Source organism: Thunnus thynnus, chromosome 4 (assembly GCF_963924715.1).
Source record: "Thunnus thynnus chromosome 4, fThuThy2.1, whole genome shotgun sequence".
NCBI classification, from domain to species: Eukaryota; Metazoa; Chordata; class Actinopteri; order Scombriformes; family Scombridae; genus Thunnus; species Thunnus thynnus.
The window spans coordinates 31763373-31907551 of record NC_089520.1 but is presented as its reverse complement, the minus strand read 5'-3'; the positions used below and the strand labels follow the sequence as shown (position 1 = coordinate 31907551).

Genomic DNA, 144179 nt, shown 5'->3' with positions numbered 1-144179 from the left:
GTAAGTTGAGGGATCACCTGCATCCTGCGCAGCACACATTTAACCCCTGCTGATGATTGCCAAGCTTTATATAAGTGTGTTTTTCCTTTATGTTGCTGCGCATATGGAGCAACAGGTCTGGCTGTTGTCTGCAGCGTTCCGCAGAAGTTGTTCTTGGCAGGATATTATTCCGAGGGAGAGCGCTCTCCTGTAGTCGGAGGATAAATCCAGGTAAACCATTGGTATGCTGCGCGATAAATCTCTGTGGCGTAGCACTGCCAGAGGGCACACATGCACACATTCAGACTCAAGTTCACAACAACACCAGAGACTACCAGTGTTGTCAGGTGGTTTTGTCTGAGAGCACGATCTCCTCACTTCATACGTGTAGTTACTCTGTCCGTTCATAATGACTGTTTTTGTTTCTGTGATGATAAATGTGTTCTGGACCACCCCTCAGCTGGTGTCAGACTCACTCCTCACCCAGCTGATTTATACACTAAAGATGTGCCTTGAGGGGAGTCTGTACAAGATGTGTGTGTATGTGTGTGTGTAACGCTTAGGCCTATCACTTAACACCTAAATCAAAGGTGAAAATAGAAAGAAAACACTTAGAAAACAGGTTGGTTATCTAAAAGATCACTTTTTGCCTGATGAGCAGGTGTAAGGGGATCAGGCTTTAGTGATACTAAAGACTTCAACAGGACCAGTTCATTAGAGTCTCTCCAGACGAATTTCTAACTTATCCAAACGTACCATCTTTGTCAGATACACACATCAGGTTAATGTGGAATGATGTCAAAAGCACATCTGTGTTAATGCAAACTCCCGTACTTTAAAGAGTATATTAGGACTGTTAGACAAGGGTGACATCTTGTGGTGAGACCTGGTTGGAGAGCAGATGAGCTGTAAAGCAGAGACCAGATGTGGTAATGGTGAAGCTTGTAAAACAGGTATACCCATTACCTAAATTGGTTAAATTATTTTTTGCTGAATTTTATTGTTTGGCAGGCACTCTCTCTCGCTGCGGCTGCTTATGTTGGGAAACCTCAGAGTGCCACCCTCTATGGTGGTCACAAACAGTCAAACAGCAGAGATTATATCTATGCTTTTTTTCATCAGTGTTTATCCTGCCAATGAATTTAAATTGAGCACATTTAGCATGTGAGCATTACCTGTTGCTACATTACAAAAAGAACAAATATTGAAAGCGTTGCTGATTATTTACAGTACTGTGCAAAAGTTTTCGGCACTTTAAGTGATGTTAAGATTCTCATCTATATTGCAATACCATCAGGGAGGTGTCTGATCCGTCCCAAATTCATTCTGCATCGTGACAATGATCCCAAACATACAGCCAGAGTCATAAAGAACTGGAAGAAAAACAAAGAGACCTGATCTCAACATCATGGAGTAAGTCTGGGATTACATGAAGAGACAGAAGCAACTGAGATGCCGAAATCCACAGAAGAACTGTGGCAACTTCTCCAAGATGCAGGAACAACCGACTTGCCAAGTAGTGTGAAAAAGTGTGTGCAGGTGTACTGAGGAGAACTGCTGCTGTTTTAAAAGCAAAGCTGCTATCACCAAATATTGATTTGACTTAGGTTTTTTCTCTTTGCTGCACTTTGTATGAAGTGAATTGATAGATAAAAACAGTTTTTAGCATTACTTTTGTAAGCATCCTCACTTTACTTTTAGTGCCTAAAAGTACAGTACTGTACATGGAATGTCAAACCTTGTTCAGTTCATACAATTCACAAAAACACACCTTTTATGACTTAAACCTAATATTTAGCCATGCAACTTGTGGTTTGAATTGACAAGGTTTGGAGATATCTACATTTGAGACTTATTCCTACTTGATTCGTACTTGATTGTAGGCTAATTATTAGGTTAATCAATGCCCTTTGTAGTAAGTACAGCACAATTTTTGATACGTGGTGAAAAAATATGAGAAAAACTAGAAGTTTGATATAGCCTTTCTTATTGAACCTAGAAAACTAAATCATAATAATACATTTTATTCATAAATGTGCTTTTCAGAAAAGCTTCTTCAAAGATTTGTATGACGGTAACTCTGTTCCGATAGATGTAAAGTATGGATATTGTGGACAAGAAGGGATGTTTTATTAATGTTTTAGTGCACTGTATGAAGTGTGAAGAGCTGGAGATAAGGTTACTTGAGTACATTAGATGTTAAAATTAGTTCAATTATGAAACTAATAAAACTAAAAATTGTAGTCCATTATTAGCCCATATTATTTTGAAGACAACAGAAAGGGTGAATTAGTCACTTCATAACACTGGGTGGCGGTAATGCGCAGTTAACCGCCATAAAAACGGAACTAATGCCACCGCCGGAACCTTTGTACAAACGCTTCACTGCTCAACTCGGATTTGTTTATTGGTGACACATTGGGAACAGCTGTTTGACCAGCTAGTAGCTAGCAACAATTTTCTGTTCAACTTAACGTGAATATACTATTAACCGTCCGTTATATTTCACAGGTAAGTTAAGTGCGCACTTATCTGGATTAAAGTAATTTACTATTGGTGGTTGGACTTTATAAAGAGTAGCTAAGCTAAACGACAGATGCTAACAGGTAACTGGGCAAATATGTGAGCCTCGTCACTAACGTTTACCTGGGATTAACAATAGTCGTCTAGCACTTAACTGACTGCAAATAGGTCTTTTCTAGCAAGGTAAACCGTTTATAAACATCATTGCTACAACAAATCGTGCGTCACTAACGTTACTTTCGGTCCAATGCGTTGTGAGAATGGGAAATCTCGTAGTTGTTTTGGGTGGTTTGTATTTTTACAGATAACAAACTCCTTGACTTTACAGGAAGTGAACGTGTGTAAAAAACTGTCAAGTGACTTATCTTAAACAACCTATAGGGCTGACTGAGCTGAAGACTGTCACCATGGAGCCCGCCTGCCGTAAAGACAAGCCGAAGCTGAACTCCACCCCGACCAGAGGAGACAGAGCCAAGCAGAAGTCTGCACAGCAAGAGCTCAAACAGCGGCAGAGAGCAGAGGTGACTAACAGCACTGTTTTTAAACCTGACACACATATACCAACCTAGTCTCCGAGTGAATTCATTCTAGCAGTGCGCCAAATGTTTTGTGCTTTATGTCACACCTCTTCTTTTCTGTTCTCTGTTCTACAGATCTATGCTTTGAACAAGGTGATGACCGAGTTGGAGCAGCAGCAGTTTGAGGCCTTTTGTAAACAGATGCAGTCACAAGGAGAGTGAGAGTTCTGCTTTCCTCTATCATGTGGACCTGGACCTGTCTTCCTCCGAAAACAGCACATACACGCACACTATTACCAACATGAAACAACCCACACACTTACACACACAAACACTATAGTTGTGTAGATTTGTGGTGCTGTCACACTTCCTGAGAAGACCTTAAAAAATACACAGAAGGTCATTGTTTTCTAATATTGAATCAGACAATCTTTGCTCCTGATGATTTACTGACCTTCAGATTCTGTAACATGCTTGAATATGCCAGAGAGTATTTTTTTTATAAGCTACACCGTTGTTACCTAAAAGCATTGTGGGGAAAATGTTTCTAAACATTGAGAACAAGAAGCAGAGTTGCATATTTCCTACAAACACATCAGGTCACTGACATTTCCTTGAATATCAGCTTCGTGTTACATTTACGTAATGGTTAAACTGAGCTTGCATGCTCTGTGTACAGTACGGACAAAATTCTAATTTGTGTTGAGATTTTGAAGATGCACAGGTCAAAAACAGATATGAGCTGTATAAACTCACTCACAGGCACTGGTGTAAACAGCTGAGCTGGTCAGAGACCTGCCAGTTAGAGGCACATTTTTATAACCATCACTTCTCACTGTAGATGGAAATAAAGCTGCATTAAGTTATTTTTGACCATTAGCTGTCAGAAAGTGACTCCAAAATAAACTCAAATCAACTATTCTTCATGTAAAAGTCTGTTCATCACATTGGCTAACATCACTTACACTTGCAACAGAAAAGAACATGGGCATCCCATTGGAGTCCTCATTCTCACCCATTTCCGTGGATCCAATATTGGTTAAGAAACTCCTGAGAAAGGCTTGATAGATGCTCACCTCTCTGCATCTGCAATGTTAATCTGGCGTTTTGCGCGGGGCAGGTAGCATTCAGTCGACTTGTTTTAAGACTCTACACAAAGAAACTTCTAATGTGCAATTAGGCTTAAACAAGCAAGCTGACTGCCGCCTGCCCTGGTGTAGTTATCTGAAGTCAGAAATACATTGTAAGCTCCTTGGAGAAACATCCAGTGTGCTGCTGACTTCCAACTACAAAACATTTATTCATGTCAAGACAATTCAGTTTTTATCATTTACCACCAGAAGAGGTGAAAACCTTTGCCACTGAGGCTGCAGTGTGTGGTTGCATTGCTAAGGTCACAGTCAAAAGTTAGGACACACTTTCAAGGGAATGGGAAGGTGTGTTCAAACCCTTGGCTGGTTCTGTAAATGATGCAGTGCTAGTAACCTCAGCTACTATTGGAAGACTACAAATGACAGCCAGAGCCATCGATTCTAAGTTGGAACAACAGGACAAGAGTTTGTTTTCAGCGAGTCATTCACATTGCTTAATGTAGCTATAAAATAGACAGTGCCCTTAACGTGCCAGTGCTAATGGTGCTCCCTTTGAACACTGTGTCGTGAATGACAATGTATGCATTGTACACCAACTGGCCTGTACATGAATTAATATTGCAATTTATTGTCATAGTCACTCTAAACAACTTCTTTGATTTAATGAAAATAAAAGTGATTTTTTTTAATGTGTTTTTCTGTGTATTGTCCATATCAATATACTAATGTAAAACAGTAGATAAAGTCATGGTTGTGGCTACATGTCTAATCTTAACTTCCTTTGTAACTCCTGCTCTCTGGAAAGAAACTGGTCTGTGGTCAGTTCAGATGTTCATAAATCCTGTCTGCTGTGGGATTTGCACAAAGTTTTAGGTTAGATTAGATTACAATGGTTTTTTTAGGTTAAAAGAGAAAATAATTGAATTCTATGATCTTTTATCTCATACCGCAGTGAGTAAAATACACAGTAAAAGAGCAACAAGTCAGCACAGGTAATTAATGAATACTTAATCGATATTTACTGCTAAGGTTAACATTTGCCTGATGTATGACTCTAATCCTAATCTGCATAGTATAAACCATCACAGACCCAGACTTTATACACTCCATCCTAACAGTAATCTACCACAATCACCGAATTATGTCAAAGTTGTAACAATTCAACAATCTTAAGTTAATTCGATTTGCTCTTCAAATGAAAGTTCAACTTGACAAAAAAATATGTAGTTGACACTTTATTTCATCATCATTTTTAATCCCATTTGAACGATAAACCACTTGATTGCTTACACCCACTCCCACCCTCCAAACAATTTATTTTCACTGTGCAGAGGTAGTAGTTAATAGGTGACTGTGTTGCAGTCATGCTTATGATTGTTGCAAGCAGGAAGTTTTAAGATCTAAAAGGTGCCACCATGGTAGTGTGTTGCGGTGGTGGTTCACAGATTTGTAACTACAGTCTTCATAGCAGCAATATGTTTCCACAGCATGAATTGTGATATGCATGATTTACAGAGGTGCAAGCTAGCTGCATAAAGTAAAACTGGTCCTCTTGAATCCTCCAAACCTACACTCCACTCTGTCACTCTGGAGCCCTTATATGACTCTCCTCCCCCTCCTCTTTCACCTTTCAGTATTCCTCTCATTCAGACCTCGACAGTAACAGAGCTCCCAGTGACCCGCACTCCAAACCAGCCGTCCCAGAACTTGGTGTCTTGTCCTCCGTGCTCAAAGGAGATGAAGCGCATTCCAGGGCCATATTCAATAAATGTATGGCTGATCTAGATTTCAAACAGAGAGAGAAAACAACAGTGATGATCTGTACAGTCAGGTGTGTGGACTCTCTGTGTAGTAGAATGTCCTTAAGTCTTAAAGGAAAATATGTCCTTACCATTGACAACAAAGGGTGGAGTAATAAATTGGGACCACTGTGACCTTAGTTAGTTTGATGTGGAATCACTGCCTGTCATGCATGTCCCTGTACTCCCAGATGAGCCTCTGAATGCTAAGAGCATTCAGCTTGCCCTCTCTGTGTACCTGTTTCCATGAGCAGTCGTCAGAGTCAGGGTCGAGGGTCACTGGCTCGGGTTTGAACTCCTGTATGACTTCGTGATTCTCATCCAGCAGACACACTGTCATTTGGTAGGTGCAGCCACAGTCCGTCCTCCCACAGTACCTGCAGATGAGCCACACAGTATTCAGTTGCAGACACTAGTCACTTACAGAAGGTGCATGCATGTCGGTCCACCTCTGTCTTACCAGTCTTCCACTGTGATGGTGGGCTGAGCATCCAGCTGTTCATTAGAGTAACCCTCTTCTAACAAGTCGATCACCTGTCTCTTCAGACACAGCCTAGGACACACATTTTTCAGAAACAAGACACTCACTTTGACATGAAAATGAAATAAATTAGGTATTAAATGGACAAGAAGTTAATTAATATGCTGACATATGGAAAAATTAAATCTCAATAGCTTATAAAAAATGTACAGAAGTCTATAGAAGGCCAGCAGATACAGAGAGTAGCTGACTGATTATTTAGTGTTTAAATAACATTAGTTGCATAACTACACACACAGTAATAAGCACTCACTCAAAGGAGGTTACAAAGTATTTGGCCACTCCGTCAATGCTGAAGTCGTGGCCACAATCTCCTGGCATGTCCTCCACCTTCCACTGGCTCCCACCATTCTCTGTCAGCTCCCAGAATTCCAGCTGCTCTGGGAGGGAAATGCACAGTCTCAAGCTGCCAACGGCAGTATTGTGTTTTTTCTACCTTGTACACTTTTACTGAGTCAAGTTCAATTCCATGAGCAGGATTAGTTATGTTCAAGTCATACATACATACATACAAACGTGACCCAACCTGCACACTGGGTTGGGTCACAAATGGATCAACAACTGAGCAACTCCATCTGCTAATGAAGACCGTGAGATGTGGTTGAAAGCTATGGAGAAAGATAGTGAGTGGACCTTGCGTTAAGATTATTTTGTCAGTGAGCGTAAGATGCATGAGTAACACTTTCTTGTGAGTTTAATAAGAAGGTTGATATATGTCATATCTGTCTGTTAAATATAGGGTACAGATAGCAGACTGTTCATTAGTGAGCTTTGAAGGTGCTGGAAGGCAGATGTTGTTATCTTTGGACAGAGCCAGGCTAGCTGTTTCCCCCTGTTTCCAGTCTTTGTGCTATGCTAAGCTAAGCTAACCGGCTTCTGATAGCAGCCTCATATTTACCATAAAGATATAAAAGTGGTATCTATCTTCTCATCCAACTCTTGGAAAGAAAGTGAATGAGTGTAATTCCTAAAATGTTGAAGTATTCTTTTAAGAATGAGCACAAATCTGGCTTTGTGTGCAGAAACTGTTGCAAAAAAAATGATAGGTGCTTCAAAACTTACTCATGACCATAAAGTAGTCCCTCTGTACATTTCACCTACTTCATGGAATAAAACATTTAGTTACATAGTTGCAGATACTGAGATGAAGAAAATGACATCTTACCTTCCCCACTGGGATTCTTCAGCAGGTTTCTGGTCATGATTACAGCTTCTACAGGGAAGGCAGGACCTGCACAGGAGAAATAGCAACTTAGATCAATAATCATCTCCGCTGCAGTTTCTATCAGGATGTCCGAATCACATCCTACCCCGGGAATCAGGCATTGGTTCACTCCAAACTGCATCTGCATCCTCTCTAGGAGCATGCTGCCATATCCTCATATATTAATGTCTTAAACACATACACACATACAAGGATGATCTTACAGTAAAGGCAAACAACTGACTGCTTTAGAGCAGCTGAAACATTTGAGATCCTTAGTAGAATTTCATTAAATTGCAGTGAATTTGGCCACAGTGTTGCACACAGATGAATAGCTACTTATATGTACAGCTTTGGGTCCAGCAGAGTTGAAAAGGTTAAAAATAAGAACAGGCTATATGAGGCAGAACCCAGAGTCCCAAACCGAGCCGGGTCATCTACACAGATTCCAAACCCAAACACTAATACCCTGTGTGCTGACTCACAGCACAACAGATGGAGCAAAAGCCACTCTCTTTAAATCCTGAATAGGCGGTATCACAGAGGATCAGCCAGTCATCAGATAGACAGAAGACATCAGTCAGCAGAAAAACAACCTGGGGTTTCATGTGTTGATATAGAAACTAGTGGCCTAAGGGGCCTGAATGGTTTTATTTCACAAAAATTGATTTTTATTATTTTTATTTATTTTTTTAAATTATCAAATATAGGGAGTGCATCGGAGTGAATATCGGAATGTTTTTTCTACTTTACTAATTACTATTACTTACTCACGTCTGGAGTACACAGTTATTTACTATATGAGAAACCCAAGACAATTTCTTGGGCCTGTTTCCAGGTAGCAGATGGAAACAGCAGTTTTGTCTCCTTCTTAAAGACAAGCCCATTGAAGGTCTACTTTATCTGAAGCACAGAGAACAGACAAGGCTTTAGTCTAGAGCTCTGCAGGCATGAAACCCTCTTTGGTTGCATATTCATTCCGCATTTCACTGCTCGCTGAGCCTCCAAATAAAAACAGCTGAGTCATCTGATGCTGCAAACTCAAAGTCATGGGCATAAAAGACACAGTACATGCACATTAATGCCATGCTCCACTGTGAACAACACACTCAGCTCTTTCTAAATACCTAAGACAGGGTATATGTTACTCACAGCCAGGGGAAGACAAGTGCAGTCCTCTGTTTCGTCTGTCTCTTTCTCTGACCGACACTTGAGCTCCTCTGCAGGGTAGCGCCCTCGTGACAGTGTGGTTTTTATAGCCACACACACACACACACATACAGTGAGAGAAAGAGAGAGGGAGAGAGAGAGGGAGAGGAGGAGACACAAAACACCCAATCTGCAGGTTGGGAGGGAGCATCCAACCAGCAGAACTCAGCAAAACCACACATGCACACACTCAGCACAAATATCAATCAAAGCAAACACAAACAACAGCCAGTATTCCTCTTAATAAAAGGTCCGAGTTTATTTTGCACACATTAACAAAAAGAACACAAAAACTAAAGATAAAGTAAAATGCACAGGGAGAAGACAGAACCTAGAGGGTCTGATGGGTGATGGATGAAGGGCCTCTACCTAAATATAATACATATTAATACATTCATTTAATCATTCAGCAGTCAGTGAGGATCTCTATGCTGATTGGAGTCACACATGAGTGGGACAATGACCGTGCAGATTAAAATCCCTGAAAGCTTTGTATAGTATAGAAATGAGTGGAACCTTTTTCAGCTTTTTGTCCGCGGTTGGTGTGGTCCATCATGCCTTCCTGGTGAGATTCCAGGTGACTTCACACTTTACTGCTGCTCCTTCATGTTGAACGGAGCCAGTTGAGGAATTTCAGTCATGAAATATCTCAACACCTCTCTGTAGAGGTCTCCTGGGAACCTCTAACCTTGAGACCCTGAGGCAGACCCAGAATGCACTAAAGGAATTACTTATCAAAGGTAAGTTAATAATTAATGACAATATTAGCAAAACAAACAAAGTTGCAAAATGACTTATTTAATAGTTCAAAGATGATTCATTTTACTCACTCTTTATACAGTATCTTTTATATATATTTCTCTCTACAAGGTGTAGAAGGCTGTACCACACTGGTATAAGATTTAATTAAGAACTCTGAAAAAAAAAAGTCTCAACCAATCACTTCTTTAATAATTGATTTTTGTCATGAAAGTCCAGGATGGGTCATAAAGAGGAGAAATCACTTTAAGTCCCCCTTTATTCAAAACTGTTTTGGTTATTGTTACTTCACTTGACACTAGAAGACTGTTTTTTGCATTCATTTGATGAAGAAAGTTTCTGTGTCCATATGAGAATGATTTTGTGACATCACAACTAGTTTGGAGGCCAACTGTGGTCAAATATGCAGTTTACACAAGTGTGATGTGGAAACTGGAAACCTCTAATATTTGTGATGGCACCTGAAGGCATCAGAGGACAGGCCCTGTATAGTGGTAGTAACAGATGTCACCTGCAGAGGGAGGTAATAGACCACTGAATGCCTGTGGCTCAATGGAAAACTGCATTTTTTTAGATTGAGCTGTTAAGTCATATAAATAAAAATTCTCAAAATGTGAAGTGTTCTTTCCACTTTGTTTCTTTATGTACTGTGAAAAACTGAATCAACTCAAAAGACTCTAAATCTGGATGCTGACATGTTGATCTTGTGGTAGCTGGGTCTTTGTGATGTACTGGACAGTTTTTCATTGAACAGTGCATTGGTCTATTGCCCACATACAGTATCTCATGTCAATATCAAGGGGTTTTGTTTGCTCATAGCTGGCACATCGACATTTTGGGTGAGTATACAAAATTAGGCTTTATTCTGGGCCACAACACCAATGGGTCATAACACAATGAATACATTACATACATGACATCATACACAAAATACCTCCCAATATGGGAGAGGAATAATTCAAGTTAAACATTGCAGTTTGATCAGGATTGTCCTGCAGACAGTACAGTACAACATTCAACAATCAATAGGAAAACACTGTGCCATAAATAACAACTGGTGTATAGAACATACAAAAGCAGGAAACCTCAAGAAATATCAAACACTGGGATTGCAAACATGGCTTAATATACACCTTTTAAGAATAAGGAATACCGTCGCATTAGTGCCTTTTGTTGGAGGTGCGTTTGTTTTCCTGGACTGATACAGGCTGTTAAATCTTAATCTTTTCCTGTTCAACACACCGAGGACTATTTTCCAAAGAAACATTTTTCCACAGGGATGAGCTTCAATGAATCAAGTCCTTGTTGCTTTTTCTGCAGAAGCTTCATAAATCCTGCTCTGATTGTATAAATTAATGTCCAAAACAGCAGTGCATATTCAACTGCATGGCCCTCGTAGTTTTTCCTGCTTTGGCATTTTAGTGCAGCATCAGATATGATGTATTCCAGTGATGCAGCACCCATATTTGTCCCTTCATAAATGGGTTGCCTGCTTATGATGAGCAAGTTTTGTTATTTAGGAATGTGACGATAATTCCAGTTCTGTGGAACAGCTGCAGGGGAGGCTCCGTGTTGGAGCTAGGCTTCAGAGGACGCCTGGGGTTTGAGCAGGGCCTTCTCCATGGTTGTACCATACGGATCTGACCTTTTAAAGAAGCCCATCTGGAGGGAAACATGGAGAGAGGAAGATCAGATACAAATCAATCTGACAAAGTCTAGACTTGAAGGAGGGAGATATCTGTAAATGAATATTCCCTATCTCTTTCATGGCTTTTACACTCATTGAGGTTTCTTGTTTACAGTACAAATTGTATGATTTGCTGTTTTGCACAAAGTTGTACATTAGAAAAAAAGTCTATTCTGATATTGACCCATCAGAGCATGGCTGAGTTCTGACGTAAGAAGATGATTTCAGTGGAGCGAGTCATACTAGTCATACTAGTATGACAAATACACACATGCATGGACACACCGCACCCTACGTATGCTGAGACTTCCACACCCAAAAAGTCCTTTGTAACATAAAAATAAGAAGTCTGTTGCCTTCATATTGAACTTTTTTAAATGCTAAAAGGCTAAGACAGTAAAGCAGCTCTTTTTTCTTTCTTTTTTTTCAGTTGTTGCTCTCTTGTCAGTCTGCTGTTTGGAACTGGACAGGTAATGTACAGTCAGTTTATCATGCTGGAAGCAGGGTTGATGAGACCTGTGAGACTGAACTAAACTGTAAAACCAAAACAAGCAGCTGAAAATACTAAAACACTCAAGCTGAGTGTTGAGGAGAAAAGCTGAATCAGATGATAAAATTCTCTGTGTTTTTTTAACTGTGAGCAACATCTTTGACATTTTACATCGTCATTTAATAGATTGCGGGGGGAAAAAATTGGATTAGTGCAGCTTTAATGCAATATGTCACACTCACACTCACACTTTCAGTAAGATTTCTGTTTATTCTGTGAGCACATCTCTTGCTAAATTCGCCTTACCAAAACAAACACACTAGTAGTTTAGTCAAACACACTCAAAGAAAACTAATAGCTTCTTTCTGTAAGCTAAAATTATCTTTCTTCCCTAAGAAGGACATTTTCTCACTTCTTCAGCTAAGTCTAGATCTCCCCCCATAGAAAAATACTAACACATTTAATGGTAGTGAACAATTTAAGTGTTATTGATACACACACAAGTTGCAGTTCTTGAGGTGTCCTGATATTTGATTTGTTACTTTCTGTGGTGAAGGTATAAGTAGGGTTATTTATAAGCTTGTTACCTTGTACAGTAGATATATGAGCAGGGAGAGTAATAGAAGTCCAGCTAGAACAGCCAGGATAATGATCCACACAGGAACATGGAACAGATTGTCCGGCTTGTTCCACATCACAGCCGTCACCACCTGAACAACAGGAAACCATAATATCCATGTGCAGATTTGTACCATGTTGCACTGACTTTCATATGGAAATAAGCTAGTTTACAAGCTCCTGAATTTTTAGGAAAATCCAATAAAACAATCCCATGTAGTTACCTTTTTGGATCCCGATGGCTTGTTTTTAGGAGGAATAGAATAAGGCATCTTGTCCACCTTGTACTGAACAGAGCACTCCAGAACAAACTGCTTATAGGGCCTCTGTGGACAGGCAGAACACAGTTGGAAAAAACAGATATTTTAATAAGGGTCTGATATTTGAAGGCTGCATATTTTGTGGCAAAAGTCAGTATTTTTAGGGATTGGGGTTTTTTTTTTTTTTGTTTATCCCCCAAAGTTATAGCTAAACACTGATTTTCCCCAAATTCTAAATCCCTTGAAGCAACACTTAGACTTTGGACACTGATCAGTTCTACAAAAGATAGTCATCTCTCCAACTACATTGTATCCATTCATCCTGTCAAAAATAAGTAACACTAACTGACCAAGATGTAGAGTCATTTTTTAATAGAATGCCAATGTTAACCGATACAGTATATGGGTAATGCCATGTATTGATTCAACCCAGAAGTGTCCCGATTCCATAAAACATACTAATGTTAACAAGGATGTGTGTAAATAATGGAAAACAAAAGTATCAGTATGTATGTAAAAATGATGGATACGAATGCTCCACAATGCAATGCACAAAGGGAAAAAAAGTATAGAAGCATAAAAGTGGGAAAAAGGAGAAACATTTTGCTTTCTCCTTACTAAGTTTAATCAACAGACACTTTCCTAAGATAGAGTTAGACTGACAGCCTTCAGTGCACATGATGAATCATTTGTTGGTGTATAATCATGAAGTACATTAATCTCTGCTAAAATAAAAGTATGCTATAAAATGAGTACATCATGTTGTATATACTGTATTGAAAAAGCATTTTGTGTGGCATTGGGATCTCTTTATATACAGTCTGTGGCTGGGACAGACCATCTGTAATTGTTGTTTAGTGATCTACAACGAATGGCAGTATAAATTCTCTAATGTTATGTTGGTTTTCTTGCATCATCTGGGTTTTCCTGGAGTTTCTCTGTACTAACAGTATATAATCAACAGTACAAACAAGCACTGCAGAGCAGAGCAACATATAGTCTCACCTCAATGAAGGTTTCAGCCCAGAGTCTGGAGCGAACAGTCAGGATCGCACTGGCTCCTTTCTCCAGCAGCCCAACATTACACTGCAGCTGCCAGCACTCCACTGCAGAGCAGGTCTGTGATGGGACAGAATGTAGCATTCAACAATAATTTTTTTTTTTTTTCTAATGAGTGTACAGACTGCAGTGGCCTTGTAGTCCAGTATGATGTGTTTCAGCGTCTTGCATCTTTTCAAAGAATTTTAAGAATTTTACATATATTCTCCCTTTATTTTAAAGACTTGTATCCCTTCAATACAAATGACCCAGTCTAGTCTGTAGAGAAGTTCTCCTTTAAGGACATCACTGTCACAGTGATGTACCCAGCAGTAAATAGAAAGCAATATATCCTATATGCAATGGAACGTCTCCTATTCTGTGACATACATCCATATCCCTAACCCTAGAGACCTTTTTAAAAAGCAGAATAAATACAGACTTGCTCTCTGGTGTGATAGTTCAGTATTAGTTCCTATGCTGTTTTCTGTACAGCATCTTCCAGACATCACCAGTCAGTCAAATGGTTTTGGTAGCACTGTGACATGCACAAGACTGGATTACCAGCTGGGCAAAGCAGGGAACTGCCCCAGAGCCTCAAACGCTACAGGCTTCCTAGAAGTATAAAATGTAGTCTAGTGCAGCATCAGTACAAATATATATACTTAACCACACTTAATTACAACTTCATGTTATCTCACAATACAACTGTTAATACTATTAATTATGAGAGCACATGAAACTATAGTAAGTATACTTAAAGGACCAGTGTGTAGGATTTAGTGGCATCTAGAAGTAAGGTTGCAGATTGCAACCCCTCGCCTTCACCCCTCCTCTCCCCGCTGGCAACGAAACTTACGAAAAACATGAAAGGCACTCTCTAGGGCCAGTGTTTGGTTTGTCTGTTCTACTGTAGAAACATGACGATGCAACATGGCAGGATGCGTGGAAGAGAACCCACTAGCTATGTAGATACAAAGGGCTCATTCTAAGGTAACGAAAACACAACAATTCTTATTTTCAGGTGATTATTCACTAATTAACACATACTTATGAATATTATATTCCATTTCTGCCAAGTCTGTTTCGCTAGCTGCCACTAAATTCTACACACTGCACCTTTAAAATAAGTGCAATTAAGTATACTTTTTTGTTTTGCTCTTTATGTTGCATATACCCAAATTAATTTGGGTTTAATCAAATAATCTCATAGCAAATTGAGGCCAGGTAGTATTACAGCACACTGCACAGAGAGTGTGAGGAGTAGGTTAATCCAGCCATTGACATGTGCAGTATTCCTTGGACTTTCTGATGGAAATGAATTATCTGAAGGTATCTGAAGTATCATCTCGTTTTTTCAGTCCCGATAAGTATCACTGTTGTGACACATTAAACAGTTTCATATAAATGAACATCCTTTACACAGTTGCTCTTTTGTTACAGATGCTTATTTCTATAAAAATGTGTGTAAATGTCTTCAGAAGGGAGCTGCATACTATCCAAAACTCTATAAATACTTCAGCATCTTTACAAAATAAACTCCCTTAGCTTAGCAGTGATTTAGTAATTGTCATAATAACATTCAACATTCAAACAGTGGAGCATCGATGAAACATCTTCAACATGTGGTTGGATTTTCCAATTTAAAGGTTCATTTGAATAAAAGATGAGCTGTCAAACATTACAGTCAGTGACGCAAGTCATACGAAACAACCCAGTGAATCACAAACCAAATTAACTTTATCTCACAAACAATTACAGCAAGCAGCAGGAGATGTTGACCAGAGCTCAGTATATTTATTCCCATTTCCTCTGTTGAAAGAAATAATCTCATTATAATCACAATCGTCCTCAGTACAGAGGCCAGAGCTACCTCTTCCAACAATCTAACCGGACTATTATGGTTTAAATGTATTACATAAATGTGCAAAGCCCTCTCAGGAGTTACAGTACACTTCAGTACAATAAGAGCCGCACACTAATGAAAACCCATTGAGTTGAATAACCAACACAAGAGTCATTGATTTTATTTAAGAGCTTCTGTTGTGGTGCGTTTAGAGTTAACAGCTCTACAGACTCGCGTCACAGTGATTCCCTCCACATGCTGACTCAAGGAGGAAAGAGAAGGAGAAAAGCAAACACCTCCTGCCGTCTTACTGGGACAGATGGAGTCAACGGTTCTATCCGGATGAGAAACTAATGTTCTCAAGAAGTTAAAAAAGAACAGTAAATTTTGTCAGTTCACACTTCTAAATTGGCAAAGTTTGCCATCGGATGAGAAAACTGATATAAAAATAAGGCAGTCTTTGACTTCACCCTGCTCCCTGTCTTTATGTTAAGTGAGGCTAAACGACCATTTCTGGATGCATAAATCTCTCGTTTTAAATCAGAGTGAAGGTTAGGCAGTTAGCTCTGGGGAAGTTTAGACTCAAGGTTTATTGAAGGTTTATTGAGCAGCACTACAAAAGCTTGGCAGAGAATAAATATTCTCTTCTATTTGTCTTTGCTTTCCCTAAAAATTCCTTATAACTGGATTTCCTTTCCATTCCACGTCATCTCACCAGGTTTCCTTGTTCAGCCAGAGGATCTCTGTTCACCTCCCTCCTCTGGATGTGGTGTTCAGTGCTGGATTTCAGTGACGTGGGATTCTCTGTTGCTGGAGGCTGGAGCTGCATGCATAAAAACATTGTCAGGGTCATGAACAAACACAATCAGATGTTCATGGCCAAGAATAGACTGATGGTAAAAGCCTTGCAATGTTAACCCAGATGTTTGTGTGTGTGTGTCCTCACCTTGAGCTTTAGTGCATTAAAGGTGTGTTTGGAGGAGCAGCTGAGCGGCCCCTCAGTGATCATTTCCACAGGATAGAGCAGCTCATGGTCATGAGCCCTCAGAGGACATCTCACCTCTAATGTGGACTGGCTGACCACACTTGGACCGTTATTCACCAACTGAAAGAGAGAGATAGTTAGGACTTAGATGCTGTTTCCGCAAACAGCTGCTTGAGAAACCTTCATGAAGGACAGCTGCATTGCCCTCCTGATGCAGTTTATATGAAGACGAATTTTTTTACACTATAATGGATTTGTGTTTGCTTAATAATCACTGAATTAAATTTTAGTCCAACCATCACTGAAAACAACAGATATGGGATAAGAGTCTACAGTCATGCTTGTGGCTCTGATTTAGGCACAGCAGTGCTTTGAGCTAAATACTAACATTGGCGTGCTAACATGCTAACGATGACATAATGATGTTAAGCAGGTATGTTTACCATCTTCACCACCTTAATTTAGCCTGTTAGCATGCTAACATTGCTAATTAGCACTAGACAAGTACAGCTGAGGCTGACAGGAATGTTATTCGTATACAGGCATTTGGTCATAAACCAATATATTGGATACATTTTGACCCGATGGTGGTGCCAGATGAAAAGTCAGGAGATCACCAGTCATTAGGATTCATCATCTGGGAACTATGAATGTCTGTACCAAAGTACAAGGCAATCCATTCCATAGTTGTAGCAATATTGTAGTTTGGACCAGAGTGGTGGACTGACAGACAAATATTGCCATCTCTATTTTGTCAATGTCAAAAAAATGCATAAAACTACCACATCTCAAAGCACATAGAGAGAGTTTGTAATAAATCACAGCTTACCTCATAGACCTGCTGAAGCTCTGGGCCGACGTCCTGCTCTTCCATCAGAGTCTGACTAGCAGTCCAGTTGGGAGGGGGAAAGATGACTTTGTCTGGCCGAGAAACACTGCAAGAGACAAACGCAAACTTCAGCAGTTCACCTCGACAGGAAACACTTTGATAAGAATGTTTATATATTGTAATGATGTAGTGGTTGAGTTAGTATTGAAGCCTCACCCCTGCAGAATGACATCAGCCATCGCAGCCACTTCCAGCTCATACAACACCACTTCACTCTCTGAGTTATTTGCATTTTTACTACAAAATACACAACACAAAGACGAAAAGTTTGATGTTTCAGAAACATTTATTTATCACTCGTCAAAACCATGTAAAACTACCTTTAAAAATGAAATTGGTCTTAACCGAAAGAATGAACATTGATACTTAAAAATATCACAGATGTTAATGTTAACTTTTTAAATGTGATCTGAAATTGGATTTTAAGACATTTAAAAACCAAAATAAATTTAAAAAAAAATCTGTCTACATCAAACTTGAACTAAATTCAAAATATAACTGCACAGTGTGGGAACATCAAGAGATGTTCAAACATTTAAGGATTAGCAGGTATCACACACGAGTCTACCTCACAATACAGTACTTGGCTCTAAAGAGAGACCTACCTTCGTATTTGGAGCTCAAACTGTACAGTTTTGTGAGTATCCTTCAGTCTTGGCACAGTGAACCGGAGGCCAGCCCATAACTAGGAAATGACCCACAGAAAATGCACACAATTAATCAAAAGAACTTGAGAAACGAAAGGGCTGTCTTACATTTGATTTTGTTCTGTAATTTGCTCTTTCAGTTCTTTACCAGGCAGCCATTACTTTTCTATTTTGCCTTTATAGCTTTTAGCAGATCTAAAACGGTCTCTGCCATGTATATGAGTATTGAAGTCCAACTGATTTTATTAGTGGTGATAAAAGGTTGAAAAGCAGTTTTTGCTCTTAAAAGCACCAGAAGGAAAAAAAAAAATCTCATTATGACGAGACAATAAACAGTCAAACGGAACCTGGACTCTTACTTTGGTCTTAGATATCCCTCTACTTTTGGAAACAGATAATCCTCTTTCCACATCAAAGTTTGATGCCTGTTTCCTATGTTTTACCAGGTAAATGTAGAAACTATTTGAGTATGCTTGTGTATGAATAATGCAATGCAAGAACAATTTGACTTGACTTAATTGTACTGAAGCACAAAAACTGAAAAAAGGCCAAAGACAACATGTGGGCTTTGTTGGCTCTTACACTGGTACCCGGCTTCATGGGGTTTCCAAGATCACACAAAAGATAGCGGGTCTGGTTTTCTGCCTCATAGCTGCACGTCAGCTGAGTCAGGCTCTGGAAAAGACACAAAAACATCAAAACACTGTCTTCACCTCTTAGGTATTACGATTACTAGTCACTAATTACCTGCATCAATGACAGAAGTTAGTCTGTATTTTGTAGTTTTACTGAACTGAACTCACATAAAGTAAAATATTTATGATCTTTTTTATGCAGGATATAACAAAACATTTTTGGTGCCCAGACAGCTTTTATAACAAGGATTATATGATGTGTTTTCTGCCACTAGATGATTCCTCCTTATTTTTTTGTGTTTTTATTCTGCTCAGATGTTCGTGGGAACACACACAATGTGGGTTTTCCACATCAGTTGCTGCACAGCACTGCATTCAACTGCTACTTTGTTGGAAAATAAAACAAAAATCAAGTGAAAAGCAAACATGCAGTGTATTGTTATGAAAGCCAAAGATCTGTTATTTGTACTTAGGTTGCAGAATTAATAAAGGAATAAAATAATAATTGCTGGTATTCAGTATCAGGCACTGTGATGATGTGATTTGTGACCATGCAAAGATTCACATGATCTTCAACTCAATAATAAAACACACATCAAAATGCCCTGGTCCTCCTCACCACATTGTTGCGTGCTATCCCGCTGTAGTCGGCCTCCGGGGGAAGCACCACATAGAGCTCGGCCTCGTACGCCCCTCCCTCTCCCTCATTCCTGGCGTTGAAGGTCAGGCTCAAGGAGTTTTCATCACCCAGGTAAACCTCCGTTCTGTCACTGGGAGAGGAAAAGCAAAACGTCATCACTACTCTTCTTCTTGAATGTTTTACAGCCACAACTGATCCACACTTTAAAGGTTGTTGACATCTATTAAAACGGCCTTTCAGTTTTTTTGTATATACTGTAGCTGAAAGATAACTACAGAACCCAAACTGGACTGTGACATGTAACAACTAGAAATTTTGCATTATTTTTAATTCCATTTTTTTTAAACCATGTGGATAAGTAATAAAACCTCAAGAATTCATTTTTATAGATAAATAAAATGAATCTTGAGCCAGATTGTCATATTTGTGACGATTAAGCAACTTAATCCAGTAAAGAGTTAGTATATTACCATCCTCACTAGTATTATGTTTTAATGTTTTGGCTTGACTATGTCAATCACAAGTAGCACTTCTGCTGGGGACATAGATTAGAGGAGGTTTTTTAGAGATTTTCTTCCTGAAAAAAGCTGCCTGCTGCTGCTGGAAGTGAGGTTGGTAAGAGCGGTGAGACTGAACCAAAACAGCGAAGGTGAGTTCCTTAAAACCAAAATAATGAGATGAAAGACTCACAAATCCTCCACTGAGCTGAGAACTTGGGTGATTATTTTCTGTGAGTTCATCACTACAAGCAAAGCTATGTTGCACATAGTCATTTGATCTATTGCTAATATGAATACTGATAAGTGCAGCTTTAAAGCTACTGAAAACACCACTCAGTTGTAGACATGTCGTGTGTGGAGGGTTTGTTCCAAACACAGCAAGTGTGAAAGTAAGTTTTGAAACCAGAGATCTAAATCTATATAGTTCAATAACTTGATCAACACTCCTAACGTACACAGTGACTATTTTGTGCTTTGCAAGATTGCATTTTTACTTACTTCCATTCCTTATTTGAATGGTTACTTGAGCAAAGACCTTCGGATACATTTTTAATGGCAAGTTTTCATGGCATAGATAACAACTTCCTTCCTGAACAATTGTGTAGCAGCTGCAATCTTATCAACATCTTAAAGCTTTTATGTTTATATTTTTATGTAATTATAACATCTTCCAACATCTTCTGATAGCAAGGTTTTCTTTGTGGAAAAAAAGGAGACAATGCCGTTGTTGCAGTGATGGTGGTATATTCTGTCATATCTGTTGGAATGTGGAGTTAACACTACCACTAGGGGTCCCCAAAGTCAGAAATTTCAAACTCCTACACTTTAATTTGAACGCACATGTAAATAGGAGATTAAGAAAAGATTAAAAAATGTATAATGTTAATGCGCCTTGATGTATTGATGATGATTGATGTATTTTTTAAGTGAGTATATATTACACAGCCATTATTTTTTGTCACTCTTGAAAAGCACATTTATCAACTACAATTAAAATGACTGAAAACAGCAGCTTTCTTTTACAGCCTTCATACGCTGGCACAGTTCGTGCTGTCTCTGCTGCTGCGTTCTTTTTCACTCACTTGGTGCAGCGCATGACAAAAATGCCTAAGAAGCTATTGTAAAATGTAATGAAAAGCAGGGACCTGAAGTCTTTCCAGACAATGCATCTGTGTTTTAGAAAGTCCCCAAAGGCCATTTTCTCCTGCATATCTGTCCATGACCGACCTGGGAAATGACCCAAATCTGATCACTGTGATTTGTCTCAGGAAACTGACCCCCACCTTATTCTGTATGTTCACAGTGACGCCCCTGTGTGCAAACACACTTTCAGTGTAGTGATAAATCCTCTCGACGCCCTCCAACCCTCCCCCAACAGCTTCGTGCTAGTAAATTCATGTTTCTATTGAGCAGAAAGACGAGAAAGGAGTCTGGTTGAGGGTCAAATTTGGGGTTCCTCTTTCATTTCATGTTTCCTCCTCCCCTCCCCCCGTCTTCAGAGGGTCTGGACGCAGTGACCCCTCGCTAGGTAAGACATCCACCAGATGATTTTAATTAGGCCCAGGCAAGTTTAGTGAATGCAGAGGAAGCAACACTGATACCCTAACACCAACACTCAGCAGATGCTGAGAATGGACAGAAGTCTGCAGTGTATAGTTGAGATGTTGACTACAATGAGATTTAGTTGTTTAGTTTAGTTCGTTTGTTGGGAAAATACAACAGCGGATAATGAAGCTCAAAAAAATAAATGAAGGCAGAGAAAACAAGTCTAACACCAGTGACAGACCACTGCACTGTGAATGTTAAACATCCCACTGTTTGCGAACTCTTGGCGAGCGAGAAGAAATGCTGTGTCTTATAGTATGTCAGTGAAGGGAAATTCAGTTTAGTGAAAGTGCTGAATCATTGGAGTTTTGGTCCCCTGGCAACTACAAAAGCAGATCTTTGAGTTTTCATGGGAAACTTTTAGCACTGATTGTATTTCTGCAGCTAAGAGAAATCACATGGCCATGTAATGCAAAACACTCCTCAAAACAGAGCTGGCTAGGAGGAGAAAGTCTGAGCATGTGTCTGTGTTCGCTTTGTGAATGGACTGAAACATCGCCAAATATCTGGCTGATGTCTATTCACAAATAAAGACACATGATTAATTAACACTAATATGTGAGTGTGCCAAGAGTCAGGAATCCTTCTGCTAGGTCTGTATTCCAGTGCAGGCATGTTACGAACTTCAAAGAGCTTCCCATCATTGTGTCTGAAATGTTCTCACAGAACACGCATCATGTTTATTTTCCGCATCTAAAACTTTCCTTGTGTATCGTTCCAAAGCTTTGTGTCTTCGATTGTTCTGTTCTTGCTTTTTACAGGTACTCCACACTCAACACTTTACATTTAGGCACCGACCGTGACTGAGCGACCATGAGTTTAAAGGTACACTGTGGAGTTTTCTTGTAAACAGAGACAATTATGTTTACGTTCAGTGTCTCTCACTGCACCGTGTGTATCCTTAAAGCCTAGAATACATGTTGAATGTGTTTTCTACCTCATAAAACATTTGAAAAAACCATTGTTGGAATATATTGAAGCCCATTGTTTTCAACCATATTTGCTTACTTGCTTTTTCTTCTTCCCTGCACTTGCTGGAGTATTACTGGCTTTTTTTCTGCATCACAACCACCAACTTTCAATCAGTGGAATAACTTGAAACCATCAAGCAGGAATATGTACAGTGTTGTCCAACTATCTTGATTATCAGTTCATCGTTTCGAGTCATTTTTTTTAAAGAAAAGAATGTCCAAATTCTCTGGTTCCAGCTTTTCAAATGAGATTTTTTTCTGGTTTCTTCAGTCTTCTTTGACAGTAAATTGAATATCTTTGTGTTGTGGACAAAACAAGACATTTGAAGACACCACCTTGGGCTCTGAGATACAGTGATACATTTTGCCATTTTCTGACATTTTATGGAAACAACTAATCGATTAATCGGGAAAATAATCAACAGATTAATTGATAATTAAAATAATTGTTAGTTGCAGCCCTAAAAAACATTGCTTCATAGTTCTAACAGTGGTCAAAAACTCCACAAGATACACTGAACTGACTCTAAAAAAACATGTTTGAAAATTTACATTCAGCCTTCTTTTATTTTTTGGTAAGTGGCCATGATATAAATGTGATCATGCATTCAGAGCTGTCCAAAAAAACACTGAATCTGACGTTTGTTTTCACTCCACCTTATCTGTATTGTTTTAATACGTCATTCGTCACAAATCTGAAAATATCACTGTTTAAAATTCCATAAGGTATCACATCTACATTTGCGGTTCATCTATATGATTATATTTATTCTGTGTTGCTTGGTTCCGACCACTTTCAAGTGTAGTTAAATCTGCAGTAATCAATACTTTTATATTATCAATGGATTAAATGATTGTTTTGGTATTACAGCATGCAACATAACTGTTTTGGTTCACTCTCACCGCTCTCATTAACTTTGCTTCTAACAACAAGCAGCAGCAGAATAGAAAATAGAGCTAAAAGGAGAGTCAGAATTGGACTTCCATTAATCCGATGGTCAAAAACACAACAAATGAATGCTAAGGTTGCTCTATGTCAGCAGGATGCGTGAATAAGCAACTGTTTGGTAACTCGTTAGCCAAAACAACTTTATAAGGGGAAAATGGCAAAGAACCTCAGTTAATACTGCTGTGGCCAGTGTGGTCTGTGCTGCAGCAGCTTTTTTGTGTGCGGTTCCTGTAAGTAGTGTTGTTTACTTTGTCTGTTCAGCCAAGACAGCAATTGCAGCTCATGCTAACTATGCAGTTCTTCTTCTTCTGTTCAGTCCACACTAACCAGAAACATATAATGCATCACTTCATGTGTACCAGAGGAAAGACCCACCAGACACTCTGTGTTCCACATGGCAAATGTAAGAGCTTTCCTTAGTATAGGTTGAAACTACAATATGTTGTGTTATATTGGTCACAGAGAGGAAAAACTGTGGCAGATTAGCATTGCATGGCCCAAAGGTTTAAGATGTGTTTTTCAATCAGGTAAAGTAATCAAAAGGTGATTTCTTCTCACCCATTAACAGCCAACTTCAGGTCAGGGACGCAGATGTTGTCCTCTCCACAGTCGAGCTGAATCTGGGCCTGGAAAAGACAGTATAAGGATAAATGGAGGAAGAGGGAGGAGTGAGGGTTGGATATGATGGGTGAAAAAGAGAGAGGTATTCAGGGAACAGAGTACAAAGGTATGGAGAGAGAAAAGCTTTTGAGGAAGTGGATGTTTACAGAAGTCATACACCACTGGCGCCGGAATAGGGGGGAAAACAAGACTTCTTGTCCACCCATGTGATCACTTCTGCCAAAAATCAAAGATGGTGAATCCAAGATGGCAACGGTCAAATCACTAAATTCAAAGCTTCAAAATGGCAGTCCACAAACCAATGGGTGATGGCATGGTGACCACGTCCATATATTTTTTCTGGTCTATGGTTAGTAGGCATATTGGAAGACTCCATTTTAATAGGGAATGAATTTTGATTTTCAGTGTAACAGAGAGTGAAAAACATAAGGGTCTGTATCAACAGTAGCCAGGAGGCTCCTTTTGAGTTGAACCTTTTTAGCAGCTTGTTGGCGGACCACTGAGCTAAAAAAGCTGTTACCATTTTGATCTGGAAGTACCCTGAAGAGAAGTGGGAATGCATTTCTTACCATATTTTAGTTGTACATAAACAATAGGCTGAGCTGAGATTGAAAGGAAGTTGACTATTATGTCATCCAAAGCTGGTTGGCACCCACTTCAAAATTCATTGGGCACCACTGTCATACACTAGATTCACAATTTAATGGAAGGATGAGAAAATAGAGACTATACTACCCTCAATATATTCACAACACTGTAACAATATTTGCAACAACCAGATGCCAAAAAGTTGTGTGAAAGAAGAATTCTTTCATGTTTGCAGGATAAACGTAATATGTGCTTTAAATGTGGGAAAGAAGAAAGGGAAAGTTTAAGAGAATGTAAGGATGATTAATTCCATTTAAACAAGTATTACATTTCTGAGGAAAAGCCTCGATCAAAAGGAGTAAAAACCCCCAATTTTAAAGAGGATAGGGCTCATTCTGCTCTTCAGTCTTACGTGACAGATGACTGGTTAAAAACCACAGTAACAGATAGATGTGATTTGATTTGATGTATTGTCTTTTCCAGCATGCCCCTTGAGCTTTTTTTCCTTATTCTCTCTTCTCTCTTCTTCTGTCTCCACCATTCATTTTCCTCCTATGTAGCTCACTGAGCCGTACTGTCATTGTTGCCGTACCCTCATCTCTCCAACATATGGGACACATTAGATTCCAAAAGAATGCTACGGAGGACTACAGAGTGCAAAGAATCAGCCTGGCAATGGTTAACAATGTCTCAGTGGAGATCCTTCATTCAAGTTTCTGGTTTTACATTCACTCAGGATGCACAGCTATTGGTCATTTAACAGCAAACAGACATGAAGCGCACACGCTCTGTAATAGACTTACTAAGATCAAGTGATGAGTCCCAGCTTATCTTCCCCTCCATCTTAACACTTTTCATCTCTTTTTGACTTTCATCTCTTCATCTTCCCGTCGGTTTGATCTATGTGACCCATGTTTCCCTCCAGCTTTTAAAGGAATAGACCATGCTGTTGGCATGTTGTCCGACTTAAAGATGTGAAGCAATGAAAACACAGACATTAAAAGTACATGTGGTGGATCCTTGGCTGTGCTTCATGCTAAGACTATGTTCAGTGACTGTGGAGCACTAACAAATTAAGAATCTAAATTAAGTATTATAGCAATAATAAAATGCTTACAATAAACATCTGGGAACGGTTTTATCAAATGGTACCAGCAGAAACTCATTTTTAAAAAGAAGCATCAATGACTATAAAGGGAACTTGACTAATTTTACACATCAAAGTCTGTTTCCAGGTGTTGGAAAGTACTAGTGCATAATTATGTGCGAGTTGAATTTAATTTGTTGTTCCAGAGGGAGAAGTGCGAAATCTGATAAATTGCCTCGAATGATGTCACCAGAATATCACACCAGAATCTCCAAATGAACTGTCGTTGATCGAGTTGCGTTGTGGGTAATATAGGTGCCAAGTCTTGACAAGTAAGAAAAATCCTTAATAAAAAAAGATTCAAATTTGATGCAACTGAACCAGACATGTCTTTTTTTATTCCATGCATTCTTTTTCTTCTTCTTCTTCTTTTTTTTTTTTTTTTTTAAAAAAGGGTCAGCCACTTGGGGAATCAAAAATGCTCTGCCAGAAATACAAGTGAACTATGGTGGACTACCATATAGAGAGGTAATTACAGAATGCACATACATTGACTGGCTACTGCTTAAAGTCTCCATCCATTCAAAAGTATGTTTTTCTTCTTGTTCCTACAGTTGGATGTTTGAGCTTCACTGAGCAGAATGATGTATGTGCAGAGTTTGACTGTTGTCTGGCTGTTTTCACATTCATCTGCTGAAAATGGAAAGTTTCTCTGCGGTCAGTGAAAATCTGATTTTAAGTGGTCGGCCTCTGAGCATGACTTGTGACATCACAACTAGTTTGGAGCTAACCCTGGTCCAATATGGAACTTACATAAGTGTGATGTGGAAACTTGAAGACTTTGGTGCACAAACACTGAGAATGGACTTTACAGTGAAATACATCTGCATATTTGTACATTCTGGATTTTTTTTAATGAAGGAGAAGAGGTAGATGGCAGGATTTTAAAGGTGCAGTGTGTAGGATTTAGTGGCATCTAGCGGTGAGGTTGAAAAACAAGACAGGCCCTCTCTAGAGCCAGCATTTTGTTTGGTTTGTCCGTTCTGGGCTACTGTAGAAACATGGTGGTGCAACATGGCGGGCTCTGTGGTAGAGGACCTGCTCCCTATGTAGATATGAAGACCTCACTCTGAGGTAACACAAAACACAATGATTCTTATTTTCAGGCGATAATACAGTAATTTTTCATAACTTGCAACATACAGTTACATAAGAGTGCAAACCCTACCAGCCTGTCAGTGCTGATTATCTACAATGCTATAATGGACATGGACTGACACTGAAATGGTGTGAATTCACAGTAAGGCAGGCTAACCATGCTAGCATCTAGTGGAAACTAAAGTGTTAGCATGAAGCATCAGGGCCCACACTCTACTGGGATCATAGATGATTTTTGCATCTGTGTTCTCATCACTTAAGCTCACTGAGCAGTGGATCAAAAGTCTGTCAGTTCCTTTCATATGAGGATTTCATATGAGGAGAAGAGAGAGCGACAACAGGTTTGATTCATGGTGTTGCATTAAAGGTTTTTAGGCTGAAAAAAGTCGGGTGTATTCTGTTAAAAACAGCCAGTTACAAGCACATGATATACACACATCCCCTTATATCACTCACATAAACATGTGCACACTTTCAGGCTATGGTTCTTGCCTGGTGGAGGAGAGCACTGGCAACATACATAAACAAACCACAACCAGATGTCTGAGGGCCAAGCGCCGCCCCACCCAAACAGAGCTGTCAGTCCTCCCTCTGTGTTTTTGCAAAGCCATGACTCGCCAGTCCTCCATAAACCCTCCAACTCTAGGAAACAAAAAAAGAAAACTACCAATGGAGACCAGAGTGCAGTAATCAGCTCTTGCTCCATCAGCTCTGACCCTCAACCTCTAACCATATGGGGTTCAGCACTATAAAGGGGTCTTACATTTGATTTCAATTTTAAGATGGCAGCCTGTAACCTCCGTCTTTGCCATTCAAATAAATTTCCTGCGTGCAAAATGTAAACAGCAGGAGATGTGCTGTGGTTTTCAAGAGTGAACGTCTGTCGGTAAAGTATTGTGAAAATATTCATCAGGCCATGTGTTCTGCTCTCTCTCTGCTGGAAATCGTTGTGGTGACCATCTGTTTAGGTCATAAAATGCAAGGCGTGTGGCTGTATAAGTGGTTTGGTCTAGATGTTTAGTGTGGTAATGCAATATATAGATACACTTTACAGCTCGACACAGATACACTTCATATCCTCCTTCCAAGGAGAAATTAAATGGCACAGTTCCCCATGGATATCCAGGTTGGAAATTTGGGAAAGATTTCTCAACCCTGATGTTTCTGAAAAGGGCTTTTCCAACATCATGTTCAAGCAGCAAAACACTGTAAATTAAATAGATGAATCCACTGGCTGATTCATACTGAACTCATTCACTTTAGGTTGATTGAAGCCATCAATCAACAGATGTAATTATCACATTTAATGTGAAAGTTTTTCAGTCTCAAAACTTGGAATTGGACAGTTTTTTGGGGAAAAACTTTACATTTTTGTCTGACATTCACTGCTGGATGTGAAAGTGCTGTGTAGCAATTAAACCCAGCCGACATTACTCGTTGGGTTAAATCATGCATTCCATGCCGTGATTTCTTGCATTGTAATCAAATGAAATATAAATCTAAAGAAAATTTGAAACACATGAAATTTTGAACGCAGAATTTTGGCCGGGAAACACATAGGGCCCTATTATCCTCAGATAGGGTGCAGGTACAGATCCAAGTCTTAATTCCTGGCATGTGGGTGTGACCAACACACTTTTGCAATTTTCTCAACAATCAGCGTTGGCACACTCTGGGCTCGGCCAGGCACAAAGTGGAGGAGAGACTGAATACATTATTAGTGGGAGGAATGCATTATGTGCAGGTGGAGTCGAGACGGGCCTCAGTAATGACTGATCACATGAGCTCCTCTCATCCCCTTTAAACGCAGCAACTGGGGAAACAGGGGAGAGAGGCTGTGAAGCACCACAAGTTCCAAAATAAACATTCAGGACACCCCAAATATTAACATACATCAATCCACAGATGCTGACAATGGTAAAATGAAAATAAAGCTGCTGTGTTCTCATGTGTGCTGCCACTTATTTTGTGCAAACAATAAATATAGGATAATAAATACATTTCAACTCCACAGTTCTCCTCTGCATATTTAAAAGTCCTCATTTATGCTTTTAAGTTGTCTTCAGGACGCATCCTGAAGACAACTGCTTTACTTCAAATGATCTGTAAGTAACAGCTTTCTAGTCTGAAAATACTGGAAAATACAGAACATTAATTACTGTGTATCTTGACTGATCCTGAAGATTTAAATAATTAATGAAGTTTCCTCTGCTGTGTCATCCACATGTTAACTGATGCACAGCAAACATGGAAAAGATCCGACATTCTACAAGTTGTTGTGGGAAACTCATCCAACAGAGCATATTTCTGAACTCTGGGTCACTAGATTATGCTCATGAGGATGATATTATTGGTAAGAATCTTCCTTAAAAACAAACTTGTGTTTTGATTCTCATGTCAATCTGCAGTAGATGAAAGAACATGTAGCAAACTGAAAGGGGCAAAACTTAACATAAATGAAAGGAGTTCTGTGATTTTGGAGACGTCTGTGTGCCTCTTCCAGCTGAAGCCATGAAAATTGCCCTGCGTCTGCGTGTGTGATAAGAGGTGCTCTGAGCAGGTTTTATCGCAAACACAATTTCATGCCAAAATGACCCCCAGAATTGCACTGCATCATCTGCATAAACACAGCCTGAGCTGCGCCTCTCCTCCCATGTCAGCGCAATACACTTCTTTGGTGCCTGGAAATGACCAAACAGACACAGATACACAAAACATAGGCTTGCGCCTCAGGAAAATTGCATAAAGACTGCATTTGGACCGCCATAATTTCCTTTTATTGACAGTTGATATTGACCAGCTAACCTTGAGGTTTGCTTTTGGCAAAAACCTTTTAATTGTTTTTTCTAAGCTGACTACAGAAACACCCAGATACAGGTTGTAACTGAGAGCAGTTTACGATGTAGACTACTGTGTGACCATTTCTCTGCTATGATAATATGAGGTAAATATGACTTCATATGAGTTTATGTACATACCTTCTGTTCTATAAGCTGTTCTGTCTGATAATTCAGGATAGGTCTGAGACCATGTTGATCCGCTGGGGCTTGAGGATCCAGACTAAAGTTCAAGCTGATGTAAATGGGAGAGAGTTTATCCCGAAACTCCTCTTCACCCTGCAACAGACAGAGATGCATGAGTAACTGAAGAGGAAGTGAATGACACAAACCCACTGTCGTCTACAGGGACCAATAAACATTCATCTGGTGTATTCACGCTCTGTCGCCCATCTGTTACTGAGCATGTTCTATTTATAGTGACATAACTTTATTTATATATCATGTAGAGACAAGCTGAGAAAACACGTTGAAACATTTTTTGAAAGAATATTTGACACTACAAATTATTAATATTTTCATTGATTTACAGTGGTATATTTTCAAAAAAAAAGGCACAAAAACAAGTTGGAGAAAAATCACTTTACATGTAAATAGACTGTATTATATATTTTTATACAACCTTTACAGCTGTGTGATTATGACTTAAGATTTGTACATTTTTATGTGTCATCTCTCTTGTCATTTGGGTTCCTGGTACTTTGGTGAACTGACAAAATGATAAGTCTCTGAAAAAAAGAATACCATACATGGTAAAGACAAAAATGAATCCATAGAAAGTTGGCAAAAATGAATAAAACTTAATGGCTTAATGTGCTGATTTGTCAGTTCTTAAGATGAGAGGCAGAATATCTGAAATGGTTAGCAATTAGCCACAAGGGTAGAAATGTCTAGCTTTTTATAGCAGATTTGTGCGAAGCTCTGTTCCAAGTAAATGTACAAGTCACACTGTGTAAAATCAAAAGCAGATGTTACAACAATAGTGGCCTAAATGTAAGATTCAGCCTGTTTTAAATTTCTAAAGAAGTGACACGAATTCCATTGGACCCGCCATGATAATGTGGCCCCTTTAAAGAATAAAAAATGGTGTGCAAACAGATAAGTGTTGACTGACAGGCGAGTGGATGGTTGGCAGTTTCAAGTCAAACCATCTCTTATCCTGTCAAAGAGCAAAGGGCTCTGATCATTATGTCCTTACAGTGAACATCTACACATATGACTTAAGTGTTTTTGTCAGGCATACTCTTTGATCAGGTCACCACTGAGTGATGAGAAGATTGGTGCTGTAGTATTTTACTTCTGTGTTCAGTTATATGTACCTCCCAAAATAGTACTTCAAACGGCAACTTCAAACCCTGTCGATTAGGAAATGACTTTAACCTCCGTCCTACAAACTAGTTAATTGCCTTCACCTGGTGATGCAGGTGCAAAACACTCTCTGATTAGATGGCTCGGATGAAAACCAGCAGGGCTCTGACTCCTGAAGGCCAGGATAAAGAACCAGAAAATGTGTTGATGATATAAAAGGCATAGATCTAAGATGATCTGAAGAATAGTCAGTTCTTATTGCACAATATTTTTGAGTTTGTAAATGACCTGTCTTTGTAGGAAGGAAAAAAATCAGTTTATTTACAACCTGGGATTTATTCTCATATTTTGGCCCATTCATGTAAACTGTTTCTACAGTAAAGTGACACGAGTGAATACAGCTGTATGATGGAGTCCAAGCAGATACAAGATACAAGCAGATACAAGCTTTTAAACAGTTCAACTTTAAAAGTGCACAGTCAAGGTTTTTTTTTTTTGTTCTGTTTTATTTTTTTGTAAACACCAAAGTTATGTTTACATTCACTGTTTCTCACCAGAACCCATTGTTTGTACCCTTGACCCCTAACTGTATTTTCTTCCTCGTAAAACATTTGCAAAACTGACTTTGTGGCTATTTTGAAGCCTTCATTGTTTAAATCAATGTTTGCTAGCTGTCAGTCTTCTTCTTCTCTGCCTTTCATGGCTCATTGCTACATTCCTTGGTGTGTTACCTACACCAGCAGCCATTGTGCATTTGCGTGCTTGTGCACAAGATACCAAAAAAATTGAGGGCCCACTAATCAAAACATGGCTCCATAGCACTAGTAGGAGTCAAAATCTCCACAGGGTACCTTTAACACAGTTATCAAAAGCTGTTACTTGGTGGTCTAAACAAAACTGAACATTTATAGTTATTACAGAGCTATTGGGCTCAAACTGAAGTTTCAACATGATATGCAATGCTTGATGTTGGAAGTGCGGCTGAAAAGTCAAACAAAATGAGAAGTCTTGTAGACAACATCAATTGTCTGTGAACACCAGACCAGAAAGGCCCACAGGACTGACTGTCAAAGTCAATGACCAGAGAGAGATATGGTTGAAAGCTCCAAAAAGCTAGTAGGTGGACCTTTGAGCCAAGATTATTTAGATTACACACTGTTCCCAGAGGTCGAGAATGAACTTCCAAGATTTTTTGTTGCTGAGCAAAGCAGTTTGCTGTTTGTATTTCATTGGCCCTGCAGTGCTTTCCAGAGGAGAGCTCTTCTTCACAATCTCTACAATGATGGTGGTGAGTACAGTGTTACTATCTATAGGTACATTCATCTATAAAATATAATAACAAAATGATTTACCTCAAATACAACAATCTTAACTCTTTCAGTTTTTCACTAAAGGGGGTTTTAGCCACCCTAACTTCTCTTTAGGATGATTTATAGTGATGTTGATCCCTTAACTTTCATATAGCTCAATATTTTTATCTATTTTAATTTATCAAATACTTATGACATTCCCCAGTATGTTACTCAGTGCTTTGTGTTTACAGCTAATTGGTGACAATGGTATAACTGATAACCATCAGTATGTTAGCATTGTCCGTGTGAGCGTGTTAATATGCTAACGTTAGCATTTAGCTCAAAGCAATAAGTACAGCCTCACAGAGCCATTAGCATCTTGTTTAATTGTTGGAGAATATTTATCTTTTTCTACCTGATAGAAATGTGCCTATATGGTATTTAGTCATTGGCAACATTTCAAAAATTTACATCCAATCTGCTTGATGCTGATGAGTAAAAACAATTAGTGTGACTGACCCGGAGATAGATCTTGGTTTCATGGCACGAGCGTTCTCCGTTGGCAAGGCTGAAGTTCTTCACCAGACTGGGCTGCTGGCTGTCCAGGAACAGAGTCCTCCTGATGGACTCTTTCTGGTTCTGCTTCACACTGTCTAACTGAACCTCCACTACAAAGCCTTTAAAATACACACATATAAAGACACACACACACACACAAGGCAAGAAAAAAGTGAATATTCCCATCGTTTGTATCTATATGCCTGTATGAAACACAAAAATGCATGTTAATGTATGCGCACACACAGACACACATATCTGCACAGACATACTATATGCATGCCTCACCACATGCAAACACACACATATACAGTGGTAAACATTATTATGGTAAAGCGCCTTTATGTGCTGTACAGTATACAGAAACACACAGAGGGCATTGCTGTGGCCCACATGACGACAACTATGCAGAGAACACAGACAATACACACCCACGCACTTAAAATAAACACACACACACTTTTCTAAACTGCCAGAGCCCACCAAGTTATCCTGTATTTACATGATTGTTCTTTTATCTTGATCTTAACTGCCAAATTGACCACAGTGAGGTCCAGCATATTTGTGGCCACACAAAGAAAGCAAGGTAATAGGGACCATCTGTGTATGTGTGTGTGTGTGTGTGTGTGTGTGTGTGTGTGTGTGTGTGTGTGCCTCACCTAGATGAGAGGGGAGGTGCTTCCCATTAGCCAGCAGGCAGAAACCGATGCTTACACTGGAGGTTAGAGACAGACAAAAATATGGGAGAAAAAAAGACTTAACATGCATGCTCACTGAGCTTACAGAGATCTCTGGAGTCTTTTCACTGGTTTGTGAGACTTCCATGTGTCTTTTTTTTTATTCAAAGTATCAAATGCTTTAGAATATCAGTCGACAAACACATTTAAATACATGTGTGGTCGTATAAACGCTCACGTAAAGGGAGGGTACGCCTCATGCTGTGTTCGGAGTCTTTCCAATGCCAAACAATATCTCATCCATTTCAAGAAACTTTCAAACCTTTTCCAACTTTTTTTTTCATAACTTTTCACTCGACACTCTCTTCATCTTTTCATTTTCTATGGAGCTACTCCACCTTTCTGCCATTTCCTCTTTTTGTCTCCAAGGCAACTAAAACAGCAATAAACATGAAAACAAGACTCACTTCTATCACCCAATCGGGCAGATACTAAAACACCAGCCAGTTTGGCAAATGCCTCTAACAGCAGTCTAAAAATGTTTTAATACGATGGTTAAAACTTGTGGAAAGAGCTTCATTGAGATTAAAAGCTGGGTATATTTCCCCCTTTTTTTCCCTCTGATCTAAGAATACCGAACATGTAGTTCAGAGCAGCTTGGACAGGACACTGGCAAACATGAAGTCATTTGACATTCTCATGGGGTAAACTTTGGAAATTGAACTAAGATGTGCGTTACATAACATTTGCAAGACTTTCCATGTTCTGTTATTGTCAGAGAGCTCTTTAACCACTCTTAAGCTTTTTGTTAAACCATTAGAGATATTTCCGCTAGAATGAAACCAACCAAATGAAATCAAACCGTGTATAATCTTCCTATTAATATATTAGCTGGGCTGAACTTTTTAGGGGAAAAAAATGGGCATCCATACCAGGACACAGCAATGGTTTCATTCCCAGTGGACAGCTCACAAGTCTTCTCTTCCTGGTTGAACATGGTTGGCTGCACTGTGAGAGAGGCGCTTGCACTCACTATTGGCCGGGCTCTGAGTGAACACACAGAGCATAAAAGGATAAGAAGAAGAAATATTATCTATATTTCTATCATTACACTGCTAAGTGTTTAAACATACCTGTATAGCACGGCTTTGTCAGCCCCAAAAGCACCAACAATCAGATCTGCAAGAGGGGGAAGAGGTGTTAAATGAAGATGAGGAATAAAGAGTAAATAGAGATCTGGAGGTACACAGTTTCCTGCAGTACCTGGGTAGCCGTTTTGATCCAGATCTCTGTTGCCTCGGAGAGCAAAGCCAAAACTGGCTGGGAAAGAGCTGGAAGCCCATTGGCCAGCGAGAGTCTGAGTGGGCGTGTCCTTTAGTCCTCCAGCATGACCGTTATAAATGAGAACCAGTCCCTGCTGGTCGTCTCCTCCGTAAGGACAGCCGATAGCCATGTCTGATTGTAAAGAGCAACAACACAATGTGAAGAATCTCATATTTTCTCATAATCGATATATAACACCCATATATGAACGTCTGAATGAATATCAACATTCTAGATATGTAGCTGAAGCTTACATGCAGAGCAGCTTACAGTGAGTGCAGCACAATATGTTTAAATTCCAATATATTTATTGATTTATTGTATCTATAGCAATGTTATAGTAGGGTAGGTAGAACTAGCAGTGTGTTTGAGGGCCAATAAACAAGTTGTGATAGTTACTGGTTTTATTTTTTGGTGATTTGCTTTGTTTTATGGTGATTTACTTTATTAGACTTTGGCTGAATCATGATTGAATAAAATGCAGACTCTTCCAGTAAGTCAGTTAGTGTTGCCAAGTTCTCTTTCACCCTTGGAATAGCATCTGAACTAGCGATTGACAGAAAATAAAATCAAAAAAAAAGTTTGATCATCAAGTAAGATAAAATAAATAAAATGCAAAACGTTCCTTAGTTTCAGTTTCAGCTTTCAAGATGGGTTCTCAGAAACTGTGAAGGCAATTTTCACCATTTTCTATAATTTTACCCTTTTATTTATCCTTAAATAGGCTTAAAGAACCCTTCAAGACGTATGTTTTATGACATATAAAATACCCTGCTTGGAATCATTATTTTTGTGTCATAAAGTTGTTCCACAAAAATGTTTAATTAACTGGATAAAAGATGAAAGATCCAATATAAAAATCACAGCTATTGCTATGCAACATTTAACTCTTTAAGTTTCAGCCACACACTGTACTGTATCTATCACACCTACCATTGAATCCATCCTGGTTGAGGTCACCCAAGGGAGCCAGTGAGCTGCCAAACCGGCTGAATGCCTGCCGACCAAGGAGGTGGGACTGGCTGGGCTCCAGCAGCAGAGGGCCCCTCTGGAGGTACACATACACCTTACCCAGCTCTTCCAGACGCCCATTGGACCCTCGACGCATAAACATTGGAGCGCCCACCACCAGATCATCCAGACTGGGGAGGCAGGCAAAAGCAAGAAATTAAAAAATTGAGATGAAGGCAGAGGAAGTAGATAAAGAGGAGGAAGAGTTGACGTGTAAATATAGATACAAGACAAGAGATATTTAACTGTGATTAAAGGGCCAAAGTTTCTTCTTTAGCATTGCGGTTTCCACTTTTAGTATTTGCACTTCAGTAGCTTTAAGGTTGAAAAAACAGTATTATTCCACGCTGTACAGCAGTATCATAGTATATCTGTATCAGTTTGTTCAAGCTCTTCATGGAAGCTATATGATGTTTACACCTAGTGAAAGATCGAAACCCAAGACTCATCAAAAGGATTTCTTGCGTATCATTTTATACAAGTTCCCCCTTAAAGGACAAGTTCACAAATTTTCAGGTCTGTCTTAAAAACAGCAGTCAGGTGTGCATATGGACATTTTTTCATTGCTGTAATGACTTCTCCTGTTATTATTGGCCATTACGACATCCCTTCCAAACATACTTCCAATGGAAGTGGTGGGGGACAAAATCAGCAGCCATTGTGTTGTGCAAAAATGTATTCCAGACTTCATCTGATGCTAATATGAGGCTTCAATAGACACAGAGTTAATAGACGTAGAGCTAAACAAATGAAGAGGGTATCTATATTAATGTCAGATAAACATTTGAACACATTTTTGCACAGATTGAGGACTGTGGATTTTGTCCCCCATCACTTGTGTTGAAAGCTCATTAGGAAAAGATCTTGTTTTAATTAACAGGAGGAAAGATTACAGCGAGCAAAAACTGTTTCAATGTTCACTTGGGCACCTGACTATTGTTTTAAGACAGAATTGAAAGATTGTGAACCCATCCTTTAATTCAGCCACATATATTTAGTATTTTTGCCCAGCCATAAGTCAGTGGGGTTTAACAGGTTTACACTGAATCACATGTCTTGGTTGAAACAGGGGAAAGGAACAAGGGCAGCTGAGTAATTATTACTGTTATGACTATTCTGTTGAAAGATGAAACACTGATACTAAATCAATAGCAATTTAAAAGGACTCAATAACAACACATACATTACAACTACCAGCAAGCATTTTCAAATCAAATACATATTTAAATGGCTGCAATACATATACCAAACTAACTACAGTTTTAAAAGGATAAGCAAACAGGGCTTCACTTGAATAGCTAAACCGAAACTCTTACAACAGTGGTTCTCATGGAGCTGAGGTTGTGACTCTTCCAAGGTGAGGAAGTGAAATTTGCTAGGGAACTTAACACAGAGAGGAACTATCCACAGTCAGTTAAACTGTCATGAAAGAGCATGAGAAATTCACACTGTTGACCTCATTTTCAGTGACCTCACCTTTCATTTTTAGTCTCTTATTTGAGCTTATATTTATATCACTTTTCTCTCATTCCACCCACTCTGTCACCCTTTCCCCTTTTTTTACCATCATCTGTGTCACCATCACTCCATTCACTCACCCATCATTGTTGATGTCCGTGGCTGCCACTGCATAGCCAAAGTAGGACCCCATCTGGAACACATTACAAACAAGACCCGGTTAGCCTGTAATCACACCACGGTGCATAGATCCCTTTCTTTTCTTTCATTTTCTTTCTCCGTGTCCTCTCTTTTGTACCCTCCACCACCGCCCCCAGAAGCTTTCGTCTTCAATCTCTCAATCCCACAATCCCCTGGGGTCTCTTCTTCTCCCTTTTCATGGAGCTCAGTGTTAGGGCTTCTGTAAGCTCAAGGAGAGGTAGGGGGTCTAGGGATCGGGGATTTGAACTCCTTTAAATCTCACTCCAAGAAAATGCTCATGGGGCTCAGGTTTTTCCGGTTTAATTTCATACCATGTATGATAAATTAGGGTCATGTTACATCCTTGGGTGACTCTCGCTTCAAAGTGATTTGTAGCGTGGCTACATGGAAGTGTGTTTAGAGACCCTTGTGAAAAACAAGCCTGAATATAAGAGGATTGACTTCCTGCATCCCACATGCAAAAAAACTTTATCAACATAAATCAAGCTGAGGCTCAGTACAAAGTTCATATTCATATCCACAGTGATATCCAAGGAGCACTGCTTTGCCATACATTCATACTCTAAGAAACATGATCAACATGAGGTGAAATCAGCAAGTTAAGAGAGTTGACCACAGATGAACTTTCCAATTTCTTTTATCCTCTTATATGCAGATGTGACTAGTAATAGTAAAGTAGTTTTATCTGAAGGACAACAGGAATAATCTGTCACACTTTGCATGAGAGCATCTGTATCCATTGTTGGGTTGATGTTTACACTGAAGTCCTTTTATATTTATTAGCTTTTTTTCCTTTTTTCTATTAAAGCTGCCCTATTATTAACACTACAACTACCACAAATACTAATATTTGTCATACTGACAATTGTTCACAGGACATACCTAGCAAAAAATTCCTGACTAACCCACCGCACACTACCTGTACAGCACCAAACAGCAGACAGACAAAGTTAGCTACGAGCTAATGAACACAATGGAGCATCTAGCAGCTAAAGTTAGCTACTAAAAGCTGGCTGGTAAAGAAAGTCAAACTTCTTAGCCAGTTATTTCCTTCAATAGTTGGTGACCAAAACAGAGCTAAAGGAGAGTGAATATTAGCCTTACATTTGTAAGGTGGACAAAAAATACAACTTCAACAGAAAATTAATGTAACATGTGTGCCATATCAAAGGTGAAAATATGTCAATTTTGTGTTTACAGCTTGTTCTGCTGCTGAGAGTGGCTAAAAATAAACTACTGAAGCTTTAAATTTAGCTAACTATGCTAACAGAAACCACTGTAATATTATAAAAGGCAATACCAAAGCAGTAAAATTCCACATTTCCACATTTGGCAGTCACTATTGCAATGACCCAGGCACAAATTAAACAGTCCATGGTACAAATTTGTCCATTTCCATTAATATGTCATTGTGTCTAAATTTCATACTATATAATGTAAAATATACACTATATACTAGTGAGAGTCCACTATTTTGGAATAAATATACAAGAAATGAATGCACTGTATCATTCTATAATACCAGGAAATGGACCAGCATCCAACATTTGTTATTGAGAAACAATGCATAGATAAAATAATTGGAATAACTGGAAATGTCTTTGGCTTATCCAGTTGATTAAATAGCTTAAAAATCAAGATACTTCATGACATTAACGCAAAAGTTATCAAATCCAATAGAACCAGAGCAGTTGTACAGCTCATTGATTTGCTGCCTTGCCCACAATGGTCTGATACCACCAGAGATATTACAGGAAAAGTTATCATGGTATTTAGTGTGGCAAAATCTCTCATGATAAACACATTTCCATCGTCTCATGGGATATATATCATCATATTGCCCAACTCTAGTGCAACTAGGCCACCACATGGGTTGTTAAACCAGTGGAACATAGCTAAACAGAGAAAATTTTGTGGTTATCTGCATCTTCACATCTCTCTTTGTTTACTGGCATAACAAATGACAAAGTTTGAGGTTTCATTCACCAGATCATCAGAGCGTCTTGCCTCTGGTGTGTTTTTGCAGCTGACTTTGACTCCATAGTCCAAGCAACCACACAGGGACCAGCATTCACCCACAGAGAGCAAAGAGTCTATTAGCCAGGAGTTCACCTCAGATCATTCTCACTATGATTTAACAGTTTACTCAGCGTCCTCCACCCTGACACTGACACCTCTGAGCAGTCACTGATGACCTCCCATACTGACGACACACAGACACAGCCACACACACTCAGACACATGCTTTCTCATGCGAGCATGATCACATGCTCTTACATTTTGCAATATGTGCACAATGAAGCCTTGTGAAAGCACACAAGAAAGTAACAGACAAATAAGTTTCCCCATGATGTAGCTGTTAACCATACTGTGAATCTAATCTGTTGCACTTTATTTAGCACTTTAATTCGCACAGGAAGTTAAATTGGTGGTTAGCGGGAGACACGTCCCACCTTAAAATGCACAGCAGATGAGTCATTTATTTGCTCATAGGAAATTTTCCAAAAGTTTGTGACATTCCGTTTTAAAAATAATTCATCCGTGGGTTATATTTTAAGCAATATGACTATAAGCCCAGCTAGTGTCTCACTGACCAACGCTGCCACTCTTCCCCTTTAAAATGCACATACTGAGTCAGTACAGTGACAACATTAACACTATCCTGGCCTGCTGTTTCAGGGTTTGATTTACAGCTTTTGGAAACCATGAGCTGTGCATACTGTAAGCTCGACCTCTGACCCTGGTATAGGCCTCTCCACAGGGCGAATTCCTTCATCTTCAACCCTCCTTTACACATGCCACTTTAAATGTGTACCCACATATGAAAAGTACAGAAAATCTCCAGCCAGATGTGCACATACCTGCTCCCCTGTCAAGTTGAGCATGGACTTCAGATCCCTTCCATTTAATATGGACACCTATATTGAGACAGACAAAAGTCATTATTGATTATAAAATATGGTTCATAATCCAAAAAGTGCATAAATATATTAGATTATTCAACTAAAATGTATTCAGCTTTATCCATTAATACTGCAGGTCTTTGTATACCGCATGTACAGTTTATTCCTTTACTTTTATGCTTTGTACACTATTTTCACTGTAAAATGGTGTAAAATGAAAATGTGGGGAGTCCTTACTAAACCATACAGCATGAGGCCTTTTGGGACTCCTGTGATGAAATCTGCAACAGGGGCAAAAGGTTAGGAGGGGTCATTTCAAAACAAGACTGAGAACTAAGAACTGAAACTGAAACACTGATATATATATATGTGTGTATTTTTTTTTTATTCTTTGTGTTTCTAAATGTTCTTGCTCCCTAAAAGACTTAATAATCCCTTTACATCAAAACACAGCAGACCATCCACAATCATGTGTGTTGAGACTGAGCGGTTAGACAGAGCTGGGGCAGGGGTCAACAAACCCTGTACTCAGCCATGTGTTTTGGGAACTCTGCACTGTAAATATGACCCTCACCTTCATCATCATCCCCACTGAACTCGCCGCCAGCCACAGAGTAACCTGCAGGAAAGACACATGGAGAGTAGAGATACAGTTGGGTTTGAGAGTAATAATTCTATTTAATTACTTCAAAAAATATAGTATTATTATTAGTAGTAATGATATTAGTTGTAGCACTGGTGTATTTTAATTCATCATCATCTTACATAAAATGGGCCTCATGCAAGAACATTTTCATACTTTTGTCCTAAAACTCTCTTATTTTTTTTCTGTGAGGTTTGCTCATACGAGTGTTCCAAGTCAGATTCAACAAACTCTCTTAACTGCCTGAACTTGTCGTAAATCGCTCGTTTCAGCCTGTTGAATGTCATCTGTTCATAAGGAGATGCACATTCACAAGATCTGATCATTAGCATAATCCATGCCCCTAAAATTAAAAATAAGGCTCCATGTTTCCCTTTGTTTGTGGACAAGTTTCATTCACAAAAAAGTTTCCAAAGAGTAAAAACACAGCACTGCTTCAAGTCAAACATATCAACTTTAGGAGTGTAAGTAGAAGAGGACCCAAAACAGTAAGACAATATGAATCCAGGAGCCAACAATGTGTTATCAGATCAGTTCTGTACTGTGACAGAAATAAAGAGGAAATGCTTTGACATGAAGTTTGATGCCTAAAAATATCCATGACTAATATGAGAGGTGGTCATGTGACAGTCACAGAGAAATTAGATGAGAGAATATTACAGCCTACAGTAGGTGATGTTACACTGTCAGCTGCAACACGACATGATACTGGGCAGAGAGCTGTAGAGAGACATGAGGCAGCTGTTGGAGTGAGAGACGTTAAGCAACTACTGAAATGTAGGAGTTTCTGTGCCAAAATATGCCAATAAAAATCATAAAATCTAAAAAACCTTTTAGTAAATCAGCAGCTATGGTAATGATAATATGGTAAACAGAATATTAATTTTGCATGAAGTTTGTTTTAGTTATATCTTTACTTTCTTAATTTCTGTATCATATTTAAACTCCAAATTAATTCAGATTAGGACATTATAATTGTAAATGAAACAAGTGTTTGTCTCCTGTGAAGAAAGGCAGAGATGACCCATTCATGACACGTATGACAGCTCTGGACCACTCGTATATTTAGTTCATACCTAAGAGAAAATTTTAAGTACAAGAAACTTTATGAATGCCAAAAATGTTCTTAAATCATTCATACGTGTATCTTAAGAACAAATCTGTTTCTACAAGTGCTTCTTGCATGAGGCCCATTGTGTTTAGTTGGAGAAAACTAATATGACTACAACACCTACTAATATATAATAGGATAATAATAATATTATATTATTATAATTAAATTACAGTAATAGAAAATAACTGACATAAATTCTATAATAAGAAAAGAAGAAAAGAAAAACTAATTATAAAAATAATAAAAATCTAAATTCATGAAATAGTTGCTGCTACAATAGCAGAAGTAGTACTATTGGTGGTTAGCAGTGAAAACAAAAATAGCTCCGTCACACAGCACTGCATCACGTTTTATATTTGAACTGACAATAGCACACAATATAGCACTGTGGCGACTATGTGCAAGCAAACAGAAAACAACAGGTTTGGGTTAAGGCTCTGATGAGAACAGCATTAACACAATACCACGGTCATGTGATGCCTACCGTGGTGTTGAGCTCATTACCGTCATCGCTGCAAAACCGTTGCTTTTTCACCATGGTAAGAAAAAATCCATACAATCTTAGCCCTAGTTTGGGTATTTTGATGGAAATCATATGTTGCCAGTTTGTGTTGCCTTTAAGCCTCTGCTTGCAGATCCTAGAAGCAAAAGTTCTTTAAGCCCCACACTATGAAAGTTTGTAAGAAATATATGAAATACTGTTGATTTTGCTACTAACAGTGGGGCAAAAATGCAAAAAGTTGCACTAGAGGAAAGGCCATCAGGTTGTAATCATCAGTTTTTATCCCTTGGAGAGAATGATTGAAGTCAGCCTGTTCATTGGAAATCTGCCTAAAAGATTATGGCATGTTGTGAGTCATGTCATGAGTCATGTGTAAGATGATATTTTGGCCTGTATGCACCCAGAGTAAAGGTCAAAAGACAGTGAATATAGACAGCAAATTAACTGCAATCCAACTGTTATTTTTCAGTTTTCTGTGTACAGTACAAAGTTGACAATTTGACATGATGGTGGTGTTAGTGGAAAATGGAAGGGTGGTAGTTTAGGGAAAGTGTGTTGATTAGATTTTTACATTTCTGCCATCCAAGTGCAGATTTTTGCCTGCTGGTGGAACTAGAAGTAATGTCAGGAGGTTACCAAAATCATTCTAGCCCCCTGGAGAGATAGAGATTCATATCAAATTTAATGAAAATCCAGTCAGTTTTCAAGGTATTTATTTTTTCCTTAACCGCGACTTACTCCTGGTTAAAATGTTGACCTTGTTGTGGTGCCAGAAAAATGGTTAAAGGGTGGCTAAAAGCATCAGATAATATCCTCTGAGGAACGTGAATATCAATATCAAATTTCATGGCATGCTGTTTGTGACTCTGGACCAAATTGTTCAACAGACTGTCAGAAAAATTATCCATCTTGGATCAAGAGGCCCTGCTGCTGGTATAAAAATGTATAGAAACAGTAAACGTAGCTGTAGCAGTCTGATAATAGTGGCAACAGTAGTATCAGTAGTAGTATAAGTAGTATTTGTCATATTAGTAGCAGTAGTGTTAGGGTTAGTAGTAGTACATGCACGTAGTCATAATAATACATCAAATTTTAATAATTCTATTATCTAAGTGTGCTTCCTCACCCAGGTAACTGTCATCATAGCTCCCGTGCACCTGTCGTGTCTGAATCTGCCCGGCAACTGACAGCAGAAAGTAAGAGGGGTAGTAGGCCTTCACAATCTCCTCCGTGGTGGCTGAAATCAGCTGACCTATAGGATGGATGGGTAACAAAGGGTTAAAGGTCAGAGGTTAAAATAAGACATGTGACTTTTGAACTCTGGCTCCTGAGTGGTTACACTGTAGTTCATCCACTGACAAAGATGATGGATTGATTTGATCTTTCTCTCTCAGAGGGAAAATCCATTTGAAGATATCTCATAAAAATCCAATGCTGTTCCACATTCTTGTGAGCTCACCTTGCCAGTAAAAGCTGCCTGGTCCTCCAAGCACAACTCGTCCACTCTGCAACACACAACAGTAGCCAGAACTGAGGAATCTGTGTGTCACCAGTTCCATCATGAGTTTCAACAAACTCTGCAAGTCTGATGTTCACAGTGTAATCTCCACTGCTTACATCAGCCAAAACAGAGAAACTGTGACTATGTGGTTATACAGAAAACCAGCAAAAACTCCAGCAAATATTTCTCTTACCTTGGTGAAGTCAGCACTAAATCCCCCCTGACAATAGCCCTGTCCAGCAGGTCCATGTCTTTCTGCAGCGGAAAAGCACCAAAATATGGGAAACACTTAAACTTCAAAGAAACTTCAAACTTTTCTTGGAGATGAAACATTCAGTTCTGTTTAGGGCAGAATTCTCTAGTGTAATTTTCATCACAGTTCACTTGTACAATGACCCAAAACTGAATTCAAGACCATCACTTTGAAAACAATAGAAGGAAACACAGAAAAGATAAAGCCTTGGGGTGAGCAAATGTGTTGCAACAGCAATTTCTTTGATTTACAGGGGGTTCCAACAACATTATGTGATCCACTTTCTATAGCTTGTGGTAACTAGTCTTTGTGTATTTATTGTGTTGTTTTATGGTTTTTGCTATTCTGCTTGTAAAGCACTTCGGTCAACTGTTGTTTATAAATGTGCTTTATGAATAAATATGACATGACTTCACTATAGCTTCTCAGCTATTCAAATACATAGCTTAAGCTTCACCTGGTAACACTTGTAAATATCAGGTTATGTTAACGAGTTTAAAAAGCTGGCCTAAATTGTAGACAGTACTCTTCTTAAAGTCCCTCTCCACCCAAAAATGTGGGAAGGAAGGTCGTGTTCACATTTATCTGCTGAAGGTGGGAACTTCCTCTGTGTCACTAAGTTCAGGGCGTATACCCATGAGCAGGATTTGTGACATCACAACAAGTTTGTAGCCAATCATGGTCCAGCATTCAACTTACACAAGTGTGACATGGAAACTTGAAAGCCTCCAGTGCACAAACACTGACAATGGACTTTACAGTGAAGTAGGAGACATCTTGTATCCAGCTGTTAAACTTTTGAAATGAACAACATTTGCATTTTCATAGATTCTGGAGTTTTTCAATAGAGGAGAAGGAGGAAATGTAATTTTAAGAAATTCTAAGTAGCTAGTTGAACTTTTTTTGTGGAGAAACTTAGTATTTTATGTTTTAAAACATGTCTGTGGGTGTTTGCATTGGATTCTTAATATCCAATGCAAACACATTTTATGTTAGCTGTAAATAATTAACAACGGTAAACAAATCCCCTGGAGAATGGCTATTATTGCAGTAACTCACCAGTTCGGCAGGGAGCGTACTCCACAAATGTTTTGAGACCATCGTCAGAGAGGTAGCAGGTTCCTGTAACATCGGCGAAGGGTGTGTCGTGTTCGGTCCTCCAGTAATACCTGGGAGCACAGGCCTGGAAAGCACAGAGAAACAGCTCAATGACAAATGAGTCAATGATCATGTTTTTGAGCTCAGAAGCATTAAACTGACCCTTCACTGAACTCCTCCCTTGAATAATGATTGTGCAATCATAGTGGTCTAATGGGGAACGAGTAAGAACAGTACTGTGTATCAGTTAAACCGAAAACACAAGAGAAAGTGCAAGTTATAGATGAAGCAATGTGTGCTCTGAAGTAAGCTGCTAACATTAGCATGCCTGGAAAAAAAATCTTAATATCTACAGTAGGAAACCTTCTTCCATGGCCAAGGGGTAGCATAACATTAGCCAACTACAGTTTGGAATTACAGGTTGCCCTGCTCATGAATGGTACAGTATATCCATCTCATGGGCGCCAGTCTCAAATGTTTACTATGCATTAGCCGACTTCTAGGCAACAGCGGTGTGCTGTAACTCACTCAACACTTTGGGGAAATGCATCTGATGTCATTTCATCCTGCCATGTCATTTGCCATACTAATCAGTTAGTGCTCATTTTGTAACCTTTATCCTTGTAAAAGTGAGACATATTGTTTGAAAATGCATACAATAAATAGTAACCCTCAAACTGTGTCAATATCTGAGGCTAGGTTACAGTACCAGCACCAACTACCCTGCAATACAAGAACAATGCTGTTCCTGTATTACCATGTCTTCTACATGAATCATCAAGTGGTCCTGGAACCTATAACTTTTTTCTGTGTGATTGTAGCCATTATATTCAAATTGAAGAGCTTTTTCAGGGTCGTTGTTAGCATTCAGTGCTCTCTGACTGTGTTTGCCAGAAGTTGCCCAAGAGACAAAGATAATGTAAAGTTTAACACAGGCTATTCAACCTTTTCTGGACAGTAACAATGTTTTTTAGTACCAAACCCATGGTTAGAGACTTTGTATTACATTTTCAGTGCACAGAGGAAGCAGTCTTAGAAATGTTCTGCAATCTGGTCTGTACAGTACATCAAGCCATCCCACAAGAATTCCCAAAACCCCATATTGAAAAACTCTAGCTAGTGTGAAAAACTAAAACATAAGCATCACACCAACAAATGTTGGCATAGCATGTAATCATACAACTAAATGTAAGTAAATAATTCAAAGAGACCAAACATCATAGAACCATTCTTACCAGGACACTGTTGCCATGGGAACGCACAGTAGCTCCAAACCATTGATGGGACTTGAACTCAACCTGAGTGTTCACTTCATTTATAAAAAAATATCGATCACCTAGAAGATAGAAGAGAAAAATACATAAAAGCACATTTACACAGAGATATATGCAGCTCCTCTATGACTGAATAATTTATAGTTGCTACACTTTAGTCAGAAACTGGGTCGTGGAAGAAACTTCTGTTATGTCAGGAGTTTCTATTTTAACTTTGTCAAAGATCCTCCTGTCATCGGTGTTTGAGTTTTGTGCAGTCAGGGCTTCATTTGAGAGCGCTCCCCACATGTTCTTGGCTTTTTACATGGATATTTTATGGCCTTGTTCCCGGGGTCTGCAGTCTTAATCCATCCTCCATGCTATGGCACACATCAAACAGCTCAAAGGGACTTGGACCTCGTTGTTACTGTAACCCAAACGGCTGTACTTCATTGTCAAGGTTTGTTTTGAGAAGAGGCCCTGGCAGTGCTCAGGCAGTGATGAAGGTGGGGGTGGTGGAGTGCTAGGAGTGTGTGTGTATATGTGAGTGTGTGGTTGCTTGCCAAATTGCAAAAGGTTACTTTTGCAACTTCAGCAGCATTACACCTCCAGGACTTTTGCTTTCCACTTTAGGCTGGTCTAATAATTAATTGAGAAAAACAAGACAGCAATATTTCTACTGGAATTGCTATTCCTGGTCCACAAAACGAACTCTTGAGCCAGGTAGGTGAGCCAAGTTGCCTTTATGTCCTATGGAACACTGTAAAAACAAGTTTCTGACCTGGAAAAAGTGCTCACATCCTTATCCAAGTACTAAATAAAAGTTTGTGATGTTGAAAGTTGCTGTCAGAGCCTAATTTATTTTACATGCAGGATTTTTTGTCACACCTACAGTGAACACAAAAAGTAATCATCCAACATTTTTGCCATTCAGCATCCTTGAAAAGTCATTTGACAAAACCTGACACCCTCAATTTGCCCAAATGAGAAAGCTTGTCCCTGTTTAAGCACTAACAATTTTAAATCGTGCTACAATGTGCCTGTAACTATGTAAGCTTTACTGTGGTATATTTTCTGATATACAGTATGTGCCTGCTGTCTGTAGCAGAGCGGTGACATGAAACTCTTCTGGCTGCAACTCAGGATGCCTGTTTGGTTAATAGAGTCTGGGCTGTGTCCTCAAACACACCATGAATCCTGAGGCCTGTAATGGGAAATGCAAGACTACTGAATGTAAAAGCACGAGCATGTGTGTGTGTGTGTGTGTGTGTGTGTTAACATATGTGTGGTTTTCCTTGCCTCTTACTGAGACATATCACGTTTCGGAGGCTGTCTACAGAGGCAGTTTGTGTTTGTAAACAGTTTGTATGTGTGTATTTATGTAGGCAGAGTTTTCATAGTCACAGCTCCGAATCTATGTAAACCACCACTCCATATCAGCATTTGAAAGTGTACGATAAGTTAGACCCTGTGATCCTCAAACGCTGTTCCTTATCGCTTCCCGTTTTTCTGATTGAGGCGATTATTTTTCTGGCAGAGCTTGGGGCAGCCCAGATCCTCTGGGGTCCTTGTCCCCGTAATGACTCTGCCCTAATTAAAGAGTGCTCACAACACTGGGCCCGAGTCCAGCAGGAAATCAAAGCACTGCAAACACAGCTCATGCCCCAAAATGGAGACTTTACCGAGGGGTGGAGCAGAGGGAAACTTCAGCGACCATTAAAACACAGGAGAGACATCAAAGGCTGGTTTCAATCAAAACAGAGAACTGTTGGATTAGGAGCTTTGAGAAGGCAGCGAGCCGCACTCCTGACCTCAGGGTCAAGCACAGTGGCGTCTAACTCAGGATGCTACCTATAGCTTCTCTCAGCCACTTTTATGGCTGGTTAGACGCAGCTGAGAGTTTACTGCACAGCCCTGTCTCAACTGTTTCACAGTGCCGTTAAGGAAAGTGGCATTTTTACATCCTGGAACAATGTGAATTACCAGCTACTGCTGTGATTATGATGTAGGGAAAATTCTCTCCCTTGGATTTAGAATATTGAGCATGAATTTTCAATCATCACATTTATTTTTCTCGATATGGTTACAAAGAGGCTGATCGTCAATTTAGTTTTAACAAGGCACCCTACCTTGCTTGTCAAAGTTGATAATACTGCAGTTAGTTTGGCTCCAGGGGCACAAGTACACAGCTCCTCCTTCTGTGATGTCGGGCTGGCTGGTGTTGGCTTTTGGAGCGCCGATCAAAATGCTGATACTAGACAGCAGAAAGACAGAAAGAAAAAACAAAGTCTTACATTGCGGTGAAGAACCATGTCCAGGAAAAGTCAGAAATTATACCAAGAGACAGTTGTTTTGATCTTAAGTCAAATGCATTCAGGTTGTGTTACATTAAAGTTTTGGCGCACACACTGCTCATAAAGTAAGTATGAAATATGTGAAGAATATGATTTTTTTTAAAGGAGGGAAGGGGTGGGTGTTGAAAGGTAGACAGGCAGGGATCAGGGAAAGGCAGGGATCTGTAAGGTTTCCCTAGATATACCTTGGATTAGTTAATCAAAGCTGAAATAATGGAAGAGAAAAAACCAAACAATTAGTTAATTTTTCAGAAAAAGTAACACCAGGCACTACCATGAACAAGTTTCGAGAAGCAGTACCAAGGCTGACTTCTCCCTTATTGACCCATGCTCCTGTTTATTGGGGCATGTAAGGTAGAGTACAACTGTTTTGTAACGGTATTTAAAGAACATTTAAAGAGCAGTTTGCAGCTATTCCCTCAGCAATCGTATTTCTAGTGATCCCTATCATTATCACTAGCGGTCGGTCATTGAGGTCTGTCAGACGTAAGATACAGGAAAAACACTGTACTTCTAGTGTTGCTGCACGGAAGGTTTAACATTTATCTATGATCAACAAATGCAACTTACATAATATTACATCAAGTTTAGTCAAAGCTCTGCAAGCTCAGCGTGGGGTCTCTAATCATCTATCCTCTGTTACTGTTTGAATTAACAACCAGTGTAGCCAAAGGAGCTTTTTGTAGAAGCCCAAAACACTGTGTAGTTTTGACTTGATGCCAAGTAAAGCATTGTTTGTCATTAACAAAGCCCTACTGGTGTCAACTTCCTCAATGTCTCAGTATCTTGTCTTGTGCAATGAGTCCAACAGAAGCAGAATCATTTTGTGTGCTCCGTATAGGGTTACAGTTTGTAGTTGTTACACCGTGAGTAAGCTAACATTTTTTAATAGAACTAAACATGTATGTGTTCTGCTGTTTGGTGTTGGGCAGGTAGCATAAAGTGGATTTTACAGAGCTTCCTGCTGCAGCTGGAAATGAGATTAATGAGAGCAGTGAGAGTGAGTCACAAGAGTTAAGCTGCAAGTCAAAATCCAAACAGCAAGATGCAAAAAAAAGCCCATAGAGCTGAGAGAAACTGCAGAGTCGGGTGATAATTTTCTACAGGTTTTAACTTTCAACCTCTTTCACACTGTGTGTAGTTATTTAATCCATTGTTAATGTAAAAATATTGAATAGAGCAGCTTTAAATTTAGCTTGCCACACAGTTGCTATACTGAAACTACTACGAGAGCTGACTGGATGATTACAAGTCATAGTTGGCCTGTAAGAAGGATGAGTGGTGGTAACATGTTGATGCCAGAGAGCAACTGTAACTTATTTTAGCTTAATGAATGACAATCATCCGTCTGAACTGCTTTTTTGGTGATGGTTTTGGTTTGTTTAGTTTACATAGTCATCAAAACAAAGATGCAATAATTTTGGTCTTCGCCTTCAATGAAGAGAGGATGTTTGATGGGAAATGTAGTTGTGCAACTGCACATTAATCAGCGGTGGAAGGAACATTCAGGTCCTTTACTTAAGTAAAAGTACCAATACAGTAATGTAAAAATACTCCATTACAAGTAAAAGCCCTGCATGAAAAACCATACTTAGGTAACACTACATAAGTATTATCAACAGTAAAAGTAGTGGTTTGGTCCCTCTGACTGATATATTATTATATATGACATCATTAGATTATTAATAGTGAAGCATCAGTGTTAGAGCAGCATGTTACTGTTGTAGCTAATGGAGTTGGAGCCAGTTTCAACTACTTTATATATAGTTAGCTAGTTTAGTCCAGTGGTTCCCAACCTAGGGGTCGGGCCCCTCCAAAGGGTCACCAGGTAAATCTGAGGGGTCGTGAGATGATTAATGGGAGAGGAAGGAAGAATTTATTTATTTTTTTTGAAATATTGGATCATTTGAACATTTATTGAAATGAAAGCATGTGAGAAGTTTAGAGGGAAAAATCACTATTTGGTGGAGCTGTTAACAACTCATAGACATGTGAAATGTGACCCCGACTACACACTGCTTTCTGTAAGACGTCAAAAGCCAAAATGGTTGGAAACCACTGGTTTCATCTTTAACAATGTGTTGTATTTTAAAAACTTGTTATATTATCCATTGTGTCAAATCTTCATCTGAAAAGTAACTAAAGCTGTCAAATAAATGTAGTGGAGTAGAAAGTACAATATTTCCCTCTGAAATGTAGTGGAGTGGAAGTATAAAGTAGCATCACATGGAAATACTTAAGTACACTACAAGTACCTCAAAGTTGTACTTAAGCATAGTACTTGAGTAAATGTACTTAGTAACTTTCCACCTCTGACTACAAGTTTACAAACTTGTACAAAATGTGCGCAATGAAACTGCTATTTCCATGCTGCTAGTTAAGTAGGTGAGGTCGGTTTTAAGCATTTTATCTCCTAATAACGTTTTAAAAGAAAATGTGTAAGGACATGAAGAGTGGGAGATTAAACAAGAAGTATCTGGAGATATTTCTGCATGTTTTTGCTAGATGACAGTCTGAAAATGATTTAATGGCAAAAGTATATGAAGGAGATACAGCAAAACAGATGCTACAACCAAACACTATCTCTGCATGTGTTAGCATGGCTGTGTGTACGAATGAATAATACATGCACATGCAAATGTACATGTGTATTACAAACCAGCTGAGCTTTCAAGGTTTTCAGACAGCCATGCTTAAAAGGCCTGGCCCCGAGCGAATGGCACAACTTAAGACATTGGTGACTGATGACATTAGCAGAGATCAGACAGACTCTGTACACTCCCCCATCCCCAGTAATGTCTGGAGAGCACAAGAGGAATATTTACATGGCTGGATTAGCTTTCCTTATAAACCACTCACTCCACAGCCACTCAGCCGACCAGGGCGCGGGCTTTCAATGGCCTTTTCTTTCAAAGGTACGACTTTTAACCCGCCACTACCCCTTGTGATCTCTGCATGTGTGGAGTTGAAACATGCTCCCTGAGACAATTAAAAGCACTCTAATCACCCAAACACTAGCCTCATTAACAATATGATGTGTATCAGTGGGATGATGGATGTGTTTGTGGAGACATGAAACCAGGATTCCTTTCCTTTAACTCATGTTCACTATGAACATCTGCAAACAGGGAAGTAGCTTGGAGGCATGGCGAGGTCAAAGATGCAACATGTAATTTTTACTAAAGGATTTATGAGCCCCAGTGATTGCACTTACATGGCCACATTATTCTGAAACAGGTCATATGCTAATAATAGGTCTTACTCAGTTTAACTGTTCATCATGCATCATAACCTGCTCACCAATAAACGGTGGTTCCCAACCTGGGGTGCACAAACTGCAAGGGGATCGCAAACAATGATTAACAGGATAGAAAAGAAACAAAAACATTTCTTCCACACAAAATTATGTTTATTTTTTCAGACTTTCTCTATAAGTCCGTAACACTGAATAGTTTTACCCTTTGAGCCTCTAAGATTGTCACATTAAACATATGACAAGGGGTCACATGTAGACTTCTTTCCAGGCCAAAAAGGTTGGGAACCATAGATATTTAGTAATATGATCTTCCTGTATATTCAGTTATGAACACAATATATGTGCATGCAAACCAACAGAGTATCTGTATCCCAGTTAAGCCCCTTCAAGTTTCTCAAGATTTTATCTGGGTCGTTATAATAAACAAGATATGATGCTTATACGAGCCAGATCCCCAACACAAATATCTGCTTTATTTGGTTAACATGTAAATACATTAATTAAACTCATTCATGTGTGGGTGGCCAGAATTATCGGACATAAAACTCAATTAGTGTGTTTTCTTTCCTGCTGTCTCAACCACGAGATCGTGACTGAACCTCTGTGAGAAATAGAGAGGAGAGAGAGTAATAGGCTTGAATAACAACATAGCTGTCTTGAAGTGAATACATTCTGTAGTGTTGTACTCAAATGTACTCAGATTTATTATACAGATGAAATTGTGATATCACCTCTCTGCTCATGAAATGCTACTCAAAGCTATAATATAAAAAAAACATTTACTGCTGAGACAGTGTGAGGAAGATCTTGGAAAACAAACAAAAAGTAATACATCTTTCGATTTTTTTATTATAAAGTGTAATTGACATTGTGTACGTAAGTAGTATCTAATACATACTTTATACAATTAGTATGTTGTATGGAATTGGGACACAGCTTGAGTATTACAGCCCTCAGTCCACTTTTGGTCAAAGTTAAACAAAGCATGTAGCACTGACAGTTAAAATCAACAGAAAATGTCCTTTTCCCTCCAAATAATCATCTAGTCCCATATTTCCAGCCAAGTAAATGTGCTGAACTTTTCCAACATCTCTCATTTCTTGCTCAGTTTTGATTATTTCAAAATTGGTCAAACAGAACTGAAAAAGTTTTGGAAAATCCCTCATTACTGATAGCATACAAAGTTGCCCAGTGCAGCACTGTGCCACAAATCTGTCATTCCAAAGTGTCTCTGATTACAACCTAAAAACTTACACTGTACTAACAGAAAGCATAGTAGGCTTAAATAAATGGATGATATTTATTTACCACAGCACCTGATATGTATGAGGAGGCACAAGCTCTACCAGCACACTTGATGCCTGCCTGCTAGACCAGACTTAGTCACTCAAACTGGACATGTGTGCTGAGACAGAGATGGCATGGTAACAGGCGCAACTCTTAATAAGGTTCCCTACAGCCAAACAGTCTAGTAATTGTCAGAAAGCATGACAACCAGCAGAAACAACCCCATCAGCAGAATGAAAACATGTCCCTCATTTAGGAAAGCATCCCTTTCCTGCTGCGTTGTTTACCCGCCACGAAACGAGAGCAAAGAAAGAAAGAACATGTTCAACGACAATTGTGAGCAATTAAAATACGTGAATTAGGTCAGGAACAAAATTGTTCAGTGTAAGCCAAAGCACCAGAGGGATGAAAGGGGGCTTGGTCTTTACAAATTGGTCTAAATCAACATCTCTGTAATTACTCCACAACATGTCCTCTAACTGCCAGAGGCTTAGTTAAGAAAACTGAGAGAATCTTAGCCAATTTCCTCACAGGAAAATATCTGCATTCATTAAACCAACATCACTTTCCAAGTGTGAACCCTCGAGGATGTAGGCTAAATGAGGGAAAATGAGACACAGACAGTCGATAAGGTGTAACTGGGACTTACAACAGTTTAACCTTTTACAGGAACAGCTGTGTACATAACTTTCACAGGGATATATGAAACCGAATATCGGTTGCTACAAGCTGCTCGCCATCAGGTTATCATAGAGCAGATAAAAAAAGCTTAACAGCTGATATGTACAAGATTCCTGTTATCATGTATAGAGAGCTTATCCGATGATGTAACATCTTCTGGAGGAAAAGCGGCTGTGAACAGCTGGAGGGCGTTTTGGGTGAACAAACCAAAATGTATTTGGCTGTCATGATAGAAGTAAATATGTTGAGAGTGATCAATTATATTGTTTTATAGAATTTAAAGAATTTCAGTTGGTTAACAGAACTGTACTGTAGTTTCTGGTCAATGTTTTGAAGTGCTGAAAAAGGTCTTCATATGAATACCATGTAACTAAATACACAAAATAACTCATTCTGTATAACAGTGCTTTCCACAGTGTTCAATTTTTCATGTCAGCACATTAGCCTGCTTGCAAAGCATCATATTTTATGATCTTATCTCTTGCTTTTATCTCTCACAATCTGCAAAGTAACCACAGCTGATAAGTGGAATAAAATGTTTCATTTTCATTTGAAATTCTGTGGAATTTAAACGTAAATACTCAAAATACTAAGTTATAAATATTAAGTACTCCAAAATTCTATTCATGCATACTTGGTGTGTCTACATCTGATTTATGCTAACTGATAGCCATCATGTTGGTTGTTTGCTAATTGAGCCTGCTGGCTAGTTAGCTTACTGGCAGTTTGTTCAGTTTAAAGTGAGATTATTGTGTGTAATGCACATATGCAACAGCAGCACTAATAGAGAAGAGTCAAAAAGTCGGTGAACTGTCTCAAAAATTTAAGTGACACAATTTCATATTGTCTACCCAAAAACTGCTAACGCTAGCTCACTGACTACAATAAGCTTCATATCAGATCAAGTAAGCCATTAGCAAATTAAACTGAGTAAGGGTGTATTTTACAGCTCATCAATTCACATTTTATTTCTTTTTTCATAAATTACATACTAACAGGGGTTTTCTCTAAGTTTTATGTTTCAGAGTGGAAAACTGAAAGTTTTGTATCACAGCAGCCTACATTTAGAAACAATCTGTAAGAGACTGACTTTATCTTAACTATAATCAGCCCTGTAAACTATTATATCACTGTACTGACCTACACATCATCAAATTTTAGTTGTTTTTATTCCTGGTGTTACATTGTGTTTAGACACTGTTTGTATGCAACTAACAATGAAGCCACCAACCATGATTCATTTACTTCACATCTTTTGTATTATATTTGTTATATTGGTACTTTTGGATTATCTATGCATGTGTGTGTTCCACACTAGAGCCCAGAGGAGACGTTCATCAGTGAGTCAGCACAGGTTAACGGTACAAGTGTCCGTAAAGGAAGTCAAAGAACATGTTTGATCTTTGACTTTATCTCACTCAGCAGTTCCTCATTTGTCAACAGAAAACCAGCAGAAAGCCCTTCTGTCGCTGTAGCATATATTCACAAGATTAGTATATTTCTTACTTTGCACACACACACACACACACACACACACACTCAAACATACACACACACAGACGTGTATGTCTGTTTCCAATCATACTTCGGCTGGAATTCAGTGTGTGTGTGCGTGTGTGTGTGTGTGTGTGTGTGTGTGTGTGTGTATCTGTGTGTGTGTGTGTGGAGAGAGGGAGAGAGAGAGTGAAGATGTATATGTTTTATTTGATATAACTTATTATTATTAATAAGTTAACATATCCAAGCATTTCCACCACTGTATCATTATGGAATATATGAAAAAGACTACTATTAACTATAGGATGTTCAATAAATGATGATAAGATCATATGAATGATCAACTACCATGGCAAGATCACTTTAAACTGAATATTGACAACATACAAATACATGTTTTTATAGGGATATTCTACGAGTAGCCTATTGCGCAATATAAAAATATTAAGTAGGCTATGTCTGCAGAACTGACTCTTTAAGAGAGTAGACACAACTACAAAATTGTAGAAACGTTGTAATCCTAGGGAGTGATAAAATATCACAGGGCTACCATAAGAGAGGAAACATGTAAAGCTCACTGTGCAAAGTAGTCTAAACACCCTGTGAGATTATAGAAATATAGTGATTCCATAATGGGCAAGATTGTAGTCCCACTCAGTCACAAAGAGTATTATTAAGTCATTTTGAACTGTAGAGAATGCTGTTAACTTTCTCCCACTGACTTGGAAAATGCCAAAGTGAGGAATAACATCAAGCTTCGTGAAGATGCATGAAGACTTTACCTGGATGAGTTATTGAAGAACTCCACAGAATAGCCGAAATAACTCCCCTGTGGTCCGGTGAAAACGACGCGTTTCTCCGTGTCCAAGTTAAAAGCTGCGCAAAGCTGGAGCAGAACCGCCACCACTACAGGTACAACCAGCACGGTGTGATGACAACATTTTCCCCATGACCGGGTAAGTGGAAGTCCAGGAACGGTGCCCATCTCTTTTTTTGTGCGTCTCTTCTTTCATTGAATGGCTGCAGCGCAAAACGCATCATCCGTGCTGTTCCTTATGTAGGACAGTTTGGGTCGTAATCATAAATTGGTGTCTTGAATAGTTTCCTTCAGATCCAGTGTGCTTATCCTGAGAGTGAATGGTGAAAAGTGAAGAAAGGCAATACAGAGAGAGAGAGAGAAGGAGAAGGAGGGGGGAGGAATCATTGCAACCTCATTTGGGGTGGAGCTTTAAATATGACCAGACAGTCTCTACAGAAAAAAAGACTGTTGTAATTCTGTAAAACATGACGAGACACAGAATCACGAATATCACAACCAAATGGCCAAAAATTACAAATGAATATGATATAGTCAATATAAAGTCATCACTGAGTACAATAGACATATTGTAAATTATAATAGGAGTATTACATAATGTGCTATATTAATAGGAAGGTCTGTAAACTTTTGAGTACCATAGAATATATAATGAAATGCATACTGAGGAGAGAATTTATCCAGCTTCTTCCTCTAAATTTTGGTCAACATTGCACCAACACTGGGTTCACCAGTGCCCAGTTTTCACCCAGTCTTAGTGTTATTTTTGCTATATTACTGGGGTTATTTACCTAAACTAAAATATGGTGTGGTTTGTATTGTTTGATTATTATTAACATGTGTATTCTTTGCAGTTTTGAATGTCATATGCACATTGTTTTGTGCAACTAAATTTGTGACCTTTTTAAGCTAAAACTTTGTGGTGTTTAACACTGACTCAAAACAAGAGACTGGGAGTTATTTTATTTTGTGTGTGTGTGTGTGTGTGTCTGTGTGTGTGTGTGTGTGTGTGTGTGTTTTCATTGCACACATTTTGTAGCACAGTTGTAATTAATAACACCTACATGAATGAAGTAATGAGTGGTCCCGTTCCAGTGCTCTGATATTGTGCATGTGGGTGTTGCACCACAGTCTGTGACTTGATCGTGATTTTCAGCCATGATGCCACTGCTAATGTTTTAATTCTCTGTCACACAGGATTCTGTATTTTGATGTATTAACATTAAGATATGGTCACGCATTTTGACAGCTGTTAAGCAAATACTATGACCCTATAAAACTTTTTGCAGAGATGTCAGATTTCAGTAGCCTACACCAGCCTGCAAAGATGGAGACAAAATTGAAAAACACGCACACACAAAATACCGTCTTCCATCTCTGTCTCCTCACCAATGGCAGCAATAAAACTTCAGCAAACTGAAGGTATCCTGACAGAAACTGCCAAAGTTCGTAAACTCAAACTACCTTGGTGCATTGCTTAACGTCAGAAAGTTCTGCTTTTGTTCTATCATACTCAACACGTCAAGGCAGAAATCACTGTGACTAAAAACGGAAAACCCACAGACATCCATCTTCAAGTCTGTCTCTCAACACTCTGTTGGAACTAAACTTGCTATCATGGCAAACTGACAAGCAGGCAAGCGTATTGTACGTGATTATTTGTAGGTCTCCTTGTCAACATCTGTGTATGCGTGTGTGTGTGTGTGTGTGTGTGTAGCCTATAGGAAAAGAGGCCCCAGATTTGAAGAACTGTGAGTCATGATGTGTTACCTGCCAAAGGCAACAGAACTTGGACAAAGAAAGTTTTCTCTCTGTAAAAACACAGTTTCACATGGCACAGAGGCTGCACACTCTGCCTCGTAGCAACTGATAATTTAACAGTCAGCTCCTCTCATAAAGTAACAATAGGTGTAATAACGTGCTGGATCTTACTTTACTCAGCAGTTTATTTGATTAATAGGTAAACACTTTCAACTGATTTCAAAGGACACATCCTCACATTTTGACAGGTTATTATACGTAGAACAGAAGTTATTATAATATCAGTTATTACCTGTCACTGTAAAATCTAACCTATCAATTTAACACCAGTAAATTTCCTCATTACAAGACTTGTGTTCCCTCAGTTCAGCCTCCGTGGCAGTACTTCTCCCCAGGCTGTGTCCTGCCTCCATCAATCCCCACCAGTCCAGAGCGAGCTGGTGCCTGGGATTGCATTCTGATGAGAAGGACATCAAGCAATGTATGACCTTTATTGACCTCTATGGGCATGAAGTGTGAACTGCAACATAACATGTCACAACATTAAAAGTTCTTAGTACACCACCAGTTTTTCTAAGATAAGCAGATGTAATGTCACATTTACATAATGTAAGCCAGGACGGAAAGCAATCAGGCGCAAAATTGAAACAAACAAAACAGATTCAAACAAAACAAAACAAGATCACTATGAAGGTCCTCACTGGAAAACAACAAGACCAAAAGACATTAAGTCAAACACCAGACAACAGTTGACACACTTTTTTTTACGTGCTTTTAAAACATGTTTTGCAAGGAACATGGTAGCATATTCCAGTAAAACGTAGCTCTGTAGAAAATGTTCTCTGCATAGCACAGGTTCTAAGTGTAGGTACTACTACATGACCCTGTTACCTTTCTGGTAGTATGACCGTGTCTGTTATTGATATATGAAATCTTAGAGTGTAAGCTTTTAGGCTCGGACAAAGTACAGATATTACGAAGGAAAACTAGGAGACTATCCTCAACTTTCAGTCAGGAGAGAGCATCATGCATGCCCTCGACACTCGCCCTGGATGAACAGTGGAGAGCTAGACAAGCAGCTTTGTTCTGCACAAGTTGAAGCTTGTGCACATTTTTTTTTAGTCGCACTTGACCAACCTACCAAGCAATAGTCAAATGTGACAAAACCTGTGTGATGAGCCAGGAAATAAGCACACCCCCTGATGACTGACATTAATCTCCCCATTTCGGCTACAGTCTTATCAGCATGACCCAACCAGGGAAGCTCTTCATACAGGGTGACACCCAAAAGCTTAACTTCATGGACCTGCTCTAAAGCTAAACCTTTCATTGAGAGGGTGAGAAACAACTCACTCCTCAATACATACTGTGCACACTCTGAATCAAAACATGACCATGTGCGGGAGGAAGGATTATTGATTGTAATGTTATCAATACTTAGTCAGATGACTGAAAATACAGTTATAAACTTAAGTGTCTACTCCGTGAGTCCACAGCAGTAGCAGAGTTGCAGTACAGAGTAGCAGAGTAAGACATCTGTCCTCCCTCCTGCTCTCTGCTGTAACTGTTAGCAAGCAGCTGCTCTCATGTCTCCCCCGGTCTTGGTGCTTGTTTTCAGCAGAAAATCTCCCACTCTTTGCCTGCTCTTGGTGAAACTGTCCCTGGATGGAACATGGGTTGCTCCAGTTCTGGTTCTATGCAGCGATTGTCCTCCAGCTCGTCCCTGTGTGTGCTACAGACCAGTGTTGGCGCAGCCACACACACGCTCTCTCTTGACTGAACACTGAGCTATTTCTTATTTGATTTCACATTTTACAACATATTTAAATACTTTTTTATGATGAGCTTCTTAATGATGATGAACAAATATACAGCAGCATGATGAAAACATAGCATTGCTTACCACCTCTGTAGTTTGTTCTGTCATGAAAGATGAAACTAGTAGTGGAACATTTTCCTTGTTATTTTGAATTATTTAACTCATATTTTGTTAATTTTTCCCTATTCACTGTCAATTTTAGTTGACTCCAGAATTTGCGTGGACCATATAGTTTGGTATACATGTAGACAGTCATTTTGCAAGATTTTGAGTGTAAATTATACAGACTTCTTTCTTATTTTTCGAGTTTTAATATACCAAACTTGATAAAATCACTACAATAACCATCTCAATCATTTCCTCATGCCAAAATTATATAGAAAAATGGGGTCATGTGTCTCTGTATGATGTCTTGTTCAAAAGTTATGTCAATTTTCAATTTCTGCCAGAAATCCAAGATGGCCGCAAAGATGGCCTCCAAACAGACCCATGGGACAATATTTCGAGTTGGGAACATGAAAATTTGTTTACTAGACACCTTGAGGATTACAAAAAACTAAGTTAGAAAAATATATCAGTGGGGTGCATGGGAACCCCCCCTTCCTACTAGACTACATGATTTGAACCGAAGATAATACACTTTGTTTTAAATACACTTAGCACAAGCTTATTATTTTCCACCCAGTTTGACACACATTCAAGATCACTTTGCAGAACTTCCTTTAGTTCACTTTGACTATTGGTGGACTTATACAATGTAGGATTGTCTTATTTAAAACCAGGGGTAGGTCATTGGTAAAAATTGAGAATAGGAGAGGACCAAGGCAGCTACCTTGGGGAACCCCACACTCTAACTTTCCTGTGTACTTCAATGGGACAAAAGCTACTATTAAAGTACACATACTGCATTCTGTTAGACAGGTACCCTTTCATCCAGTTGACAGCATTTATACTGAAGCCATGAGCCGATATTTTTTTCCAAATTAGTTTATGATCAATAACATCGAAAGTAGCACTGAAGTCAAGCAAGACAGAACCAATAATATTTTTATTATCTATTTGACTCAGCCAATCATCTGTCATTTGTGTTAAGGCCGTACATGTTGAGTGGCCATCTTTGTATGCATGCTGAAACTCAGAATCAAGCCTGTTGACAGAGAAATAATTCAAAATTTGAGAGAAGACTAGTCTTTCCATAAGTTTGCTAAGAACAGGAAGAATACTAACTTGTCTTGACTTTGGCAACTTTCCATGCCTGAGGGAAAACACTTTCAGGCTATGATTAAAAATGTGACTTACCAGTTCAGCAATGTAATAAGCTATAATTCTTATTAATTTACCATCAATATTATCCAGTCCAGACTGTTGTCTGATGGTTTTTTACTGATTAGAAGTTTTTTTTACGTCCTCCAGTTGTACTTGTTTGAAGTTGAACTTGCAATCTTTCTTTTTCATGATAAATTCTTTAATTAGTTCTACAGATAGTTCATCATCAGAGTTATTCATATTTTGTCTTAGACTGTTGACTTTATTAATAAATAATAATTAAAATAGATGGCAATTTTGAGGGGTTTTATAATAAATATACCATCTGATTCAATAAAGGAAGGGTTCTGTACTTATGGCCTGTCTAATATACCATTTAAAATATTCCATAATTTCTTCCCATCATGCTTTCGTTCATAAATCTTGTTTTGATAGTGAGATTTTTTTTTCAGTCTATTCATTTTTGTGACTTTGTTTCTGAGGTCACAGTATTTATTCCATTTGATATAGTCCCACGATTTTATTGCAGCATGTTTAATTTCATCCTGGTGAGCCATGCATGTTTTCAATTCCTCATCCAGCCACGGGGCCAACATACTTCTCACAGTGAATTTTTTTGTTGGTGCATGCTTGTCAGCAACAGTCTGTGACAGATATGACTCCAGACATGTTAGAGCTCACTCTGGTGGGCACGTGCATTATCTGATTCAAATTGTATACATTCATTGCTACTAGTATTCTCTGTTTCAGAGCACAGGCCGAGGAAAGCCAGTCAAAGTTTAGGTCCCCCAGAAAGTATATCTCTCTATCTGCATCTGTAGCTTTATGAAGCATAGTACATATGTCATCAGTGTAGTAGAGCTTTGGGGTCTATAACAATAACCGATTAGTACTGGTTTCATGTGAGGTAGGTGAATTTGAGACCAACGGGCTTCTATAACAGGATTCATCAGATCATATCGGACCTTAACTGGGATGCAGTTTTGTACCTATATGGCAACACCTCCCCCATGCTTATTTCTGTTATGTCTGAAAATACTAAAACCAGACATGGCTACTTCAGAGTGGTTAAATGAGATATCCAAATGTGTTTCTGAAATTGTCATTACGTTTACATTATTGTTGTTAAGTGGTGTAGAGAGATCTTGAACTTCTGAATGCTTCAGACTACAGATGTTAGTGTGCCATCCTTAAACCTTTCTTAGATAAACCCAGAGACATTGTTCATACAGTCATATTAAAAACACTGCCAATCCGAATTAAAAGCAAAGCAGGTCCATTCAGTAAGCCAGAGTCGGACCCCTGGGCCGAATAACCAGTTTGTCATACCTCAGGCTGGCTTTGTCGCTTCTTTCTTTGGCAGCTCAGAGCTTAGGAGGAAGATCTCTCCTCATTTTTTTCACAATGTCTGAGAAGTCTTCATCGATTAAGATGTTAGTTCCTTTTAATTAAAGAACACGGTCTAGAGCTGCTCTATGGGAAAAGTGCTCTGAGATTTTCTTGTGATTTGGCATTATAAATAAAATTGACTTGAATCAACTTTTAGCCTTTTTGCAGCAGAGGGGATAGATTGTCTGTCTTTGAAACAAAGAAATTTAACGACAGTCGATCTGGGTCTGCCATGTTGTGGGAATTGGCCAACTCTGTGAGTGCGTTCAGTTTCCATGCACTCACTTTTCAGGCCCAGGTTTTTCTCCTGCATGGCTTTGATCTTCTTTTCAGAAGTTTCCCAGCTCTATCCCTGCTCATCAGCAATGCTGTCCACAAGTAAGTTATTCCTCTTCGATTGATTTTCCATGTAGTCAAGTTTAGACATAATCCCATCAAGTTCCTCCCACGACTTGTTGATCTCTACTTCCATGGCACAGTTTCTTTTCTGTGTCTTTTTCCACTGTTTTTAGATCATCAACAAAGCTCTACGTGAATTGCAGGCTTGTTTTCACCTCCTGGATATCTTTTATTACTCCATCAAGTCTTTTGTTAGTCCCATCAACTATAAATTGGATTAATGACTTGTTGCTGGAGTTAAAGCTCCTTGTAGAATTCCTTCTGCTGCTTAAAGTGATTTGATAGTTGACTCATGGTCAATTATCAATGATGATGTTAAACACTGGAAAAATGAACACTGCATTGTTAATTGGTTCTAAGACATTTTGCTTTACTTTAGACTTTTCTTCACTACAAATCATGTACCCGAATAAACAGTTCTGAAGCACTGACTTTCGTCCAGACAGCCACATTTTTGTACATTTTGAAAATGTAGCTATGTTTAAAATTGAGAAATAGATATTTTGTTATGGTTTTGTGATTTACTGCATGGTGAAACATCAAAAAGAGCAGCCTACTACTTTTGTGAAGCTGCATTCAAGTACTTGTGGTAAACTCTGACATCCATGAATTGGTTCCTGAAAGGAAAACGCAAATTGAACCTACTAGCTTTCTTCTAGCAAACTAGTAAAAAGTAATTAAACCCATGTAGCGTAGAGGATAAGAAACATATGCTCATTATACTAAAAAAAGAACATTGTAAAACAGTGATTTTATGCAATTTAAAGCTGCTCTAATCAATATTTTTCATAAGAACAATGGTTTAAATAACTTTACTGTTTTGGTTCACTCTCACCACTCTCATCAACATCCAGCAGCGTCAGGCAGCTGTTTTAAGCAAAAAGTTCTGATAACTTTAAACTACCTGCCCAACAGCAAAGTTAGCAACTAGCTAATTTATTGAGCATTTAGAAACTAATTGCTAAGATATTTTCTCTTTCAAGTTAGTGGAGACCAAAACAGAGTATTATACTGAACCTGAACTTACCTTCATCAGGTGGCAAAATATGCAACTGCATCCTAACACACGCCACAACAACTTTTTAAATAATATGTCAATGTAACAGCTTGTTCAACTGTCTCCAAGTGGCCAACAATAAATAAATGAACACATAATGCAGCTTTAAATCAAGAAAAAAATGTAATGTTCCTCTGATCTCAAAAACCTAATAACAAAAATTCACTTGTTTTTTCTGGGTAATTTTCAGTATTGCAACATCCTGTGCCTGTAACGCCCAACAACCAAAGTAACCACGAACTGCAGCAATATACTGTACACCATCTGAGCACTGTTTCTTTATGACTTCAAAACCCCGGCTGTGTGTTTAAATTTACTTATCAGATGCAAATATTTTCCCTGGTCCAAATCAAGCATCAGGTTTTTATTTCGGTAGGAAATTGGAAATGGAGACTCACCTCAGAGGAAGCTTGAGCTTTTACTGGTATGAATGACAGTGGAGCTAAGCATGGAGTCTGTGCATTTTTGGCTTTCTGTCTTTACTTGAGTGTGAACACTAACCGTAAAACTAAAGACAGTTATCACATTAAAGAAAGATCAATCAGACTCAAAGTAAATATTACAGTCTGATGCATGGACTCCTTACCTCAGTGATGAATGTGTTGTTTTACTTTTTTTCAAAGAAGGAAAGAGGGAAGAAGTGAACACATGAGACCTTTACAGATTTGGCTCAGGACTGTGGAAAAAAAGCAAACTACAAGGAGCGCGCTGAAACTGCAAAAGCTCAAAGACCTGCTGTGCTAGTTATATCTGCAGGCAAATTGGAAAAGCCTGAGAAAAGAAGCAAGCTGGAACACCTATTTCAGCGTTTCTGCAATTATTTTGCTATGTGGATGCTTGTAAAGTTTAAGGGGTTTCATTTTCCATTGGTCAACTCGGCAGCCGTGTGGGGGGATTTTATTTATGTCTTTTCACAGCCAAAATTATCCCCCGACCCCCACACACAGTCTGCATTATGTCAGAGTAAGGTGATAAGAGACATAACACACACTTACTAGGAGTGTCTGTATTCGGTCTCTGCATGCACTCTTCCCGCCACACACATACACACAAACACAAGGCTGCCAACACCCACAGGAAACCACAGAATAACCACAATTAAAACAACAACATGGCTGCTAACATGGGAGTTTTGGGGGGTTTTTGTATTTGCGAAAGTCAACAACTAGGTATTTAACAAGCCTGTCATAACCCACCTCTGGAAGATCAGGCACCCTGATATGACTTAATGGAACTATATTTCCTTTGCTGTAATCAAGAATCAATGTGTGATGATACGTCTTAAAGGACACTTGACCGAAGTACATTTTTAGCTAATTTAAAGTTGACATGTTCAGGGGGCAAATACAAAACTGATGTACTAAAGTAATAGTCTGTCATAAAGTATATCAACCAACAATATATCAAATTCATAAAGACTTTTCTATTTCTAGTTCTAAACTCTGGTATATGGGGTACAGTGGGTCCTTCTGGACAAGTGCTTCCAGTTTAGTTGGGTAGATAGCATGAGCAGTGATAGCCACGTGGATGAACAAACAAGCATAAATGATGGACTTTAAAGCAGCAATAATCAATATTTCTGTAATAACAATGGATCAAATTACTATGTGTAAAGTAAAAAGTGCTTCTTGTACTGACAAACTGAAATAGAATTACCACCATCCTCTGCAGCTCCCTTATGTGGCATCATAGTGTCTTTCAGCTCATTGTTTTGGTTTTAACTTAACTGTTTTGGTTCCCTTTCACTGTTCTCACCCAACCCCATTCAGCAGCAGCAGGCAGCTATTGGCTGCAGGCTCTGATAAACCCACTGTGCAGCCCGTCCAGCACCAAACAGCAGACAGACACAGTTAGCAACTAGCTGGTGAACATAAAGCATTTAGCAGCTAAAGAACCAAATATTTAGCCCAGAGGTTGGTGGAGACCAAAACAGAGCTAAAAGGAGGGTGAATATTGGACTTAAATTCCTCAAACACGACTCCAAATGAATATTAATGTAGCTCTGTGTCTGCTGGATGCATAAATAAGCAACTGACAAGTTTTCCATAACAACTTTGTATAGTGGTAATATGCTGTGTTTATAGCCTGTTGCACTGCCCCTGAGTGGCCAGAAAAATAGATTAATGCAGGTTTTAAGATCATCAGTTAAGATATTCTTCATTATTAGAAAAATACAACGCAGCAGTGTGAGAGCTAACAGTATTTCGGTCATTGCCTTTATCATTGCCTTTATTGTGGGTTGGAGGACTGTTCTTCAACTGAAGGACATGAGTTTAAACTCCTGTGTCCTGTGTCCTGTGTCACTGAGTAACACACTGACTCACGGCCAGCTCCAAGGATGTTTTTGTGTAGCTCAGCATGACCTCTGACCTTTCTCTGTCCTCTAATCTTCCTGAATAGGGGGTAAGAGGAAACAGAATATTGTTACAGGAAGAAATAAATATTAAAATTTTTTCAGAGAGTAACTTTCATGGTTTTTCACATAAACTGTTTGTCCTAGTGTCTCTGCAATCTCTCTGCTGTCTCAGTGCAAGTGCATGATCTGAAGTGTATGCATTTGCATACATAGCAGTAAAAGTTCTGATTGGTTCTCTGCATCATCTAGCATCTCATTTTTATCAGCGTCATCCAGAATGAATCGCGGGATGAGGAATGTAACTGAGCAGTGGTTAAAACTCCACAGCTCCCCTGTGAAACCTTATCCTAGTTTATCTATCATCTGCCTTGTCAACACAACACTACTTCTTAATGGACCTGAGCTAATACAGCAGTTAGCCCTGTGTAACCTACACGCCTATTCCCCAGAGGAGCCACGAGGAAAACTCACACCGCAAACAAGCAGAGCAGCACGAGGTCAGCAGAGAAGAAACAGGCCTCGGAGAGAGGTTCTCACACAAATAAAGGCCCTTCATTGAGAAAAAGACAAGTAACAATGCATTATATTCATATTGGAGTGGAGCCCAGAGTCTTCCACTGTGAATATCACCTTTCAATATTAACCTCTCAGTGATGGAGCCACTCTATAAATAACAGAATCAAAGTTACTGGATTTCTATCTAAAGCAGGAGACTTGTGTGTGGTTGATCTTTCAGTGTGTATTCCCACTGGTTGCTTGAAAAATAGTCCAATGAAAAGTGTCTACAGCTATGACAGGTTTCCCTGTCACTCCCTCAGTCACACAGCAAATTTTCACTTGACAGAATACACAGAAAGAGAGAATGAAGCCAGGAGCAGACTGTTTTTTTGTTAAGGAAGCTGAGAACGGAGTATGCCCAGAAAGGAAATGCAAGATAAATACTTCATTATTCTGTATTCGATAAGAACTAACAAGGAAATTTAAAAGCCTTAATCACTGTTATCAACCGGCAACCATGCCCACACCCGCCTGAAAAGCCTTTCCGTAAGTTAAAAGTATTATTTATTATGGCAAATATCTTAGTATTATGTTTAGCGAAATGTTCCAGCAAAGGGAAAATAACTCTCTGCTTTATTGGCAATAACAGTGTCTGTAAATCAGAGGATATGTAAGATGTAAACCACTTCATATCCAGATATTTCATTAAAAAAAACCAAAACTCTAACTTTGCGACTTAAACTAATCTCATGGTCTTCCTCCAGGAATGAGGAGTGAAGAGGATTCTACTCCAAGTCAAGCCAGTATTACACTAAATCCCTGTGTCACTGTGGTGACTTCATTTAGCAGGAATGGTGCAGATGAGGTTTACTCCAATAACAGAGATATTGACAGTCATGTATATTCTCATCTGGAACAGAAACATCAAAGTTATATTAGTACAAAGTCACTTTCACATTGCTTCCTTCAAATGTCCTATGCAGTTGCATCCATGAGTGAATAAGAATAATTCAATCTGTGTTGAAATATCTGAGGTTCAAAGATCATTCTTGACCTTGGAAACAGCAGCTAATAATTATCTATTTCTTTTATCTATTAATTGTTTTTCTGAAGTTCTCAATCACATCACATGATGCTAATTAGCACTGTATGCTGTTTGCAATAAGCATTCACTCAAGAGTGCAGTGATGTAAAGAACCATAGGAGTGGTAATTGTCTCCTCTTAGTCTTATTTTTCAGACTAAATGTGTGATACTGCCTTGTGTAAGTATTTAGGGTACATGCAGCTAAATGATGGCGGTGGGGGGGGGGGGGGTCACACTGACAGACGCAGCTGTTTGAACCTAACATAACCACACCAAACCCAAGCCTAAACCCAACCAGCAAATCACAGCAATCTGTCTGAAAATCCATGAAACACCCGTGTTACAGGACCACCTTGTTGATGAAGTTACTTGTATCCTTTTATAACTCCCACTTACGGTGTTGCCTCCTTAACAAGCTGTGTATATCTGTCTATGTCTGTGTATATCCTGATGATATGCACAAACTCCAATACACTTTAGTTTCTCATTTCCACACAATAGAACTGCCATACTAAGGGAAGTGAGCCCCGGTGGCTGAGTAGGATTATTATACAGGATAGACCTCTCTTCCATAAACTTCTCACAGTCAATCAATCCACGTATCTCAACTTCCAGGTCTTGACAATATTTTCACATTCCATTCTGTTGAATCACTGTAGTTGTTTCTCAAGCTCAGGCTGTTTATCTGCCAGCTTGCAGAAACAATTTCCTTTATTTACAATATGCAAATCCAATTTTGTGTTCTAGATTGGACATTCCCTGAACAAGTGGCAAGATTATGACCCTTGTTATGAAATTTGAGTAAAAAAGAGCCTTGAACTCTGCATGTCAAAGTATAACATCAGTTTTGTTTATGCTACGCAAGATTTTCTCTTAAAAATAGATAGGTAAAATGTGATTATTCACGTTCCTGCTGAGAGTTAGATGAGTGGATCGATTACATTCATGTTTGTCTATTAAATATGAAGTTACAGCTAGCAGCCAATTAGCTTAGCTTAGCATAAAAACAGGAAACGAGGGGAAATGGCTGGACTCCAGGAGGTCAATATGCTCAGCTAAGAAATAGTCCAGCCACAACTCCCAGTAAAAGAACAACTTGTCATTTTTTACTCTTGTTTTGGTTTTTGTACCAATTAAACAAACAAGCTGTAACATCTTAAGTGAGCTTTAGAGGTGCTGGTAGATGGATTTTGTTACCTTTGGACAAAGCCAGGCTAGCTGTTTCCCTTGTTTCCAGTCTTTATAAGCTAACTGGCTACAGCCTCATATTTAACAGACAAACATGAGTGGTATCAATCTTCTCATCTAACTCTCAGCAATAAAGTCACTTGGTGTATTTCCCAAAATGTTGAACTATTCCTCTAACTGTTAACTTTTAACTACATTTTTATCTAATATGTGTATGCAAGTAACCATCCTCCAAACACAAGCGCATGCCAGGATTTCATACCAGAACATCATCTTATCTTTCACTCAGACTTTATTAGGACATTTTACATAAGATAACAGCGTCAATATAAAAAGATTTTTTTGTTTCACAGTGTTTCAAGAAAGACTTTGGATATGCATTAAGATCAAAATACTGTAAAAATGTAAGCCAAACATATCTCACAAAATGTTCTAAAGCTCCATCATTTTTGTTCCACAAGTTGCAACATCATAGCATGTGAATAACCACGTGGGACTTTTGCTCATCTGTTTGTACAGCTTCTGCACCCAAAACATATGGGTTCACTCCCTCTATGCGTGGGTGGGTGTGTGTGTGTGTGTATGTGTGAGTCACAAATTGCTCGATGGAAGAAGAAAGTATTACAGACTGAGGAGTGACGATTGCCTCACTCTGCCTCAACAGGCTGGATGAGTTTTTCCGAGAAGATCCCAGAGTGATTTTCTAGATCCCTGTGCTGGTTCCAGCTCTCCTCCCTGATTCCCTTCACCATGCCTTCCTGCTGCGAGACACAAACATTAAAAACACATGTAAGATCTTAAGGAAGTAAATCCACCCTCAGATCAGATATTTTGTGAACGAGTATCACAATTTTCTTTTGTTGTGATTTCCTGCGTTCTAGGACACCGACACTGAAATCTGATGTTTAGCGGTGATATTTTGATTTTGACATTTGAAACATTTCCTGCTGTCGAGACAATTTATTTGCAGTGGAAATATCACAGTGGGACATCTATTTGGCTGGCTGTCCACAGGAAAAACTAGAAATTAATTACTCAACAAAAAAAAAATGAAAGCAGAAATGAGATGGAAAGTATATCCCCAAGATACAAAATACACAGAAATTAATCACACAGAAAAAACATTCCCATAATATACTGGTCTAAACAACTTATTTGGGGTGTAGAGAAGTGAAAAAGAGAGCAGACTTTACAGGAAAGATGTATTCTTCTATCTCAAGTGTCACAGGAAGAAAGATATACAAGTACACACACAAACCTCATGAGTGTCAACAAGCACCAGGATGATGTCTCCCTGTTCAAACTGGAGCAGGCCATCTTCAGATGCTGCATGGGACTCTAGCGCCACCCCCTGGTGTTAAACATAGATCACATCAATATAAACTAATACTAGGGATGATATTTAAAAGGCTTGGTTCAAACAAAATATTAAATAAACTTTTTTTTTCAAAAAAACACAACAAAAAAAACACAGCACACTGTCCACAGTTTTCATAGTGACTATTTCTTCATTAGAAAGTAGTTTGATTGAAAACACTTCACAGAGTGGTCTGTGGACTACATTTAACATTTTAACAGACCATGTACTACACTGTGTTGTAAATGCTACTTGAGCAAATTTTTCACTCTACTACAATATAAATCTTTAGGAGAACTGAATTCCATATAAGATAAAACATTAAAATATACAGTTTGTCCTTCAGTCAATTTAAAGTTAATATTATCCTGTAAATAATTTGAACTGCATATGAAAGAGGGCTATACAAATTAACTCAAACCCATGCTAGTCTAAGTCACTTTTGAATGAAGAAATAAATGAAAAGTTGAATTAAAAGCAGTAAAATACACTCTCTCAATTAAATACACTCGGGGGTTTTGTTGTTATAGCCTTACTTGGTCTGGTATGACCAGTGGCTTATGGTGGCTAATTTTAGCTCACGTTATCAAACTTAACTAGATATTTGTGTGTAACTGACAGTACTAGGTCAGATTGTTGATTTTATGACTGTGTTCTCTACTTGTCCTACTGTTATGCTATGTTTTAGCATTTACCATCATTCTGTATCATATCATCATTAGTGGTCACTGTTCATCAAAAGTTACATAGTCTCACTTTGAAGGAATAATGAAACATTTTGGGAAATACACTTGCTGTCTTTTAGAGGGCGAGATGAAAAAGTCAATATCAATCTCATGTTTGTGTGTCAGGGAGCAGGAACGGTAACGTGTTTTTCCTAGTTTATCATAAACTAGAAGCAGGAGGACACAAGCCAAGTTAATCCGGCTTTTCCAGTATCACCATCAGATCTCACTCCCATCCCGCCTCTCAGGCTTTATCATGTAACCTTTCTCTTTCTGCTTCATACAAGGTACAATGCAATATAATATGTTCAGTGTTTTCTTTACCTCCACAGTTCCCACACTTTTCACTGTACAACCAAAGTGCCATTTAATCCTCCAGTGATCCAATCTGAGCCTTGTTATGATTTCTTCCCTTCTGTTCCTTTCTTTATAGTTCTTTGTTATGACCGACTTTTGTATTTTGTGATACCCCTTTCCTTTCTGGTCTTCCTCCTACCTTTTCTACCATATCTCTGTTCCTTTCTTCTTAATCACTGCTTTTCCTTCTCCTATTCCAAAACTGGTACTGTTATTACTTTTACAATGCTCTTTTTGCTAGTTTATCGGCACACTCATTCTCTTTCAACCCCTCATATGCTGGTACCTAGAAGAACTGAACATCCATACCCCCTCTATGAATGCTTAGCAAACTATAATAAACATATTTCTCAAAATGTTAAACAATTTCCTAAAGAATAGTTGTGTACCTTGTATAGAAAGCCAGGTGGATTCTGGGAATCGGAGTCCTCTCCTGACTCTGCTGTCTCCTGGTTGCCAGATGCTGCTTCTGTCTCCTCCTGCTCCTCAGCAGGGAGGAGAGGGCCTTCATCTGTAGAGCGGAAGGATAGACGAGGGGCGGGAACTGGTCCAGGTTTGGGCTTGGCATCCTCTGATGGAGGATCACTCATGTTGTCCTGCTCAGGACTTTGAGGGGCTTCGCTATCTGCAGAATCAGGGGGACCGAACACTTCCTGACTTGCAGCCTCCGGCTTTGGGACGCCCACACCAGAGTCATCTGACTGGTTTGTAGCAAGCTCTGCATCAGCTGCCGCCGCCGCCGCCGCTGCCTCCTCTGGATTTTCACTCACTGTGCTGTCACTGTTCTCATTGTCACACACCGACTGCCTCTTGGGTGTGTTGATCCCGCTGGAGCTGAGATCGGAGTCTGAAGAGTTCACATCTTTGGATGAGACACCACTTTCTTCTGGTGAACTGGTTTCTTCAGAGATGCTCTGTGTTCTTTGACCAGGAGAAGAGGGCACATTGTCTTTTCCATTTTCAGTGGAGGAATGGATGGAGACGTGGTCAGCTGGGAAAGCTGTATTACAGGGGATGGGATTGGAGATGACGAGGGACTTTCTCTTCTTTGACTTGCTTGTTGCGCTGTGAGAAGTTGAAGTACAGTAGTTAATTTTGGACTCACAAAGTAACCTTAACCCTTCTATTGTGTTTGAAAAGGGTTTTCACCCTTAGTGTTTGCGGGTCAAATTTGACCCATGTTTGAATTCATTAACAAGCGTGTTTGATCTGCTAAGTGACATATTATTCATCCATAACTAATCGTTTTTAGTTTAAAATAGGCACAATTTTTCTAATTTATTGCTTATGGTGAACAGAACAGGCAGCTATATTATAAGACCATGAGAGGATCTGATAAACAAAATAATTCCCACAATAACTTGTTTATATTTTCTTATACATTAAAATAAGCAATTATTGTTACATTGGTTGTGTTATGGGTCAAAATTGACCACATATACTTGCCAATGAAAAAAGGAGAAAAGTCTAATTTCCAGAGACAACACTTTATTTTGGTCAAGCACACAAGTGTCATCCCCGGCATGGTGTGTGGGTGTGGGGGTGTGTGTGTGTGTGTGTGTGCGCTGTGCCAGGTGTGTGGTGAGACATCAGAAATATAGTGTGAGAAAACCACAGCCTATATATACTGCTATACAGATGGTGGAACAGGAAATGTGTATGTAAGTGGGTGTAAGTGTAAGTGTGTTTGTGGGGTGTAAGTGTAAGTGTGTTTGGAAGGGGGCTGCATGTCACTCTATAATTGAATTCAAGTCAAGACGCTTTCTTTGCATGAAACCTACTATTATTTTTGTTATTCATGGTGGTTTGTCAACATTTAATATGTATTTACCTGCATAAACAACCCATAATTACTACTGGGTCAAATTTGACCCATAACACAACAGATGTAACTTTTTTTTTTTTTTTTTTTAAATATAGGCATTGAAAAAATAAAGAAAAAGGATCAAAATGTGTTTTATTGTATTCAGTAGGCCATTGTAGAGAATGTAATGAAGCCTTGTTTTGATCAGAAAAAAATTAAAGTTTCACACTTTCACACATCTAAACTTGAAAACGGTTCAAATTTGATCCAAGCACAATAGGAGGGTTAAAAGAAGAACTTGTGTATGTTATAGGCTTAAGTACAAATATTACCTAAACTAGACAAGGTATTCCCTGTTGGGAGCACCATAACCACAGATGAGAAAACATGTGCAACATGGAGCCTTACCTGTTCAGACCCTTGATGATGAAAGCTTTCCCTGAATGTTGAGTCTCCAGTTTCTTCATCACATTGTACAGCTCATGGTTCAGCTGCAATTCAAAGTGCAACATAAACACACTAACTCACAACACAAATACCATATCTTACATCTCATTTAAAGATCCAGTTCTAAGAGTTTTCTTGGCATTTTTTACACCAATAAATACTTCACATTACTAGTATGAGAGTGAGCACATGAAAGGATCTGTGTCGTATCTTACCACGCTCATTTCCTTATAGAAGACATCTCTCAGGTTTGATATGTTTTGGAACACCGTCACATAGCAGCCTATCCGGCTACAGAGACAAAGAAAACTCTTTCAGTTCATCCACACGACCTTCTTGAATAAGTTACAAGTCAAGTACTCTGTTTTTTTTAGCTCTCTATGATCAGATCAGTTCTTACTTAAAATGACATTTAAGATCTCCTGAAGCAGATATTCAACCAAGATGACATAACAGAAAAGTTGTATGCAAACACGTCTCAGAAACTAAATATGACATTTCATACCAAAGAGTGTGTGTCTGTGTGTTCTCAGATTCAGTCTTATTTGGCAAGTGAACGCCATCCAAATGTAGCACAAATTTGAACCAAATTTTCAGAAAATTGGCAAAAGAAAATACAAATTAATGCACGTTTCCATCCACTACTGTTATGCACATATTAGGAGATGGGCTCATAAAAGGTAAACAGTTGGTGGCTTTAATACTCAAGTCGACTATCATTGACTCATTGCAGAGAAACAGGGCACAATGAGATGACATAACTGAAAGAGTGCCCGTCAGACCTCACCTCAAACAATCAAAAAATGATGTGGAAAATATGATGGAAATATGGAATCTGTTTGTTTCATGTATTAATTCGAGGAGCATAACAGTCTCCCCATCTGTCGACGCAGATCTGAGGTTTGGCTTTTCAAGTGTCTCTTCAAATTTCCAGCATTTCCACTCAACTTCTCACCTTTTATTTATACAAAAAGATATTTCACGTTTCATCCTCTCATTATCCCAAATTCCACTGAAAGATTCCTCTAAGTTTTATCTAAGACTGCGTTCATTTGCTATGGTCAACCATACCTTTGATAAAGGACAGGCAGCTCCTCTCTCAGCTCGTTATTTATTTCTTCAAAGACATTCTGGGCTTTGTTGAACTCTTCCTCTGCCTGTTACACAGCATTTGAAAGCAGAAGTTAGTTTTAAAAAAAACTTACATGAACCACTTTCTTATCAGCTGTGCTCTACCACTCTCTGTGCTCTGTAATACGATGCTACCTTAGTTATTTTGGCTTCATCTTTTTTCTTAGCACTCTGTAGTGCCTCCAGGTGGTGACGTGCTGAATCGTAGTCCACCAGCTTACGACCGCGTTTAGATACTCGTTCCTGAGAAACAGATGAAATTTTTTTCATTAAGCATATGTCCTGCCACCAGTCATGCAGGCAGTTCCAATCATTAAGAGGATGGATCATCCTTTCATGTGCCATCAAAAATCAGACTGGTGTTGTCTGAGAGACCCAAAAAGCCATTGTAGTATTTGTGTGTAGGAACTGATTCTAGTTAAAAAGCATCAGCTTACCTTGACCTCAGGGAACTGGCTTGTATAGTTCTCCATGGTGCGGACAATCTGGTCACTCATTTTCTCTTCATAGTCGTTCCACAGTAAGTCTTCACTCTGAGAGACACAGTTGGTATCACATCATTATAAAAAGCTTGACTGACTTAAACTAACAATATACAGCAACTGACCTATGAAGGAGATGGGTTATGATCCTGCTTTTTTGATCCTGTTTTTGAAGGCAACTTAAATGAATACCTCAACCACTACATTCATCAACACTAGTGTAATGGAGGAAATACTGTTCATAATAAGAAAGCCAGTTAGAAATATTAATATTTTATGACAATTTATTATTTGTCTAATTTTGTTTTTATTCAAAAACATGTCACTCTTTTATTCCATCTTTTACTTGTCCTTGCTGTAACCTAATAAGCTGTTAAATTATGCTGAAACTGTAATTCAGTTTAAGTATTATCAAAGGGAGGACATTAGGTCAAAACAAATTGATATTTTGAAAAAGAGGAACGTCTAACATATTTCTCACAAATTTGCCAAACTTCAAATATATGACAGTACTGTACCATTTAATCTGGAACATCTGGGTAGGATCTGTGTGTTTGCTTTGAACTGTTTGCTGGGATGTGCATAATAATAATAATAATAACCCCCCAAGTGAGCTAATAAATACAAAAACAAGCCCCCACAACATTTTTTTTGCAATTTGGCAAGCTGGAGCTAAATAATAATAGTGATGAAATTTTGTAGACAATGAAATCAATGACAATGAAAACAATCTGTCTCCAGTATAATGTGATAATGTGACTTTTTTGTATCTAAAGCTGCACTGATCTATAGTGTTATTTGAACAATGTTAAAATGACTACGTGTAATGTGAAAGAGGTTGCTCACAGTGACAAACCCACATTGAATTATTACCCAACTCTGCAGTTTCCCTCAGCTCTACAAACCACTTTAGCTTCTTTCAGCTCATTGTTTTTGGTTTTACAGGCCACAACTTTACTGTTTAGTTTCAGTCTAAGTTCTGTCTTCAGCCAAATTTCCAGCAGCAGCAGGCAGTTGTTAGGTTCAGCATAAAAACTATGATTAACCCACTGTACACAACCCGCCTACCATCAAATAGCAGACAGTCAGTAAGTAGCTGGTGAAAATAGTGAAGTATGAAGGAGCAGACCAACCCAGAGCTGAAAGTGACAGTGCATGAAGTGAATGACAAGTGACTCCAGATAAATGTTAATGTTGCTCCGTGTCTGCTGGATGTGTAAATGGGCAACTTTTTGCTAGCATGTTAACCATATCAACTTTATAAGGCCATTATATGTCAGACTTGCTTGTGATGTACCATTTGTTGTGGAGTTTCATCCCCAAGTGGCCAAAACACAACTGATTAATACTGTTTTAACTTTGTATGTACCTAATGAGAGCAAAATGTGGACCACTCTACTCTGGAAACAGAAGGTTCCGTAGTAACTTGGATCAAGCTTCCCAAATTTCCTGACAATAAGCCTGACTAACCACAATGAACTAGATTTTATCGACTGATCTGGCTTTGGGGGTTCAACCCTCAGGTATCTGTTCAAGCAAACAACACATCATGAACATACTTCTATAATGACAGCAAGGTCTTCCATTCCGTTCCAGTCTGGTTCGTAGATGTCTCGCAATGTCTGGGACAGCCGCTTGGATGTCTCGTGCACGGCTGTTGAAAGGAACAGGAAATTGTAGGAGGACAAGAAAAAATGTAATGTAATCATAACCCCTGAAAGATCAACTTATCATCTAGAATCAGCAGCATACAGCACTGCAGTGGTATTGTTTTTAAGGTTTGCGGCTCTGTTGCTACACCCACAACGAGAAGGTCAGAACAACACTGGCTTCCTGACTGGAGCTCACAATGCAGGAGCAACAGCTGACAACACTAGAAAAGCAACGGTTCCTCGCACATGAATCATATACGCGATGCTGCGTCTGCTGTTTTCACTGTAGGATTTTATTTGTTCTTGTACAACATGGCAACGCAGACAGTATTGCAAAAGTTGACACAGGATCCAAGAATAGAGGAAAGTCACTTCCCTATTATTCACGAACTCTCCTGGGCAATGAGTGGCATTCTGCTAACACTGCGTTGTATGTCTGTATATGCTTTCCAAACCTACCTTTCACTGCTGCATAGTAGGCTTTGACATCTTTAAGCAACCTGCTTCCATCCATCTGTGTGCATAAGGAAAATACAGGGCAGAAAATAAGTCAAATACCAAGATGTTAAATTCAGTGACAGTGAGTGTGTGGTGTGATCTGAGCCATTTGTGCCTCATCATTTCCTCAAGATGATGAAATCAATGTGTGCTTCTTTTGGACTGCACATGCATTTTGTTTGCAATATATCCTTTTTCTGCATCTATTTCCAAGCTGCAAATAAACAACAAAATTATACAATCTGACCACAATGTGGAGTTGAAATTGAACAGCAATCACTACATTTGATGTGGTGATGGTAGTGGTGAAGTGAAAGCAGCGCGTCAGCTTCCTTCCTGTTGCTCCTCTGTCAGTTTCCCTCCGATATGTATTGCAGTTGCTGAACTTAACACAGGGAGAGCATTGAGCAACTAGAATCCTTCCAAAGACCAAGATTGGGTCAAGTTATAAGTTCATAAACATGTGAAAAGCCCTTTAAAATGGATATGTCATTTCTTTTAGTATCAAGGGTTATCGGTATGTCTGTAGAATAGATAAGACACTTAGAGATAATTGCATCGTGTTTCAACTATTTCCTGTTTTCATGGCCAAGCTGCTTGTCTGAACTTGTGGGTTGGTGTCTCAGTGCCATCACAGCCAAAACACAATACTGTCCTTTTTTAGACTTAGTGCCACATTTAACTAGAGATCTTTAGATCCTTGGTGAGGGCGATAAAATCAGTTATTTAACTATAAAAGTGGATTAAAGCAAAGACTTTGCAGAGTCTTGCATAGCAAAGGGGTAGAGAGACATTCTCATGTTAAAAAAGTAACGTGTTGGTGTACCTGTTGTTTGTTGAGGCTCTGGGAACATTGCTCAAACTGTTCGTCCTTGGTCTCCATGGTTTTGCCCAGTTTCTGAAGGACCTGAGACAGGACAACATAGAAAGAGTAAGAGTTTATTAGATCATAGGTTTCTAGCATTAAAAGAGTACTCCATCAATTTAGCATTGCACTCCTATAACACTGTTGGACTCACGATCAAAATTGATGCAGCAGAACCAAAGATTTTTTTTTTTTTTATTCCATGCATTCTTCTTGCTTGTCAAAACCTGGCGCCTACATTACCTAGAATGCAACTTGATTCGATTCACTCAACTGTACAGATAAAGTGCGTTATGCTGGTAGCGACTAACGTAGCCTCAAGCCGCTAACCTCAAGTAGAGATGAGGAGCGGGCTACAGAGGTCTGGTAACCTTTCTGATTTTTTTCATATTCAAACTTGTAGCCTTCAGCCCCAACTGACTCTGACTCAAGTGACATCACTTGACGCAATTTATCAGATTTCACACAGCTCCCTCTGGAGGCACAAAAGGATTTAGACTACTTTTTTCACATATGCAGTAGTGCTACTCCTCAACACCTGGAAACATACTGATATGAAAAATTAGTGGAGTTCCCCTTTAATGATTATAGTCTGACCACTACTGGATTTTTGAGGCTGATACTGATAGCAATGCTCTAAAGTTTTAAAAATTTGATAATGATACAGCCTCTGAATTTTTTTTAAATTTTTTTTTTTTACATGAACAAATAGTTTTGGGACCCTTTAAATTAACTTTTAAAGAATTGTGACCACATTTTGTATTAAAAAGCACATAAAATAAACTTGTCAGTGCTCTCTGGTGGACAAACACTGTTTCTAAATTACCTCAAACATATCTCTGGCATTTCTGTACTGCAACTTCTTATTACTTTCGCAAATACTGATATATCTGCAATCAGCTAATGACAGGATGACAGGATGCATCAGCATATATTGGACCAGGTGACTTATCAGTCTAGCACCCTTAATCATAACAGACTAATGCACCATGTACCACACTCCCATGCCTCACCTAAACTGAATACAAGTGATTAACCATTACAATGTCCTTCACAGTCTGTTGCATGCAGCTGTTTGAAAGACTGAATGACACATAGAACACGACCTTTAACTTTAAATCTGCAACAAAGACTCTCATTATTATTATATCCTATCATTTTCCATGCTTTTAAAAAGATCCCTGAATCACCAAAATAGCCTTTGGTCTTGCAGCTTCAGAGTATACAAACTCCAGATAGACATTGTAGGTGCTGTTTTAGAGGTGAGACAGCAAAATCAAACAAGTCCACCACAACTGAGAGAGAAAGGCTCAGCAAGTGAGAGGAAGTGCACAGTCAGGAAGTGGTAGCTGGTGTGTCCGTACACAGCTGTGCAGAACTGAACAACACCATGAGTGCTGCAACAGGGAAAGTCCAAGATATTGTTTTATTAATGCAATCAGGAAAACAGCCAAAGGGCAATCATTCAAATGTGGACAATTAAAAACATAAAACAGACCTTAAATTCTTGGACATTGAACAGCCTGCGTAGAACATTTGCCCTTTCTCTTATGGCCAGTATCATATGTTATATGTATGTTTAATTTTATCCCCTCACCTCAATGGCAGCATTTCATCATGAGTTAGAACTTGGTAGAGATCTATATAACGGTACTGTGATATAAATGAGGCAGAATGGGAAGGCAGTAGTGATTACAACATATTTCCTTAGAAAGACAGCCATGCTTGTGCATGCTCTCACGTGCCAATTTCAACTAAGGTAAATATTAAGATAAAAAATTACACTATTTTTCCTCTGACACACTCTTTATGACGTTGCTTGTCTCTACATGGAAGCCACATGCAATAAGACAAGCTACAATCCCTTCTGACATGTGTGGTGTTCCAAAGAAAAAGTTACTGAAGTAGTTCTGAGGAAGAGACTGGTTGCCATTACAGCTGGACTAGTAATGAGTCAATATCACCAAAGGATTTAAAGCTGGTTGACAAAGCCAGCTAGAATTATCTGTCTTATTGGTTACCAAACTGATAACAATGCCTCTAGTGAACAGTTAAGAAGTTAGATGGACCCAATGTAACTTTATAAACTTGGTTTCCCTGCTCACCTTCTCCTGAGCTCGATTCAAGGACTTCTGGACCCGTTTGGCGAAGAATCCGGCTCCGGCCTGGATGTTCGGGCCCACTTTATTCTCTGCCATCGTCAATTTTCTGTGTATCGTCTCCTCACTGAGCGCAATCCGCCGCCCGTCCGCTTCCTCTTGAGAAACTGCCTCACCGGGGCTGAACTCTAACTTCAATTCAAGGCGATGGAGGTGGAGCAACAATACAGATAGTAAGACACAGGGACCCACACACCCACAAACTTTTAAACAAGCAGTGTTCAACCCAGCGGGGAATACAGCCCTTCACATCATCATCACCACCATCATCATCACCATCAGCAGGTCTACTCTTGTTCAGACTTGTTAGAGGAGTTCTCGGGAACGTGTACTCATCTGTCGTGCAAACATCGTGTAGCCTACACTGTTGCAAAACTGCACCCCGCTCCCATCTGCCACCCTGCGAAGGTGGAAGTCACCTAACAACACTCACCTGAAAACTATGTGTGTAGATTGCGTTTCTCTGATGATGCGTGTCTGACTCAGTGACGTAGAAGGTGAGCCGTGGATTAGCGGCGGTGGCTGAAATGCTGCTTTCAAATGTGCCTCTAAAACTCCTGGGGGATTTTGGATTCAAAAGTTAGGGGACTGCACAGGGGTGTGTTTAGCCGCCATTGCCTTTCTTTCTGCTGAAAATTATCTACATGATGAAATACATACTTCCTCAATAGCAGCCTATTCGTGTTGTTCATATCTGTAGGGTACGATTTTTTTTTTTTTTTTTTACGACCAATATCATTATCACATAGTCTCATCAGCTGGTTGGTGAGCTGAGTAACGCTGTTTGCTGAGTTGGCCTCGGTTGACACATCTGCTCCTCACAATAGGCCTATGACTAACATGTTTGTTTATATTAATATGACTAACACGTATGTCCCACTCCAATATAGCTTTATATATTTGCATTTAGGCTATTTGTTAATGCAAATAGGAGTGGGAGAAGTCGCTCATTATTTTGGTGCAAGAAGAATGTAGATATGTTAAAATAAATACATTTTTTTTAAAAGTTAATTGAAAAAAGAATACAAAATGTATTCTTATATACGTCTATCTATTGATATCAGTGGCATTAACCCTTTCATGCATGAATTATGATAACCTCAGTCAGGATTTTTCTCCTAAGTGTTTTTATTCCCCTTTAGGCATGAAAAAAAATATTTGAACTTCATTTTTTTTAAACATGGGATGACACACTAGAGTCCACTGTAGTGGCTGATGTGCAACTATACCATCAAAACCCATGCACATCTAAGAAAACGGCTTTTGAATAGCTGTCCACTGTAGTGACCACTATGCATGAAAGGGTTAATCAGGGCCATAGCTCCCTTTAAGGACACTGATGTCATCTCCTCCATATTGTTTCTGGGAATTTGGGAGTTTTAAAGACCTGAAGAGGACATATATACTATTATTATTACAGGGTTGAATTTAATATTTCTGACTGAACAGTTGAAGCAAAATTATTTAATGGAAAATGTAATGTAAAGAAATTTCAACTATAAAAAATATACTGAAACTTTTGGTGGTCATTCACAATTTTCCCAGGGGGGTGGGGGTGGCACTTCAGTGGATTTGAACTCATGACCTCAGTACTTCTAAACTCCTGGCTATGGCCCTGCATTATTACTGTACAATACAGTACAATAACTCACAGGTGTCTAGGTGTGTGTGTCTTTATCTGTTTATTTTCCAGACTTTAATTATTTAAAGAACAAACAGAGCCGAGAGAAAAATATTAGATCAAATGTCACTGAGATCTCTTAAAGGGGCACTCAATTAATTTTACACATGTATCAGTTTACTTGTCACAAAGAGTACTATTCAGGCTGTGTGGCTCTGAAGGGAGCTTTCTAAAGTCTGAAATATAATCCTGATCATGTCATCAGGGTCATCTCAGTTCATGTCTGAAACTTCAGATTTCAAACAGAAAGTCTGTGTTACAGAATGGGTGCGTAGACTTTGACAGACATGAGCATTTTACACGGCAGGGAAGGTCAAACAAAAGATGCAGTATGTTGCATTATGGGAAGTGTAGGATTCAGTGTTTTCAGTGCTTGACCCCTGTAAGAGACAATTACGTCAGAATATCTCAGCCTGCTGCTTTGATTTTGACTATTCTCTTGTTGAGTCCCCCACATTTATGCAAGTGTATTACTAAATCCTTGACGAAACCCTTTTACTAAACAACTCATTCGACTATTTAAAGTGACACTATGAACAGAAAATATTGTGCAACAATACACTGACTCATTGATTTGAGGTTAAAATATTGCAAAGTCATTATGATTCAAAACTTTTCCCATCGCTAAAGCTCATTCAGGTGATAACTTAGTGGTCTGGGTCCTCATGTAATGTATCAGTACTTATCAGCTATATGTCTCGATCACATTAGGCCCACAGGCTGTTAACCCTGTCTGCTTAGTGCACCTGTTACTTGTCATACTTTCACCAGCAGATGGGGCTCGACACCAGACTATGTGCTCTAATCATTCAACGACCAACACGCAGACACGTAGCGGATAACTCTGAAGTGCCCAGGGCTACCACACTATCCACAATCGACTTTACATTCTTTATTTACAATATTAAACCTTAATACATCCATGTTATTCTTCGTTTCACATCTTTCTTAAGTTAGCTGTCTTCCAGACGCGCCTGTAGGCCCCCTCGCTTCTCTTATCATAGCCCCAATTAGTATAGGGTCTTTACATTTTATGTGAAACACGCGTTTAATTCGAAAATACTTTAATTTTCATGAGAATATTCTGGGTAATAATAGTTCTTCTGCTTTTACGGCATGTAAATAGGCGACTCTGTGACGTTTTTGTAGGTGGGTGCGTTTTGAAGCACCAGACTGACCGTGTGGGCGGAGTTATTCCTGCTGTCAATGATGTGCACTGGAATATGCGGTGTACATGGTGACTCAAATCTAGTGCACCACAAATTATCGAGGCTAGAAACGCTGAAAGACGTTTGGCGCGGTTGGTAGACGAGCTACTGACAGGAGAGGGAGAGGAGCCGAGGTCAGAGCTGCGGTCCTTCTGTTGTGTCGTATTTCCTCGTAGAGAAAGGACCACGGGTTACAGAGACAGTTGTACATTTACTGAGAGAGAGTTGGGGCGGTTTTATTTAGTTTCTTTTTCTCCATATTCACCAGTCAGCCGTCTAGCTAAGCTTTGCCCTGCGCAGGCTTAGGCGGAAACTGCTCGAAAATGCCTCCCATCGAAAATGACACCGGCAAGAATGAACTCAAGTCCCGGATACAGCAGCTTATTGACTCCAATCAAGTGATCGTGTTCAGTAAAAGCTACTGTCCGTTTTGTGTAAAGGTAAGGTACTTGTTTTGTCGAACGGGGGAGACGTTTGCTTAGGCGAGTCGGAAACTTCCAGCTTCTCCCGCGAAGTAACGTTGCATGGGCTCGGTCTAATTACTGGCTTGTCGGCGCTGCGGTAATGCAGCCAGTAACATCGGTTCGTTGGAGGCTGAATGTAAAGTGTCTTATAAAATCGGCCAAAAACAATGAAAATCAAGCCATTTCACAGAATTTACATTAGATCGATATTTGGTAGAGATCCATATCAAGTGTTAAGTCACCAGCGTGTTAGCCGGTTATCTAAATGTGGTCGCTCCGCTAAGAAAAGTTGCATAATTTGTAGGTAGGTAACTTAACTAATTAGACCTCAACTAATCAGGACTTGTTTCTTAGAAGTTCCCACTTTTATAACTTGATATATTGTATCTAAATTTCCTCAGACTTCCACCAGCATACACATTGAGGGCTTAGCTAACAATTAACCTGAAACTTATTGAATCAAAGCAATGTCTGGTGACTCATCTAAATGACGAACGTAGACTATATCAGTGTTCTGTGAAGCATGTATCCGTGCCGATAAATTAATAATACGTGAATCTTTGCGAACAGGAAAAGAGTGTATCATGTTATGTTATGTAACTTAGTAATATGTATGTATTTTTCACATGTCTCTTCTGTCTTTTGTAGGTGAAAGACCTGTTCAAAGAGCTGAAAGTCGAGTGTAACGTGGTGGAGTTGGATCTTCTAGGTAAAAGAGATGTTTTGTTCCGTTTGTTGTAGGGATGAAATGCTACATGCCATGGCTTATTTAGTTATGACTCACGAAATGTGTTGCAATATTCAGTGAGAGATTTTGCCATTAAGTAGAGTTACAAAAAAGTCTCTTACACAGTTTTGTATATCTTACAGGCGAATCAGGGAAGTAAGCCAACAAAAACAAACATCTCTGCCTTCTGTGGATGTGATTATTCTTGATCTGAACAAATAATGTTGTTGCACTTGTTGCTGCAACTGAGTGAAGATAAAACTGAAACATGCTCGGGGATAATGGAGAAACAGAGGATGATGTCAGATGAATAGCAGTCTGTAATGTGTTTACATTTTTCTGGGCGAATGCTAATCTTTTAATGTCTATTGTAATTGTTTACAAGTTGTAGCTTAATGGAGTTTAACCTGCACACTTTGCCTCTGATATGTACAGTGAGGTGTATGTGTTGTAATTCTGTGTCTGTTTCATGTAGTTTTAGCTTTGTCATTTCATGGAATTTTTTTTTTTCATCTGTGTTAGCAGTTTATCAACTTCTCTTCATCCCATCTTGTACTATTAGTTTAATTTCATGTGGTTTAATTTTTCATGGTTGAGTTTGAATGCACACAGATTTTGCCAACATTTGAAAAGCATTATAGTAGGGATGTTGTGTTACTCCAGACTGGGCTGTGCTCTTCCTTTGCGGCAGCACAAAACATGCTGAGTCACTCACTGTAGATATCTTGGCCTCATGCCATATCTCAGTAAACTCCAACCTCTCTGCTCGCTTTTGCCTACTTATTTTTGTCACAGTCTCAGCTGTTATGTTGAGGGTAGAATGCAGGGATTTTAATGATTAATCTATTAATGACTTAGAAATATAATTACCATTAATAATAAGATCAATCAGAATTTAAAAAAAAAAAAACAGAACATCACCTAAGAAAGTTCCTCATTAGTATGTAGCACTTACATACTAGACCATTAGCTCCAGGTAGATTCACGGTGCTTTAGGTGTGGGGAAGCACTTCAAGACACATTAAGCTTTTAGCTCACAACATTCAAATTTAGTAATACAAAGTCTTGCTGCTGAGTCTCTAGAGGAAAACAGCTGGCATCAACAGGTTTCCTGGCACTACCGGTGGTCACCAACTGTTCCAACATTACAGTTGAATCTTTACGACAGATGCTAGTCTAGACTACACCCTGGCAGTGGAAAATTGATTGGCTTGTATCTTTTTAAAATCGTGAGAGGACATAAAGATCCTGTTTACAGTTTTCTTTCCGTCTGAACTCAATGTACACATAATTTTTTGCATATTATTTGTGTATTTTCAGAAAGATGGGCCTTGTGGTAAAGATGAAAAACAGATACATTACCATATGAAAAGTAGATGTAGTGAAAGACTCGTTTATACTCGACAACTCTTCTAACTTGCACTATGTTAACCCTTCTGTTCAGAGGATGGAACCAACTACCAGGAAATGCTGCTGGAGATGACAGGGCAGAAAACCGTTCCCAACGTCTTCATCAACAAGACGCACCTCGGCGGCTGCGACAAAACCATGCAGGTAAGGAGCTTATGTCGTGACTCCATGTTTTTAAATGGGTTTTGTTCTTTGGTTGTATCTACATCACTGTGAATGTTGCATGTATCCTTAACAGCTCAAACAAACGCCTTGTCCAGACAAGCCCGTTTGGTTCAAGTGATATTTGAACCTCAACCCACTAGTTTTTCTTTATTTGCATAAAAATGACGAAGTGTAAAGCGTGTTCTTCCCTCTTAACAACAGAACAATAGAATACTCAATAGACCTTTGTCTCAGCGACACTGGAGGAAAAGCAAGGGGTGTAAACGAAATCGTTTAGGTGTGCCGTGAAGTCATGGCGGTGAGCCGTGCACGTTCCGTCTGAGCAAATATTAGAAACATGACAAAACGGCTAACAATGATAATGCTCTCTGAGGGAGCCTGATACAAGGAAGGAGAGTCGGTTTGTTTGAGGGAGGGTCTGTGCTGCTTGGTATGTAGCAACATGAGCAGGCAAACCTATGACACGGTAGGTATGACACAGACTTTTTTTATCAGCTTGATAATCAGACAGCAGACAGCAGCAGATTGTGTAGACGCTGTGAATTTCATCAGTACAATACCCTTTCCATCTGGATTCAACCACCACAAGCTGTGTGAAATATGTGTTTACTGCAGAGCTGAAACAATCAGTCAATTAATCAACAAGTCGGTCGATTAGAAAATTGAATGTTTTTTTTAGTTTTTGGGCTGTTGGTTGGACAAACAAGCTGTCACCTTGAGCTATGCAGAACTGTGATGGGACGTTTTTCTTTATTTTCTGACGTTTATAGACAAAACTAATCGATTAAACAAAGTAATCAGCAGATGATGATTAAAATAATTCTTAGTTGCTGTCCTTGTTGTATTGTTCACGATGCTGTTGGCACTCGTGGTAATTTGTGCACATGCCTCCTGGAGCTGTCATTCTCAGTCAGCATTAGTGCTATTTTCCCTTTTTTCTTTGCCTAATTGAAATGGAGTGAAATCTTTGCTAAATCAGCTCAGTGCTGGTCAGGTTTTAAAGTGCTCCCACCATGTATTCTCAGTATCAAAAGCCATTTTCTGCAAACTTTCTTGACTTTATTCCAACTGTCCGCTGGCTAATGCAGACTCATTGTTGACTGCATGTGACACAATGACTGGATACATCAGTCACTAGAGACTAGTGAGCCAAATCAAAGCCTGAACCGACAGAGCACGGCTAACTAGAAGCTACGTCAGGAGAAATGATGGATTTGTATCGATCGACATGCAGCGTGAATATCAGGCTCGTACTGGGACACTTGTGAACACTAACAGCTGTTATGAAAGCTCTACTGAAGATTTGAAACAGGCTATGCATATTATAGCTACATGATCTGCTTCCATACAGTTAGTGCTGCACTGATGCAACTTTGTGTTCATGTCTCTGTCAGGCCCATAAAGACGGCAGCCTGCAGCAGCTACTGGGCGGAGAAAACGAAGCCTACGACTACGACCTCATTGTCATCGGAGGAGGATCTGGAGGTCTGGCCTGCTCAAAGGTGACAGAATGAACTTTTAGCAAATTTCAGTGTCACAGGCTGAAACTTTATCATAGAGGCTGTTAGAGGTGTGAGTCTTCCCTTGTTGTTGAATGATTCAAATGCACAATGATTCTCAATGTATCACATCCTCAATATTCTATATTACTGCGCCTGGCTACTTTTTCATCAGTTAATACAAGCAGTGTAGGTTTAATATAAAACAGCTTTTCACTACCGCTATCTGTGTGAACCACCTCAGTACATAAACATTACTAAAACAAAACATAAATCCCTCTGCAGTTCATTACAAGTGTGCTGTAAGTTCTGAGACAAGTCACTTCCTGATTGTGGTAAACCTCACAAAGATGACTCTGCAACTGCTTAGTAGTTGACATGACCCCGGCTCGTGAGCCATGACAAAAAAAACAGGAGATAACATGGTTGTAAACAAAAGGGGTAAAAGTTTATCACTAAACATACAATAATGCAAAAAAAAACATACTAAATTTATGAGGTGTGTTATCACAGTAACACAGCTGAAGTGGTCTTCTTTTGTGGTAATCTAAGCCTTAACACTTGTCAAACACAGCTACGTGGACAGTAGTGATGCGGGTGCCGACAGGGTCGTAAAAATTAACATTCTGATTAATAGCAGATGTGTCGTAAAGTAGCATCTGATCTTTCAAATCGTTGAAGGAAACACTCATAAATCAACAGGGGCAGATTTAGTGATTTTGGGAAGCTCCAGGCAAACTATGTCTTGCTTTACAAAGTAAAGAAAAAAGCATTTTGATTTTTGGGAGGGTTTACATTCACTTTGGGACGGTTCCAGGACAGTGGTGAAAAGGTTAGTCTGGAGCCCTGAGCAGCGGGAAGCAAATTACGACCGAATAAGGCCACAGATTCTTATCTACGAAAGCTGCCGCAGACCGGAGGATTCTGTTCCCTCTCAAGAGCTGCAGAGTTGACAGCACCTCCTCGATCCTTGGCTGATTAGCTGGGCTCGCTGTAGTCTTTATGGTTGCAGACGTTAGCTTAGGGTGAAGACAGCTAATGTTCCTCAACTTCACTGTAAGTATTTGTGAGGCAGGTTTACACACAGCGTGCGTCTTGTCCGGTTCATGCTTCCCAGTAAGTTCATAAAATCTGAAAAGTGCCCAGATGTCCTCTTTCAAACACACTCTTTCCACATCTCTAGCAGCTGTTGCTCTGTTCTCTAATTTTGTGGTTGACATTTTGTCAGAGTGAAGCTACTGTTGTAACGCTGTATTCCTTAACTGTTGTTGTATTTGAGGCACGGGCTGCTTCTACTGGCACACAGATTGCACAAACATGAGGTGTTGCAGTAACATGACTCTGTTGACAATAGGAAGCCGCTATGTTGGGGAAGAAGGTCATGGTTCTGGACTTTGTTGTTCCGACACCAAAAGGAACCAGCTGGGGTAAGATGCTTCCACCTCAAGATAACCAGTTTAGATACAAGTGATGCAGTATTTATTTAAATCTCATTTCCTCTGGTAACTGACCGTTTCCACGTGTTCTTGGTGTGTTCTGCTGTGGGTGGCGATCAGGTCTGGGCGGAACATGCGTGAACGTCGGCTGCATTCCCAAAAAGCTGATGCACCAGACGGCCCTCCTGGGCACGGCCTTGCAGGACGCCCGCAAGTTCGGCTGGGAGTTCGACGAGACAGGTGAGGGCTCAGAGCAACGACCCAGGAGGTCTCGAAGGGGAGACATCACACCAGCTTGCCGCGGTAAATCAGAGGCAAGCCTTTTCAGAAACCATTTGTTATCATTCCACTGATTCCACTGATGGGTGTCCGTCTGTCCTCCAGTGAAACACAACTGGGAGACGATGAAGACAGCGGTGAACAACTACATCGGCTCGTTGAACTGGGGCTACAGGGTCGCGCTGAGAGACAAGAATGTCAACTATGTCAACGCCTATGCAGAGTTCATTGAACCACACAAAATCAAGGTAACTGCAGTTAGATACTTGTGACAAAAAGAAACCTGCTGCTTCGGTTTCAGTTTTAGTCGACTTGACAGAACATGCAACTTTTTATTTTGACACACCACAATGGTTTCAACCCTCACTCGGACCGTTCCAGAACCCACCACTAATCTGTATGGGTTGTGAAATAGTGTCTAGCCTGTTGTGGCAACCTATTTTTTGTTTTGTTTGTCTTGAATTGGCTCTACTAAACATTTACCCTCTTATTTTGTCCGTCTCTCAGAGTTGTTGTTGGCTTTCCTTCTTATGAATACATCCTTAGCTGCACACACAAAACAAATAGTGGCTGTTTCAAAACATCCTGCTCGTTATCATTGACTCATTGCCGTATTTTATGACAGGCAACAAACAAACGAGGGAAGGAGACATTTTACACAGCGGCTAAGTTTGTCTTAGCCACAGGCGAGAGGCCGCGCTACCTGGGCATCCCTGGAGACAAGGAGTACTGCATCACCAGGTGAGAGCACAGAGTCACGTCCTATCTAAAGACAGTCTGCGTGGTCAGACCTGTTCTAGTTTGTTTGGGCCGAATGTGATCTCTGAAAACACAAACACACCCTTTAATGGTCTGGACACTTGTACTCCACAGCTGGCTTTCCCTCAGGGGGGGCATCCATTAATCTCACAGCTGTCTAAATGTTATGGAAGGTTATCCTCAGGTGTTTGTTGTAATTACGCTGCTGTTTTGGAAACCTACAAATGGTCTCGTGCTGCTGACGTAGTCCCACAAATCCTCAAGTTGTTGTGTGACATAAGATGTAAGCAGCAGAATGTCTTGTTATCATTATTTTTAACCAGGAATTCTCTGCTTGTTGCATTTTATTTAGAAGCAAATGAACCGTTAAGTTGTTGTTAGCTGAATGGCACTACAGCTTCATGTTTAACCCCGCTCTGTCCACCAGCGACGACCTCTTCTCGCTGTCTTACTGCCCGGGAAAGACCCTGGTGATCGGGGCGTCTTACGTGGCTCTGGAGTGCGGGGGCTTCCTGGCCGGTCTGGGTCTCGACGTCACCGTCATGGTCCGTTCCATTCTGCTGAGGGGCTTCGACCAGGACATGGCCAACCGTGCCGGGGAGCACATGGAGGAGCACGGGGTCAAGTTCCTCCGCAAATTCATCCCTGTAAAGGTTAGTGTTGACTGGACTGCCTGACACACCATAGAAACTATACTGTGGCTGGTCATAAGCTGAACTTAAGCAGCATGTTTTTATCTTAATTTTTACCATTTTTAAGAATGATTTTTAATTTGTAACGGTTTCATTTTGCTTTAGAATGTTTGTAAAGGCAACATAAAGCCATTAGACTTTGATCTGTGTGTAATTTCACAGCACCAGATTTATTATCGTACAATCTTACATCATAAGTTTTATCTCTTCTTGGACGTCTGACAGAAGCACAAAGATTTTTTTTTTTTTTTTCGGTCCTCTTACTCTGTCTGCTGCGTCTGTGTGTGTCAGATAGAGGAGCTGGAAGCAGGCACTCCTGGCAAGCTGAAGGTGACAGCCAAGTCTACAGAAACTGATGAGATCCTGGAGGGAGAGTACAACACTGTACGTACTGATCACATCACCCCTACCCCTTAACTCTTCTATCTTTTACTGGTGTTACTGATTTAGAATACTATGAAAGTTATGTGTGATGTCTCGTACCGGGTCTATTTTTATTATTTTAACAGATAAGTGGCCAAATTTAGATCTGCTCTTTCTACATCTGTACATTTCATTTTGATCTCAACCATCAGATTTGATTTTGGTGTTTCAACACCTTTTTATTATTTCTTCGAGTTTATTCAACTTGTATTTTGTCTCAAGCTGAGATTTAGCCATTCTTGTGAAAATATATAACACCAGCAGGAACCACCTGAGGACGGAGGCCTTCCTTCAAACTAAACAGGCCGTTTCTTTATCCCTCAGGTGTTGATAGCGGTGGGCCGAGACGCATGCACAGACAAGATTGGCCTGGACAAGACAGGGGTCAAAGTCAACACCAAGTAAGTTTATTATGTCATTGTGATTTTTTTCTCTCTCTACATACGTCTGTTCCATCACATGTGGCGGCCTGTGCCTTTAAGACTGGCGGTACAGTCATGGTGATTCAGCAGTTATCGCCGTCCCATGGCTCTCTGCAGGGGTGGAGTGTGAGTGCGTTGGGGGATTTAGTAGGGGGAGAGAGCGTTGGGGTGGGGGTGGGGGGGCTGTCTTGTTAGTAAGATGAGAGAGCCTGTGAACAGGGTATCAGCAGGTTTTTTTAATAGCGGAATATAAATTATCTACATATAAGAGCTTTTCATCCTGGTGTCATTATGCTCCATTGTCTACGCTGATTTGATTCAACTCAATTTGGATCAATTTGGATCCTCATCAGTATATTTCCTCCTGTCCCTTTCTTTATGCCTGTTTAAAATTATACGGCTTAAGTTAGAAAACTAGTTGCAGTACTGAATTCAAATCCAGAAAAGAAGAAAAAGATCTTGTACGTTTTCATTTACTCCAATACTACAATCATGCCATTCCTTTGAGATGTCGTCTTTCCACTATTTTGTGAATGACTGAGTGGTTCAGCCATTGAGGCCAGCAGAGATTAAGACAGCATGAGGCGAGCTTAAAAGAGCGCTTTGAGTCATATGCCCCGGTCTTATGACCATAGTAGTATTTAGATGAAGCCGACACACAGCCAGAGGGCCACAAGGTTCAGGGGCCATCAGCAGGTTTGCTTGTTCTGCTGCTGTACAGTGTAGAATATAAATACCGTTACAGCTGCGTTTCTCCATTCTGCCCCAACATGAACTTAGACCCACTTCATTTGAGTTCTACCTTGTGACGAATAGACCGTGCTCTGCTGTGTTTATAGGGTTGTTGTGCTGCTGCTCTTTAAATATCAAGTTGACCCGTAGTCCCTTTTTGTTCTGAGTGTTTTACAGGCCTTCCAGAACATAAAACAAAAATTAATTGCTTTAATAAAAAGCCCAAAAAATGAAATATAGTATGGTTTGTTCTTACTGGCTGACCTCTCCTTACCACCTTCCAGGAATGGAAAAATTCCAGTCAACGATGAAGAGCAGACCAATGTGCCCCACATCTACGCCATTGGAGACATTCTGGAGGGCAAATGGGAGCTGACACCTGTAGCCATCCAGGCTGGCAGGCTGCTGGCACGACGCCTTTACGCGGGCTCAACACTCAAGGTACATAGCCATCTGGTTAGCATGTTAGATTAACATTTCAACAAGGAGGAAACATAGCACCATCAGAGCTGCTGGAGTATAGTATAGAACAAAACTGAGTATTCCTGTTAAATGATTCAAAATTGTATCATTTTACTATAGTTGTAATATTTCAGGGTGAAGTGTAGGGTATTTGATCTTATTTATAATAAAAAACAGGTTAGATAGACCACATTGAAAATACAGGCCTCAAAGTAACGCCTGAAGAAGTAGAAACCAGATTGCGAGGCTTGATAAAGATGGGTGGGGGTACAAGATTATCAGTAGGCTGCTGAACAGAAGCTAAAACACAGTTGCAGCAGTGGTTAGGAGGCACAGGAGGACCCATCTAACTATAAAGCAAGGAGTCTGTCTGTCTGTATGTATGTCCTTCACATATCTGTAGAACCGTTCATCTGATCTACTTCACACTTGGCGGGTGTATTGCTGAGGACCCAAGGAAGTGCAGTGTCGAGAGCGAGCTCATTATAACCAATGAAGTATTAAGAATTATTAAATTTTGACAAAGCATTTCTATTTTAACCGGCACAGCTGTTCTAACCTTTTACAGTACTTGTTCAGCAGCCCAGCAAACTCAGACCAATTGCATGTGTTGTAAATCATTTCACATGATGCTACTCATCCCAACAAATTCCGATAAGCACACAGGGGAGAGATGAGAGACTCTCAGTCGGAAAAATAAGCGAGTCACAGAAAGTTATTTCAAATGGCGTGCTCTAAAATAAGAAAAGTAGACAGCGAAAAAGAGCTTTTAATGGAGAGGGGACAGACTCTTACATATTATTGATTTCATACTGAATGGATACTTGGCTTTATTTTTGGCTTTAAATCTTTTTTTTTTTTTTTGGCCTGGCAGGGGTTCTCATTGTTATAATTGTAGCTGATTCAGTAAACGTTCATTGCATTCAGTAAAAGTTGAGTACAGTTAGACCTACAGTTATATCTGGCAGTCTCCATTAGGTTGGGCGAGTTCAAAGTTGTGAAAACAACAGGGGTGTTTTGAATACACCCCCGTTTTTCACAGGTAATTTTTTAGTCTGTCCCTCCTGCCACGTCATGGATTAATCCTGGAAGGCTATTGATGTAGCACTTTTGTCCTAATGAAAGTAACAGCAATTATTCAACCAATGAGAATTTGGTCGGATAAGAGCATTTCAACCAACCAATCGACAAAGAGACTACAGCCCTACTATTTACGCAGCCTTGCATTAAAAAACAGACAGAACAAGTGCATCTGACTTGGAACAATGATGATCTGTGGAAATCGGTGTTTCAGTGACCGCTCAGACAGTGTGAAGGACGTTGCATGAAGTCAGCCTCTACAGACGACATCCAAAAAGAAAACCATTGCTTACAAAACGGCACAAAACTGCACAATTAAACTTTGCCAAAGAACATGAAAAGTAGGCTGATGAATACTGGCAGCACATTCTTTGGTCAGATGGAACCAAAATAAATTAGTTTGGATCAGATGAGGTCCAGCGTATTTGGTGTGGACCTGGCCAGGACTCGCAGTGACTGCACAGTGCCAACAGTGAAACATGGAGGTGGGAGTGTGCTGATACAGGGCTTCATGCAAAAGGTGTAGGAGAGATGACATTTATAGTGCCACCTATAAATGTCAAGTTTGTCTACCCAAATACTGAATGAAGGTCGGCAGGAGAGGAATTTTCCAACATGACAATGATCCCAAACACTGCAAAAATCACACAAGAGTTTTTAAAGAAGGAAAAAGTGAAAAGTATGACCTGGCCAAGTATGTTCCCTGACCCGAATCCAACAGAACACAGGAAGGTAGCAGCAGCTGAAAAGAATCATCTGTGAAGAACGACAGAACATCTCTCCACAGGACGTCACAAACAGCCCCGACACACACACACGTTAATATAGTTTATTAAAACATTCAGCACCTGCTGAAACCCTCCTTACTTGATGTAAAAACTGCCACTCTTCAGTTATCATTGGAGTGTTGTGTGACATGTTACAGCAGTCTGCATGATTTCCCCTAACAAACTTGAACTGTCTGTGTTTGTGCAGTGCGACTACATCAACGTTCCCACCACAGTCTTCACCCCACTGGAGTACGGCTCCTGCGGCCTGTCAGAGGACAGAGCCATTGAGCTCTACGGGCAGGAGAACGTCGAGGTATCTCTCTCACACACACACACACACACACACACACACAGTCATATAAATAATTTACGATATATCTGGTTCACCTGACTCTGAACTTTGTGACCGTCTGGATTAAAGAGGAACTCCAGACAATAGGTTTTATTAGCCATCTGGGTTTCCAAAATCGATGGAAAGATGAATAAAATACCAACAAACACAATTATTTTCAGTATTTCTCCTTAATTTTACATTGTGTACATTTCTCAAAAACCTGTACATAGTTGAGTCACTTGGTTTTTGAATTTTGTCACCCACGCAAGCTGAGATGTGTTGCATCATGATGCATCTACACAGAAAGTGTAGATGCACAGATACACTTCTATTTTAATCAGGCCGCATAACAACTCACTCTATATGCACGTAACCACAACCAGAAGTCTACTTTTACACTGCGACTCTATTTGAATCAGTTTTAAGCACATAACTGCAGTGATTGTGTGTTGGGTGACCTACACTCTATACTGTGCCTGAAGGCCTCTTGTGTAGACATGGTGTTTGATCAATTAAAGAACCTGGATTAGTTTTGTCTGCAGTTTCTTTCACATTACTGCAGCCCGAATGTTGACTCTAAATAATGTAGTGATGCACACTTCCATTTGTTTGTGCATGCAGGCTGCTCAGGCTGCCATCCAGCAAATACATGGTGTATTATTACACAATGGCACAGTGATATGAGCTCCTCAGCAACACAGACAGACTTTGACTGCAGAGAGAGTACCTGACTTCCTCTTTAGTTTTAATTTCCTGAGCAAATTTGTGTCATTGAATGGGGCTGATGTTGAACCGATAATGTTGTTTATAAAATGCTGTCTGTTCCTGTTCACGCTGTAATATAAGTGTTCTCTATGTTCAGGTGTACCACAGTCTGTTCTGGCCTCTGGAGTTCACTGTGCCCGGCAGGGACAACAACAGGTGCTACTCCAAGCTCATCTGCAACAAACTGGACAATGTAAGACCATCACTGTTTTTATTCAGCTGTCTCACTTCCAGCAGCAGTGACTCAGCTCACTGAGCCTGTAGCATCCAACAAGCCTAACTCTGCACGTCCCTGGATTGACAGTGTTTGTGTTGTTGTTTGATGCCGTCACACTGTAGGACCGAGTCATCGGTTTCCACTACCTGGGTCCAAACGCTGGAGAGGTGACGCAGGGCTTCGGTACCGCCATGAAATGCGGTGCCACCAAGGAGCAGCTGGACGGCACCATCGGCATCCACCCGACCTGTGCTGAGGTAAGAAGACAAGTCGGATGTTATATGACCAAATTTAATCTTTATTTTATGTATTTTTTTTGCCTTGCATCCCTTAGTGGTCTGCAGTCGTTTATCAAATTCTTGCTTACAGTCAAATGTAGATTATTAAACATCTCCCAGTATAATAAAATATGTTTATCAAAATCCTGTTAAACTGAACAGACGTATTGAACTGTAACAGAAAGCTGTGTGTGTGTGTATGTGTGTGTAGATATGCTGTCAGGTCATTACAGCCTCATGCCTCTGGTAGACGGCTGCTTTTAAAGATTTGAGTTCAAAAACAATGAGATGAAAAACTCTGCTCATGGAGTAGTTTTTCCAAGGTCATGAACATTTGCACTCTTGCAGAAATATTTCCTGCTCCCTCATTTGCCTAGTTTTTCTCTCTAATTCAGTGTGAATGATCTGGCTGTGCCAGACACAGATTTAATCAGACCACATAAAACCTGTGCAGCCGCAGGCACCGGCTTAAAGTATTAACATGTCTGTTTTTACAGGCTTTTACCTTCTTTATCATGTGGTGGAAGATTTTTTTTTTTGTTAATTATTTTTAGTTGGTTGCAGGGCTTCAGCTGAATTAATATTTAAATTTTATTTTTTTATTTCTGCTGTCCATGATGTATTATTTGCATTAATTATCTAAAGTCCCAGCATTGCTCATTCATTATGTTAATGTATTATGGTGATAATTGCAGCACATTAAGCTGCTCAAGTGCATCTTGTTTGATGTTTTTACATTGCTTGTATTTCCATTTTGGAACAAAATTTATCCCACATGTCTTCATCTTAAATGAAGGCAGGACATGGTTAATGCAACCATGTCGTGTCCGTTCCAGCTTAATATTCTGGTCTTTTATTAAACCGATCCTCGTTTCCTAAAAGCATCATCAGGCTAAGATGATCTTAAATCCATCTGACGAACCTTCTTAAGCTTAAGAGGTGTTTCCCAAAGGCATCGTGACTGAGGATGCTCTTAGAAATGCCTTCAAATTGAATTTTAAAACATTTATTTGTGTAGTTAACAACATATAGGCTTTGTGATGTGTGTATTTTCAATATAAAGCCCAGCTTCCAGATAGTTGTATATGCAAAGTTAATTTAAAATGTATTCAATGTCATCTTCAGCACCACAAAGAGCCGATATTAAGAAGCTCTCAACTGCATGCACTTAAGCACTGCTTCAGGAAACATGTGTAGAAATGATATTAACCTCAGAGATGGATGGTTATCAGGAAACGAGGCCCAGGACATTTATAGTTGTAAACAGGAAACCACAACGAGTTTGACTTTTGTTTTTTGTTTAGTGTTCAGATAGTGTTACTGAATGTTAGATATGCTGCCTGACTCGTGTGTCTCCCCATCCTCTCAGGTCTTCACCACTTTGGATGTAACCAAGAGCTCCGGTGGAGACATCACCCAGGCCGGCTGCTGAGGTTAAACCCTGCTCGTTTAGCGGGCTGCTCTCGTATTAAACTCGCCTACCAACACCTCCCATCTTAGTTCCCAGTCAACCTCAAGCTCACCTTCACCTCCAGCCGCCTCAGTTTACAGGGCAGTTGTTTCTCAGGACAAACCTAACACGGCGGCCAGCGGCTCACTGGGAACTAGGAGGTGACCGAAGGAAGCCGGAGTGTCCGGCTCTGGCTGAGGTAGTCTGATACGAGGGCAGCCTGCTGAACAGCGGGGTTACTCTGCTGATATTCCTACTGGGCTCCACCAGCGTGTCCTTCTCAGAGGAGCACCAGCACACACACACTATACCGCTGAGTATGTATATGTGTGTGTGTGTCGGGGCTGTTTGTGACGTCCTGGCCCGTAACCCTAAATATTGAGGTGGGCTAGGATCGATGTCCCTCTGCAGAAGCACCTGATGGTGGCCCGAACCCTTCGTCCAACCCCCAACTCACCCCTGATATACATACAATTATAGAGACTGAAATTGACTTCAATAAGACAGATTGAAACCAAGGTTTGAATGGATGGATGTTCAGCTCTGAACTCTGATCCAGCTTGTGATGGAAATTATTTAAACTGGTGTGAGTGTGTAATAGATTAAGTGTCATCATGTCTCTTCTGTTGAGCTCTATCATTCCACACATTCCACCTACCAGGATTTTAAGATGAATTTGAGGTATATACTGTACATGTTGCTGTCAATATTTGTTGTGTGCGTGCGTGCGTGTGTGTGTGTGTGCGCGTGTGTGTGTGTGTGTGTGTGTGTGGAGGCACCAGGGTTTACCGCCTTACAGAGAACACACTTCACTAGCAAAGTGTTTTTTCTATACAAGTCTGGGCTGCAGAGGGATCAAGAGCCGGCAGACCTACACTTTTCAAACCTTCGGCGTGCTGCATCACATTAAAGATTGAATCCAATGGAAAATACAACCGGAATTGTACTGAATGTCATGTGTTCAAAAAAAAAAAAAAAACATTTTCTCAAGTTTTTACTCAATTAATTTAATGCCTGTTGGTTGCATCTTGCTGTTTGCCTCTGCTTTATGTGTATGTAAAAGATATATTCAGTCTACTAGAGGACAGTATTCTGGCTGCTGTCAGTGTGACATTGGTCATCTGTATAAATGACTTGTTTGTTGGTGTCAAACCACTGTAGATTACTTCTCTCATAAGATTTAATAAAGGATGGATTCACCCTCAGTTTTGTCAGCATTTTCTTTTTTTTGTATTTCAAGCTATCACTATAAACTTATAAGCCTGTCATTGTCAGCATCCGTGTATTTGTTTTTGTTGTTGTTTTTTAGGGTAGCATTGTGCAGAGTATTTATGCCTAGTTTTAGCCAAGTTGTTAGCATTGCTCTTCCCTTTTGATTAATGTACAATTTCAAAGATAACTATAGGTTTTGAATTTAGAGAACCGATAACATTTTTACTTTAACATCTGGTATTTTTAGCCTCGCTGATAGTGAAATGAAACTATCGACTGTAAATGTGTATCACAGGAACAGTTTACTTTAATGAGGAGTCATTATCAATGGTTGTATTTATAAAAAAATAGATTTATAGTTACTAACCTTTACAAGGGTTTAAACTTTATGTTCTGACTAGATTCTTATAAAAAGCAGGACTTAGAGGGTTTGTATAAAAACCCTAAAAGTAAAGTCTAGTGAAGTGGTTTTTCAGTGTATTTTCCTCCATGTTGGAAAGTAAGAACTACAATCATGTCTACTCACAATGTCCTCCTTTAAGCCAATAGCAGGCCTCCAAAGGTGCTGTGTCATGGCTGTGACAGCAGTCATCAGCACATTGTTTCATTGTAGCCAACATTATGTATCATAAGTAGCATATTATGAGTTATTTCCTCTATAGTTGCATTGACAATATCATAAACTATTTCAGATATTATTCATAAAGAATTAAATTAGTGAAAGAAGGATATATGAACAATATGAAGTGATAATCTGTGGACAGCATGTGAAATGTTTGCATTTTAATCAAATCATACATTTACATAGTACATTTATTATCAGTTCAACTCGTCATTTCTGTTTTGTTTAGCAACATAAGTCCACAGCTCAACCAGTATAATGATTTCACTTGTTATAGTTGATATAAATGTGGTGAATGTGAATCACAATGATGTGTGAACATTTGATTGTATTCACACTAAATCCATCATGTCATGAGCTCTTCCATGTTGTAAAGCTAGTGTGTGTATTGGAGCAGATCTTCTATCTTTTATCATTATTGTACATTTCAAAAACATGTCAAGTGGTGACTTCTAACTGATGTAGGAAACCTCTAAAGCTCTGAAAGCTTTGAGTCATTTAAGATCCTAATTTTCACCTGCTTTGGCCCTGGTCCCTGTGTTGTCTCAGGGTCCAGAGCTCCCAGCAGCCCTCATCCTCACCAGCTGCCACTCATGTCACGACAAGACGAGGGCGGGGGTGTGGGGGGGTATTTTGAATGTCGCTCAATCAGGTACAGTGGATCAAAATCATCCCGTTGAAGTGGGCAGCCTATTCACATCATCCACATCAGAGAGCAGTGCAGAAATAATAGCTTCATTTCCTTCGGCTGTCTGTGTTTCTGTGGGACTATTCAGCCTCCACATGTGGCGGTGTTGATCAATAGCCTCTGAGCTGGTGTGAAGCCTTTGTTGGCTTCACCGGCTCGCATCTGAAAGCGCTGTCACCTGCACGGGCTGCCATGACAACTCAAGCTTTGATGAGTTTTATATGGCTGATACCCTTGTTATTGAGGATAATCTTATCAGTGATATGAGCTAATTGATTCACTGGTGTTTGTTATTCCAGTAACACAGTAAAACAAGGGCCTGTTTATATGTGTGAGAGGCTGCGGAGGGGTTCAAAGTTGACGTCGGCTCCTGTTGTGTGTAATGCTTAGCTTACTCACTTTATACACACTTTACATCCTCATACATCCAAAGGAATGAAGAAGGAGTGGAGTATCAGTATTTCAGTTTGCCATCTCATCAGGTTGGTCTTTTAAAAACAGATGCGTGACTCATCCTGCCTGAGAATCCACATCATTTATTTCATGTCTCTAAAACCACCCAAACTCCTACTTGTGAGTCCACGTGACTTAATCGTGATATATGCCACAGTTTGTGGATTGGTTCCCCTTAATAAACCAAAACAATTATGCTGATCAGTTATTTTTTCCACTCTGGTTTAACCAAAAAGAACAAATGACAGATGTGATCTTACTGTCACATGACAAGGCTTTCTAACCTCCGTACTGGATATTGGCATAAAATGCAGCCATGTTTCTTTAACTGTATATAGGTTTTAATCACAGGATTTTAGTGTATAGTCAAACAGAGGAAGAAGGAGCTGCTTGAATATTATATTAAGTGAAAATGAGAACAAATGAATCTTAATTTACCTGTGAGTTTATACTCACCCCAGTTGTTTGTGCAATTATAGCGAAATGGTGTCTGTTACACGGTGGGTAAATTTACACACAGGTGTTATTATACGCCGGTTAAATTAAAATGGCGCTCCTGTATGTAATTAATGTTGGAGGAGTATAAATGAAGCAGATACTTTCCTTCATTTAATGTGGGAATGTTCTCTTGTTGGAAAAAAAGTAATCAGAGTATCAGAGTTGTTGCATAAACTGCGGCCAGAATCTTTCCAGCTGTGTTTATTAGGAGACAGATACATAAATCCAAACAACCATCTGGACTTGCACTTTCAGGTTTTATTGGTGTGTCAAGGGTTGTTTTTGGCCAGTAGGAGAGTCAGACAGAGCCTGGGTTTCACATCAACCATCTGTACAACCTCTGGTCGCAAATAATAATGAATTATTATAATTATCAATAGAATTTCTATGAGGTTTGGTTTCATTTTATTCAAAGAAGGAAAAACAGTGCATGATCCTGCTGTTGTTACTGTGCAAATGTCCTGCTCCATTTTTGTTGTATTTATGTTGTAATTTATTTGTGCTTCTTTATGTTTATTGGTATGTTTTATTAGCTGCTTCTGTTATGTTAACTCTTGTGATGTTATCTGTCCTTCACCGAGTTACTGATTTTGTCACCAAGCAACACCATCCTTTGCCATCCTTTACATATGATAATAAACAAAACAAAGGCATCTTTACAATGATATTGTAAAAATCATTCCTTGAACACAAAGCATCAAGAAGACAAAAGTTAGTCCACAAATTCTACTCAGCTGAAGATACTGTGGGAGTGATTTTCCCATGTAATCTGATATCAAGTTACTAAAACACAGTGTGTAGTTCAATCATGACATTGGAAATAGTTCTATTAATACTAACGAATAAATATTGATACAGTATAAAGCTAATAAGAGGATCTTGAGTTGGGATTGTTTGGACAAGCTACTGTCTCCGAGGTCGAGAATGAACCTCGGTGCTTAGTTTTAAACCCAACACAGACTAGTCCGCAGAGTGCTGTGGATCAAATCGTAACAACTGCTGAGCTCACATGTCAACAGATCTATCGCCATGACAACTGAGCAAAGTACATCAGCTGATGAAGACTGTGTGATGAGGTTACAAGCTCTGGAAAAAGCTAGTAAATGAGTTGAATTTGAGTTGGGATTGTTGCTGTTGTTGTCAGAGCTGTTGCTTTCTAGCTAATACTTTGCACATCATCAGTGTTGTTTGTACAGTATATGAGAGGGAAAGTGTCCTCAAAACATCCCATAATACATGTTCGAGATCTGATCCAAAATATTAGACCAAAACACGTCCAACAATAGTCAAGAGACAACAAGGGAGTAGTCCTCAATTTCTTCCCTTCGTGGTCCAGTTCAGTCATTTTTCATTGTATTTCCGAGAACATCTTGCAAGACCTGACCTGTGACTGTTGCAAAAATCTTTTTACTTAACCACCCTCCAATAAGGAAGTAACATTTGAGACAACTAATATTGGAACTAGAGTGAGAACAAACCACATTGGACTTCAGTCTGTCCTCTTCCTCTGCCATGTAATTTAAATCTCTTTGCTTTCCTCCATTATGGCTCACATAATCTCAGACTTTTGTCTTGTGTGTCTCTCATTTGAAAGAACGGGCAGTTTCCTTTGATTCTTGCTGCAGCTTTGTGGAGGATGTAGTTCAGGATAAAGTTTCCTTGAAAAACTGGAGGTTGCCAGAAGGAAATTCAAACCTGACACTATTCTGTGTAATCACTAAGAAGTCAAGAGTCATCCCTGTTTCACTATGACTTGCTGGTTTCAACACACCCCCCCTTATTGCCACCAGCCAGCACAAGACAATGGTGAAACCCACGCTTACGTAATCAAATCTCACATTTATTACAGCTGTCGACATATAAAATTTTCCTTTGCGTTGTGCTTGCTGGAAATGATTAACCTTGTTGAAGTCAGTCAGAGGGTCAGAATATAGGTTTGAATGTAATGACATGATACTCAATATGGTTACTTATTGATAGCATGTTAACTTCCTTCACCTGAGACTGAGTCATGCAGTCATTAGTGTCTTTACCTGAAAATGCTTCTCTTATTTCCTGTAAGAATCAATAAAGTGTGGGTGAATCCGAAAAAGCTTTTAAAATGTTTTAACCTTTTGATTCTCCATTTAGATCATAATAGGAGAAGAAAAGTCTACACTGACACCCAAACTCAAGGTGGTAAGACAACATGCTTCACTGTTCACTGGCAGCAATGTTCATGGAAATATTTAAATAAAAAATTAATCGACATTCATGAAAGATTCAATGAATAATTTAAGTGTATAAACAGCCAGTAACTTCTATCGTTTATAAGGAGGTTGGAGGACATGATTGGTTCCATCAGACTGATTTCATGACTTTTTTGTGCTTTCATTTTTTAAAGTCACCCTTCACTCACAAATGTGTTTTACTTCCTGTTCTTTCACCTGGATGTTTGAGTCTCACGTTCATCTGCTGAAGAGGGAAAGTTTGTCTGCGTTCACCTTAAATTTGAGTTGAAGGCGTGTACCTACCGGTAGGATTTGTGACATCAAGTTTGGAGCCAATGGTGGTCCAGTATTCACCTTACACAAGCGTGATGTGGAAACTTGAAGCCTCCAGTGCTCAAACACTAAGAACTGACTTTATGGTGAAGTAGGAGACATCTTGTGTCCAGCTGTACAACTTTTTGAAATGAATGAATTTTTCCAGTGAAGGAGAAGTAAGAGATGTCATTTTAAGGATTGTTAATTGAACTTCGGATACAAATAATTAGTCAAAGCAGAGTATTTTTACATGTCTGGGGGGGGATCTTTAAATATTCATGAAAATGTACATTTTCAGTCAATCAATCAATCAATCAATCAATCAAACTTTATTTGTATAGTACTTTTCATACAGGTTAGTGCAATTCAAAATGCTCCACAGAGCCAATAATAAGAACAACAGTAAAACAATCTAAGACTAATGCACATGAGAAATAAAAATGATGAAAATGTGATAAAACAAAAAAGATTTAAAAATTATAATAATAATAAAATTGAGTCATAAAAATTACATTAAAAAACTAGATAAAATAGATTATAAAACAGACAAAGACAAATAAAATCAATAACAGGGGTAAAGAATAAGATAAAATAAAATTTTACAACATGAATACATTAAAATAAGTGAATAAAGTAAATGTGTATAAATCCTTCTTAATAAAAAGTCAGGATAAAGAGGTAGTCTGTGGGTTTACACTTCCAGCTGTTGTCAGATCCTCATCAGACTGTTCCAGCAGCTCGGAGCATAAAAGCTAAAAGCTGCCTCACCAAAGGTTTTAGTCCTGCAGTTTGAAACAACTAACAGACTGGTGCCAGAGGACCTGAATGACCGTACTGGTTCATTGTAAACATGTGAGACATACAGGCTGGTGGAAGATCATCAAGATCTTTAAAAACAAGTAAAAGAATTTTAAAAATCAATACAGAAACTGACAGGCAACCCGTGTAAGGACTTTAAAACAGGTGTGATGTGTTCCCTGCTCCTGGTCCTGGTCAGCACTCGCAGGCTGTGGTTTTTGCAGGTTGAATATGTTTTTAAAAAGTGTGATAAGATAGATGTTTACAATAAAGCCTTAGTAAAAAGAGTACGGATGTTAAACTGATCAACGTATCTTTAGTTTAGTCTACTGTATTTTAACATCCGTCAGCCTCCACAAGTAGCTGAACAACAGCCCTCTTTGATATAATCTATCTTGGTTAAAATATGAGGAAGTTACAGTTTTGTTTGAATCTACAGGGACAGGTATGACATCATGCTGTTGATGTTATTTTGGGCCTTTCGTTCACTCACATGTTGCTTACAGTCATTGGCCTTTAGAGGGCAGCACAGTCTCACAAATGTCTGCATCCTGTTCTGGCCCAGTAAACATGATAATAGTGTTTGATGGCTGTATATTGTGTTACAATCTACCTCAAACTATAACATGTCACAGAAAAATGCTCTGCTCATAACTATCATTGTGTTTTGCATCACACTGAGTTCAAATGATTGCAGTTTATTTGATTCATTCACACACACATTGCATGTGATCAAAGCAAAATCATTAATATCTAAATATCTTTTTTTCCTTTGTATTGATAAGCATCCCTGCAGTCTGCTCCTATAGTAGATGATATTCCCTATAAACCAGTGCGTACCTCCTGCTCCTCCTCCACTGCTGCAGAAAATGTTCGTCATGAATCTTCAGGGCAGGTTATGCAGCAGGAGAGCAGGGCGTTCAGCGCAGCTCCCTGCAGCAGGGAGTTGAGTCTTGGACTTGTGACAGATACACAGAGGGAATGTACCTCTGCTCTCTCTATCTTACTTCACATACATGACATCAAGCTGCTGGACAGATGAGACAGAACAACCAAATGTTGGGAAACTGTTAAGTGATGTTCTCTGCTGTCCTGTTATTTCCCCCCATAGAATGACAATCTAACACCTAAATGGCATTTTGTGGTATCATTCACAAAGACAACAGTTAAAAGAAAGAGTAAAAGTCTAAAAGTAACTACAACAGGTCAATGATACTTTACTGTCCTGTCTGCTTTCCAGTAAACAGTATTAAACTGGAATGTAAACAGCTCAGTTTCCTGCCTTATCAAGGAGCACAGATAAAGAAAAGTTCAAGGATTCAATGTGGTAGTTAATTTGGCACAAGAATCCATTAGAGTAGAAACATTAACTCATTAAGAAAGTCAAATATTTGCTTAGATTCAGTGATGGAAAGATTACTCAGATGCTTTCCTTACAAGTCCAAGTAAATTCAAAAATTCAAAATTTTACTTTAGTAAAAATTCAGAAGCATCAACAAAATGAACTCAGTCATCACAAGTAAAAGTATCCATTATGCAAAAAAATGGGCTCTGTGAGTGTTTTTTTTTTTTGTTATTTTTGTGTTTAAAATCTTAACCTGTGAAGTAAATATAGCTGTCAAGTACATAACTGGAGTGTAGTGAATGGTAAAATATTTGCTACTCAAATATTACTAGAAAATTGCATTTCCTGCAGAAAATGAGTGTGAATGCTGACAGCTGAAATAAATCACAAAGCATTGCTGAAAATACAGAAATCTGAAATGGATTTTGTTGAAAAAGCTGAAAGCTGAAACGCATTGCCCTGTACTGCTGAAAAACCTGGAAATTGAAAAATATAAAAGGGGCAGATCTGGAAGCTGAACTGCATTACCTAAAGAAGCTAAGAGTTGAAATACAGTGCTAGAAAAGCTGGAAGCTAAACGTTAATACTGCCACAGCTGGAAGTTGAAATAAATAGTCTGAAAAGGCTCAAAGAAGAAATGCTTTGTATTAATATCACACAGATGAACTGAACTGCTGAACACTTTGGAACAGAAAAGGCCTGAAGAGCTGCGAGCTGCAAAACATTACTGAAAATGTAGAAATGTGAAATTAATTACTTATTTTGAAATTCCAGCCTTGTCTGTGACCCACCCTTTTACCATCTGGTATGTAAGATACAGTTGTACCATGGGGCTTTTATTTTGAAATTATGAAGAGAAGGGTAGTGATGAAGTGGAGGGTGGTGATGAAGAGGGGTGTTCTGATGAAGAGGAGTGTAGGCATGAAGAGGAGTGTAATGATGAAGAGGAACATTATTGAAAATGTAGAAATGTTAAATTAATTACTTATTTTGAAATTCCAGCCTTGTCTGTGACCCACCCTTTTACCATCTGGTAAGATACAGTTACACTATGGGGCTTTTATTTTGAAATGATGAAGAGAAGGGTAGTGATGAAGTGGAGTGTAATGATGAAGAGTATGAATCAGTAGATAAGAGTTGAAAATGGCTTTTTCGGGAATTTTCAATTTTGACAGAATGTTCAAATATCCAAATTTTGAACATTCCATTCATTGACTTATGTTTTCTTTTAAACTGTTGAAAAAAACGTAATGTTTTAAAAAGTAGAAAAGGTAGAAAAAAGAAAAGTCACAACATAAATGTCCGTAAAGAGCTGAACATTTTGATATTTGAATGGTTTCTGTATCTGAAAGTATGCAGAAGCTGTAGTCAAGCAAAAAAACATGCAGAAAAATAAATAGTTTAGAGGAACAACGCCTTATCAGCATTCACACTAATAAAGCTGAAGTATAAAGTAGCATACACTTCCCATTTGTACTGCAGGCTTTCTGTCTCCACAGCTTTGCTACATATATACATGTGGTCTCCTCATGACATCATCAGGGTTATTTTCAGCCTGAAGAAATCTGCATTCTCCACATCCCCAACAAACCCACTTTAAACATATACACCAAGTCAATTGTTTCTTGCTACATTTACAGATATTGCTCTTGTATTTTTTTTTTTGTGGGAAATGTGAAACCTTTGCTTTCATGCAGTTTCTTGGAAGTTATACTGACATTAGACTTCTTGTTTCTTCTCTTGGCTGGTTTGATTTGTTTTGATTTAATCACAAGATGGCTTAATTACTGAATGATGTAATTATCCTGCAATATGCTGTGTGTGCTGTTTGAAAATGTCAAAAGAAAAAGTGGTTTTCAACCCATTCTTCCTGTTTGGCCCCTGGTGAGGGAGTAAACTGCGGTGTTGCTTGTTTGAATAAAAAAGACGTTGATGAATCAGCGAGTCTGTGTGCGGTCCTTCTCGTTCAAGCAGTTAAGAGATCCGAGGCCACCGGCATAAATTTAACAGGGTTGAGGTGCTTCTTCATTTGAAGTGTGAAGAAACTCCTCATTCATCTGTTTTATACCTATGAGGAAACTGGGAGGATCTCAGTCTTTATTTGTTTGCCAAAGTCAACTCCACATCCTCCTTTAGCTTCAGTTTCTTCTGACGCACAACATCAAAGACTTGGATACTTAATTTCTCTGTTCAAATAGCAAAAGTCTGTCAACACAAGCAAAGAGCACAAAGAGTAAAAATAAGACTGCATCTAATCAATTGTTTTATTTGAATTTGTGGCTCATATGTGTGCCTCAGTCTTTTCTTATTGTTATTATTGAGTCTTACAGTTTTACTGAGTCTCTTGTTTACCTGTATGTTTACACAGTTGTTCTATTTCTATTCTGCAATTTAAAAAAAAAAAGGGAGAGAAAGAAAGCTCAGTCCAGAGCCACAGATGACTTTTTACAACTGTTTTACAGTTTGCCTCAAATGCTGTTGTATTATTTGATGATTTTATGAATTTGGCTACATGTTAGCAATAATATCCTCACGTTCTAGTCATCATTCGTTTGTTTCTGCTGCCACATTTCATGCTGGGTTCAGTTGAGAAAACTACTGCAGTAGCCAGAAGCTCCAGATCATTTTTTAAAGCAAGTCAATGTTCCAAAAGATTTTATAACCTAATTTATCGAACAGCAGAAAGTCCACAGAGCTCTGTGCTCTTTTCCATCAGTCCTCTCCTGACAAGCAGTTAGAGATGAATCGGGAGCATAATGTCTTGCTAAAGAGCTCACCAACAGTAGCTTTTCAGGAAAGTTACTCGCATTTTCCTCACAGACAAGATTCAAACTGGCAACGCTCTGTGCCAAGCCAGCTGCTGTAACCTTTGACCACATACTGACTCCCCTTTTCACCTCTTGTGTGATTGGTCAGCTGCAGGGGGAATGTGTGCAAGATCTCCAGCCAGTCCCAACCCACCGACGGTTACCCATCATTCCTTTCACAGAGAGTAAACACTGACAGGCTTCACACTGTCCTGCCATCAGGCCAGGGGTTTGATCAGTCGCGTGGCTCCTAACCAATCCTGACTTCTCCCAGGGATCTGATCCATGATGCTTTGGGAAGATGGACACAAGGAATGCAGGGAAGGTCAAAGGTCAAAAGTAGCCCTGCAGGAAGTCCTCCCTGCTCTAATTAGCTGAACCTGGGTTCCTTTCCTGGGTTGGATGGAGTGACAGGACACCAACTGGTTCATACCCTCTGGACCTGAAGGTTCAGGATGGGAGCAGTCCTATCACATGTCGGATTAAACTGCAGTCATGTGCTCTGTCCTGTGGAGGTTACACTCCCCATGATGTCTCCAGGAGATAGGATGTGTGTCAAAAGCATTTCTGTATTTGATTTGAGTACTTTTTTTTTTTTTTTTTTTTTATCCTAGTCACATCATTACTGACGCTGGATACATTGTGCAAGAGCCTAAGAGCCAAAGTGGATCAAGAGATTATGGTTTGGTTGAAATTTGATCCATCAGGCTCATCCCACATCCAGCAGTAGCTCTTCTCCTTCCTTTACCCTGACAAGAGTGAATGAGCAGAATATCCTGTGTAATGCAGGAATGCAGCTTATAGCAGAGACCCAGCATGGCTTCACAGAGGGACTGGGGTTAGACGTATGGAAGATTAAGCACTGCAGGCAAAATGTTTCAATGAATTGTTCCAGAAGTCATCTTTAAAGTGTCATGAGATTTATTACTTTATTTGTTAGAGGAAAGCAACAAGAATGCCTGCAGCACAAATTAATTCCATACTACACAATATATCATTTAATATTTTATATCATTATCCACAACAATGACTGAATTATCTTTGTAAAATGATGTTTTGGGCACATATATTAAGATGTACAGTATATTATACAGATTATGTGGATTAAACTGTGGTAAAATTATTGTAATGAACAGACAAAAAATAGAGATAAAAGTAATTGTTTTATTTCGGTATACTTTGTGCTTGCATGGTGTTGAGTAGTGAGTTTATAGTGACCTTTATCTTTTGTTTGTGTTCCAGTTGAGTGTGGTAGGGTGACATTGCATAACCACTGATGAGTTAGAAGTCCCCCCTAGGCTTAATGACAAATATATCATTAGAGATACAAAACATATCATCTGAGACATTGATTTAGCGGTGACTGATGAGAAGATGCTGAGAGGATGAGAGGTGAAATCAACAGCAGATGTCCTATTACAGACTAATCCATCAGTTTGACACATTTTTGTACACACGTGGATGTTTGCGGCACTAAAAGCTATGTGAAGACAACCGGAGACAGGACGGATATGTGTACATTTTGGCTTCAAAATAAAAGCAGGGAATGGCTTGACATGGAGAACCAAGTGAAACTTTTCAAATGAATATTTCCATTCTTACATAGTGTTTGGTGCACTGTTGTATATGTTGTATATAAAACAAGGATTTTTTTTTTAAATGGATGTGGATGTCTGTTACCCTTGTCGTTGAACAAATTGGTGTATCTACAGAGGGTCTGTTTTGTTTTGTTTTGTTTTGTTCTTTTAAAATGAGAATACTTGATAAAATTCGAGTTTCTTCTGCACTGATTTGGTCTGACACTGACATTTCTGTCAAGTGTCCTTGTTAGATTTATCATATTTAGTCAACCTCATCCTGTTTTTATTCAGCCAAGTTTTAGTTGGCTAAAAATCTGGGCATTTTAGTCTTAACTATTTTAGTGTAGTTGTAGTCAATGAAAACTGTTCACATTTTAGTCTTTTTAAACCATCAGATTATAATGAATATTTCAGTCAGTCTAATCTAGCAGGAAGCAATCATTTTTGTCATTTTAGTCAAATTTATTTCACATAAAATCGTATCTTATCATTATCTGATGAAAAACACAGGTTGACTGATTAAGAATGCAGCTTTGCAGAAAGTGTCTGGTCTGATGGGATCAATTTAAGGAATACATCCAGACATGGTTCTGATCTGCATATTTACTCTGAACCAACATGATTCAACAACTGAGGCCCAATAAAACTATTATAAAACAATGAGAGCTGCACAGACAACAAAACCATTTGAAACCATTTTTTGGTTGCCCAAAGTACAAACTGATCTTTCTGTTCTGAACATTGGAAATAAAAATAGTTATCCTGATGAAAAGAGTACTATCCTGAAGCGCTTATGAGAGTGGCACTTTGAAATGTCGAACCGGAACTCTCCTAGTCACAGCTGGACGGCGGCTTGCTGAGGCGCTGCGGACGTTTGGAGAGAGAGGGGTTAAACGATTGGAAAGACGCCGTGCGGGCATATAAACCCCCTCTTTCTCAAACACACCGGCCTCTGCTCGGACTGCGCCGACAGTAATGCCGCCTGTTCCACTTTCTCTGAACCTACACACAGTAACGTTACGGTAACGTTAAGACACGGCGGACCACCGGGGTCTGCCGCTCGTCTCTCGTTTGTCGTTTCTGCCCTTTCCATCTTCACCGCCGCGCCTTCCAGACTGGACATGTGAGGATGTACCACAGGAAGATAAGGAGCAGCAGAGGTCAGCGAGCCGGATCGATGCTCCTATCCGTGATAAAGTAGCTTAGACACCGCGGCGCCGTCAGAAGTAGAAGCGGCCTCTGGTCGCATGAACGCCGGCAGGACTCGGCTCGGCTGCTCGGTCCTTTCCACAGACTCAGGATGAGGAAACCCAAAGTCATTCGGATGGTTTTTGCCTTGAGTCTGGGATGCTTCATCATGGTCATCTTCTACTTCAACAGCAACCTGAGGCCAGGTGAGCAGAAATTTCAAAAAAAAAAAAAAAAGAAAGAAAGAAAAAATATGAAAAATTCAATTAATATTTTAAGATGATCACTACATTATTTATTTTTATTATCTGTTTCACAATATAATGTTCCAGCAAAAACGGTCATCTTGAACTTTATTAAATCCTATTGATATCTATAGAAGTACAACAGCTGTTATATAAACTGACTATTAAGACACACAAGGATGTGAAAACTGAAGTCCCATAAAACATAATGTAGTTTTTCTAGTATAATAGTGGACATATATTCATACGCACATGCATTCATTTAAAGCATATTCTGGAAAGTATATGTGTATTTTATGTATTGTGCATAAATCAAAATGAAAGCATATCTAATGTATAGGTTGTCCGTATATGGCCTGTTGGTTTGATGTTGATAGTAGCCTATACACTGCAGCAGGCCAGCTGGTCCCATTCTGTTTATATAAGCTTTGCTCATGTTATGTCCATGCGTCTTTAATAATCAAACACATTCATCACCTGCTACAGTTTTAAGTGCATGGATGTAGAAAGTTGTCTTGATCTGAATTCACAGCATATTAAAAAGATTTCTGTGTGTTATTGATTCTTTTCATACTGAGCCAACAGTAAGTCCTCCCTCCCAACCGTCATGTCTGTCTCTCTACACTCCCACCCTGTGTCTGTATATAACCCTGTCAACCACAGGTCTGTGTTGAGGAACAATTTAATTACCAAACTGGTTAGTGGAGTGTTTCCTCTGCTACGTGGAGGAAGGCTGGGAGAGGCTGCAGCTGGCTGGTAGCGGGGTTTGGCCCTCGCTGAGATCTGTTTCCACCTCTTCCAGGTCCCCTCTCTGCCACATACAATGGCCTCATTCAGACACGTCCAGCTATATCATGAGCCAAAAAAGCTTATATAGCCCATACTGTAAGGAGCATTTGGGTTTTTAAGAGAGAGTTAGTTAGTTCTGTATGTTTGTGATGTGTGACATGTGGCAAAGACTGTCTCTATGAAAGACGTGCCTCATGTGGAGACCAGGAGGAATCCATATTATCAGACTCCTGAAAAATATTTGGTTGCAATGTGCTGTTACACTGCTAAAGTAAATGTTCGGGGCTATTTGAATCTCTTGCATTCAAAGTTAAAGAAAACACCTTGTATCCTATAGATTATTGTACACTGCTCACCAGTTTATGTTTGATGCATTCCAGGAGTGTCTTTGATGTTTCATTTACAGTAGCTTGTTTGATGCCTTTTTCCCCGAATTGTTGTCCTCTGTTTGAAATAGTCCTTTCATCCATCTCTTTCTCTGTGATTCTGAGGGAGAAACTAAGTAAAAGTTGATGTTTTTAGACCTCAGTTTAATTGGTCTGCTGTTGTCAACATTTGTCCATTTATCATGTTAAATAAAGATATTTTGACTTATCATAGCAGGTGTAAAAAATTACATTAACGATGGCTGCATTCCTTTTGAAGTGTCAGTTTCACTAAGATGGACACTTTAACAGAAACATCGTTAATGTCATTAATTGCACCTGTGCTTTTCCTGCTATGACAAGTCAAAATGTCTGCCGTGACAGGGGGCTATTACGTACCAAAATGAACCCACTCTGAGTGTTGGTCAAACCAGGAAGGGACACAACAACATTCATTCATGTGTCCTCATGAACTAGTCGGTGCTGGAAGTCTGGTGACTGAGTGACAACTTGCTGGTTCTGAAGTGGCTACTTGCAGCTTGCTAACTTCCAGTTAGCCAACTACCAATTAGTAAGCTGCAGTAGCTAGCTTGTTCGCTAAGTGGACAATAAGCTAGCAGTTAACACAGTTAACTGAAGTTAACATATTTGTACCATCCACTTGTTTGTTATGACTGACTGCAGACCGTGCTGCATGTCTTTCATGGAGCTGATTGGTTTAATGAAATTAGCTGGAGAAACACAGCTATTATTGTAGCTTTCTCCATTTGGGAATTTCTGGTTCTCAGTTTCCTCAAAGGTCAGCTTTGAAGATGGCAAGTCCACTCATGCGATTCCTTCAAACCCTAATTTATACAGGTCCAAAATGTCAGTGTTTTATATGCGAGATCCAGTGCCTCCCAGCTGTAAGGTTTGTGATTTACCTGTTTTTTTTACTAACATCTGTATAGATAAGTGACATTTTTAACACCTGGTAGTTACCTTATGTGTACCTGGAAGATTAAAAAGTATAGGGTTGCCCTGGTAGCCTATTGGTTAAGACACATACTGCATAACTGCAGCGTCTGTGGTTTGATTCTGGCCACAGACCTTTACTACATTACCTTGCTCGCCCCGGTTTCCTGCCTCTCTAAACTCTGAACAACTGTCAAAGACTAAAATGTAGGGAAAATTATTGTAAATAGTATATCCACCAGCGGTAAGATTGGTGCCAAATCATCCCAGGCCAACACCAGAATATCTCTCATGAGAATGTTCAGTTTTGCACAATGTAAACATGGCTTAACATGTCACCCTGGGAGGTTGTTATTAATGTTAAAATCAGCAGCAGTGGCAACAAGTCAGAGTCTGCCGCTGGCCCTACTTCACATGGTGATATATTGCCCATATTCTGCTCATGGGTTAAATTAGATTGTTGTAATGTTTATTTCTGAGGCTTTATACACACAGCACTAAGAAATGTAGCAGTTTAAAATGAATATAAGCACTCTAAAAAAGCATGTGAAGGTCTAAGAGGTTGCCTTAGGTATTTTGGTGTCAAGTAGCTTTAACATACCTGGAATGTATCTCATGTTTCAGCCATTAAACTTGCCTGTCAGGTTTAAATTAATTTAAATTGGTTTCAGATATGCAGCCAGTCTGTCTTATTTGCATTTAGAACACTTTCATCTTCCCTCTTTTGCTCCATCTGGGGTAAAGGTCATATTGTTTTTACAAAGACTATATAAAGCTACAAGAGAGCAACCACATAAGAAAGGAATGCTCTCCCAAGTGAGGGTTACAGTGTGAAATTGTCTTGTTTTTGATTTGTACGCTTTTTGACACAGGTTTCACAGCACTAAATTTAGGATAATTACATAGAAGCAGAGTGGCTTCACAGCAAATGTTGTGTATGCTGCACAGTCATAGACCAAGTGGACAGAAATAGCAGTTGTGATGTCGGCAAACCTGAGTTTTAAAAATCTCAAAGGAGGTCAGTTTGAGCTGGATATCAGCAGAATTGTCTCAGCGCTGGCAGATTTATCACTTTTTTTGAGAACAACATGTTTTTTTTTGACTCTGTCCTGGAAGAAATGACTTGTCATGATAGGCTTTTATTGCAGTGTGTGGTGTCTTTACTACATGGGCAGCTGTGGTTACTCCAAAGAGATAAACACAGACACCAGAACAAAAGAACATTTATAGACGTAACAATGATTAATTACTTTTATGTGATTAATATGATCATTCTTTCAATTTACATAGGAGTCAACATTTTAATTTGTTGTTAATATTCTTTTTATTTTATCCTTAGTTGTGTCACACCTCGTAAAGTCAGTTTAGATATGAGCTCTACAAACTAATCATTCATTACAATTTGAGATATCACTGCCAACGATGGTTTACAGTCCATGTGATGAATTAATGATATGGACGCGATAAAGAGCTGCACGTGTAATGACAGCTGTTCTACTGTTGGAGAACCTCACCGGTGCAACACAATCAGTGAAGCGATACTTCTTTCCTGTTGGTTTCATCGACAGGTGTACAGACTGGTTGAGCAGGCTGCAAACTGATATGAAAACGGTTGGTTCAGGGTATTTCTTCATTCATTTATAGCTAATTGTGAGAGTGGAAATGAGGCTTGTGCACATGCGCAGAAAGAATACATATGCATATATCTGGCTTTGTTCATACACACAGTTTTAATCATGAATCTACACAGAGTTTTATGCATCTGGCCCCTGGACTGAAGATGAAGAAGGCTTTGTGGTGCAGAATGGTCTGGAATGTGGTATGTTATATTTTATAGCACTGTCAGGATATTGTCCCGCACATCCCGGTGGACATAAAACTCACTGATTTATATGTCGCCGGTAACATTTACAGATACAGATGTGAGTTGATGGCTATCAGGTACCTACTTCTAGCTATTTAATTACAAGCAGAACCTCAAACTGTGGTTTGGGCCTTGGGGCAGTTGTCATTATCCCTGTACTCCACCTCATACCTTCCTTGTCTGGGCTTGACTTAAGGCCATGAGTCATAAAAATTAACTGTTCAGCACTCCAGCTTCATAGGAACACCTGCAGTGCACTAAACAAATTAGCTCCAGGGTTTCTTTGGACATGGCATTGGAAGTCTTGAGGTTGGAAAGAGTCAGCACATTAGTAGTGCCTGTCCCTAAAACTGTCATAAAGGCTTATGGATGTGACAATTATCCAAAATCCAGAACAAATCATCCACAAAGGAACAGTCCGTGACCCAATATTGATATCCTGATATATGATATCGTGAAGTTGCCAGCTGAAATCAGTTGTGCCTCCAAACTGCTGTCAGATCCTTGGCAATCCAAGGCTCTCTGACGACAGCTCAGGGTGACCCTGCTGTTCCAACTCGTTCTCCTTCAGCCAGCTGTATATTCAGAGCTGCAGGAGCTGATTGCCCAGCAAGCATTTATTTCATTAAGGCCATCTGCTTCAGAGCAGAAATCCCAGAGTGATTAGATTGGGAAGTTTGTTCTTTTTCTGATGATATTGCTCAATAAGACCTCCACTCTATAGAATCCTTTTGTTTTTACTGGAGCCTGTTTGCATGCTAGTGGCAAACAGGCTGGTAGTGACTCCAGAGATGGTGATGGCAAGGTCAACGCTTCTAGCTGAAATATCTTGACAACCATTGAATGCACTGAAATTACATTTTCTACAGACATGCATGGTCCCCAGAGGATGAAATCTACTGACTTTAGTGTTCTCCTGATTTTTCTCCCAGCACCATCGTGAGTTTGGGACTTTTAGTTTTGTGTGAAATGTCTTGACAACTATCGCATGGATCGGTACAAAAGTTAGTACAGATATTCATGGATTCTATGTTATGACTCCTGATGACTTATGTGATCACCTGACTTCTCCTGTGACGTCACCATGAAGTTTATGTTTTTAACGTTTCAGAGTGAAAAGTCTCAACAATTATTGGATGGATTGCCATGAAATTTGGAACGGACATTTATGTTCCCTTCAGGATGAATTCAATTTTGGTGATCCCCTTACTTTTCATCTACCGCCATTGTCAAGTCAAAATTTCAATTTGTCCAGTACTTTGGTTTATGACCAAATACTTTCCCTATTGCTTTTGCTTTTCCCTGTTTGTCTCTATATTTCCACATTTATTTTCTTATCCTTTAACAGATTTATTTTTTTTTATGGCACTCCTGTGACTCCGTAGCTGTTCAGCGAACAAACATGGAAAGTTACAAAAATGGAACAGTATTCCCTGACTGAAACACATGACACACACGTGACAGTGTAAAATATGAAGGACTTGCAGCAGAGTGTGGCAGGCAATCAACTCTAGTTAATGATTTAAACATTGGAGAGGATCCAGAAGAGCAGAACATCTGGAAACCTAATGCTGAATACATCAGTGCACAGCATCTTATTTCCTGATATATATTTTTTTCATCATCATCCTGTTAGTTTGCAAACGAATATTTGCACTTCCAACTTTTAAATGCAGTAGTGCTGGAACATGCAACTGGATACTAAAATTAACCTTTCAGTGAGCCAGCTGTTTCACCCCACAAATGTACATCAGACCCTTGTTGCCCTGCATCTCTTAACAGGATCAGAATGATTCATATCTCACATCTGCATACATTCTTCTAAGACTCAATAAACTACACCAGCCACATGCCTCTGCATTTGCACTAACACCCTTTAAACACACACATTTGTGGCCTAAAAGGATCAGACTTTCCCTTGTACAGTGTGTCTCTCAGTAAAGCTGATCTTTGGCAGGAGAGGCCAAGGAGGGGGTGAGGGGGGCCCCAGTTTTCCCAGTGGGACCTAAACACAGAGCTCCGTTTATGGCCTGGACAGGAGGAGCACACATTGGCCTTTCTATATTTTGCATTGCCTAAGCCCTGGGTTCTGTATGAGCGGGGAGGAATGCAGGAGAGAAGGCCCTGCAGTTTTGGGTCTAGACAGGGTTAAACCAACAGGACTTCTGCTTCCCTTTAAATGGTCTTCAGGTGGAGTCAGTGAATCTCTTCAGTCGGTGGAAGAATTTCAACTAACAGCTGAGACAGTGTTTGGAAATGCATAGGATCCCACTCTCTGCATGCTGATATCCAGCTGTTCAGCTTCAACAATTCAAAAACTTTTTATTCCCAGATATTTTGCATCTGTTTTTAAATACAGATAAAAAAAAAAAAGGTTGATTCTAAATGTCCTTGCCCACTGATGTGATGCTGCATTAGCAGGGGAGTGATGACACACAATGCACTCTTTCAGCCCATCTCAGCTTGTTGCTGAAACACTCACAGTCTGCCAGGTATTTGCCAGTTCCTAAATTATTTGCCAGTTACCTTCTGCTGACTGAAAAAAAAGATGTCTTAGGGAGTGGTCATGTAGTAAATGTGTTCCTGAGTCATTGGTAGTTTTCATAAGAAAGTGTAATGTGTTTGGAGAACAGGTCAGATAAATCAGTGTACTGTAGATGAATGCTCCCCTCTCCTCAGTAGCTCACAGCAGAGGACAAAACCTTTATTCGGAAGCAGCAGCTCTGATTCTGTTCATTCCAGCAATAAGACATCATTTTGCATCTTGGCAGACGTGAATCCACTAAGAGAGAGGACGATGATGCATCTGTTGCAAGAATTTGCCTTAACTCAGACACTGTTATGTCACACTGAATGACAATTATTCACAGTGGTGATCCTGCATCGTTTGGTCCAGTTGAATTAGTCTCTGGTTGGTTTCCCCCTTGGTGAAATTTTTTTGGGCAGATATGAACACAGCAATCATACACAACCACACCAAGACCCTTTGAGGAAGTGGTTTCAGTCTGGTCACAAACAGATTCTGGAGAGATTTGTTTGTGGCGGGAACATGATCCAACCCCAATCTGACCCACCTACATGTTGTACTCTGCAAGTTTGAGCTGAACAACTCTTGTAGCCAGCCAGGTGCACTTTGCATCCCAAAATGTGGAAATTAAATCAACAGTTGCTAGCAGCTAGCGATCAAGGTCTGAGACTAGCAATTGCCTTCTTGATATTTGGGGAGATTGGACCTTCTTCAGCAACTTCCTCCTGTGTTTACAACCTCACTCCCATGTGCTTCTGTATGAAAAGAAGCCAAACCAAGCCAAAAACAAAATCATTTTAACAACTCATTCACTGATTCAGACCAGAGAAAACAAACTATTAGTTTGAAAATTAGTCACTTCATGCATCTTGGGCATATTTGATCTCAAAAAGCCAAATGAAAATGCATCCAAGAGGCATTTGAGAATGATCGAAATCACATTGTAGCCAGATGTTGAAAAAGTGAATGTAATCGTTACTCCTCCCAAGTGTAACTACGTCAGTAAGGAGTTTGAGGAGAGAGGGAGAGAGAGAATTTATCTGCATGGGTAAGGGAGTGGTGTAAACAGGAACAGTTTAAGAGAATAACTCCTCATTTGACTTCAGGAAACGCCGAAATTTGAGGATTGAGTCGACTAGTCTGTGTTGTCAGAAAGCCTGTAATAAAAGCAATGAGCAAACATGGACATTCCAAAAAGGATAATGTGGTTTATGTTGTTTCTTACATAAAGCAGATTTCAGTCCAGCAAACTCAGTTGTTGGAATTTCCTTGAAGGTGCCACCGAGTCGTTCACTAAATGGATGGATTACCTGTCTCGAACCAGTTAGAAGTGTGTGTATTACAGTATGTCTGGAAGGAGGCATCAATCCGAAAATGTGTGGCACTCTGTGGAAAGCAGTTAGCAGTGATTTTGAGTTGCCCACAGTGTGAGCTGTAGCTGGTGGGTAATTTTATACAAACCAGAGTTATGGTCCTTTAACACTGATAATTCAGTATAAAATTTCACTTTTGAGATCTGCTTTGTATCCGTCATGCATTCAATTCTTCCTCACAGTTTGCTCTTTGCTACACACTGAGCTCTGTACATGTGTCGCTGGCTGGCTCCACCATGAGTGTGTCACTGGGTTTACAGCTCATAAGCTGCTTGGCACCCATGACCAGTCCGATCACACCACAGTGTGGAAAGAGGTGCAAACACACACACACACACACACACAAACACACAAACAAACACACACAGACAGACAGACAGACAGACAGACAGACAGACAGACAGACAGACAGACATGGTTACTCACCTGAGGCCTGCACTAAGACGCAGGATTTGGGGTTAGCGAGGTAACTTCAGGTTTAACTTTGGGTTTTCAGGGTTACGACGGTGGTTCACTTCTTACTGGGCTACATCGCCATGGCAACTCGTGCTGAACAGCTAACCTGCTCCAAAGCAGGTTAACTTCAGAGGATTGGATCACAACCTGTCAGCACTGCAACCACTGACCAATGAGATCACTGGAAAAAAACACGTGGACAAAAGTCCTGAGTTTACAATAAAGTGATGAGTAAAAGAGAAAGAGAATGTATATTTTTATAGGTCAGTAGACAGATTTTATTGTTCCAGACTTTTTATTTCCACTCTGGTTTTAAAACAGAGCTTCGAACAAACAAAGAGATTGTTAACAACATTAAAAGCAAAATGATGATTTTAGCTGCATTTTAACTGTGCAAAGTTGATTTTATGTGGATGATTTTACACTCCAATTCCATCACCGCAGCTCAGAATAACATCAGACAACTGTTTGATGATAAGTGGAAATAAAAATAAAAGATTGTCTTTTATTAGAAAAAGAAATCCACACGCGGCTCAAATGATTATAAATGCAACATTTCTGTCAGATAGACCTCATCAGTGGTTAACTACTTTTCCACTCTTGCTTTGGTAGCAGAAACAGTCTGACATTACATTTAAGTTGATTTCTGTGACATATTCAGAACGTTTTCTTCATCATCCATCTGAATAGCAAAGAATACTCAATCTATTGTTAAGTCATATATAATAATACCTGGATGTATTTTAAATCTTATCCTACTTTTAATATGTAAGTATATTATTTCTAGTGTTTCTACATCTTCTATTGTATGATTACATTTCACTTCATTGAATATGACTTTTTGTCGTCCCTAAAACAGGTTTTCTGCAGGTACTTTGTATCACCGTTTCATCTCATATCATATTCAGTACTTCATTCATGATTCTGATGACGTCGCTCGTAATTAACAACCCCACCACTTTCACATGAACAAGCTTGTAGCTGGAAAACCCAGAGTGGACTGAACTGGTTGATAACCAGCTTCGTATTACTGGTTATCTGGACAGCTAATGTTAGTCACACTGAAACCAGATAATGAAAAGATATCCTGGGTATGTTGAACTTGCGTCATAGTAAAAACCTCTGAGTCTCCCTGAGAATTTACTGCCTGTCCGTTGGTCTGTTGTAGCCACTGTAATCATGTAATCGGTCTCACGAATGAATGCTAATTAGCATCAGTTAAACTGTACATGTAAATGCAGTTGCATACAGATGACAAATATTGTCCAAGCAATTCTGAAGCTTAACAACAGCATAAAATATAGAGAAAATATGGATCATGAAATAAAGCAGTTTGAAAGTATTATAAATTTACTTAAATGAATGGCTCCTCTGCATTAGTTTGAATGATGACACTGCTGATGGACAGTCTGAAGATCTATGAACTGAGCAGTTGAAACAAATGTCTTTAACTCAGCACATTGTCTTTGTCACCTGTCCTTGGCGGTTACTGGACTTAATCCTGTCAGACAGAAGGATTTATGAAGAGTTCAGAGATGAAGTATCTGCTGGGTTTCAGTCCCACTTTTTTGATTGAAGATGAAATTAAGTATTTTCATACAGACTTGGCTACTTATATTAGGATTACCAGATTTGTGCAATGTCCAGCGCGCAGATCAACAGAAATCCCTCTCCTATTATAATAAGTGATCACAAAATTCAATAAAGCTTCAAGAAGTTTATTTATGTCCACATCCATTTGTCTTTGAGCCTGTATTTTTTTTTTTTTTTACAGTTCTCATCAACAGCTGCTACATCTTCCTTTAAATCCCAGTGAAACATTAACATGGAGGATTAATCACCAAACGCTGGAAATAACAGGGTTCTGTTTGCAGATGTTTATTCCAGTGAAAACCATTTTCACAATTGGCGAGAAAATTGTTATCATTTCGTTGTTTATTCGTTGGCAATACATGTTGATCTCATCTTCAGTAAAGTCTCTGTTGTCCTGTGCGGTTGAAATGTTGCCTTCTTCTGTGATAAAAGCCACATGTTGACGTATGAAGCCAGCTGAATGTGCCAGTATAACATGATGATTGGTACTTGGTGTACTGCCTCTCTTCCATGTGTATTAAACACACGGAGCAGAACAAGCAAAGTTTCAACAGTGTGAGGTATTTAATGAAGGGACATCAATCAACCTGGAGGCTTTGTTTTTTTGTCCGTTGACCATGGAAGAAGGCAATTTAGTTAAATTAGCGTTTTATTTTTACTGGGTCATTGCTCAGCACTTCATGTTTCAATGAGGACATCTTGTAAAATTCTTTTTTTTTTTTTTTAATTTTTAAATCTTCAGGCAAATATGGAACCTGTAGACAAGATTTGTGGGAATAATTAACACGTTGGCTGTGTCATCAGTCTCATTACAATAAGCAAACAACTGTAAAAAGTTGGTTAAAAAAAAAAATCTTGACTAATGATTCAAGCTAACCTGCACGCGAAGACACCTGAATGATAAAAACTGTGAAAAAATGACATGTGCAGTAGTGTTTAGGTTTGAGGTGTTATCTAAATGTATAAAGCAGCTGTATCCACAAAGCTACAACACATGTAACACATGGTACACATCCCACTGCTGCTCCTCTCTTTACAACGCAGCTTCCTGTGTATTGATTTGACATCGCACACCTGTGGCTGGCAGCCACACAATGTGACGTGTCCAAGGATGAGGAATCCTTCTAAAAATCAAATAAACTGAGCTCCTGTGGAGATGTTCACAGCGCCTTGGCAATTTTTGAAAGACTCCCATTGTTCCAAAGTGTGTCAGTGAGTCAGAGCCTAGTTAATGGACTGTTAATGTGAGTCCGGTGCTCAACTCTGGCTACGCTGACTTCAAATGTAACTACAGAATGTCGAAGAGGAAAATCTGAGAAGCAACAAATAAAACCCTTCCTGTCTCACAAAGATGTGATTTTTTTTTTTTTTTTTTTTTTTTTTTTTCAAGGAAAAGTTCATTTTGCTTTTTTTACTCAGAGTTGCATCAGAAGATTGGTACAGCTCTCATATCTGTCTGTTTAAATATGAAGCCACAGCCTGGAGACGGTTGGATTAGCTTAGCATAAAGACTCCTGGAAGTCACTGCACCCAGCCAAGCAATACTCTTGTCATATAAATCTAGAAATTGTCAAATTTTTGCACATCAGATTTTGAATGGATTAAACAAACAAGATATAACCTGTTGATTAGTGAGCTTTAGAGGTGCTGTTAGGTGGATTTAGTTACCTTTGTCTCCCAGCTGTAGCTCCATATATAATGGACAGACAAGTGTAGTTCCGAAAAAAGATCGAACTATTCCTTAAATATAAAATAATGCACAAGAAATTTTTCTTTTCTTTTCTTCCTTGTTATGTGACATAACAAACAAGATTTTTACCTTTTTTAAGATTTTTTTCCAGTGGTCAGTCACAGTCTACAACAACATTCAGAGAGGTCATCGTCGCATTTAGTTTCATTTACATTTAAGGTGAACCAGATTTCAGTAGCTTTAAGTTGCAGTAAAGTTGCCACTGAATTCCATTACAAGCTGCAGTGCCACATCTCCTCTACAAGGGGCCACAGATTCACTAAATGATTGTGGCTTCAGGTAGTGAAACTGTGTACTGTGACTCTGACCCTGTGAAGCTGTGTAATGTGATGCCGGGGTGAAAGCTCATCCTTGTAAAACAATAGCTCAAGCTTGTACTCAGCAAGGCTTCTCAATATAACCAGACCTTGTCTGGGACTGTTTCTGCTTCCCTTCAGCCCACACAGTCTGACAAAAGTCACTTTTTAAATATAGAAAATTGTATGTTTTGGACTGCCAGAGCCTTTTTATGTACCATTACAAGAGCAGCGGAGCAGATTAAGCTGCAGCAATAACAAACCAATAAAATTCACATTTGTGTTCCCATGCAGAATTATTTTTGTCTCACAGCATTTCTCCACTTTGCTTTCTATATTTCTCTTCTTTAACATCTCTTTTCTAGTGTTAAAATATGTTGTATATTTTTACAACCTGTAGACTTGAAAAGTAGGTGGGTGTAAAAAGTTTGTACTTTCTACAGAAGAACAGGTCAGCTTGGATTCATGTCAGTTTGATTTCACTGCATTCAGTGGAAAAAAAGTGACAAAACATCTGTAGAAACTTGTCAAAGCACAGAGGTACTTACTCCTATGCTTTACTTGATATTTTTTTGTGGACTGCTTTGTTAACTTGAATATAAGTGCCATAGTTACAGTTGCTTTAACTCAACATAGTTTTTCCTTTTTTCAGTGCCCCATAAAAAGCTCTTCCAGTCATATTTCATGACACATGTGTTTTGTTTCCTCAGCCTCGGAGCCAGTTGGTGAAAGAAGCAGCGGGCAGAAGTCAAGGAGGAGTCCTCTACAGACGCTTTATGATGGTGACCAGGTCAGCCCCCCCTTGACCAGGCTGCAGTATTGCTTCTTATGAAGACAAGTCTGAAGCCTTTCTCCACACACTGATAAAGTCTTTATTCAGGCTCATTCATTTATTTTGTTTTTGCAAAACATGCACCTATTTTAGACTGCAGTCATCGTCATTTATGATTTCATGTCTGGCAAAGGCAATGATGGATGGACAGTTTCTGATCCTGTGTGTTGCTACCAGTGAAGCTTGAAGGACAGTGTGAGGAGAAGCCAGCACAATACCTGGCAGACAGCATTAACCACAATAAGCTTGGCCCAGTGTTTAGCGATAAGTAGAGGTTTGATTCTCTGATTTTATGATTTTCCAGCATTGTATAATCTAGGCAGATAGCCCAAGTACAATTTAGATCTCCAGCGGAAATTTTCTAGAAGTGACCATAATTCAAAAGTTTTATTCTATTTCAGAATGGCACGAGACCGGACCATTATATGATGAGGTTTTTCAATGAGGAGAATTCCTCTGTCAGTGGTGATATAGGAGAAGACACAACAAATGATGAACGACAGTAAAAGGCTAAAATAATACTGGAACAGTGTGGGTAAAATGTGTAAGATTATGTGCAAATATATCATACTACTGCTAAAGAAAGCTGCAGAAATATGAAATAAGTTGGACTAGAGAGGATATGTAATATACTGTCAGTGTATTCCAGTCACTGGTGTTTACAACAGCATGAATGCAGGTTGTACTCAGCATCACCTGAAAGGAGAGAAATTGTAATCATACATAGATCATATTTATCTGAACTGTTTCGGCTTGCTTAATATGTCATCTGTGTGACACAAACAAAAGTGATTCCTGATGTGGTTTCGGCCTTCCAGCTGAGCTCACTTGGCTCGATAATGTTACCATTTGTACATCTCACAAATTGAAACACATGTTTTTTTTCTTGTTTTTGTGATAAAGGGGTGATCTTAGACAATTACTTCATAATAACAAATAGAGGCTTCAGATCCTGTCTTTCAGATCTGTTATCTGTTATAAACCTCAGTTTTTGGCGTTTCCTGTGGTGGCAGAAATTGTGAATTGTTTCAAAATTACTTCAGAGTTAATGAAGTTTACAACCTTTTTCCATGAGGTTCACATTATTTGGTTTGTCCCGCGTTGCATTCATGGTCAACTGCGTCATTGTTTTTTCCAACTTACCTGTTGGACACTGTCTGCAACATGTGACTTGTTACTCTGAGCTGTTTGAACATTTAGTAATTACATACATCATTAAAGTCTATAACTTCATGGCTGGAGGAAAACTGGAACAAATGGAAACAGTTTCTTCATTGTCAGCTGGTGACCAATTACACAGCTATTAACCATCATTGGTTAGTGGACGTCTAGTCCCAGTGTAGATTACTGTTATTATCCAAATGCTGTGTCTGAGGGGTTTCACGCTGGGAATATTTTCACTTCACAGTGTGAGTGTTCTGGGTTTAAATCTCAGCTCTGGTCTTTTCTGTGATGAGTTTGCATGTTCCTTCTGTGCTCCTGTTATGTTCCCCTGCAGTACAAATGCAGCTCAAGACAAAAGTAGCGAGTGTGAGCACATCCAGTGTAGCTGTAGCTGTTCAAGGCTGAAGTGTTCCTCTGGACCAGATAAATACATAACTACTATCATTATTACTCATGTTAGTGCTGCCGCTGTTAATCTATTGATTTTTATGGTAAGAAAGTTCCTCCTCTAGGTGAAAAGTGAAGCATAATGATTACATGTCCAGCAAACTGATCTGACACTGACTGCAAATATATTTATGATAAAGTTCCAAGTAGGGCTGAGACTGACCATTATTTTCATTATCAATTGATCTGTCAGTTATTTTCTCGGTTAATTGATTAGTTGTTTGGTGTATAAAATGTCAGAAATGATGAAACATGTCGATCACTGTTTCCCAAAGGCCAAGATGACGTCTTCAAAAATCTTGTTTACAACAGTCTACAGCCTAAAGATATTCAGTTTACTGTCATAGAGAACTAAAGGAACCAGAAAATATCCACATTTGGGAATCAGATCTTTTTTTTTCTTAAAAATCACTTCAAACAACTAATTGATAATAAAAAATAGTTGGCAGTTAATTTAATAGGTGACAACTAATCGATTAATCGACTAATCTTTGCAGCTTTAGTTGTAAGTAAGCATGTGTTTAGGAAGTACAAAGGGGATTTGGGGTTAAATATAACCTACGTTGTAGCCTGTTTCCTAGATTATGTGGATATTTAATGTAAAAATGTAAGTTTTCTATCCAAGTACACAAAAGTGTCTTTGCATGTATTTTCGTGTCTGTGTGTGTTTATTTCAGAGCCAACAACTGGATGAGCACAATGGACAGTGCAATCGACTGTTCCATCCCTTAGTTACTGTTGCTACGCCTGTCAGACTTTCCATTCTTGCGCCACACATATGCAGTTTACAATGATAACAGAGGCAGATTTATCACTTGGAATTCTTTGTCATTTTTGAGACAACAGGTTGCAGACATCTTTTCAAACACACTGTATAATCCATTATTCACACTTTTTTGCTTTTGTGTTTTTAGTTTTGAAAAGATTTAAAAAAAAAAAAAAAAAAAAAAAAAAAAAAAAGACGCCACACTCCAAAAGGCTTTAAATGCAGAGTATTTCTCTTACTACAGCCCCGTGGAGAAACATGTAGAGAAATCCAAATCCTCACTAAATCCCCGGGTTTAGTGAATTGGTGTGATGGGGATTTTTCTTAATTGAGCCGCTGGCCCTCAAAATGTCGCTGTGTTGGATATGTTCCACTCCGCCAAGTGAACCTGAGTAGGAACAAGCAGGTATGAGAGATAAATAATAAATGAAATGTCTGCTGTCTGTATCTTAAATCAAAAATCCATCTGAGTTGCACCTCACAGAAATCTCTCCTTAGTAAGTCAGCGACTGATCGCACATCAACCCTGATCTTCTTCACGTCAACCACAGCTGCTTTGATGTTTTTCTCCAGCAGAAAAAAAGGGTCAGACATCTTTGTTGAATTACACTGCTGACATTTATTAAGGAGGATTCATGGATTTGTGCTGGCAGTGTCAGAATGCAGACACTCCACAGATCAGTGACTTTAGAGCTGCGTTTGATTGAGCAAGAGAGGAATTGTGATTACGGAGACGATTTTTATTTATCAGACAACCTCAACCCAAACTATTTAAAGAACTGTAAAACAATAGAGCTGCAGCGATTAGTTGATTAATCTATTAGTTGACAACTGTTTTGATAATAAATCATTTTAGCCATTATTTAAGAAAAAAAGCCAAAATTCTGTTTCCAGCTTCTCAAATGTGAATGTTTTCTGGTTTCTGTGAAAATAAAGTGAATATCTTTGGTTTGTGTCTGCTGGTTTAGACAAAACAAGACATGCTGAGGATGCTTTGGGAAACAGTGATTGACATTCTCCATTTTCTGACATTTTACAGACCAAACAACTATTCAGTTAATCTTGAAAATAATCAACACATTAATCAATAATGAAAATAATTGTAGTTGCAGTCCTGTATATATTATGAGTATGAATCTGATGAGCCACCTCAATCCAAACTATTTCAACTATTCTATTTTTTTTGTGTTTTGTGTATGTTTTAATCAATTTTTATTAAAAATCAAGCCAGAAATCCTCATTAGATCACTTTGTAGCATCTGATCGGCTTTTAGATGAAGAGTGTTACATGTTAACACTTTGTGTTTGAGTGTTGATGATGGACAGCTGTCCTCCATGGAACTAACATTACTCCTACCTGTCAGGAAATGTAATAACTGAACACTCAAGGACAAATCAGTGAATAGTGAGTAATAAGATGTGCACAACTGTCCAGCAGTCGTGCCTTTGCACTATATTCTTTCCACCCTGAATTTCTCACATTAGTAACAAATGCAATAGCGTGACTGTAAAGGGGATTTTCTCTGATAAACACCCCTGGGTGTGTTACTTTATCTCCCAATGAATCCATACATATTCATCTATGTGAAGGTTGGAGTTGTACTTGGAGACACAATGCTGTAAAAGCAATCCCGTAACAGCTGTTTCTAGTTAAATCTCCCTGTGAGGAGGAGAAGGGAGGTGGACATGCCAGAAAACAAACCAACTCCAGCAGACATCATTAACTTTTAATTGCTTGTGATATTTTCTTTGTTTCCTTCTACTTAAATGCTTCCCCCAACGGGAGGAAGCCACTAAGCCGAAAACTGGCAATGAACAGGATTAATGAGATCAATTTACCCATTTACATATGTAATTGCAGTGTAGGAACGCTTCTGTGTTCTGTTACTCGTGCATGTTGTATTCTTCTGATGTGCAGCAGGTAATTAGGGGAAAAAGTGATGCAAATGGGAGATAATGGCCCGCAGACTGACACTTGACAAAATCTGGAGACCACTGGTTTAATCTTTTGACCAGTGATCGGTAGTTTGGATTAGACTGATAAACAATATTATGTTATAATGAAGAAACAGTCATAGTAATTTACTTCTTCAAGATCCCCAGTTATTGTTTCTGGAAGCCCAAAATATTTTTAGATAAAACAAATTAGCTAGTCTGTTAGTCTAGAGGAAACTATGGTCTGTAGCCCGAACATCTTGCCTACAGGAAGATCATACACAGTCACAGATTTAGAAAAAACATACATTAAAAATTACATTAACATTATACATTAAAACAACTCTCAGTACTCCAACCAGATAATCTCACCTCAGCTGCTAAACTGGTGTTAAAATTAAAGCTGCATTACTTGATTTTGGCCACTTGGGGGTAGCAGATCAAGCTGTAAACACAACAACAATTATCACCTTATAAAGCTGATATGTTGAATGCATACGCAAACAATTCCCTATTTACTCAACCAGCAGACATGGAGCAACATTAGCATTTATTTGGAGTCACGTTTCTGGCCACTTTACAGATGTTGCCAATACTGACTCTCCTTTTAGCTCTGTTTTGGTCTCCACCAACTCCTGAGGAAAATATCTGCCTCTGAGCTAAAAGAGGCTAAAATTCTTTGGCGGTGGGTGATAATTCTCTGTGCAGTCCATCACTATGAATGATCCTCTTCACATTACACATACTCATTTGACTCATTGTTAATGTAAAATATTGACTAGTGCAGCTTTAAAACTTTTCTGTAACAACTGAGAAAGCATATACCTGACTTGAAAAGTACGTTGCCTCACGTGAACCACCTTTCTGCCCTAAAACACCATCTTAATTTATTAATCTAATTTCAAATCATAGTATAAAACAGTCTAGTTAAATCTGGTCTACTTAAACACAAAAAATGCAGTTTTTTACAACATTTGTCGTGTGCATATTTACCCAACACACTACGAAGACTTTGGTAATCTCTTGATGACATTTTTGTCTTGTGGTGCATCATGGTGGCTTATCTTAATGTCCTCACAGACAGTACTGAATCATGCATATGGTTCACATGAAGAGGTTCAAGTCTGAGATGGAAAGAAAGTGTTGTATATGTACAGTACACAAAATTCTGCGGAGAGGAGGGTCTGTGTTTGGCTCTACAGTCTTTGGCCCGTCCTTGATGCTCCGGTGTCTGCCAGTAAACACAGAGCGCCACACATACTGTCAAACTGAGAGTCTTAGGGCTCCGACCGCTGCAGTGGTGAGCCAAGCTGAGTAAATGAAAGAAGTAAATAAGGCGTTTGTGCCACAAGGAGGCCAAGCTGAACTGGATGACCCGAAATTTTATTAAGGCAGTATGCAGACGGTAGGGGATGGAGCGTGATTAAGACCTCCAGAGGAGTAGTATTTGTAAATATACCTTCTCACTCTCAGAGGACTCAGTATTGGTTATACAGCGCTTGCAGGGCATCTGCTCCACTTGGCTAACTGTAAAGTTACATATTCTGTTTAACTTTTCTCATTCTGGCCTCCTAGGTTGTATTTACTACAAATATAAATGTTGACATGTCATAAACGCTTTATAAGGTCTGTAGTCGTGCTCATATTTGTGTCGGGGCTACAACCGCCAGTGTCTCACTGAGATCACCGCTGTAGTTGAAGTGTTGAACTGTCTTTGGTTGTGAACAAACTGAAGGGTCTTCATGTTAATGCTGAGTTCACTAAAAAGTGTCTCAGGTTCACTCACATCAATAGTTTTATTGTTGTGCGTTGTTATATTTTAATAGCATTTTCCTCATAGTCTCACACTATAAATAATCAACTGGAGAATGATTTAAGGATAATTCCAGTTCATTACATTTTAGGTTTTATTCTCGTGGGTTTGGCCATCATTTCTTTAAGCTGCTTAGATCTGGTAACACGGCCACATCACTACATTAAAGTCTGATGGGGCAAGAAACACAAGCAGTCAATCCCACAGGATGTAAACAAGCCAACAGTTTGACCAGATTATTTATTTGGATCCAAAAATGTCAAACTGTTGTCTAATCAAATATATTTAGTGGACAGTGGGCAGGACTTCAACTAGAGCTTCAACTAATGATTATTTTAATATAATCAGAAGATTATTATTTGGTCTATTAAACATCAGAAAATAGTGAAAAATGCTCATCGCAATTTCCCAGTGCAAAACTCCAACATATTCAATTACAAGGAAATAAAACACAAAGTCTTCACATTTAAAATGCTGGCATTAGCTACGTTTGGCATTTCTGCTTGAAAAATAACTATTAATCTATTAGCAAAATAGTTGCAGTTAATTTTTGTCTCAGTGGAGTAACTGATTAATTAATTAACTCCAATCATTTCAGATCTAAAGTCAACACTTCCATTTGGAGGTAAAAGCCAAAGCCAACCCAAAAGGCCAATAATAGAAGAAGTAGATCAGTCTGTAAACTGTGATGGATGTTGGGTAATAATTACACTGTACTTTGTCTCTTTGTCTCTAAGCTTGGTTTACCTGAGGCTTTGTTTAGAACCTGTTTGTCTGACTGCTGGTGTTTTTTGCCCCATGATCTGATTTAGTACCTTGTAGTGATGTTGCCACATTCCCAGATCACAGCAGTTAACTTGTAAAGTACAATATTATCTCAGCTGATATGAATAATAGCCAAAACTATGAAAGTAAGATCCATGTTGTATAAAGTTGAATGATCCTTTAAAAGTTAAGCGTTAGTGAGAGCTTCTGGTTTTATTACTTATGAATAGTTCCTTTGTTTTAATTCTTCTTTTGTTTTCTCCTGTAGGTTGAGTCAGCAGTGCAGGTGGTCCATCAGGGCCGGCGGGAGTTGTTAGAAGAAGCCTGCCGCTCCTACACCCGCAAACGCAGAGTCCTCATCCCCGAGGACCTGAAACACGTCATCGTGGACGACCAGCACGGCTTGCTGTACTGCTACGTGCCCAAAGTGGCCTGCACCAACTGGAAGCGAGTGCTCATGGTTCTGACGGGCGGCGCCGGGTCCCATCGAGACCCACTGGAGATACCGGCCAACGAGGCCCACGTCCCAGGAAACCTCCGCACCCTGTCAGAGTACTCCACCTCCCAGATCAACCAGCGCCTACGCTCCTACCTGAAGTTCATCTTTGTACGTGAGCCCTTCGAACGGCTTGTATCCGCGTACCGCAACAAGTTCACACGGAGCTACAACACGGCTTTCCATAAACGATACGGCACAAAGATCGTGCGCCGGCACAGGCCGGACCCACAACCGGAAGCTCTGGAGAGAGGCAACGACGTCTCCTTTGAGGAGTTTGTGTATTACCTTGTAGACCCAGCCACCCAGCGAGAGGAGCCCTTCAACGAGCACTGGGAGCGGGTGCACTCGCTGTGCCACCCCTGCCTCATCCACTACGACGTGGTAGGGAAGTACGAGACGCTGGAGCAGGACTCCCGCTACGTGCTGCAGCTGGCCGGGGTGGAGGACCAGGTCAGCTTCCCCACCTCATCCAAGAGCACCAGAACCACAGGAGACATGGCAGCCCAGTTCTTCCACAACATCAGCCCCTTCTACCAGAAGAAGCTGTACAATCTCTACCGCATGGACTTCCTGCTCTTTAACTACTCAGTGCCAGCGTACCTCAAGTTTAGATGAGGCTGGAACGTCACTCATCCATGGACTCAACTTGAACTGGAGCCTGGACTCTGTAACAATACAGAGAGAGATGTTTCTCTCTCTGTAGGCCTTATTACAGACACCACAAATACTGTTTTTAAAAGAAAAAAAGGACCGAAAGATGTATTCTGATTAGAACTCTAAAATACATTCATTATTTTTACAGACACGACATCAGGCTAAAGAACTTCTGTGGAGAGGATCATCTCATCACAAGATGAATGTTGTTGCCCAAAGGAGGCAGATTATATTTTACTGTAAACAGTCAACCAGTCGGTCACTGTGTTGAATATGTGAAATCCCATTTAACTCCTGGTTTCATTTTTATTTTTGTCTGTTTCAATTTAATTTGCACGACAAATTTAATCTCTACATCCGGAGGAAGCTACAGTAGCACAACGAAAGTATTAACATTGCATTTGGACAGTGAATGTCTCCAAATGTACAGTATGTGCCTTTGATCGTGGGCCTCATTTTGACCCCGGAGGACAACGACAACTTTTGTAACTGTGACTGTGTTTTATTTTTGTACTGTAGGAAGAGACTGTTATGTAACTATGATATTGTCTTTTATTTATTGTGTTATTTCTGACTCTGCAAAGTCAGACAAACCAAAATAGATATAGTTCCTCTCACAATTTCCGAATAAATGCATTTCAGCAAGAATTTGTTATTGGTTTTGAATATTGGAGTTTTTAATATCCAGTAGTTTTGAAGGCAGCAATCCTGATTCTTTGCACGCTCCTGGACAGATTTCCTTCACAACACAGCAATCATGACTTACACATCAGTCCTTTATTTAAATGACAAATCATGATAGCACTACAGTACAAAGTCCTGTCAAGCTTGATGTCGCTGTGAAAATAGGATTCTCGCCATCTTTGTATGCTATTTCGAGAAACAGATCAGTAAAGACGAGCATCTTTCTAAAAGTGCATATCAAACAAGTGAGAAGGCCTCTTACAGAGAGATGCATACTAAATCATTTTGTACACAAAAATAGCATAAAGAGACATCTGTTCATACCTGGAACACATACTAACATTGAGACAGTTTGGTACAACAGACTAGATTCAGTGGCACAAGTAAAATATCATCCAGTAGAAATTTGGCAACACCAAATAGTTTTAACCCTTCATAGGAACACATAGAACTGAAGGCTTATCACGGTTTAAAGGCACAAATCTACATAAAATAAACACGATCAAATCTAACATTCATCCAGACAGTGCAGCATCTGATATATGTGAATATACATTTGCACTCGATGATATATTGTTATTGCCTTTATACAATCATTTAAGAGCTGACAATAGGTGTACAGATGTTGTTCTACGGTATTCACACTTTTTGCATCCAGTTTAGATGGATGTTTCTACAGAGCCAAGCTGGGTGGTGTTTATATTGAGGCAGATGAAACTTCAGGGAACAGTGCACGACTATCGTCCACAGTGAGCTGGCAAATAGGGAGAACAAAGTGCAATTACAGTCCAAACTTTCTTCACCTTGTTTTCTCTCCCTTCTGTTTCGGCATTCTTTTATCCCACAAGCTTTCAGCCGCTTGCATATAGACAGCAGTACATTCAGGGAGTCTGCGTCAAACTCCGGTCCGGGTGGAATTGATTGCCAGAATCAGCCTGAAGCTCAGAGCCAAGAAGGCAGTCCCTAACAGGTCACCCAGAGCTGTGAGGTAAGGGATGGAGAAGTTATCTGGGTCCAGTCCCCTTCGCCACAGCCACCGCACCATCAGGCTGGCCATGTAGAGCAGAATCAACACCTGGATAATGACAACACTAAGATAAGCTTCAAATGAATGTATCCCAGATTGGCAGAAAATTTGTAGAAGACTAAATTTGTATAGTAAGAGTACAGTTTTATTTTCAGGTAGAATGAGAATGAGGTCATCTGACCTGAAGCAGAGCTGCAGACAGGTAGCAGATGATGAAGGTGGGTGTCATGGTGGTGTGGCCTCCCTGCAGGAGGTGGATGGTGTACAGGAACAGGAGGTGACCCGGGACGACGAGGATGACAAGGACCCTGGCTGATTTGGAGTTCACATCTGGATAAATGCCGAAAGGAAAGAAACAAACTTTGTTTACCAGTGTGTCTAGCGTCTGTTAAAACTAATGTGTTCTCGTGTTTATCAAACAGACAGGAAGTGATTGCTGTGTTTTAGTTTCTGTCCTGGGATTTATTTATGATCGTTTAAGTGAATACCTATAAACAAACAAAATTGTGTTGGAGATGATTGATAGAACTTATCTCAAGCTGGTGGTATTATTAACTTAACCACATTTCCCATTAACTTTGTTTCTTCCTGTTACAACCAAAACTGTTTCATGATCTTTCCTCCTAATGTTAACAGAGTGGCGTAACAATGTTGGGAACAATTTGTCCACATCCGCCATCATGTGATTACTCAGCTTCATACAGCTTCAAATCCATTTTGTCCTTTTTGTGCTGTGAAAAAATCCATCACATTCCCCTCCAAATCCAACCAAATGTCACATATTTGACTTGGTAGTGATTTATTGATTGAACATTTTTGATAAAAGACTACACATTGCACCTTTAAATCATGTTTTTTTTTTTTTTCTGTATCTGACCTGAGGAGCAGAAGGTAGCACAGGGTCCAGGACAGTTCATGCTCATTTTAAATGGCAGAGCTCCAGGAGTGCTCCAGTAGTGGAGGTAAGTAGACATCCTGCTGGCTTGGATGGCCACCAGATTTCCCCCTACACCTACATAGACAAGGAGATTATTGACATAAATATTAGCAGTGTGGAGCATTGATTCATTCCATAATAAACTGTTAATAAGATGATGAAAGTGTGGAGGCTGGTTTTGTTTTTCAAGGCAGAATAAGTGACAAAACATGCTTTTCATTTATGTCTTTTAAAGTGTAATTGTTTGCCTTTACATCATGTTTTAATACCGTTCTGATTTCTCTCATATTGGGCAAACTTCATCACCATCATCAGTTGTTTAGACTTGTTCTCCCATCATATTTGACAGTCCAAAGCAGCCATTCAGGAGGCTGAGCAGTCACTATACAATACGAGTGTAAAAACACTTGAAGAAATGTACTTTGCTTGGAATCTATTCATCAGGTATTCGTGACTCACAGCGTCCCAGGGGACTTACTTGTCCTTCTGTTTGGAAAAGGCATTCTCACTGCTCTCCCTTCAGGCTGATTTCATTGGGAGCACAATAAAAGCTCCTGGCTTGCAGAGCTTTGCAGCACATGGATCATTTGGACAAAACAGGAGGAGTGTTTCTGGTCAACAGGGCAGGAGGGGAGAGCGTTGAATTGGAATGCAAATGCACTTCCTGTCCTGGGATGGCATTACATGCAGGAGGGGTTTTTGGTAGCACTGAGGCTGGCAGAGATGCTGCGGAAACGGGAACCAGTGAATGCATAGTTGGCATTCTGAGCAGGCTTGTGCTTTATGTAAAGACCATTGTTAATTCCTCCCTACTTAGTATGCCGCTTTGTGGGCAACAAGCTTCTGTCAGTGAGGATCTGGCAACTTTACGCCTCTCTGAGGTTTCTTTGACAGAGAGGAGGCTGCTCACTTTAATACCTCATGAATGATTAATCAAATTTAGAGCCATTTTAAAAGTCAAGCTCTCCCTTTTAACCATACCGCTGCTTCACTGTAAGGCTGTGGAGACACCAGGATTTATAAATAATGAGGATTAGCTGCTGGGCATCTGCATGTTCCAACAATTTCCACATGACATCAGCTGACAGAGGGGTTTTTATTGTAAATATTAAAGCTAATAATGAAGCTTTAATGTGACTCTTCAAAGATTAGGATTGTGGAAACACAATAACCTCAAATCCAAGCTCTGCTTACTCATTCAGGAAAACATGTCAGCCTTCATTTCTTTGGCTCTGTGCTTAGGGCATGTGGAAGGAATGCCAATAATTGTTTCAACACAATTAAAGAGATATGTTTAAAATAACATCTGTTTAAGGTTACATGTATCTGAGCTCCAGGCCTCGAAAATGAGAATCCTGTCCAACAAAGTGTCAACCGAATACTTAAACCATTTCAGTTTAATTTAATGTTGTTCCTAACTGCATAAGATTTAGTTTCACTCTTTGAAAACAAGGCACCAGCAAGTTTTAGCTGGAAGGTTTCATTTAAGTAGGGAAATATGAAAGGTTTCCCTCAAACAGCTAAAGAGCTCCATGTTTTCTGTCATCATGAGAACAGTTGGGTAAATTACAGACTGAAGACTCTTTTTTCAGCTGAAACGTTCACTTTTCTTTCCTATTTTTACATTTTATCACCTTTTGGACATGTAATATATTCTTCTTTTTTTTTACATCTGAAGAGCCTCTTTTTTGGGGCATTTTTACCCATACAATGGAACTAACACTTTATTTTTACCACCTTATATAGCATTTATATGCAGTTAAGTGGTTTATAACACACAATAAAGCAATATAATGTAATTAGTAGCAAATATAAGGACATTTGTTCATTAACAGATACAGATAATGAATGACAGTTGTAATAATATAAAATATGTCTTTGTTGACAAATACTGTGTGTTAATAAACACTTAAATATGTGCCTATGTCTGCTTATAACTACATTGTTATAAACCATTTATTACATGTTTGTACACTGCTTATAAATGCTAAAGAAGGGGACTACCATTTAATCTGCTGATGAGGGCCATGAGATGCAGCTGAAAGCCCTGGGAGAAATCTAGTAAGTGGATCTTGGGTGCTTTTTTGTCACACTACTGTTTTGAAGGTCAAGAATGAACCTTCATGCTCAACATGTCTTCATGAATTTTGAACACGTTTATGAACAGTCTGAAAGCTGCCTCTGAACATCGGACTGATTCATGTGTGTGATCATATCATCATATGAGATATTATATTGTGTTATCAAGCATTCACTGACTGTTTATACACCAGTTACGGATTCTTCATAGGAAACGTTCCATTTGTTGACAAAAATATAAATAAAATAAATACTTCAAGATGTCCTTTTATCTGCTTCTAATTACATTATAGTGTGTAATTAACATGTCATCAAGTGTTAGTGCTTATAGATGCTAAATGAGGAGGTTAAAGTGAAGTGTTACTGGTAAATCTGATGGCTGAGATTATTTTCTCATCTACTCACCGTTGATGACTGGAGTGAACACTGCCATGCCTTCAAAGTCTGGATTGCTCACTGTCTTATCCAGAATCAGACCACCAATACTGGGAAGAAGACAGCAGTACAAGAGTGAGGAAAAAAAGCTTTGATTTATTGCAATGAAAGAAACATGTTGTGTGACTTGAAACCATTAGTGATCAAAGGGGAAAAAAGCGTACAGTGTTGTGAAGTGACCTTCAGGAAGAGAGACATGAAAAGTTGGCTGACCTGCTGATGGACATGGCCAAGATGACCGGTTGCCAGCCTGACTTTAGGACCTCTCTGATAGATTGAGATCGACGGGCAATAATCACCCACACTGGGATAAGAAGCAGGAAGAAGCCACACACCACAGGAGGCAAATACCACAAGTCTGGAGAACAACATAAAACAGAATACATCTGTCATACAATACAATACAATTACTGAATTGGTGAAGAGAAATAGAAGAAAAGCAACAGCAAGAAAACAAAGTAAAAGCTTGAAAGATGGATCCAGCGTTGTATTGCAGCAAAAATGAAAGGCTGAACATTGCTGCCCTCTTCTGGCTGTATCCAATTCCATACTTGATACTTATTGTTTACAGTACTATATACTATTTTTTCTTTGTAGTTAGTATACAAAAAAATCAACATACTTGACCATTTCATTCTAACAGGAAATTATACAATGTAATAGTCAATACTTCACAAATAGTCTTTTTCCAACAATTTAATCATTAATTTTTGTTTTATGGGCCGTTTGCAAAGCTGCTTCATCCACAATTTGTTGAAATCTTCATAATCTCAACTCTAATCTGCATTAAACTGACTTGAATCAGGTTTACCCTCTTTGATCAATAAACCAGAGTCCTGACATGTCACATGTGTAGACATACTGTGTACCGAACCTCTGACCTCTGTAACAGAAGAAGAAGCTGCTGACCCCAGCGAGCAAAGACAGAGTGATGAGGTCTCCGAGGCTGGCGGCGATGGGCGTGGCTACGTTATCTGGGTTGATGCCAACTTTCCTGGAACCAATGATCACTGCCACCATCACCAAGCCTGCCAAAGCACAAGATGACAACTTGATATAGAAGTTAAAAAACACACTCATTTAATAAACTCTACTGTCTTCTATGTTGTATTGTGTGCATCTACTCTACTCTGTGTTCGCTCTGTGCAGCAGTCTTTTGTCTGACCTAGAGACAGCGCAGCGATGAAAGCAGTGGTGACGCTGCTGGCACACAGGATTAAAGCCTGGATAACATCAACTCTCCCCCTGGTTAGAACCCCGAGACCCACTGCTGCAACCGCTGCCAGGAAGCCCACGACTGTGGCCTGGACCTGGACATGGAGGACAAAGCAGAGAGACATGAATCCATAGTATATATATTATTATCTGTCTGCCAATCCATCTGTTTGTTCTTCTTTCTGTCTGTCTGTCTCAGAGAGGACAAGAGAAGAGTGAAAATAGAAAAGCAGGAGAAAATGTGGTGCAAGACACAACCAGTTCAACTGCTGTTCTAGAAATGGTCAGATTTGACTGGAGTGACCATACATGCAGATCCCAGAGGTCATCATCCAGCAGGCCTGTGCCTATACGATATAAAAACCTACTAGATACAGGAAGAATTATCTCTCTCCTCATTTAAATTCTGCCAAAGTGAAAGAAATGAACAATAAAAGTTATCAGAAAGAATCTCACCAGGAGAGCAGTAAAATACTGTACCTGATCTAATCTTACCTCCGCTCACTCGCAGTCTTTCTTTTGCAAAATTAAAATGATTCACAAGACTGCCTCCCCATTATATGACTTACTGCGCACCGCTGTGCTTTTACAAGTACTGCAGACAGATTAGATTGAGGCAATTTATTATGTTTTTATCTTAGAATTCTCCTTCTCTTCACAGCAGTGAATCTGCCTGTTCAGTTATACTTTTTCACCTTGGACTTATTAACACATTACATTCCCGTGCATGGATACACACACACACACACACACATGAATGCACATATTAATCACCTACTGTACTGTACTGCTCATTTCAGAATGGACAAAAAGCCAATTATTTACATGTGGAAACATAAAAGTTAGGAAGATAGATTTCTTTTCGTCTTGCTTGTTAAACTAAACTTTGACATTTTGTGCATCAAACTGCATTGTCAGGTCTTGGTTATGTTGTCTTGAAATATATTTACAACAGCACAAAATAATCCAATATACTGATAAAGCTCTTGTCTTCATTTGAGTTAAGACAACATATGAGAGCAGATGCTTTTTCCTTCACTTTTCCCTGTGTCTTTACCACTGTAAGACATTTTTAGAACATATAAGGTCTTAGATCAAAAAATGACAAATACAGCTGATTTGAAAAAGATATTGGTGAAATGTCTTAAAAGTAAAATACGGAATATACTACATGTACCCTGCTACGTGTATATTTTAACTCTTAATTAGACCATTTATTATTTTCTCTGTGTATTTAATAAGCTGAGAAGTGAAGTGTTCTGAAAGAGAGGACGATCTTATCTCGTCAGCAAAGCTTCTTGAGTTTAACAGATTGTCTTGAAGCCAGCAGAGAGAGACCAAAATGATGGAGTGTGTTATTAATAGGATGGAGTGTGTGTGGTGGAGCGGTGTGTCACCTGAATGAGAGCCAGATTACAGCACACCATCCTCCACTGCTGCTGCAGCTCATCCATCTGCCCTGTGTTGGCCTGTGGACACAAACGAGCTTATGTAATCATATTTCTCAAACAGTGGTATTTAGAATATCTTAAAAGTTGTTCAAAATATCTTTTTTTCATGTGTTACAAGTAGAAATGTAATGTTTTAGAAGTGTAGTCTAATCCCTGCTGCATAGTTCTTCATTTTTTCATGTAGACCTTTGATTCACTGATGTTAGAAAACTGAAAAACAGAATGATAGCCTCATATTTTTAAAGACATGTCACAAACTTACTAAGATCTGGTGAAAAATATATTCTATATTAAGAGTTCTACAGTTGCATACATTTAAAATAACTGTCGTCATGTGGTCTGAGTGCATGTGTGTGCTCTGCATGTCCGCGAGTGTGTTTCCACTCACTGCTGTTGACAGTCTGGATGCCAGTGTCATCTCCAGATTCCCCTTCAGCCCCACCAGGGCTGGCACCAAGATAAACACCTCTGAGATCTCCTTGAACACCTCCCAGTGCTGAAAAACACCACAGTGGCCTCTTAAAGTACAGTCTGTTCCCAGCCAACTGGACGTTATTCTAGTATTGTAAAGTACAACTTTTCCCTCAAGGAAATAAAAGTAAAATTCTTATTTTCAGTGCTGAGTAACTGTTGATTTAAATGCTGAAACATTGAAACATTTGCCAGCACGCTGCATGATCTCAAGGGGATTAAAACACTTTCATTCCACTATTTATTTATTGCATAAAAACACACTTCCAATGGCTACATCTACTCCCTCATATGCAGTGAATTGTTTGACCAGTGAGTGCTGAAGGATTTGTTAAGTGACTGTGTTTCCATTTATCTCCCGTGAAACCTGATCTGTTGGCTTTTTAGGTTTCAACTCGTGGCTAGCTGACCTGCTGCATAATTCAGACTGTAACTCATGTCGTGCTGCTGCTGGGATATTTACAACAGGGAGAGAGAACTATTAGGTAGCTCTGCTCTATTTGCTTCTTTTGATACTGTTTTGATACTGAATCTGCCTCGCTGTGAGAAGGCCAAATATTATCACACATGTAATTCTTCTGTATCATAGTTTCTAGCTAAAGGTTACTTGAAAGATTGCCTAATTGTAAAAAAAAAAAAAAAAAAAGGGAGTAATTTGCTATTTTGCCAAGGTCTTCTCTCATTTTTTTAAACTGCATTTTTTGCATTTCTCTTTGATTTTTGTACTATTTGCAAGGATCTTTCACAACTATTAGATGATATATTCACATTCATCCTTCATCTGCCTCCCTCAGCCTTCCAGCAACTCACCACTACTGTAGCTCAAGGATACATGAAACAATGAACCTACGGAAAACAGCGATGATAATGAAAAGTCAGAAACATGACCAAGCTTCGCCTGTCATATTCATAGTACGTGTTTATAATCAAATATACCTGTCCAGCATTTAGTGTTGTAAAAAAAACCCACTGATGTAACAAACTAATATTAGTACTATCGTATAATCACACACACACACACACACTTTGCTGCACTTTTTCCATACTTGCACTATATCCATGACTATCCCGGCTGCCACCATGCCCAGGCCAGACACCAGGTACGGCAGCAGCACCTGGGCTGCAATGATCCATGAGCTCTCTGGCAGGAAGCCGTGGGCCGAGCGGGTCAGTTTACAAGTGAAGCCCCTCAGCTTCTTCCCCTGGAAACACAGTTCCAGCGCCAGATGGGTCACCACCATGACTGATCCCAGTTAACCCATTTCTGTCCAGAAAGCCTCTAGCGTACGTGTTGTTAGGGAGGGACTGCTGGTCTGTGCCGCAAAAATCAGCCTCCAGGCTTTGTGTTTAATCAGTCAATGCCATGATCCGTTTCTGCTGAGGGGAACACTAGCCAGCGAGAGAAAAATGTTTCCTTTGTCAACTGTTACCAAGTTGTCCTCTCCTTGCTCAACTCTCAAAAGTCACAGGTGATGTTTGTGCAGTTTCTGGAATCAGTTATTCTTAAATTAGTTTGACCAAAAAATTAGTTTTGCCCTTCATCTGTCACACTGGCAGGACAGCCACGAGTACTTTTGCAAATGGTGAGCTAGACAGAGGAATGGAACCAGCTGCTTTCAGCCACTTGAATGGAGGACACACATGTATTAGACACACACACACATACACACACACACACACACACAGGTCCAACTGACAGCAGGTCTGTGAGGCCTCTTCTGACACTCTGCTACTGACAGACCTACATGACACACACGCACTCACTACAGCCACACACACACACACTCTTTCCCTCCTCATGCCTCACTCTTGAGCAGCCGGGCGGCCGAGGCAGAGCGCTGGAAGGCCGGTCTCTCTCGGGGCCTAAAGAGGGTCCAGGTCCTGTGGGACAAGGACATCCAGAAGGCCAGCAGCTTCTTCTCAGCCCTCCTGTGCTGCCGCTCCTTCTCCTTCTCCTCCGTCTCGCTCCACACCTCCCTCTCTTTCTCCTCGCTGTGCTGATGCCCTGCGTGAACTTGACCGCTCTGGAGCCCCTTCCTCATTTTGATCAGGGGGGGTACGCCTGGATGTCCGTCCAGGCTGCGAGGATGTGTGAAGGGACGCAGGTGGACGGTATGACGTCGAAGGCTTGTCTGAAGAGAGACGGCGATTGTCGTGCCGCTGCCAGGGCTTCCCTCTGATTCCAGACGGATAGATGAGTCGTGACGGTGCTCTGTGATGAAGGGAGGGACAAGACGGACAATGTTTGTGTGTGGGTGTGTGTGAGGATGGGGGGGGGGGGGGTGGTGATGCTGCCGCTGGGTGATGTCTGTGTATAAGCAAGGTGACCAGATTCTATCAGGACTCCTCAGTTTTTCTCTTGCTCCTGGTTTCTTTTTAGATCAGTTCAGAGGATGCTGCAGTTCTGCCCCCCACATCCCTCCCTCCCCCCCCCCCACCTCCTCGCCTCTTTGATAGCTCCTCCTTCCCCTGCTCTTCGATGTCCTCACTATAAGTGTGTGACGCACACTGAGCAGCAGCAGGTGCTGTACCTGTCACTGACACGTGGTGCTGCTGCTGCCTGGAAAGGACACAGTTTATCATCCATGATTGGATGAAACACAGACTGCCACTAACTGTCCCCCTGGACTTTTTCAGTCTCTCAGAGTTCATTACATCATTCATTTGTCCAATTTTCTCTTTCTGTCTTTCTTACATCAGCTGCTCCATGTTACATGCATATTTGCCATAGTCTGGCACACAGATAAAAGCCAATAGCATCTATGTACACCTACACTGCTGTTTGGTGTGATAGAAAGAAATAAGAAAAGTTCTGACTTTGTTCTTGTTTTTGGTCTCCCTTGCTCCTTTGTTCACACTATATGTAAT

At 39.5% G+C, this 144179-nt stretch overlaps 7 protein-coding genes across 11 annotated transcripts; 3 read left to right on the top strand and 4 right to left on the bottom strand.

The window, feature by feature from the left end:
* The first annotated feature begins 2339 nt into the window (after positions 1-2339).
* svbp (small vasohibin binding protein) lies at positions 2340-4804 on the top strand. The gene is made up of 3 exons (XM_067588356.1): positions 2340-2490; positions 2884-3023; positions 3156-4804. The coding sequence occupies exons 2-3, from the start codon at positions 2910-2912 to the stop codon at positions 3240-3242; spliced, it is 201 nt and encodes a 66-aa protein (XP_067444457.1). The 5' UTR covers positions 2340-2490; positions 2884-2909; the 3' UTR covers positions 3243-4804.
* A 529-nt stretch (positions 4805-5333) lies between these two features.
* fbxo2 (F-box protein 2) lies at positions 5334-8910 on the bottom strand. Of its 2 annotated transcripts, none has more exons than XM_067588354.1 (6): positions 8808-8910; positions 7617-7682; positions 6705-6831; positions 6371-6463; positions 6149-6287; positions 5334-5892 (listed from the first exon to the last, which is right to left on the bottom strand). In XM_067588354.1, the coding sequence occupies exons 2-6, from the start codon at positions 7651-7653 to the stop codon at positions 5758-5760; spliced, it is 531 nt and encodes a 176-aa protein (XP_067444455.1). In that variant the 5' UTR covers positions 7654-7682; positions 8808-8910; the 3' UTR covers positions 5334-5757. The 2 variants fall into 2 exon arrangements, with proteins under 2 accessions (XP_067444455.1, XP_067444456.1); XM_067588355.1 differs by having other exon boundaries at positions 6705-6826; positions 8808-8867.
* Positions 8911-9098: 188 nt separating this feature from the next.
* Positions 9099-57010, bottom strand: LOC137182073 (integrin alpha-5-like). The gene is made up of 30 exons (XM_067588353.1): positions 56627-57010; positions 48899-49023; positions 46752-46852; positions 45478-45601; positions 44359-44420; positions 44124-44169; positions 43791-43916; positions 40980-41024; positions 40643-40686; positions 40364-40420; positions 37442-37494; positions 35766-35974; positions 34773-34964; positions 34643-34688; positions 34442-34555; positions 33492-33547; positions 32794-32951; positions 29816-29953; positions 23942-24009; positions 19338-19488; positions 18666-18758; positions 18042-18121; positions 17593-17673; positions 17377-17482; positions 16509-16667; positions 16278-16385; positions 13684-13797; positions 12643-12744; positions 12388-12510; positions 9099-11285 (listed from the first exon to the last, which is right to left on the bottom strand). Exons 1-30 carry the CDS (start codon positions 56827-56829, stop codon positions 11202-11204), a joined length of 3168 nt encoding a protein of 1055 aa, XP_067444454.1. The 5' UTR covers positions 56830-57010; the 3' UTR covers positions 9099-11201.
* Positions 57011-69753: 12743 nt separating this feature from the next.
* On the bottom strand, positions 69754-81495 carry bin2b (bridging integrator 2b). Of its 2 annotated transcripts, XM_067588360.1 has the most exons (13): positions 81390-81495; positions 80903-81088; positions 78759-78839; positions 77894-77948; positions 77342-77436; positions 75738-75833; positions 75436-75543; positions 75241-75326; positions 74385-74460; positions 74131-74213; positions 72308-72983; positions 70738-70830; positions 69754-70240 (listed from the first exon to the last, which is right to left on the bottom strand). In XM_067588360.1, exons 2-13 carry the CDS (start codon positions 80993-80995, stop codon positions 70127-70129), a joined length of 1656 nt encoding a protein of 551 aa, XP_067444461.1. In that variant the 5' UTR covers positions 80996-81088; positions 81390-81495; the 3' UTR covers positions 69754-70126. The 2 variants fall into 2 exon arrangements, with proteins under 2 accessions (XP_067444461.1, XP_067444462.1); XM_067588361.1 differs by lacking the exon at positions 81390-81495 and having other exon boundaries at positions 69754-70237; positions 80903-81372.
* A 2401-nt stretch (positions 81496-83896) lies between these two features.
* On the top strand, positions 83897-99414 carry txnrd3 (thioredoxin reductase 3). Of its 2 annotated transcripts, none has more exons than XM_067588357.1 (16): positions 83897-84285; positions 84958-85018; positions 86481-86590; positions 88006-88113; positions 89465-89537; positions 89667-89849; positions 89931-90073; positions 90451-90566; positions 91012-91237; positions 91568-91660; positions 92024-92100; positions 93138-93294; positions 95371-95478; positions 96362-96457; positions 96604-96738; positions 98129-99414. In XM_067588357.1, the coding sequence occupies exons 1-16, from the start codon at positions 84169-84171 to the stop codon at positions 98189-98191; spliced, it is 1866 nt and encodes a 621-aa protein (XP_067444458.1). In that variant the 5' UTR covers positions 83897-84168; the 3' UTR covers positions 98192-99414. The 2 variants fall into 2 exon arrangements, with proteins under 2 accessions (XP_067444458.1, XP_067444460.1); XM_067588359.1 differs by having other exon boundaries at positions 83902-84285; positions 89667-89786.
* An 11966-nt stretch (positions 99415-111380) lies between these two features.
* LOC137182072 (carbohydrate sulfotransferase 11-like) lies at positions 111381-133660 on the top strand. Its single transcript, XM_067588352.1, has 3 exons — positions 111381-112131; positions 124848-124927; positions 132128-133660. Exons 1-3 carry the CDS (start codon positions 112038-112040, stop codon positions 132971-132973), a joined length of 1020 nt encoding a protein of 339 aa, XP_067444453.1. The 5' UTR covers positions 111381-112037; the 3' UTR covers positions 132974-133660.
* Positions 133661-133767: 107 nt separating this feature from the next.
* LOC137182070 (solute carrier family 41 member 1-like) lies at positions 133768-143671 on the bottom strand. Of its 2 annotated transcripts, XM_067588348.1 has the most exons (11): positions 142358-142446; positions 142122-142157; positions 141229-141336; positions 140787-140858; positions 139340-139484; positions 139056-139202; positions 138388-138532; positions 138145-138224; positions 135601-135735; positions 134905-135053; positions 133768-134771 (listed from the first exon to the last, which is right to left on the bottom strand). In XM_067588348.1, the coding sequence occupies exons 3-11, from the start codon at positions 141256-141258 to the stop codon at positions 134592-134594; spliced, it is 1083 nt and encodes a 360-aa protein (XP_067444449.1). In that variant the 5' UTR covers positions 141259-141336; positions 142122-142157; positions 142358-142446; the 3' UTR covers positions 133768-134591. The 2 variants fall into 2 exon arrangements, with proteins under 2 accessions (XP_067444449.1, XP_067444448.1); XM_067588347.1 differs by lacking the exon at positions 142122-142157 and having other exon boundaries at positions 142358-143671.
* Between the last annotated feature and the right edge of the window lie 508 nt (positions 143672-144179).

What these genes read in the sequence shown, in the direction of transcription:
- LOC137182070 (XM_067588347.1), bottom strand. Translation starts at nt 142,552, where the DNA reads ATGGTGGTGACCCATCTGGCGCTGGAACTGTGTTTCCAGGGGAAGAAG. An exon ending in TTGGCCATGTCCATCAGCAG is followed by an intron (nt 138,225 to 138,387) that starts GTCAGCCAACTT and finishes TCTTCTTCCCAG; the next exon opens with TATTGGTGGTCTGATTCTGG. An exon ending in GTTCACTCCAGTCATCAACG is followed by an intron (nt 135,736 to 138,144) that starts GTGAGTAGATGA and finishes TTGTCTATGTAG; the next exon opens with GTGTAGGGGGAAATCTGGTG.
- LOC137182072 (XM_067588352.1), top strand. Translation starts at nt 112,038, where the DNA reads ATGAGGAAACCCAAAGTCATTCGGATGGTTTTTGCCTTGAGTCTGGGA. An exon ending in CAACAGCAACCTGAGGCCAG is followed by an intron (nt 112,132 to 124,847) that starts GTGAGCAGAAAT and finishes TTGTTTCCTCAG; the next exon opens with CCTCGGAGCCAGTTGGTGAA. An exon ending in CGCTTTATGATGGTGACCAG is followed by an intron (nt 124,928 to 132,127) that starts GTCAGCCCCCCC and finishes TTTCTCCTGTAG; the next exon opens with GTTGAGTCAGCAGTGCAGGT.
- LOC137182073 (XM_067588353.1), bottom strand. Translation starts at nt 56,829, where the DNA reads ATGGGCACCGTTCCTGGACTTCCACTTACCCGGTCATGGGGAAAATGT. An exon ending in GGGCTGAAACCTTCATTGAG is followed by an intron (nt 12,745 to 13,683) that starts GTGAGACTATAT and finishes GCCTGTCCACAG; the next exon opens with AGGCCCTATAAGCAGTTTGT. An exon ending in TCATATATCTACTGTACAAG is followed by an intron (nt 11,286 to 12,387) that starts GTAACAAGCTTA and finishes GTTTCCCTCCAG; the next exon opens with ATGGGCTTCTTTAAAAGGTC.
- svbp (XM_067588356.1), top strand. Translation starts at nt 2,910, where the DNA reads ATGGAGCCCGCCTGCCGTAAAGACAAGCCGAAGCTGAACTCCACCCCG. An exon ending in AACAGCGGCAGAGAGCAGAG is followed by an intron (nt 3,024 to 3,155) that starts GTGACTAACAGC and finishes TCTGTTCTACAG; the next exon opens with ATCTATGCTTTGAACAAGGT.
- fbxo2 (XM_067588354.1), bottom strand. Translation starts at nt 7,653, where the DNA reads ATGACCAGAAACCTGCTGAAGAATCCCAGTGGGGAAG. An exon ending in TACTTTGTAACCTCCTTTGA is followed by an intron (nt 6,464 to 6,704) that starts GTGAGTGCTTAT and finishes TGTGTGTCCTAG; the next exon opens with GCTGTGTCTGAAGAGACAGG. An exon ending in ACGACTGCTCATGGAAACAG is followed by an intron (nt 5,893 to 6,148) that starts GTACACAGAGAG and finishes TTTGAAATCTAG; the next exon opens with ATCAGCCATACATTTATTGA.
- txnrd3 (XM_067588357.1), top strand. Translation starts at nt 84,169, where the DNA reads ATGCCTCCCATCGAAAATGACACCGGCAAGAATGAACTCAAGTCCCGG. An exon ending in GCTGCGACAAAACCATGCAG is followed by an intron (nt 86,591 to 88,005) that starts GTAAGGAGCTTA and finishes TGTCTCTGTCAG; the next exon opens with GCCCATAAAGACGGCAGCCT. An exon ending in ACGCGGGCTCAACACTCAAG is followed by an intron (nt 93,295 to 95,370) that starts GTACATAGCCAT and finishes GTGTTTGTGCAG; the next exon opens with TGCGACTACATCAACGTTCC.
- bin2b (XM_067588360.1), bottom strand. Translation starts at nt 80,995, where the DNA reads ATGGCAGAGAATAAAGTGGGCCCGAACATCCAGGCCGGAGCCGGATTC. An exon ending in ATCATCAAGGGTCTGAACAG is followed by an intron (nt 72,984 to 74,130) that starts GTAAGGCTCCAT and finishes AACTTCTCACAG; the next exon opens with CGCAACAAGCAAGTCAAAGA. An exon ending in TGCTTGTTGACACTCATGAG is followed by an intron (nt 70,241 to 70,737) that starts GTTTGTGTGTGT and finishes TGTGTCTCGCAG; the next exon opens with CAGGAAGGCATGGTGAAGGG.